Source organism: Ranitomeya variabilis, chromosome 1 (assembly GCF_051348905.1).
Source record: "Ranitomeya variabilis isolate aRanVar5 chromosome 1, aRanVar5.hap1, whole genome shotgun sequence".
Taxonomy (NCBI): Eukaryota; Metazoa; Chordata; class Amphibia; order Anura; family Dendrobatidae; genus Ranitomeya; species Ranitomeya variabilis.
The window spans coordinates 1,118,652,462-1,118,796,640 of record NC_135232.1 but is presented as its reverse complement, the minus strand read 5'-3'; the positions used below and the strand labels follow the sequence as shown (position 1 = coordinate 1,118,796,640).

The 144,179-nt window shown below is 43.4% G+C and overlaps 1 protein-coding gene across 5 annotated transcripts; it reads left to right on the top strand.

Annotated features, from left to right (window-relative positions):
* The first annotated feature begins 41,146 nt into the window (after nt 1-41,146).
* On the top strand, nt 41,147-143,852 carry REEP1 (receptor accessory protein 1). 5 transcript variants are annotated; one of them, XM_077280236.1, is made up of 10 exons: nt 41,147-41,555; nt 82,249-82,321; nt 87,805-87,881; nt 90,678-90,798; nt 91,099-91,212; nt 102,472-102,634; nt 105,137-105,172; nt 115,631-115,779; nt 117,295-117,351; nt 141,359-143,852. In XM_077280236.1, the coding sequence occupies exons 1-9, from the start codon at nt 41,524-41,526 to the stop codon at nt 117,349-117,351; spliced, it is 822 nt and encodes a 273-aa protein (XP_077136351.1). In that variant the 5' UTR covers nt 41,147-41,523; the 3' UTR covers nt 141,359-143,852. The 5 variants fall into 5 exon arrangements, with proteins under 5 accessions (XP_077136351.1, XP_077136350.1, XP_077136353.1 ...); XM_077280235.1 differs by lacking the exon at nt 117,295-117,351 and having other exon boundaries at nt 41,148-41,555; XM_077280238.1 differs by lacking the exons at nt 115,631-115,779; nt 117,295-117,351 and having other exon boundaries at nt 41,149-41,555.
* Nucleotides 143,853-144,179: the final 327 nt, after the last annotated feature.

Genomic DNA, 144,179 nt, shown 5'->3' with positions numbered 1-144,179 from the left:
ATCTAGTAAGCGGACCTCAAATTTGCTAAGACTATTTTCCTGCTGCGTTTGTTGTTTCATCTGAACTCACCGTCATTATATGTGGGGGGCTACTGTCTTCTTTGGAATATTTCTCTAGAGGTGAGCCAGGTCTTATATTTCCCTCTGCTAGCTATTTAGGTCTTAGGCCAGAGCTGGGCATCTAGCGATAAATAGGAAATGCTACCTGGCTATTTCTAGTTTCGCGGCAGGCTTAGTTCATGGTCAGTATAGTTCCATCTTCCGAGAGCTTGTCCCTCTATAGGCTTGCTATGATCTCTGCCTGCAGAGATCATGACAGGTCACACACCATCCAGATGACAGACATCTTCTGAGAAACAGGCAGATCCGAAATAAAATCCATCGAGATGTGCGTCCAAGGCCTCTTCGGGATAGGCAAGGGCAACAACAATCCACTGGCCCGAGAACAACAAGGCTTGGCCCGAGCACAAACGTCACAAGACTGCACAAAGCCTCGCACATCTCGTGACAGGGAAGGCCACCAGAAGGACCTTGCCACCAAATCCCTGGTACCAAAGATTCCAGGATGACCTGCCAACGCAGAAGAATGAACCTCAGAGATGACTCTACTGGTCCAATCATCAGGAACAAACAGTCTACCAGGTGGGCAACGATCAGGTCTATCCGCCTGAAACTCCTGCAAGGCCCGCCGCAGGTCTGGAGAAACGGCAGACAATATCACTCCATCTTTAAGGATACCTGTGGGCTCAGAATTACCAGGGGAGTCAGGCTCAAAACTCCTAGAAAGGGCATCCGCCTTAACATTCTTAGAACCCGGTAGGTACGACACCACAAAATTAAACCGAGAGAAAAACAACGACCAGCGCGCCTGTCTAGGATTCAGGCGCCTGGCAGACTCAAGGTAAATTAAATTTTTGTGGTCAGTCAATACCACCACCTGATGTCTGGCCCCCTCAAGCCAGTGACGCCACTCCTCAAAAGCCCACTTCATGGCCAAAAGCTCCCGATTCCCAATATCATAATTCCGCTCGGCGGGCGAAAATTTACGGGAAAAAAAAGCACAAGGTCTCATCACGGAGCAGTCGGAACTTCTCTGCGACAACACCGCCCCAGCTCCGATTTCAGAAGCGTCGACCTCAACCTGAAAAGGAAGAGCAACATCAGGCTGACGCAACACTGGGGCGGACGAAAAGCGGCGCTTGAGCTCCCGAAAGGCCTCCACAGCATCAGGGGACCAATCAGCAACATCAGCACCCTTCTTAGTCAAATCAGTCAATGGTTTTACAACATCAGAAAAACCAGCAATAAATCGACGATAAAAGTTAGCAAAGCCCAAAAATTTCTGAAGACTCTTAAGAGAAGAGGGTTGCGTCCAATCACCAATAGCCTGAACCTTGACAGGATCCATCTCGATGGAAGAGGGGGAAAAAATGTATCCCAAGAAAGAAATCTTTTGAACCCCAAAAACACACTTAGAACCCTTCACACACAAGGAATTAGACCGCAAAACCTGAAAAACCCTCCTGACCTGCTGGACATGAGAGTCCCAGTCATCCGAAAAAATCAGAATATCATCCAGATACACAATCATAAATTTATCCAAATAATCGCGGAAAATGTCATGCATAAAGGACTGGAAGACTGAAGGGGCATTTGAAAGACCAAAAGGCATCACCAAATACTCAAAATGGCCCTCGGGCGTATTAAATGCGGTTTTCCACTCATCCCCCTGCTTGATTCGCACCAAATTATACGCCCCACGGAGATCAATCTTAGAGAACCACTTGGCCCCCTTTATACGAGCAAACAAATCAGTAAGCAGTGGTAACGGATATTGATATTTAACCGTGATTTTATTCAAAAGTCGATAATCAATACACGGCCTCAAAGAGCCGTCTTTCTTAGACACAAAGAAAAAACCGGCTCCTAAGGGAGATGACGAAGGACGAATATGTCCCTTTTCCAAGGACTCCTTTATATATTCTCGCATAGCAGCGTGTTCAGGCACAGACAGATTAAATAAACGACCCTTAGGGTATTTACTACCCGGAATCAAGTCTATGGCACAATCGCACTCCCGGTGCGGAGGTAGTGAACCAACCTTGGGTTCTTCAAAAACGTCACGAAAGTCAGACAAGAATTCAGGAATCTCAGAGGGAATAGATGATGAAATGGAAACCAAAGGTACGTCCCCATGAGTTCCTTTACATCCCCAGCTTAACACAGACATAGCTCTCCAGTCGAGGACTGGGTTATGAGATTGCAGCCATGGCAATCCCAGCACCAAAACATCATGTAGATTATACAGCACCAGAAAGCGAATAACCTCCTGGTGATCCGGATTAACACGCATAGTCACTTGTGTCCAGTATTGTGGTTTATTACTAGCCAATGGGGTGGAGTCAATCCCTTTCAGAGGTATCGGAGCCTCCAGTGGCTCCAAATCATACCCACAGCGTTTGGCAAAGGACCAATCCATAAGACTCAAAGCAGCGCCAGAGTCGACATAGGCGTCCGCGGTAATAGATGACAAAGAACAAATCAGGGTCACAGACAGAATAAACTTAGACTGTAAAGTGCTAATTGAAACAGACTTGTCAGGCTTCTTAGTACGCTTAAAGCATGCTGATATAACATGAGTTGAATCACCACAATAGAAGCACAACCCATTTTTTCGTCTAAAATTCTGCCGCTCGCTTCTGGACAGAATTCTATCACATTGCATATTTTCTGGCGTTTTCTCAGTAGACACCGCCAAATGGTGCACAGGTTTGCGCTCCCGCAGACGCCTATCGATCTGAATAGCCATCGTCATGGACTCATTCAGACTCGCAGGCACAGGGAACCCCACCATAACATCCTTAATGGCATCAGAGAGACCTTCTCTGAAAATCGCCGCCAGGGCGCACTCATTCCACTGAGTAAGCACAGACCATTTGCGGAATTTTTGGCAGTATATTTCAGCTTCATCTTGCCCCTGAGACAAGGACATCAAGGCCTTTTCCGCCTGAAGCTCTAAATGAGGTTCCTCATAAAGCAACCCCAAGGCCAGAAAAAACGCATCCACATTGAGCAACGCAGGATCCCCTGGTGCCAATGCAAAAGCCCAGTCTTGAGGGTCGCCCCGGAGCAAGGAAATTACAATCCTGACCTGCTGTGCAGGGTCTCCGGCAGAGCGAGACTTCAGGGACAAAAACAATTTGCAATTATTTTTAAAATTTTGAAAGTGAGATCTATTCCCCGAGAAGAATTCAGGCAAAGGAATTCTAGGCTCAGACATAGGTGCATGAACAACAAAATCTTGCAAATTTTGTACCTTTGTGGCGAGATTATTCAAACCTGTAGCTACACTCTGAAGATCCATTTGAAACAGGTGAACACAGAGCCATTCAAGGATTAGAAGGAGAGAAAGAGAGGAAGGCTGCAGTATAGGCAGACTAGCAAGTGATTCAATTAAGAGCACACTCAGAACTAGAGGAAAAAAAAAAAAAAAAAAAAAATTGTAGCAGACTTCTTTTTTTTCTCCTTTCTCAGCCAGTAATTTAACCCTTTTTTTGGCCGGTCAAACTGTCATGATTCTCAATGGCGAGAGAACATAGCCCAGCATATATGAGAACTAGCTCTTGGAAGATGGAAACTATACTGACCATGAACTAAACCTGCCGCACAACTAGAAGTGGCCGGGTAGCATGCCTACGTTTTTTAACCCTAGATGCCCAGCGCCAGCTGGAGAACTACCTAATCCTAGCAGAGGAAAAGACAGTCCTGGCTCACCTCTAGAGAAATTTTCCCAAAAGGCAGACAGAGGCCCCCACATATATTGGCGGTGATTTTAGATGAAATGACAAACGTAGTATGAAAATAGGTTTAGCAAAATCGAGGTCCGCTTTCTAGATAGCAGGAAGACAGAAAGGACACTTTCATGGTCAGCAGAAAACCCTATCAAAACACCATCCAGAAATTCCTTTAAGACTCTAGCATTAACTCATAACACCAGAGTGGCAATTTCCGATCACAAGAGCTTTCCAGACACAGTAACGAAACAGCAGCTGTGAACAGGAACAAAATGCAAAAACACACAAGGACAAAAGTCCAACTTAGCTGGGAGTTGTCTAGTAGCAGGAACAAGCACAGAAGGCTTCTGATTACATTGTTGACCGGCAAGAAACTGACAGAGGAGCAAGGTTATATAGCGACTCCCACATCCTGATAGGAGCAGGTGAACAGAGGGGATGATGCACACAAGTTCAATTCCACAAGTGGCCACCGGGGGAGCCCAGAATCCAATTTCACAACAGCTTCCTCCTCCGGTTTCTGCTCCTCCTCTTCTGGAAGGCGGTTCCTTCTTCCTCCACCATCCCATACTAGGAGGCGGATATCTTTGGTTGATGGGCATATCTTTCTGACGTAGTAGTATCTGTGCGGGGCGGCTTCCATTTTCCCTCCATTCTTCCAGGCTACGCCCACGATGACATGCCTTACTCCTCCTGCACGCCGCATGGCGCTATAATGGCGGCTGTTTTGGCGGGATTTTTTGGCAACACACAGTCCTTTAGCAAATCACAGTTCAAATACAACTCTGGCACAGTTCTTAGGTGCACATGACCCGATTTTCAGACTTAAGTAGATCCTGTTTGTGACGCCAAAGTTGGATCGCCCCCCTAAGGGCTATGGGGTACTCGGTACCGGGTCCTTCGGTTCTCAAGTGGGATGTCACGGTGGCTGACCCTGTCCGTGGCCCTAGGGACGTCCGTGTAAAAGGGGAAAGGTCTTTAAAGGGATAATGTTCGTGACGCCACCTGTGGTATTTGGTCAGGGTGACCGTCGCTGCTTTAAGGGGTCCGCTGGGGTGATGTTATGGCAGCTAGATGGTATACCTTCCCACAGGTGAAGTGTATCCCCAGGGCTTCCCAGAGTGTAGATGGTGGATGGTGTGAGGCGCAGTGAAGAACGAGGACACAAGGTTGCAGTCTCTTTACCTTTTTACTGATGGCTTCAGCATCCACAGTCCAGAGCACCAGATCACAGGGCAGGCAGGATCGGACCGGTCTGAAGGCAAATCCAGAGTCCCCTTATCCAGGTGGAAATCAGTAGCCTTCCTCTAGTGCTTGGGTGTAGTACCTTACTGCTGAGCCTCTTTCTCTGTCCCCCAGATGGTAAGGATAGGACAAACCGGTATGACTGATGGCCTGAGGCTTTTTACAGGGACTCTAGCACGCCCCTGCCCCCACAAGTTGCCACCGTGCCTCCTGGGTATAGGGCGGATCAGAAACTTGGAATTAGCTGTCCTGCCGGTCTCTGGAGCAAGGCATAGAGACTGTTGCTCCCTCATTGTTCCGGCTACCGGATCCTGCGCCTCAGAAGGAGGCAGCCTTCGCAGGGCAGAACTCCTGGTTTCCTCTCCTTTTGCTATGACTTCGTTTCTCCCCCTCTACAATACAATTTGCTGTTCGTGTCTCTTTCTTAGGATGCTGCAGAACGTGGGGCAGGCGCAGCTCCGTGGCCTTCTGGCTAGGCCTCTGACAGGATCCCACCCCTGTCAGGGACCATCTCTGTCAGCAGCTATTCGATGTTCCTCCTTCCTCTCTGTCTGCCTGACAGGAACTGACTAACTTCCTATCCAGGCCACCAGTTTTACCTAATTGTGAAGAGTGCCCTAATAAATAGGAGCATAGCTCCCCCTGGTGGACTGGAGTGTGAAGTGTGTTGCATGGTTTGTGATACCTGGTAAAGAGATCTCCTTTATTGCCTTCAAACGTAACATTACTCCCCCCTAGAGGAGAATGGTAATACTGCAACGACCAGGACCCTGGGGCGCTGCATCAACGTTTTTCCTCCAATTGTAGGAATAAACGCAAGGGCACCAATTACAATCGAAAGTACAGTTCATCTAAACTCACCTTCTCTGGCACGTCTGAATCTGCGAAGCTGCAGGTAGTAAATCTTTCATCATTTGCTTTATCTGATGCACAAACGGAGATATTAAGCCTCGGGCTCTCCTTTTCTCCCACTTCACCATTGAATTTTTTTACAGCAGTAAAAGACCTTCACTTGTTTGCTAGGAAATTGGTACTGCATAAACTACATCAAAAGAAGAATTCTATGGATACACAATGGACTGCTGAGGAACAGGAGGCAATTGCAATCTTAAACGAACTCTGTGGAGAGTCTGAGGACACGGCTTCTACGGGTAAGTTTGCACTTCCGAAACCAAAGTGCTTTCCTCCTCTGAACCTGTTTCCTGAAATTGATTTATTTGTAAAAGTAGTAACAGAAGATCTTAAGAAAATCTCACAAGGCATTAGACATGACAATCTAACAAGGACACAGAGGCAGGCATTGACTGAGCTAAGAGGCATGAAAGGGGTGTTGGTGAAACCAGCTGACAAAGGTGGCAATGTCGTTATATGGCCCACCAACATGTACTAGAAGGAGGCATATCAACAGTTAAAGGACGAAGAAAAATACAAGAGATTGAGCTTTAATCCCACATCTATGTTCCAGGTTCAACTTTTGGACATCCTTGAAGAAGCATTCCTGGATGGATTAATATCAAAGGATTTAAAAGATGGTCTCATCCCTGATGCGCCACACCATGCCTGTACCTATTGCCCAAAATTCATAAAAGCCTCCTATGTCCATCAGGACGACCGATTGTCTCTGGTAATGGGGGTCTGACCGAGAATATACTGTAGGTAAGATGCTTGATTTCTATCTTAAACCTCTTGTTGAGACTCTAGCATCTTTCCTGAGAGATACGGGTGACATTCTCTCTAAGATAACAAATATTTGTTTGGAACGTTTGGAACCCGATATGTGGCTAGTGACACTAGACGTAGAGTCACTCTATACATCGATCAGACATGCTGATGGGTTGGAAGCTACTAACTTCCTTCTCACCATGATGGGTATGGATGACCACTTTGTTCGCTTCCTTTTGTCCTTACTAGAATTTGCATTACCCCACAACTTCTTTATCTTTAAGGAGGAACTCTTCCTACAGCTCCAGGGTACAGCCATGGGGGCGGCCTTCGCGCCGTCCTACGCATGTCTGTTCCTGGGCCTGTGGAAGAAGAGAGTTTTCATCTCGGATGCTATCCCACTGTCATCTAAAGTACTAATGTGGACACGCTACATTGATGACGTTTTTGCTTTCTGGCAGGGTACGGAAAGCGATCTTTTGAAATTTGTCAAACATCTCAATGACAATGAGCTTAATATTAAACTTACCTGCCTTTACAGCTGTGACTGTGTGGACTTTCTGGATGTGCGTGTCCGAAGAGGAGAAGATGGTTTCTTGCAAAGTGATCTGTATAGAAAAGATACGTCAGTTAATAGCCTACTTCATGCGTCTTCCGCCCATCCAAGACACCTCAAGAATAATATTCCTTATGGTCAATTTTTGAGGGCAAAACGGATCTGCTCTGAAGATACATTGTATCAGAAACAAGCTGATGAAATCTTTAACCGTTTCTGTGATCGTGGCTATTCGAAGAGGGTTGTGAGGAAATGCATGATAAAAGCTTCACATTTTGAAAGAAATGACCTTCTAAGGATGAAAAAGAAACTGGAGACTTCACAACAGGTGATATTCATCTCTACTTATTACAGTAACACTACGGCTTTCAGGGATATATTGAGCAAGTATTGGCCAATTATCAAACAGGATACTGTTTTGACAAAATGTATTACCACCACATCATCCATCACATACAGGAGGAACAAAAATCTAAGTGATATTTTAACCCAGAGTTATTATAAAGGCCAGGAGCCAAAATGTTCCTCTGGATCCAAGGGCCCCAGATGAGGTTTCTTTCCTTGTAAGAACTGTGCTGCCTGTGCGAATCTCGAACATTGTTTTAACTTCCTGTCTAGTGACGGTTCAAAAGAATTTCGTATCACACAACATATCACATATGTACGACAGAAGGAGTGATATACTACGCCATGTGCCCTTGTGGCTTGATTTATGTTGGCTTGACCTCACGACAATTGCGTGTAAGAGTCAGAGAACACATTTGTGATATCAAAGGTGCTTTGAATTCATCGGCTGACGAATTCTTGAAGCCTATACCCAGACACTTTAAAGAAATGCATGGATGCAACATTAACCTGTTACGAATACAGGGTATTGACCGTGTTCTGATGGACAAGCGTGGTGGTCATCTTAAAAGGAGACTTGCCCAATTGGAGGCACAATGGATTATCCGCATTGATTGTATTCGTCCAAAGGGCCTCAATGATGTCCTTAGTTTTGTTCCATTTTTGTAATTTCTGTTTATGTATTGTCTGTGTTCCTTGTTTTTATATAATTTTAATGTTTTTTTTTACTTTGTATTCATTCTCACTTTTTTCTTTGATATGCAGGCCCCTTTTGCTTACCCCTTTTCCATAACATTCTTCATTGAGAATTTAGGATGGTTGAATGGACCGTCTTGGTCGGTATCTCACAGGGAGGAGAAATTGACTTCACGTAACAGATAAAGAACAAAGAGGAAATTGAAACCTGTGCACTGAAATTGTCTACATAACTAATTTATATTTTCTTTTTTGCTCTGTAACCCTTATTTTGTTTGTGTGGATTATTTGTTGTCTACACGTACTGTATTTATTCATAGGTACATGTATTCCTTTATAATAACCTCTCTGTTCTTATTTAATTACTCTGCTTTTTTGTTTTATTGTCACTTGGTATTATTACCATCATTCACATTGGTTTTTAATTTTAATATACAGGTCCTTCTCAAAAAATTAGCATATAGTGTTAAATTTCATTATTTACCATAATGTAATGATTACAATTAAACTTTCATATATTATAGATTCATTATCCACCAACTGAAATTTGTCAGGTCTTTTATTGTTTTAATACTGATGATTTTGGCATACAACTCCTGATAACCCAAAAAACCTGTCTCAATAAATTAGCATATTTCACCCGACCAATCAAATAAAAGTGTTTTTTAATACCAAACAAAAAAACCATCAAATAATAATGTTCAGTTATGCACTCAATACTTGGTCGGGAATCCTTTGGCAGAAATGACTGCTTCAATGCGGCGTGGCATGGAGGCAATCAGCCTGTGACACTGCTGAGATGTTATGGAGGCCCAGGATGCTTCAATAGCGGCCTTAAGCTCATCCAGAGTGTTGGGTCTTGCGTCTCTCAACTTTCTCTTCACAATATCCCACAGATTCTCTATGGGGTTCAGGTCAGGAGAGTTGGCAGGCCAATTGAGCACAGTAATACCATGGTCAGTAAACCATTTACCAGTGGTTTTGGCACTGTGAGCAGGTGCCAGGTCGTGCTGAAAAATGAAATCTTCATCTCCATAAAGCATTTCAGCCGATGGAAGCATGAAGTGCTCCAAAATCTCCTGATAGCTAGCTGCATTGACCCTGCCCTTGATGAAACACAGGGGACCAACACCAGCAGCTGACATGGCACCCCACACCATCACTGACTGTGGGTACTTGACACTGGACTTCAGGCATTTTGGCATTTCCTTCTCCCCAGTCTTCCTCCAGACTCTGGCACCTTGATTTCCGAATGACATGCAAAATTTGCTTTCATCAGAAAAAAGTACTTGGGACCACTTAGCAACAGTCCAGTGCTGCTTCTCTGTAGCCCAGGTCAGGCGCTTCTGCCGCTGTTTATGGTTCAAAAGTGGCTTTACCTGGGGAATGCGGCACCTGTAGCCCATTTCCTGCACACGCCTGTGCACGGTGGCTCTGGATGTTTCCACACCAGACTCAGTCCACTGCTTCCTCAGGTTCCCCAAGGTCTGGAATCGGTCCTTCTCCACAATCTTCCTCAGGGTCCGGTCACCTCTTCTCGTTGTACAGCGTTTTCTGCCACATTGTTTCCTTCCAACAGACTTACCATTGAGGTGCCTTGATACAGCACTCTGGGAACAGCCTATTTGTTGAGAAATTTCTTTCTGGGTCTTACCCTCTTGCTTGAGGGTGTCAATGATGGCCTTCTTGACATCTGTCAGGTCGCTAGTCTTACCCATGATGGGGGTTTTGAGTAATGAACCAGGCAGGGAGTTTTTAAAAGCCTCAGGTATCTTTTGCATGTGTTTAGAGTTAATTAGTTGATTCAGAAGATTAGGGTAATAGGTCATTTAGAGAACCTTTTCTTGATATGCTAATTTATTGAGACAGGTTTTTTGGGTTATCAGGAGTTGTATGCCAAAATCATCAGTATTAAAACAATAAAAGACCTGACAAATTTCAGTTGGTGGATAATGAATCTATAATATATGAAAGTTTAATTGTAATCATTACATTATGGTAAATAATGAAATTTAACACTATATGCTAATTTTTTGAGAAGGACCTGTAATACTTACATATGCATATGGTATTTTCAGTGCATACACAGTATATATTTGCACCAAATGTATTGTTCATTCATTTATTCTTTTTCAGATTATTCACTAGTATTCTATTGATATAATTACTTTTTCTTTCTGTTTTTTTCACAGTCCTTTGTTCACTCTTCCTATTTGTTTCTGTTGCACTGACTCAGGTATGCCCACTTACACTTTTGTCTTACTTGTTTTGTTAGTACCTTCACAAATCGGTCCTCTCCTTCCCTGTTTATGATTGCATCTCTCTATCAGCGGCGTGCACTTGCGCTGGCCGGCGTGACTCGGTGTCCATGGATACTCGTCCCTCCAGCGTCGCACTTCGGGCCCTCCCACTGATGCGTCAGTGGTGGGCATGAACTTGTGACGTCGGACGCCAACTCCTGGACTTCCGGTTGCATCTGTGCCATCGGAAGCGCCGCTTGAGCCGCTCCTTACTACATGAGGTATTTAAACTGGCCTGTGTACCCCAGACTTTACACCCCCCAAGGAAGCAAGTGTGCGAAACGCGCGTTGGGGTCCTTCTCTCCGCATTCAGATACAGGCTGGCTCTATTTACCACTTACTCTTAACTCTTCATTTTTCCTATGTTGCAAATATGCCCTATGTATTTTCACTCTGGCTGCATATAGTGCTATATAATCTTTGTATGTATATTTGAAACACTTATACCCCTGGAGACCATATTGGCTGTGTATCCCCAACTTTTGGGTTATTAATTGTTACTAGCCATATAGGTCAGTTGGGTTATTGTATTATTGATTATTTATTATTTGTTGCACTTAAGCACTATGCATTTTAAATTGAAGAGACTGTGTGTAGGATAATTTGAGCCTGTGGCCATGTTTTTAGGCTATATGTAGTAATGCACTTTGGCACTTGGCACTTTCCTATGACTTGATTACTTGTCTAACATTGTGAAGGGACAAATTAAGAAAGATTCTCTATTTTGTGCTTTTCGACTCCATTTTGCTGTTTTAAGATAAATTTTGTTACTAGGCTAAAGTTTACAGCTGTTATGAGACCTTGATTGTTGCAATCTGAACAGAACATGAGACTGAGGGTGTATTGTTCTACGAGACTTTGACGTACAGACTGTTCCTGCATTCTTATAGGTTAAGAACTGTGAGCGTGTTCTTATGCTGATTGGTTGAAGTATAATTTCTATGACTATGAAAAGTCATACACAATAAACGGGGGCCCAGAAATCTGCTTGATCCCCCCCAAACAGAGGCACACGTCTCCGTCTGGTCATTTTCAGTTGCCGGCAACGCCCTGTAGATTAATTTGGAAATCACTGAGTTAACCGTGAAGGATCACTTTAGATCCTCCCTCAACAACATATTGAACCTGTGTGTATATGCACGTTAGTCTTATGATTCAGGCCATCTTGATTTTTGAGATAGAATTATTTAATTCTCTGTACAAGTTGTATTCCACTATCCTGTGGCCTTTGTCAGTGCCATTTGTGTTTCCTGTTTTTCTGATGCGATGCTAGGTTGTTCTCTATCACTTTTTTCTGTTGCATTTACTACTATTTTTTATTGTGTTTTTTAATTATTTATAATAAAGGTTTATATTTTGTTTAAATAGCTCGAGTGTCCATTTTTTCTCGGTTTTTCTGTATTATATATGGAGTGTGGTTTATTTACTTTGCCCCGTTTTTTTGGATAATTTTATTTTTAGAAGTAGGTTACATACTTGGATTTTTTCTATGCTCCTGTCATAACCCCACACAGAGCAATAATGACAAAACATTGTCATAGGATGCCTTTCTTAGTATGCATTCTAACACATAGTTCTAAACATTCCATTTCATGTGTGAAGCGTCATTGATCTAAAGAAAGTTGGAGAAATGTCTCCATCTAGTGCTGACATAGTTGCATGCATGCATTTCCAATCAAAAACTGCGAGCGGAGAGCCACTATATGCTGTTTTTAGCCCAGACTTATTGTAGCTGCAGAGCTAAACCAAACAATATTTAAGGCAAGAAGTAAATAAAGCTCAGTTAATTTGATATCTACATTCGCCCTAAATGCTAAGACAACCCATCCATAGCGTTAGTATGTTAATCCCTTCACAACCGATGACGTATATTTACATCATCACCCGTATCCCTGCCTTTGATGAGGGCTAAGGATGATTCTGAGAAAGGTCAGAAATCAGCCGCAGAGTTACATAGCAGAATCCAGTCATTGACCTGAAGAAAGCTGGGACCACAATCTCAAACATTACTGTTAGTAACACACTAGTTTGCCAATGACCATCTGGATGATCCAGAGGAGGCATGGGAGAAGGTCATATGGTCAGACGAGACGAAAATAGAACTTTTTGGTATCAACTCCACTTACAAGAACACCATCCTAACCATGAAGCATGGTGGGGGAAACATATTTTGGGGGTGCTTTTCTGCAAAGGTGACAGGACAAAAGCACTGTATTGAAGGTAGGATGGATGGGGTCATGTATCGTAAGATTTTGGCCAACAACCTCCTTCCCCTCAGTAAGAGCATTGAAGATGGGTCGTGGCTGGGTTTTCAAGCATGAAAATGAACCCGAACATGAAGAATCTCTTCTCTATTGTTCTGAAGGGAAAAACAAAAATCCCTTTAAGGGCAAAGAGTCCAATGTTGTGCCTATAAGGCTAGTTTCACATTTGCGTTAGAATCCGCAGCGTTTAATCCGCATGCGCAAGTGCAGGAAAAAACGCATAGAAACACATCCAAACGCGGCGTTTTTTAGACGCATGCGGGAACACATGCGGTTAAAAAAACGCAGCGTTTGCACGCTTTTCTATGCGTTTTTTCCTGCGTTTGCGTTCTTGGTGCGCATGGTGACAAATTTAACAGGAGAAAAGTCTAGATAACCAGACACCGGCAATGGGACTACAGAGGGCGTGTATTATGAGATCTCTATATATAGACCCTAGGACTGCTGAAATCTTAACAGTTTCCTACTGTATCCTGTGTCATGATGGATCTTCGCATGGAGAGCTTTTATTTCAACCTGGATTTAAGCATCAAGCTATTTCTTGCCTGTGCGTTTGCTTGGGAGCAAGACAGAAATCGCAAAAGATGGAGAAGGAGACGTCGTAGGCATTTTTGGAGACACCCCATTATTGAATTATGTGAAAGCCGTGGAGCCTATCACACGCTGTATGGCGAGCTTAATGACAGCTTACCGTTATTATACAATGTGACAATGCCCAGAGAAAGGAAGTTACAGAAGAAAATAATTATTTCTACTTTCACATAAAATCATAACAGTGGTTTTGCACATAGTAGAAGAGATTTATTAAGCTAAATGCCCCACTTTATGTGTCTTGCGCCACCTTTATTATATATTTTATACACTTTTGCGCTACATCCAGCAATAGGTGTGACTTAACTGGAACATTTGTGAGTGAAATACTGGGCCTAAACTAAGATTTTGGGCTCCTTCTCACTTGCGAGAAATACGGCCGAGTCTCGCATGTTAAAACCCTGCTCTGGTGCCGGCACTCCAGAGCGGAGCGTGCAGCTCCATGTATTGCTGTGCGGCCGCACGCTCCGCTCCGTAGAGCGGAGCATGGCTGCACGCTCTACGAGCACTATGGACTCTGACACAGTGCAGCCGGACCCTGACAGGTCACCCACCACGACATATGAGCCCACCGAGGCTTATCAGAACCCGGCAATCCCAGAAACAAACAACAACAACAAAAAAAAACAGCGGACTCTTAAGGTACCGTCACACTAAGCGACTTTGCAGCGAGAACGACGACGATCCGTGAAGTTGCAGCGTCCTGGATAGTGATCTCGTTGTGTTTGACACACAGCAGCGATCTGGATCCCGCTGTGATATCGCTGGTCGGAGCTAGAAGTCCAGAACTTTATTTTGTAGCTGATCACCCGCTGTCATCGCTGGATCGGTGTGTGTGACACCGATCCAGCGATGTGTTCACTTGTAACCAGGGTAAATATCGGGTTACTAAGCGCAGGGCCGCTCTTAGTAACCCGATATTTACCCTGGTTACCAGGTTGTAAAAGTTAAAAAAAAAACAGTACATACTCACCTTCTGATGTCTGTCACGTCCCCCGCCGGCGGCTTCCCTGCACTGAATGTGTCAGCGCCGGCCGGCCGTAAAGCAGAGCACAGCGGTGGCGTAACCCAGTGGACGCCGGGGAACGTGACAGACATCAGAATGTGAGTATGTAGTGTTTTTTTTTTACTTTTACAATGGTAACCAGGGTAAATATCGGGTTACTAAGCGTGGCCCTGCGCTTAGTAACCCGATGTTTACCCTGGTTACCCGGGTGCTGCAGGGGGACTTCGGCATCGTTGAAGACAGTTTCAACAATGCCGAAGTCGTTCCCCTGATCGTTGGTCGCTGGAGAGAGCTGTCTGTGTGACAGCTCCCCAGCGACCACACAACAACTTACCAACGATCGCATCGCTGGTCGTGATCGTTGGTAAGTCGTTTAGTGTAACGGTACCCTTAGTATTCCTCCCCCTTCACCTCCCAGTGTGTCTGTAATGTCAGGTTTGTCTCACCCTTCCAGTGCGTGTCAAGCCTCTCATGTGTCAAGCCCTATCCCCGAACTACCAGACCCCACAAGTTTCATTGCCCCTTCTCCTGCCACCTCTGCGTCGTCCACGGTTAGCCAGGCCTCACAGCTTCACACCCCCCGTTTACATCACTCTACCCCAAGCAGGCGCAGTAAATAAAAATTTTGTCTATAACAAAATAAATAATATTGTTTCTTGCCCCCAATTATGTGTGGTTTACTTGTGTATTTCGCCACCGTCAACACACACCGTCTGCCAAACACTTACATTTTTTGGCCACATCATAGCTCCAGTAGTTTTAGCAAATAAAAGACTGCAGCTTTGTGTGTCTTTAGTATAGAGATATGAGGTTGGCCAAAATATTTATACTTGTATTATCTCCATAATCTCTTCCTTCTGCTTAGTCTGTGACTAGTGTTGCAGACTGAAGGGAAAATGGTGGAAATAAAATGCAGAACTATACTCAACAGGTCAGGTGTCCACAAACTCTTTAGTTAGGACACCTGACCTGGCGAGTAGAGAACTGCCTTGTATAACCTCCATTTTCTCTTCAGTGTACGTAATCTATTTCACACAAAGTGAAGGGACGATGGCGGTCATACAAGGCATATCTATGCTCACCTGGACATGTGTCAGAAGTAGTGAATTCATGAGGCTATGTGCATCACGAATTCATTATTTCTGACACCTGACTTGATGAGTATAGATCTGTTTTGTATGACAGTCATTGTCTCTTCAGTCTGTGTCCAATGGATACTGCTGAACAGAATCCGGACGCAATGACATCAACAACCTTTAAAACTACATGGCTGTCGTCACATTAACAGTATGTGGTCAGTATTTTATATCAGTAAGTCAAAACAATGTTTGGAAAAATTAGAGGAAAATGTTAAGAGGAAAATTATTATAATAACATATCTAGCACCTCAGCTATTATCACCCACTCCTGGTTTTAGATTAAAAATACTTATATGAAATATAGACCAAATACAGCTAGTGTGGGGACAGCCTTGGTTTGTAGAGGACATAGGAGACACGGTCAAGACAGCAAAAAATAAATTTTATTAACGAGAAATATTAGTAACATTTTAGAAAATAACTGGTACAGATAAAATCCCAACAGGACATTTACACAACATTGTCCTGCCATGACACACGCCCAATATCCGAATCAAAAAAGGCAGCAAATTGGTCCCGCATGTGGCCAACTTCAGCTGTTGACCGCAGCAGGTGATGTTGGTAATCGGGCAGTGGGTGTGCAACTGGTTCATCCAGTTCAATGTTGGGCCGCTCCTTAGCCATTATGTAATTGTGCAGAACCACACAGGCTTTGACCACCTCATCGACTGTCTCCATTTATAGATTAATGGCTGATGCAAGAATGCGCCATTTTGAGACCAGAATCTCAAAGGTACACTCTACTGTTATTCGGGCCCTGGTCAGTCTGTAGTTAAAGATCCTTCTAGTGTGGTTCAAGTCCCGACTGGAATAGGGCTTCAGTAGGTTTTCACAGATCTGAAAGGCCTCATCACCAACCATAACAAATGGCATTGGTGGACCTTGAGTGTTGGGGAGCGGTCGTGGCCGTGGAAAATTAAAATTTTTGCCATACACACGCCGGCCCATATCAGAGTTCTTAAAAGTCTGGGAATCGTTGCCACGGCCAAAAGCTCCAATGTCCACGGCGATGAAGCGACAGTCCGCATCGGCTATTGCCATGAGCACAACAGAAAATTATTTTTTGTAATTGAAGTACTCCCATCCTGTTCTGGCTGGTTTGATAATGCGTATGTGCTTTCCATCCACCGCTCCTAAACAGTTGGGGAAATCACACACACTCCAGAATTTTTCCGCAATTTCAATCCACATGTCCAAGGTGGGTAGGGGAATAAACTCATCCCGGAGTACATTCCACAAAGCCCGACAGGTGTCCACAACTATTCCGGACAGGGTGGATATTCCAAGCCGGTATTGGAAGTGGAGGGATGATAAACTCTCTCCGGTTGCCAGAAATCTGAAAGAAAAAAACAAAACAAAACAATTACTATCAATTCTATTTATGGTGGCTTTAACATATGTTATATCCTCCTTATGATCCCATGCTGTCATGTCTGTATACTCTCTATATGCAATAATTATTATTAATATTAACATTAATATAATAGGCGCCTGACTGATTCCAAGTTTGTAGACACCTGTGATGCTAATTACAGGACACAACTCTTAGTCTTTTCTAAAGCTACCATCATTTTTGTCCAAGCCATTTTCATTCATTTTTTTTAGATTTTTTTCTTGAATCACTATTCAAAATCAATGTCTTAGCTTTATTAGTTAATATTCATTAAATATAAATAATACATTACAAATGACTTTGAAGTCATTTCAATGACCACTTTGAGACTTTCATATTTTAACAGAGGGGCATCAGAAACTTTGTCCACGTCTGTAGTACTGAGCATGGAGATGCTAGTGTTAGCCAAATAATGGTCACCTAATGAAACAGTGGGTACCCCAGTTGCATAAAAATTGATGTTTGCAAGAAGAATCCAAATAGAATCTTTACTATCTCTGCTTTGGAAGATCTGCGCCAATCACAGATAGTACCCACTGTTTCATTGGAGAACATTAGTGATGAGCGAATATACTAGTTACTTGAGATTTCCCGAGCATGCTCAGGTGTCCTCCGAGTATTTTTTAGTGCTCGGAGATTTAGTTTTCATCGCTGCAGCTGAATGATTTACATCTGTTAGCCAACATAAGTACATGTGGGGGTTACCTGGTTGCTAGGGAATACCCACATGTAATCAAGCTGGCTAAGAGATGTAACTCATTCAGCTGAGGTAACGAAAACTAAATCTCCGAGCACTAAAAAATACTCGGAGGTCACGTGAGCGTGCTCGGGAAATCTCCTCTCTTATGTTCCTTTCCTGGCTGTCTCACTACACTGGCTCCCACCTCTCCTGCCCTGCGCCTTCACACACAGTGTCCCAAGCCAGCAGCCTCGGATCTTATCAGGCGACGTTTCTCTATTCCCCTGGGTCCTATGTGGCTGCCTTTTCAGCGAATATGTGTGGCTGTGGCACGTACAGATACCACAGCCGCTGGCTGGCTAGCTGAGCCTTGTAGTTCTCCAGTAGTCTTGGGGGCAGGTTCCCCACTGCGACCTGGTCCCTCCACCTGGCGATGGTCAGCGTGGATGCGGGCCCTACAGGTGGATTGCTCACTACCGTGCCCCTAGGACCCCTTCTTTCCTTCTCTCTTTCTGCAACTTCTCTCTCTGTCTTCTTATGCTCTTATGCTGGGACCAGCTCATCACTGTTCAAGTCCCCAGCTCCAAGTGTCTAACCCTCTAACTCACTCCTCACTCTTGTTTCCATAACAACTCTACTGTCTCCACCTACACCCTCTTCCTAGTAACCCTCTCCAGACTGGGATGAGGCCATCCTCCCATAGGGTATGCTCAGGTGCCCTAACTGGAGTGGTGAGGTGTTGGATGCTGGTGTTAGAGTCCTGGGTAGTGCCCCCTCCTTACCTGAGAATGGGATGCCACACCTCTGGGTGAGGTGCAGTACCTCTGTGGTGACTGAACCCTCAGGGGCGCCACACTAGCATCTCCAATTTCTACCCCTTGGGAGGTTGCAACCATTTTCCGAGTAAGATCGGAGTATCGGCAGTGTTCTTCCTTCGATATATGCTACTCAATAGAGTTTTGCCTATACAGTGCAACTAAGCAAGCATCTACATCTTTCCCCTCCATTTGTTTTTTTTCCATGCCATACTAATCTCAGCATAGTACCGATGGTAGAAGAGTTGAGGCTGCAGCTTTTTTCTACTTTTTTTTAGAAAGGACATCTGCTCTGATAGATTATTGATGAACAGCAGCCGATCAGCAACCACTGATTGGCCACATTGCTCATGTGACATGATGTCGTACAAGTGCCGGGAAACACAGCATTGACATAGTATGAACTGCACCTGTGCAGGAGGTGTGAATATAAGCTTTTTTAAAAAATTTTTTACTAGGGGGACTCAAACATTTAAGAAGGGGTTGTCCAAGTGGTGGAAAAACCCGTTAATCGCAGTGGATGCTCTCTACATCCATATGCAGGGAGCGCCTTATAGTAGTGGCTGCAAGTGAATTTTATTTAATTGTTACAGCAAGCATGCGAAGAAGTTCTGTTAGGCTCACCTGGTGAAGTGGATCCTCTAAACCTCAGGTCCAGGTGGGCACATGGACCCCAGTCTTTGGGACAATTTCCTAGAGGGCACCATGAGGATGGACTTGTACATTAAGGAATCTCAGGAGTATTTGGACACATGAAGTGGAACCCAGCAGAGATGAATGCAAGTTGAATTGCAATATGCATAGATGGTGGAGCACACCAAATATAGCACTCTGGATTCTCAACACTAAGACACAGGTGTGTGTCTTAATGGGCCTTAAATGGGAGGTGATGTAATTGAGCCACATTGGGAACTTGGAAAAACCTGACGTGGAGCATAACAGAGGGCAGCGGACATAGGGGAAGGAAGCGGAACCAAGGGATTCCCAGGAAAGGTGTGTAACTAGTTCAGTGCCAGACTTCTTACCATAGACCCCACAAGCATGGTGCTTTTTCCTTTGGGCTCGGTAAGCCAATATCCATCCTGCTGACAATATTGCCACTATAATCAGGCTTCATATTACTTGTTATAAATAGCACAACCATAGATGATTTACAGAGCCAGATATCCAGCTGTAAACAGTCGTAACTTGTCCAGAAGCGCTGGGACATGTACAGAGCATATTATCCCGCATACAGCGGGGCTGATCTACTTGCCAACACAACATAGAATTGAGCACAGTTTTACAATAAACATGTGCAAATACTTCTCCCACTCCCACTCAGATTTTGAGATGCTGTTTGCGGTCAGTAACACATGGAAACCCGTGCTCCCTTCTCCGCCTCTGTACACTAACATAATGTATTCTGCTGCCATAATAATATTTATAATACACGCTCGGCAATTAAACTCCAAATAAGGCAGAGAGGCACAGATTTTAGTGGACTTACCAAATATGACATTACACAGGCGCAACAATATTTTTAGTGTTCATGTTTTTTGGCACTCACAATGCCTTTTTTCCCCAATAAATGCTAGTAACACATCGTTTACAGTTTGTTACATATTGTATGGATAGTACATCTATTTTAATACATACTGTTTAGGAGAACGTCACATCATGTTTTTGGATTCCTTTCCACTGAATTGATATATGTTTTCTTTTTTTACTGAGGTGTAAATGCACTTTTGGTGACTTTTCAGAGTAAGCCGGTGTATGCGTGTGTGTGCTTGTATGCAAAGGCATAGCTGGCAGTTCGGCACGGGGGGAGACATGTGAGTGAACCCCTAACCAGGTATCTATGTTTACAACAATGGTGGTGCTTCCTAATCGTGGGTATTGGGAACCTAAGCAGATGACCATGCTGTTACTGAAAATAAATCTCTATACAAGTATAAACAGATATCAGTCCTACAGAACATGTAAGATTTTATAGTACAATTACAGATAGTGAGTTATAGTCGTTCACTTTCCCCTTTCTTTCCATCTGGCCCAGACCGACATGACAACTTCTCCAGCCAGGACTTGTCTGCAGAGATTACAACAAAGACACATTTGACTTCTCACAATTCCATGACCGTTCCCATCTACCTCCAACCTACACAAGCTCCTCATTTTCCTGATACCCCAATACTGAGCCGCTGCTGCCTGTTGTGTGTATGTGTGTCTGTCACTGCACCTGCTGTGTGGTATAATAACAGGGCTCCTCTTAGCACCCCACATAATAATGCCCCTTACAAAGTAAAATGCCTCCTTTATGCCCTCTAGATGTTATAATTGCTCCTATAAAATATTAATGCACTGTGCAAGTGCCCTATAAAATAATCTCCATATTTTGCCCCTATAAAGTAATATTGCCCCCTGTGTGCACCTTTCAAGGTCACAATACTCTGAGTGCTCCTATAACAACAATGCTTTTAAGTGCCTGCTTAACATTTACTAATGTCCTCTGAGACCCCTCATGTACACTAACAATGTTCCTTGAGTCCCCTCGTACAGTTCCCTATGCACAGTATAATGCCTCCCACAGCTCCCCTATACACAGTATGATGTCCCACAGCACTCCTATTCACAGTATAATGCCTCCCACAGCTCCCCTATACACAGTATGATGTCCCACAGCACTCCTATTCACAGTATAATGCCTCCCACAGCTCCCCTATACACAGTATGATGTCCCACAGCACTCCTATTCACAGTATAATGCCTCCCACAGCTCCCCTATACACAGTATGATGTCCCACAGCACTCCTATTCACAGTATAATGCCTCCCACAGCTCCCCTATACACAGTATGATGTCCCACAGCACTCCTATTCACAGTATAATGCCTCCCACAGCTCCCCTATACACAGTATGATGTCCCACAGCACTCCTATTCACAGTATAATCCCTCCCACAGCTCCCCTATACACAGTATGATGTCCCTCAGCACTCCTATTCACAGTATAATGCCTCCCACAGCTCCCCTATACACAGTATGATGTCCCACGGCACTCCTATTCACAGTATGATGTCTCTACAGCTCCACAGATCAAAAAAAGTATAAAGCTGTCCCACCCACACCACTAGGTAGGTTTTTAACATTAGAGAGTGTAGGTCTGTCCCAGTTGGGTATACCTTGTCCCGGTGGGACAGCTTTATACTTTTTTTTTATCAAAAACAGTGTTTACTAAATACCCTATGTTATTTAATGCACTTGCTTTTTTACTTATTTATTATCATTAGGGTATATGCACACATTGTCTTTTCTTGGTTTTGCTATGTACTAACCATGCAGGTTGCCCAAACTTTTGCCTCTGCCCATTTTCCTTTTTGTAATTTTTAAAATTTAAAAGATGAAAAAAATATATATATATTTTTGCCTAAAATACAAGGATAATGTGTGAGTTTTAACTTTAGGCCTTTTTAGAGATCATTTCAACTTGCTTAACTGTTCACAATAACAGTAATTTTTAGTTTCAATAATTTTTATTTTCAATAACATAGCAATTGAACAACAGTTTCCCTTACAAGGGAGTTCAATAAGCTTAAAGCTGAACAAGGTGGCAAAACCATACATATATTAACTCAAATTCAAAAATACAAATATGACAAGACAAGGACATGGGGAGACATAAAAGAGGGAAAGTGGGGAGGGAAATGAGATACTGCACTTTATTTCATGGTAAGCTATAGTATATTTACCAGACAAGGTTGTACTATGTTCCGTTTTATGAGATCCGCCTCCCACCTCCCCGCACCCCACCCCACGCCGGCTCAACCCCAGTGTTACAGAATCTCTCACGGAACAATAGAGACTCAAATAGATAAAGTCAAGGTTTGTTCAAGATTTAAGTTCGTGTTAAGATCCATCCACGGTTTCCAAATTTGGTAAAAGACCTCCCATAGATCTTCCCTAGTCGCATGTATACGTTCATATAAAAGGATTGAATTCATTTTATCTCTAACTGCCTGGACAGAGAGAAACGGCGACCTCCAGCTGGTAGCTATATGTAGCTTAGCGGCCATAAGCAGCTGGGTTATCAGTCTGTGAAATTTATTAGTAAACCCCGGGTATTTGGCTCCCAAGAGGAAAGTGGCCGGGTCAGGTTGTATTGTCCCGCCGTACATTTTTCCAATTATTACTCCTACTTCTTGCCACATAGCCGAGGCTATCGGGCATTCCCACCAAATATGTTTCATATCTCCCACTGCGCCACATCCTCTAAAGCATTTATCTGAAATGTTGGGGTATACAGTGTGAAGTCTACTTGGAACTTGGTATGTTCTGTGTAGGACCTTAATGGATGTCTCTGCCAGGGAGGCTTGATGACTGCCCCTGGAGACTGTGTCACAGCATCGTCTCCAATTTTCCAAAGACAATTGGATACCCAGGTCTTCCTCCCACTGTTTCATGTAATGTAATTTGTCAACTCCATGTGCCGCATTGAGGGATCCGTATAGCAGAGAAATAGTTCCCCTTCCCAGTGGGTCATCCATGCATCTCTGTTCAAAGTCAGTCGCGCGAAAAGGGATTTTCCGTTGCAGGATCTGTTCCGCAAAATGGAAAACTTGATAGATACGAAAGGTTTCGCTAATGGGAGGATTGTATTTATGGAGAAATTCGTGTCTGGATAAAATTATATTAAAGGGTGAGCATAGGTGCTTTAGAGTAGTAATTCCGTTAACTTTCCACCATGTAAAAGAACGTGGGTCAAGTCCTGGTGGGAACATGGGGTTACAGAAGAGGGGGGTCAGTGGGGCGGACTCAGATTGGAGTTCAAATTTAAATCTTTCCTTCCTCCAGAGGATTAGGGAATGTGCTGTGAAAGGTGCTGCAATGTGTAGACCTTTTGGTAGTTTTTGTGTGGACCACATAAGGCCCGACAAGGAGAACGGAGGTAAGAGGGACGATTCCAGGTCCACCCATCTTGGTGCACGGTTGGCGGCGCAGACATTAGTCAATTGGGCTATCTGAGCCGATTTATAATACAGTGTGAAGTTAGGCATGGAAAGCCCCCCCAGTCTTCTATGTATGAACATAGTTTTTTGTCGGATTCTGGGTTTTTTCCCCTGCCAAATAAATTTTGAGATCATGGAGTGAACCTCGCGTAGGGTCTCATGGGGCAACGGTATGGGGAGAGAGCGAAATAAGTACAGAAATCTAGGCAAAGAGACCATTTTAATTGCATGCAACCTGCCCAGCAAGGTCAATTTCATGGCAGACCATCTAGTTAAGTCAGCTCTGAGATTTTTTATTAATGGGAGATAATTCCACTTAAATAGGGTCGACCTATGAGAGCTGAGGTTGACTCCGAGATAAGTTATATAATGTTCATTTTTTGTAAATTTGAACTGGGATATAATATTTGTTTGCATGTCCTTAGTGGTGTTAAGAAATAGAGCTTCGGATTTGTCAACATTAATTCTGAGTCCTGAGATCGACTCAAATCTACGTAGGACTGAAAATAAATTTGGGAGAGTGGTGAGTGGGCTGGATAGAGTCAGTAGTAAATCGTCCGCAAATAAGCTTGCTTTATATTGTGCATCAAGTCCTACAGGTCCAAGTATGTTTGGGTTAAGCCTTATTGTCTCAGCTAGTGGTTCCATGGCCATGGCAAACAGGGCTGGAGAAAGTGGGCAGCCCTGTCTCGTCCCCCTTTGTATATTGATAGGGGCAGGTTTAGTTGACGGGAGTTTTAGGTAGGCTGTTGGACTGTCATACAATAGTTGAAGGCATGAAACAAGGGTGCGAGGGATGCCAAATCTGGTTAGGACCTCAAATAGGTAGGGCCATGAGACCGAGTCGAAAGCTTTTTCTATGTCCAAAGCTAGTAGTAGTAGGGGATGTTTATGGTAGTTTGCTGAATGTATAATATTTAAGTTCCTTCTAATATTGTCGGGACCTTGTCTATTAGGTATGAACCCCACTTGGTCTCGGTGGATAAGGGTAGGTAAAAATTTGTTGAGCCTAGTGGTAATGATGGATGTAAAGAGTTTGAGATCAACATTTAGCAACGATATAGGTCTATAATTCTTGGGAAGGAGATGGTCTTTCTTTGGTTTTGGGATTACCGTCACATGGGCGATATAGAATTCAGGGGGCATCTGGGTGCCATTTAGTAAAGCATTACAGTAATTTTTAATATGCGGTGTGAGGATGTTTGTAAATTTCTTGTAGTATAGTGCCGTGAGGCCGTCAGGTCTGGGGGCTTTGTTTTTTTTTAGGGATTTGATTACTGCAGAAATTTCGTCCTCAGATATTGGTGCATGTAGTTGGTCTATCGAAGAGTTGGGGATTTTAGGTAGTTTTAACTCATCTAGGAAGGAGGATAAGGATTGCGGTGAAGGTATCTGTGGGGAGGTATATAATTTCTGATAGTAGTCTCGGAATGTTTCGTATACTATATCAGGGTGTGCGGAGATTCTGCCTTTGGAGTCTTTAATGGAGGTGACATTATTTAAGGATTCTTTGCATCTGAGTCTACGTGCCAACATGCCAGAAGGTTTATTTGCATATTTATAAAAAGTTGACTTAGTCCAAGTTAACGCTCTCTCTGTTTTGTTTGTAAGGATAGTATCTAATTGTAGCTTAGTGTCTCTGATTTGTTTAATCAGAAAGAGGGAAGTGGTGGTCTGGTTAGCGAGTTCAAGTTTCGCAAGTTTAGTCTCTAAGCGTGTTTGTAATTCAGATCTTTGTTTTTTTTTGTTGGACGCAATTTTGATTAGTGAGCCAGTAATAAATTTTTTATGCGCTATCCACACTAGTCCAGGAGAAATGTCGTCAGTGGAATTGGTCTGGAAGTACAGTCCTAATTCCTCTTTAATTGTAGAGAGTGTAGCAGGGTCAGTAAGTAAGGATTCGTTCAGTCTCCATTTGAATAATTTGGAAGTGGTGACATTGAATTTAAATGATGATAGGACAACATCATGGTCAGACCACGATGATGGAATATGACGAGAGAATAGGACAGATGGGATCGTTCTTGCAGTAGTTAGGTGTAGGTCTATTCGAGAATAGGACTGGTGTGCAGGTGAGAAGTATGTGAAACCCTTTGTAGGACCATTTAGTTCCCTCCATACATCGACCAGGCAATTGTCTTTCATGAGGTGTTGGATTTTCTTTTTGTCAGCTTTCGTTAAATCCGACCGCTTCTGAGCGCTGCTATCTAATTTAGGGTTAATGATAAAGTTGAAGTCGCCGCACCAGATAAGGTGGTCATACGTAAGGGTGGCTAGTTTTGATATAATTAGCTGAAAGACCAATCTCTGGGAAGTTGCGGGCAAATAGCTATTAACAATGCAGATTGTCTGGTTTTGTGATGTTCCAAGAGTAATGACGAATCTGCCCTCTGAGTCCGAATATGTGGTAATGAGCTGAAATGGGAAGTTATTTCTAATGAAGGTGGCGACACCCCTCGTTTTTTTATCCCAGTTTGACATATAGTATTGTGAATACTTGGCATCAAAGTGCTTAGGGTGGGAGGAGGTGGAAAAATGGGTCTCCTGGAGACAAATAATGTCTGGTGCGTGTTTTGAGTAGTCAAGGAAGGCTTTCTTGCGTTTAATAGGCGAGTTAAATCCTCGGACATTATGAGAAATAACATTACACATTTTTCTGTATATATTTACCGCTGGAGAATGGGGAGGCTCGAGCGGGAACAAGAACCGTGTCTCCGACTAGTAGATGATGATTTAGTCGATAAGTGCAGTGATGATCTCTGGTGCAGTGATGTTCTCTGCGGGAAAACAGTAGGAAAAAAACAGACTGGGGGGAGACAAAGACAAACATAACAATTAATAATAACAAACGAATATCAAATTCGGAAAATATGGCGATCTGGATTACCATATTAAGTGGAGTACCAGGTGTCGCCAAGTTTAGGCAGCATGTTGCAAACCCGACATTTAGGTCCTTGATAAAGAGATAGGTACAAAGGGGAGAGTGAAAAGAAGAAGAAAATAAAAAAAAAAAAAAAAAAAAGGGGGAGGGGGGAGAGGAAACACAATAACAGTAATTTTAACCAGAGATGCTCAAACTTTTACATACTATACATAATGATGGCCCAACTGTTCCCCTAGGCACAGTATGATGTCCCCATTGGTTCCTTATATAAATATAATATCCACACAGCTCTCTCTATACAGTATGATATCCCTTAAAGCCCTTAAAGCCCCTTTACACAAAAAGCACGCATATGAGCAGTATAATGTCCCCCATACTGTATGATGGTCCCAACAGTAGTCCTCACACAGAATAATGCCCTAAAAGACATCTATACACAGTATATATACACGACATAATGCCCCAACAGTTCTGGGCACCATATTTTAAAAAATACATTGAAAAACTGGAGCAAATTCAGAGAAGAGTGACCAAGATGGTGAGCGGACTGCAAAGTATGTCCTAAGAGGAATGGTTGAAGGATCTAGGAATGTTTAGCTTGCAAAAAAAGAAGGCTGAGAGGAGACTTAATTGCTGCCTACAAATATCAGAAGGGATGTCACAGTGTAGAGGGATGATCATTATTCTCATTCATACATGGAGACACGAGAAGCAATGGGATGAAACTGAAAGGGAGAAGATACAAATTAGATATTAGAAAAAACTTTTTGACAGTGAGGGTGATCAATGAGTGGAACAGGCTGCCACGAGAGGTAGTGAGTTCTCCTTCAATGGACGTCTTCAAACAGAGGCTGGACAGACATCTGTCTGAGATGGTTTAGTGAGTCCTGCATTGAGCAGGGGGTTGGACACAATGACCCTGGAGGTCCCTTCCAATTTTAACACTCTATGAACAGTAGTCCTCACACAGTATAATACCTCCCATACTGTATGATGACTCCTACAGTAATCCCCACAATATTTTCCCACTCTGCATTTTCTCTTGTGTGCTCAGCTTTTTTTCTCCCTCTTCTCTCCATAGGCTTCTGATGGCACTGCACCACAGATTTCTAGACAGGTTTGAGCAGTTTTTTTTTAGTTTGAATGGTCAGTGCAAGACTCAAAAAATTCATTGATATATGGAGAAAGAAGCATATTTTTCCAATGAAGATATTTGTCTTTACTTGTACCCTTGACTTATGAAAAAAAGTTTAGTTACTATTTAATTTATAAAAAAAAGTCCTTACATTTGGCAGCTGCAGAGTGTGTAAAGCTGGCCATACTCGTGATTCAGATTCAATAAGGCAACATGAGTTATACTTATAAGAGCTGAGTGTTAGTCCCGTGGGTGAAAATGGTTTGTTGGTGAGAGGGTCCGCAAGGGATTGTACAGGAAATTGAGAGGGTCCGCAAGAGATTGTACAGGAAATTGAGAGGGTCCCAAAGGGATTATACAGGAAATTGAGAGGGTCCGCAAGAGATTGTACAGGAAATTGAGAGGGTCCGCAAGGGATTGTACAGGAAATTGAGAGGGTCCGCAAGAGATTGTACAGGAAATTGAGAGGGTCCGCAAGGGATTGTACAGGAAATTGAGAGGGTCCGCAAGAGATTGTACAGGAATTTGAGAGAGTCTGCAAGAGATTGTACAGGAAATTGAGAGGGTCCCAAAGGGATTATACAGGAAATTGAGAGGGTCCGCAAGAGATTGTACAGGAAATTGAGAGGGTCCGCAAGAGATTGTACAGGAAATTGAGAGGGTCCGCAAGAGATTGTACAGGAAATTGAGAGGGTCCCAAAGGGATTATACAGGAAATTGAGAGGGTCCGCAAGAGATTGTACAGGAAATTGAGAGGGTCCGCAAGGGATTGTACAGGAAATTGAGAGGGTCCGCAAGAGATTGTACAGAAAATTGAGAGGGTCCGCAAGGGATTGTACAGGAAATTGAGAGGGTCCGCAAGGGATTGTACAGGAAATTGAGAGGGTCCGCAAGAGATTGTACAGGAAATTGAGAGGGTCCGCAAGGGATTGTACAGGAAATTGACAGGGTCCGCAAGGGATTGTACAGGAAATTGAGAGAGTCTGCTAGAGATTGTACAGGAAATTGAGAGGGTCCGCAAGAGATTGTACAGGAAATTGAGAGGGTCCGCAAGAGATTGTACAGAAAATTCAGCTCTACACAGTCCAGCAGGCAGCGGGTGAATACAGTGCTGCTGTGCGGATTCTCATCTCAGAGTTCAGTTTGTCACTTCTTGGCACGGATGTTTTACTATTCCCAGCAAAAATAAAAATGTGACAAGACTGCGCGATTGAGCTCCAAATCTGGACAATTAAGATCCAACTGTCTATTCTGATAGATCATAGTTTACGCAGTGTGGAAGTGTCACCAATCATCCAAATGTGCTGAATAATTCTGTAATATATCTTAATAGAGGCTAGGGTATTTCTGAGAAGTATAAAAAAATCACTTGCCTCAGCTCACATAGCCATATATATATAAATGATAGCATTCTTACATCCTGCAGACACCACTAGGTGGAGCGATTCACTGTACCTTTGTGACAATCAGTGTTCCTTTCCCAGCCACTTGGGACCTCTCAATAAGGCTCAGAGGAGCCATAATCAGGCAGAGTGAGGATAGGACAGGCCACCACTGTCTTTATTTATTTTACTCACTTATATAGCGCCATTAATTCCGCAGACATTATCATCACTGTCCCCATTGGTGCTCACAATCTACATTCCCTATCAGTAGGTCTTTGGGGTGCGGGAGGAAACCGGAGAACCCAGAGGAAACCTACGAAACACGGGGAGAACATACAAGCTCCTTGCAGATGTCCTTGGTGGGATTTGAACCCAGGACCCCAATGCTGTAAAGCTACAGTGCTAACCACTGAGCCCCCATGGTACGTCTCGACTATCGCTCCCTCAATATTACCACTGCATGTACAGTAAGTTGTAATCTAACGTTGGTCTCTATGACTTCCCTTGACATCCTACTCAGGAGAGATAGTCACAACGGATTTACCGTTGACTTTTTATACAGTATAAGTGATTTTATGTTATATGGAACATCAAGTTAGTCTGTGTATAGCGAAAATTTTTGCAGCTCTCGATTGTCATGACGTTATGCCGATTCTCCTGTAAAAGCCAACGTGTAATTGGTGTTCATAGGAGACCGTGATCTTTATTATACATAGTTGTGCTGATGCATAGGCGATTGGACAATCACAGCTTCAAGTCTCCTAAGGCGACTAACGAACAGTAAAGATTGAAAAAAAAAAAAGTTTTCAAAAATATTTAATCCCTTCACGACCTATGATGAATACGTCATGTATCCCCCTTTGATGTTGCTCCAGGGCTGAGCCCGCATCTTTTCCGGCACAAGACAACTGATCAGCTATCAGGTGCCCCTAACAGCCACAGGTGGAATTGTGATCCAACCACGGCTGTTAACATGTTAAATGCCGCTGTCCATCTCTGACAGCAGTATTTAACATGCTTGTCACAAACCCTGTCCATCAGCGCCACAGGATCGCGGGGGTTGGCATAACCCCCATGCTTGTCATGCAGATTTGCTATGAGTGCCACCCCGTGACCGGCGTTCGTAGCAGTTGAGCATATTTGCTACACAGAGCGGGGCTAAAGCTCTGCTATGTAAGGCACAGGCGATCAGATGATCGCAGCTTCAAGTCTACTAAGGAGTAAAAATATGTTTAAAAAAATATATAAAAGTTCAAATCACCCCCCTTTTTGCTCCATTCAAAATATAACAGTAAAAAAAAAAAATACACATATTTGGCATGGTTCAGAAACGTTTGATCTATTAAAATATAAAAAAAATTAATACTATTGGTGAACAGCGTCATAAGAAAAAAAAAAACTCCAGAATTACGTTTTTTTGGTCACAGCAACATTGCAATAAAATGCAATGACAAGCAATCAAAACATTATATCTACACCAAAATGGTATCAATAAATACCTCAGCTCGGCGCACAAATAATAAGCCCTTACCCCACCCCAGATCCCGAAAAATTGAGACGCTATGGATCTTGGAAAATGGCGCCATTTGTTTTTGCAAACTTTGTATTTTTTTTTCACCAGTTAAATTTAAAAGAACCTAGACATGTTTGGCATCTGCAAACTTGTACTGACCTGGAGAATCATAATAGCAGGTCAGGTTTAGCATTTAATGAACATGGTTAAACAACTAAACAAAACAAAAAAACAGTTGTAGAATTGCAATTTTTTTTAAATGTCTTTGTACTTGGACTTTTTTTCCCATTTTACAGTACACTATATGGTACAATCAACCGTGTCGTTCAACAGTAAAAAGACGTCCTGCAAAAAAGCAAGCCCTCATGCGGCCATATTGATGGAAAAATAAAAAAGTTATGGCTCTGGGAATAAGGGGAGCAAAAAACAAAAATGCAAAAGCGGAAAAGACCAAGGTCCGTGAAGGGGTTTAAAAAAAAATAAAAGTTAAAATCACCGCCCCTTTAAAAATAAAACAATTAAAAACCTAAAAAATACATATATTTTTGCATCCCTGCATTCGTAAAAGTCTGATGTACCAAAAAATAAAATAAATTCATCCAAACGGTACACGGCATAATGAGAAAAGAAATCAAAACACCAGCTTTTGTAACATTTGAACAAAATGCAATAAGAGGCCATTAAAACATTGTATCTACCCCAAAAGTTATCATACTCAAGAGAACCAGAGGCAGTTTTTTTTATATAAAAATGAATAAATTTTATGTATAACAATACACTCAATTTAAAACCCAAGCACATATCAAGGTAATGAAAGTGCAAATAACAAGAAAGTACAAATATCAAAAGACACCAGAGTTTAAAGGTCTACCGCACATAAGAATGTAATGTATAAATATAATTCAATTGTATTTAAGGTGCAGATACAGCTCTCCCATATAATATCCTAAGAGATAGTATCCCTATTCATAATGAGCCATCTTGGAGTCATGATCCCTTATTTAACCCCACCTGGGGGGATTAACATCAGCCAGTACCCTCACTATGAGGCCGGCATCACACTGGCGAGTTTTACGGACGTATGAGCGCAGAAAATACACCCGTAAAATACGCATAACACACGGCCCAATGATTCTCTATAGCCCAGCTCCTATCAGCCGTATTTTACCGATCCGTATTATACGGTCTTCTACGGCCGTAGAAAATTGCAGCATGCTGCGTTTGTCACCGTATTGCGCAAAAAAAAATCGCCAATGAAAGTCTATGGGGGCGAGAAAAATACGGATTCCACACGGACCAGCAGTGTGACTTGCGAGAAATACGCAGCGGTGTTATAGAGAAAAGCCGGTAATTCAATTGCCGGCTTTTCATTTCTCCTTCACAAACCCGACATGATATGAGACATGGTTTACATACAGTAAACCATCTCATATCCCTTTGTTTTTTGCATATTCCACACTACTAATGTTAGTAGTGTGTATGTGCAAAATGTGGGCGCTGTAGCTTGTAAAATAAAGGGTTAAATCGCGGAAAAAATTGGCGTGGTGATGCGCCCTCTGCTGGATGTCCTCATATGAACTCGAGCGTGGGAACTTTTACCAGGCTCCAGATCATGAGGACATCCAGCAGAGGGCGCCTCACCGCAACTCAAGGTAACTACAGGTCATTCCCCTGCAATCCATTAATTCCCAGGGGTTTTACAACCACGAGCACTGCTTTAGCAGAGCTCCTGGCTGTAAAATGATTTAACCCCTTCAGATGGATTTACTTCGTGGGACTTGACCTGAGCGTCGGAAGGTATGAGATATTGTTTTTTGTTTTTTTTTCCTTTGTTACAGAACGAGGGTCTTCAGGTGGATTACCAGTATAATAAAATATTACAACAACCTGTGTCTTTATTTCATTAAAATACTTTAAAATAATGTGTGTGTTTTATTAACCATTTCGTACTATTGGATTAATAATGGATAGGTGTCATAATTGACGCCTCTCCATTATTAATCTGGCTTAATATCACCTTACAATAGCAAGGTGACATTAACCCTTCATTACCCCATATCCCACCACTACACGGGAGTGGGAAGAGAGTGGCCAAGTGCCAGAATAGGCGCATCTTCCAGATGTGCCTTTTCTGGGGTGGCTGGGGGCAGATGTTTGTAGCCAGGGGGGGCCAATAACCATGGACCCTCTCTAGGCTATTAATATCTGCCCTCAGTCACTGGCTTTACCACTCTGGTGGAGAAAATTGCGCGGGAGCCCACGCCAATTTTTCCCGCCATTTAACCCTTTATTTTACAAGCTACAGCACCCAAATTTTGCACATACACACTACTAACATTAGTAGTGTGGAATATGCAAAAAAAAAGATATGAGATGGTTTACTGTATGTAAACCATGTCTCATATCATGTCGGGTTTGGGAAGGAGAAATGAAAAGCCGGCAATTGAATTACCGGCTTTTCACATATATCGCGCTGAATTAAATATAAATACAGAATATATATATATGTGTCTCAATGACATATATATATATATATATATATATATATATATATATATATATATATATACACTGTATATATGTTTTAACGAACATTTGAGCACATAAATCCATTAGATGTCGGTTTTGCAAGCCTGCGAGAAAATATCGCAGTACGGATGCCATACGGATTACATACGGAGGATGCCATGCGCAAAATACGCTGACACACCCTGCCTACGGATGACATACGGATCACTATTTTGGGAACATTTCTGCGTATTACGGCCGTAAAAAACGGACCGTATTTACATATGCTGAGTGTGACGCCGGCCTAATAGGGCTATAACCATAACAAGTATCCCATGTAAAAACCTTGTGATGGGAAATTTAGGGGAGCATATCTCATCTGGTGCTAGATAGACCTCTGCACTCACCCCGACGCGCGTTTTGCCGCTGTCAGCCTCGTTTTTTCAAGGGGAAGTGTGGTCTTAATTGCTTCTAGGACCTTTAAGTATCTATGGTAACCTACCATGTGATCGTCACATGGTATGACTTCATCCTATGCTATGTAAATGCGGCGCATGCGCGCGCCGCTGTCCGGGCCAACCCACCCCCGCCCAGACCTATCCAGCCCTGAGCACAAGCGGGCACCAGCTGGTCCCGGTTGCACCCATAGCAGGACGTTGCCGGACGAGGAGGGATGGCCCCGGAGAGAGAGCCCGTGCACGCGCACCATAGCTACGGACACTTGCAGCCTATACCCAATACTACGGTCAAAGAGATCAAACAGCGTATAAATATGTAATAAAGGCTCTTTCATCAGAAGGGGAGTCCTCGGTGAACAAAGTCCCATATTTCATCAGACAGGTCGAATGTATCATTCCACAAGGAGTCGAGGGAAAGACTTTGTTCTTAGAGGGCACCTGTCACCTCGTTTTTTCAGTATGAGATAAAAATACTGTTAAATAGGGCCTGAGCTGTGCATTACAATAGTGTATTTTGTGGACCCCGATTCCCCACCTATGCTGCCGAAATACGTTACCAAAGTAGTCGTTTTCGCCTGTCAATCAGGCTGGTCTGGTCAAAAGGGCGTGGTGTCTTCCCCCAGATCTTGCTTAGTTTTCCGTTGGTGGCGTAGTGGTGTGCGCATGCCCAAGGTCCCAAATCCACGTCACAGGGAGTGAAAAGATCGCGATGTGCTGTATTTCATTGGTGATCGGTGGGCGCGGCCATCTTCCTTTGGCCGTGCGTGCGCAGAAGCGGCGCTCTGCTGGCCGCGGCTTCAGGAAAATGGCCGCGGGATGCCGCGCGTGCGCAGATGGAGATCGCGGTGGCCATTTTCCTAAAGCAGAGTTCGCATCTCTGCTTCAGGAAAATGGCCGCCGCGATCTCCATCTGCGCACGCGCGGCATCCCGCGGCCATTTTCCTGAAGCCGCGGCCAGCAGAGCACCGCTTCTGCGCACGCGCGGCCAAAGGAAGATGACCACGCCCACCGATCACCAATGAAATACAGCACATCGCGATCTTTTCACTCCCTGTGACGTGGATTCGGGACCTTGGGCATGCGCACACCACTACGCCACCAACGGAAAACTAAGCAAGATCTGGGGGAAGACACCACGCCCTTTTGACCAGACCAGCCTGATTGACAGGCGAAAACGGCGACTTTGGTAACGTATTTCGGCAGCATAGGTGGGGAATCGGGGTCCACAAAATACACTATTGTAATGCACAGCTCAGGCCCTATTTAACAGTATTTTTATCTCATACTTAAAAAACGAGGTGACAGGTGCCCTTTAACATGCTGAAAATGTAAACAAGAATTTTTTTTTTCATTGACAGCAATCAGGGATCTTGAAAATGATCAGGAGTTAAAACACAAAGGGAACGAATAACTTATGGGGTGTTCTAAGGCCCTTTTTTGTCTTGTGGTATAATATTACATAATTGTTGCGCAAAATTAAAAAAAATGCTCTTTATTTTACCTTTATTTGTGCCTTTTTAGAGCAAATAGTTGCATGCTTCGCTAAAATGTCTAAAAAATGTTGCACATAAAATACAGGCCTGACAAAAATCACTTCAGGGACACTGGAGTACGTTTGCACCGAAATTTTGTCCGTTTTTTTTAAAAGCCGCAATTCATAAATCAGCCTCAAACATTTGGAAAATAAAATCCACACACATAGGCGAACATAAAAAAGCAAATACATATAAAATAGACTTTTAATAATAAATAATTTAAAAACAACAACTAAAATCAGGTTAAAAACAACAAAAATTAGACAAAAGCGGAATAAAAATTTGAATGAATCTGGCCGTATGTTTAGTAGAAAGAATGTTCCTATGTTTATATGCACATCATTAGCTGCAGACATTTCTGCATCAGAAATGTTTCCCTTGGCAGGAAAAAAGCTGCATGAAAACTCCGGATTTTTGCTTGTATTTTTTATGTGTTTTTTACCTTTCATTGGAATGGGTGAAATCTCAGCAAAACTGCTGAAGGAATTGACATACTGAACATATGAAACTGCAAAATAACTGGTAAATAAGCTCCATATGCATGGGTTTTTATAACTCACATTCACTTTGCTGAGGCATTAAATGCTGCATTTTTCGTTGCAAAAACAGAGAGTGTGACCATACCCTAAATCAAGACAGCAAGTAGCGACCTGAATCTGGAATACATACAGATATTGTATCAGAAAGTTGCAGAGCTCATATAATATCTACGCCTTGTTTACAAATGACTGGACAACATGACAGGTTTTAGCATGACCTTGGCAAAAGGGAAAGTTATGGATAGAGAACAAGCTGTATGTTCCAATGAACTTGAGAACATAAGTTTACCAAGACTGTGCTGGTAGATGAGTGAGCTTTGGCAAGCAACACAGAGGGGCACAGCCTCCGAGACTGAACTTGAAAAGATCCTTAAAGACATGTAAGCCCTCAGTCCTACGTCTGTTTTTCTCGTACGGGCAAAAAAACAGTCTCATTTTCATCAGTGTTTGGCCCATGCGCCTGTTTTACCATTAGTGATTTTCTCATATTCCCTCCCCTCCAAAAAAAAATTACGCTTCCCTTTCAAATCACAATGTTAAAAAAGACAGAACACTGATAGTACATGGATAACATCCACGTGCTGTTGTGAGTTTTACAGACCCGTATACTTGTTTGGATTATTTCGATCTGTGGTTTGGATACAAATTCGTACATGTCGCCATGATTTTTTTGCATGGTCTGCAGACAGTGCATAGGGAACAATATAAAGTAGGAAAAGAGTGATGGCTATGGTTCATAAAGGGGGACAGAGTGGAGGTTGTAGGTCATAAAGAGTGATAGTGTGTTATATTTCATAAGGAAGGTCAGTGTAGAGGTTATGGTTCATAAAGGGGGATGGTGTGGAGGGTAGACGGTTTTAAGTTTAGAGTTCATAAGGCTGAACGATGTAGATGTTATAGTTAATAAGGGCAGATGGTGTCGAAGTTATAGTTCATAAGGCTGGATGGTGTGAAGGTTATGGTTCATAAGGGTAGATGGTGTGGAGGCTGTGGTTCATAAGTTCAGATTGTGGAGATTATAGTTCATAAGGCTAGACGGTGTGGAGGTTATAGTTCATAAAGCTAGACTGTGCAGAGGTTGTAGTTCATAAGGCTAGACGGTGTGGAGGTTATAGTTCATAAAGCTAGACTGTGCAGAGATTGTAGTTTATAAGGGTAGACAGTGTGAAGGTTGTAGTTCATAAGGGTAGACAGTATGGAGTTTATAGAATTAAATACTAATGCAAATAATAATAAATGGTCATGTGTTTTGGAAATACTTATTACCTATAAATGAGATACATGACCTGAAATTTACAAAGACAATATTAAGTCAAGTTTATTGAGTACAAAATATTATAAAAACTTCAAGGGGAAGACTATTACACAATTAAATATTAAAAACATACAAACATATTATGAGAGAAGTAAGTATGATTGGTAAAGAACAACAACATATCTTTGTATTACGCATATACAACAAATCGCTATAGTGTACATAAATAGTACAAATATTAAAAAGTTATCCATTATAATACCCAATGATAGAAATACTGCAATATAATCAATGGAAAAAAGTGCACATTTATGAATACATCGGTCAATTCCTTAAAGGATGTAGTTTAGTATGTAAGTGCTAAAAAAAATTGCAGCAAGAGAAAATTATACTTAAATAGATAAATGACCCTAAGGCTACAATATAACATCCATTTGCAAAGTGCATATAACAAAAAAAACCTCATGTGGTACAGATATATGTATTACACCATATGTATGGAAGCACAAGAAAAGGACATCATGTCTTGCATTTGCAAATCATAGCAAAGTACTGACCTCACACCATGAACCCAAACCCAAGTTTGGAGTTTATAATTTATCAGGCTGGACAATGTAAGGTTATAGTTCATAAGGGTAGACGATGTGGAAGTTATAGATCTTAAGGGTAGAGGGTGTGGAAGTTATAGTTCATAAGAGTGGAAAGTGTGGAGGTTACAGTTCCTAAGGCTGGATGTTGTGGAGGTTACAATTCATAGGGGCAGACGGTGTGGAGGTTATAGTTCATAAGGGTAGATGGTGTGGAGGTTATAGTTCATAAGGACAGACGGTGTGGAGGTTATAGTTCATAAGGGTAGATGGTGTGGAGGTTATAGTTCATAAGGACAGACGGTGTGGAGGTTATAGTTCATAAGGGCAGACGGTGTGGAGGTTATAGTTCATAAGGGCAGACGGTGTGGAGGTTATAGTTCATAAGGGCAGATGGTGTGGAGGTTATAGTTCATAAGGACAGACGGTGTGGAGGTTATAGTTCATAAGGGCAGACGGTGTGGAGGTTATAGTTCATAAGGGTAGATGGTGTGGAGGTTATAGTTCATAAGGGCAGATGGTGCCAATCATCGAAATCTTTGACTGCACAACATGTATCAAAATTGACATGTGGTCAAAGTTGCCATGTAGCCTAAGCCTGAGTTAAATTTTCCGGAATCTCCTCCACAGGGTAAATAAAGGATTACACAGTTCACAGTAAATTCAGCAGGCTGTCCCTGTAATACATAGACATAATGTGTCAGATAAAGAGACAGACATTTTTTTAGCTGCTCTCCATTTTGGCTAAATAATAGAGGTCCTAGGGCAGGAAGATCCAGGACAAGTGCGGTGAGCCAAGGCCAGACACCATCCTCTCCTCAATCATGGCAGAGAAAATCTGGCCTTTTTAATCCATTTACCCTGCAACATAAAATGTCAGGCGAAGGTAAAGTGGCCCAATAAATATTGGCTTATAGGGCTCATACTCACCTGCGTTTAAAACGGACAAGGGCAATCCGATAAAAAATCGGATTGCACTCTGACTAATGTTAGTCAATGATTCTCTGTTCATCTGCAAATTTTTTCTCAGCTCACATCTGACTGAGAAAAAAATCGCAGCATTCTGCGAGTGGCCACATATATCGGGCAAGACTTGGCAAAGCAAGTCAGTGGGTGCGAGAAAAAAGTTGCACGGCGCATGGACCATGCGTGTGCTGTCTGATTTTTAAGCACTCGTCTAGAAAACGCAACATTTCATCAGCTGAGTACAGTAAATTCACAGCGTGACCTGTCAGAATAGTATACGTATATAGAATAGATATATAGAATATAATACATATATACTGTGGTAGATCAGCTCACTTGGATGTAGTAAATGGAACAGTGCGCCATTAAGGGCACACTTGGTTTATTTAGTACGGCATAAACCAAAGTTTTAAGCACAAAAATAAACACGGTCCTCTGGGCAAAAACAGCAAAAAAAAACAAAATGGTAGCACTTTGTGCACCCGAGATCTTGGTGCCGAGATCTCCATCTGCGCATGCGCCGCCCCACAGCTGCCATTTTCCCGGAGTCCACTGCACAGGAAACCATGGAACTGCGGGAGGCTCTGGCCTTTCACAAAATGTCAGCCGAGCCCCCGAGGCACCACTGGGCACCACAACACCGCCGGGCACCCCAGCAGCAGCATTGCCAGATGCCCCCTCATCCTAGCCAGCGGCCTGCAGCGATGGAACCGGTAAGGTATATCCGCATTATAAGACGCACCCCCATTTCCCCCCCAAATTTTGGGGAAAAAATGAGCCTTATAATCCGAAAAATAGATAGATAGAAAGGTGTCTGTCACATATATAATTAGTGCAGTGCGTGTGTAGTTTACTGTTGATGTATTTAGGTAAAAAAAAATTAAAGAAAAAAATGGAGAGGGTTCCCCCTAATTTTTATTAACCAGAGCCGACAGCTCGGGGCTGAGGTTTATAATCTGGGAAAGGGGTAATAAACATGGAGCTTCCCAGGCTATTAATATCAGCTCACAGCTTTCTACTTAGCCTTTACTGACTATTGAAATGGGGGACCCAAAAAATGTTGCTGTGAGGTCCCCCCTATAACTACTACCCTGGAAAGGCTAGGCAGACAGAGAGTAAACTACACACACTCTGCACTGATCATACTGTATGTCTCAATGACATTCTATCTATCCCATATCTATCTACAAGAAAGAAAAAACAAGAGCAGCACTAGTATCTACTGTTCGGGTGCCAACCCCCCAGGTAGCCACCAAACCTTCAATATATTTCCAGAGATCAATGAGAGTGAAAAAAAATTCTGTTTAATGGCCAATCAGAGCAACATTTTGGTCCACAAGTGAGAACCTTTCTCAAGGCTTGAGAACGGTTCTCACTAATGAACCAAAACATGGAAATCTCTGGAAACATCTATCTATATCTGCATGTCAGATTGTTGTTATCAGCTAATAAAGTAGCTTGAAATGACATAGAGAAATCCTGTATGTAAAAGCGGATGTTAAAAACGTGTGTCATACGCATTTCATACGGATACTAGGTGAGAAAAATCGCATTATACTTGCATGACACTCGTCTGACTTTTCATGAACAACATCGGACTGATTTTATAAACGCAGATGAGTGTGAGCCAATGAGGAGAGCCTGTCTGCAAAGAAATCTCTACTGAATAAAGGCAAGTTTGGAGTTTTCTATTTGGAAGAAATTGATATAAATACAATTGTATAGTGATAGATAATAGACAGATAATAGTGTCACGGGTGTGTCAGAGGCTGCAGAAAGTCGCACTGCATCTAGCTGCAGAAGGTCTCTGCATTTGGCCTTGCAGACACCTTCTTAACCATTCTGACCCTTTGACCCAGTGGCAACCTTTCTCCGGCTCTAATTGACACACCTGGACCTGGGTGTTTATAGACTCTCAGCCTGCTGCTGGCAGTTGCTGGTGATATTTCCATTTCCCCCTGTTGAGGCTTGGAGCTATAGCAGTTGACTATTTTCCTCCTTGGTGTTCCTGGAGGACATCTGTGTTACATCTCTGAGTCTACTCAAGATAAGTGTTCCCCTTGTTTGTCTATCCCAGTTGTATTTAGTGCTAGTGGGAATTGACTAGTGCTCACCCTGTCATTCCCTAAGTAGGGCTTATCGCCAGGGTCAGGCAGGGATTAGGTTCCTGCTCGGCGATAGTTGCAGAACCTATATAGGGATGTTTAGGGCAGACAGGGTGACTTTAGATCTGCCTAGGTGTCTCCACTCCCCCTTCCCTAGTATTGGGCTTCCTTCTCCTCATCCCTTCGTGCTGTACTTAGTCTTTCCTACACTGTGCGTGACAAATACATAATAGATAGATAGATAGATAGATAATAGATGATAGATAATATATACATGATAGATAGAGAATATATAGATGATTGATAGATAGATAGATAGATAGATAAATAGATAGATGATAGATAGATAGATAGATAGATAGATAGATAGATAGGTATTAGATAAATGTTATGTTCTCAGTTACTGAGAAATCGGCTATTGAATGAATATACAAATTATATGTTCTGTTTTGGTGCCAGTGTCCGTACATCTGCAGTTTTGTATCTGCACTTTATTTTGGATTTGTGCTGCTTTATTTTGTAGACAGTAGATAGCTGTGAGATAAATATCTTATGTATATACATATATCGACACTAGATGGATAATACATAGATTGATGTGAGATAAAATATGCACTAGTCTGTATTTTTCTATCAGTTTATCAAATTTTTTTTTAATAAATGACCTGACCATGACCTCAAGGCACCATTGACAAGTATCCCATGACCAATCAGCTGCTGCAGAACCTCTTTGAGAATCATCTCCTTCAAGTAAATGTCATTCTCCAGGCCAGACAATAGTCTGCCAGCCACCACCCAGTACAGCAGCAGTGTATATCCAGGACATGGGCTCCTGAGCAGTGGCAGGTTGGAGGGGGGGTGAAGCATGAAGCATGCTGTGTATCTCCCCACCCCAATCCTTCACTCCTCCTTCCAGAATATGATCGCTGAAGGAGCCGAGCAGCTGCTTATGAATTGCTAAACCCTCACCCTCTCCCAGCCTGGGCTGTGTAAGCATTTCTATGTAGCCCGGAGAGGAGGACCTGGCCCTGGCAGCAGCAGCAGCAGCAGATCCCCAGCCAGTGCCCACCGCTGAGTGCCCACCGCTGGATTCTGGAGCCTGTGCAGCAGCCTCATGGCTCAGAGCTGCATGTAACCCAGCAGAGAACAGACCCTGCAGGAGGCAGCTGACCAGGACCCCCAGCCATGGTGTCATGGATCATCTCCAGGCTGGTAGTGTGAGTATACCCTCACTGTGACACAGCCTGCCAGGGAGCTGTCACACACTAAATATAGCTGTTGTGTCTCCCATGTGCTGCCCCTAGGAGATGACACAAGAGCACACAATGGTGGCTGTCAGCTGGGTCACCACATACAATCACATGTGGACGTTTTATTTTTTTTCATTGCACCTATTTCTTTCTTCTATTAAATAACAATGTTTTTTTTTTTCCTGTAAACCGATTTTCTATAGACACCAGCAGATGGCTCTGTAGTGAAATTCCAGGTTTATTGTTATATATGTTGCATTATTTTTTGTATTATTGTTGTCACCCGGCTGGTTACAGTGTATATACTGGAATGCCCTAGAATGGAGGCAGATTGGGGGTCCCCTGGGTGGGAGGAGAGGGGTCAGCGGTGATTAATTATTCATTGCACATCTGTGATAGAACAGCACTGAGACAGAAGGGACAATCTAATGTTATATAGAGGCCATGGTGTCATGGCAAGAGGGCTGGGAAGGAGGGGATATGTTGGGGGGTCTCCCATCATATGTGGACCCCAGTGCTGGGTTCTGGTTCAGAGGCCCAGCCTTTCTTTGTTCACATGAGGTGTATCCGTATCATGTGTGTGGCCTCCCTTTCTGTGATTGGGTTGGATTTTTGCTTTTGCAAATGTATTTATTGTCTTGTATTTATGTATTGATAGAAAACAGACACATTCCTCCTAGAAAGAAATAAATGTATGGAGTGACGTGCATACGAGAGCCTGCCTGTGCGCCATTGGGTGTGAATATCTCCAGGGCATGGATCACACTTCCATTCGTTTTGTTCCATTAGGTTACCATTACTTTTTGGCCATCAGGATAGACTGGCATAAAGCGATATACACCTATTAAAAATGTAAACCTGATGGCCCCATATATTATAAGTGAATGGATGGAAAAAAAAAATTTATTGTGATATGATGATGGATTTGTCGTGTAAATATAGAAGCCATTACGCCAGTAGGTTCAAAGTGATATCTACTGCGGAGCTGACCTCTCCTCTGCCAGGTGCGGAGGCCGACAGCCGCCATTAACAGTGGGCCGCACAAGTGCTGGTCTAATCTCCTTTTAACGTGAATGTGTCATCAGAAAATGGTCAATTGTTTAAAGGGAACCTGTCAACAGGATTGTGCTCAGCAACCTACAGACAGTATCAGGTCGGTGCCGTTATACTGATTAAAATGATACCTTGGTTGATGAAATCCGTCTTGTGGTTGTTGTTTAATCTGTATTTGTAGTTTTCAACTAATGAGATTCTTGTGCTTCTGGGCGGCCTGTGAGCGGACCTGTGGGCGGACCTGTGGGTGTGACTGAGCAGACCTGTGGCGAACCTGTGGGCGTGACTGTGGGCGGGGCTTTATGTGGTGCTCTGCTTACATATTCATCTGTATGGGCTTATAATAGGTCACTGATCCGTCACTAACTTTCCCCCTATTTTACATACTGTATATCTTATTGTTTTGAAGAAAATATAAAATCTCCACCAAGATGGCGCCTGTGCAGTAGCATCTATCGGTGATCCGAATTATGGTACTGTGCAGGCACAGCCGGCGCCATTTTGAGGAAGAACGTTTTTTTTTCTCAACAAATTTATATCACTAAATAAAATGAATATATGGATATACAGTATGTAGAATAGGGGGCAGGTCAGTGAGGGATCAGTGTCCTGTCATAAACCATACACATGAATATGTCAGCAGAGCACCACATTAAGCCCCGCTCACAGCCCACCCAAAGGCCCACCCCAAAGCACGAGAATCTCATTAACTTGAAAACTGCAAATACAGATTAAACAACAACCACAAGACGGATTTCATCACCAGGTATCATTGTTATCAGTATAACGGCGCCGACCTGACACTGTGTGTAGGTTACTGTGCACAATCCTGCTGACAGGTTCCCTTTAAATCAAATTTTTTATGTTAAATGTATTTTTTTTTCATTCTTGATGGGGTTTTTTCTCTAAATTTCTATAGGAATATTATTGTTATTAATATTTAACAACCTTCAGCATAACAATATCTATGTTTAAAAAATACAACAAAAAAAACCATATCAATTTTCAAACTAGCCACTAGGTCTTATACTAGATTCATACTTCCTGATCGTTACAGTAGGCTTTTCAGAAGACTCATTAACATATACAATAGGTAACACAGGATCCACCATTCAGAATAGGTGATGTCACAGCTCACCTCAGCTTGTAAAATGACTGATAACACCTCTATATACAGTAGATAACACAGGATCCACCACTCACAATAGGTGATGTCACAGCTCACCTCCTCCTCCTGTACAATGACTGATAACACCACTATGTACAGTAGATAACACAGGATCCACCACTCACAATAGGTGATGTCACAGCTCACCTCCTCCTCCTGTACAATGACTGATAACACCTCTATATACAGTAGATAACACAGGATCCACCATTCACAATAGGTGATGTCACAGCTCACCTCCTCCTCATGTACAATGACTGATAACACCACTATGTACAGTAGATAACACAGGATCCACCATTCACAATAGGTGATGTCAAAGCTCACCTCCTCCTGTACAATGACTGATAACACCTCTATATACAGTAGAGATAACACAGGATCCACCATTCAGAATAGGTGATGTCACAGCTCACCTCCTCCTCCTGTACAATGTCTGGTAACACCTCTATATACAGTAGATAACACAGGATCGACCATTCACAATAGGTGATGTCACAGCTCACCTCCTCCTCCTGTACAATGACTGCTAACACCTCTATATACAGTAGATAACACAGGATCCACCATTCACAATAGGCGATGTCACAGCTCACCTCCTCCTTCTGTACAATGACTGATAACACCTCTATATACAGTATATAACACAGGATCTACCATTCACAATAGGTGATGTCACAGCTCACCTCCTTCTCCTGTACAATGACTGATAATACCTCTATATACAGTAGATAACACAGGTTCCACCATTCACAATAGGTGATGTCACAGCTCACCTCCTTCTCCTGTACAATGACTGATAATACCTCTATATACAGTAGATAACACAGGATCCACCATTCACAATAGGTGATGTCACAGCTCACCTCCTTCTCCTGTACAATGACTGATAATACCTCTATATACAGTAGATAACACAGGATCCACCATTCACAATAGGTGATGTCACAGCTCACCTCCTCCTCCTGTACAATGACTGATAATACCTCTATATACAGTAGATAACACAGGTTCCACCATTCACAATAGGTGATGTCACAGCTCACCTCCACCTCCTGTACAATGACTGATAACACCTCTATATACAGTAGATAACACAGGATCCACCATTCACAATAGGTGATGTCACAGCTCACCTCCTCCTCCTGTACAATGACTGATAATACCTCTATATACAGTAGATAACACAGGTTCCACCATTCACAATAGGTGATGTCACAGCTCACCTCCACCTCCTGTACAATGACTGATAACACCTCTATATACAGTAAATAACATAGGATCACAATAGATGATATCACAGCTCACCTCCTCCTCCTGTACAATGACTGATAACACCTCTATATACAGTAGATAACACAGGATCACAATAGGTGATGTCACAGCTCGCTTGGTTTCTGATTAATGATGCTCCAGAGAGACTAAATGAGCACGATGTAATGCTTAACTTCTCCAGGGGTGGTGCTGCAAGGAAATAAAATTCTTGTTCCCATTTTGATAATCTCTGTCGGTCCAAACAAGGGAAAACCCTTTGATCATTTTATTGACTTGGAATCGATATAACAAAAAAGGGATTTCTAAAGCAGAAACCCCCTTTAATGTATTCCAGATGTTCCTTTATAATTGCTAAATGATCCTATCAAGTAATAACTGTAGAAGGTACTCCAGCCTCCTACATCTCCAGGCCACAGACATCTGCTTGAAATGGCCATTGGGTATTTCACGCCTGACTAATTATACAATAAAAGGATCACTTTAAAGTGCAGCTGGCTCTGATCTTGATGGATATTTTAGGGTTAAACTTTTTTTAGGCGAAGCAATAGGAGAGTGACTGGGGCATTGTTGTTCCCCTGCCAAAGCTTGTAGAGCTGTCAGTCCCCGAGTGCTGTCGATCCATGTGCAGCTAACATCCGATATGCAATGTGTGATGGCACGATATACAGAATATATATAAACATATATCTATCTCTGCTGATCCTGAGGCTATCAGTTATGTCTCATTTTCATATAAGGGAAAAAAAGGAAACTATGTCATTAAGGATGGCACTATGTATAACAAAAACACACACTAAATACTAAGAGACAACTCTATATATAACATGAGCATACACTAAATACTACGGGACGGCTCTATATATCGCAAGAAAGTACACTGTATACCAAGGGACCGCACTATATATAACAAGAAAGTACACTATGTACTATGGAATGGCACTATTTATAACAAAGTACACTATATACTAAGGGCTGGTGCTATATATAACAAGAAAGTTCACTATATACTGTGGGATGGCACTATGTAACAAAAAAGTACACTATATACTAAGGAATGACACTATATATAACAAGAAAGTACACTATGTACTATGGGATGGCACTATATATAACAAGAAAGTACACTATATACTAAGGGATGTCGCTATATGTAACAAGAAAGTTCACTATATACTGTGGAATGGCACTATATATCAAAAAAGTACACTACTAAGGGATGACACTGCATATATAAAAAAAGTACACTATATACTACGAGATGGCACTATATATAACAAGAAAGTACACTATATACTAAGGAATGGCACTATATATTACAAGAAAGTGCCCTATATCTAAGGGATAGCACTATATATAACAAGAAAGTACACTATATACCAAGGGACGGCACTATATATAACAAGAAAGTACACTATATACTAAGGTATGGCGCTATACATAACAAGAAAGTACACTATATACTATGGGATGGCACTATGTATGACAAAAAGTATACTACATACTATGGGATTGCACTATATATAGCAAAAAAGTACACTATATACTACGGGATGGCACTATATATAGCAAGCAAGTGCACTATATACTAAGGGATGGCACTATATTTAACAAGTAATTACACTATATACAGTTATATGAAAAATTTTGGGCACCCCTATTAATCTTAAGCTTAATGTTTTATCAAAATTGTTTTTTATGCAACAGCTATTTCAGTTTCATATATCTAATAACTGTTGGACACAGTAATGTTTCTGCCTTGAAATGAGGTTTATTGTACTAACAGAAAATGTGCAATCTGCATTCAAACAAAATTTGACAGGTGCATAAGTATGGGCACCTCACCAGAAAAGTGACATTAATATTTAGTAGATCCTCCTTTTGCAAAAATAACAGCCTCTAGTTGCTTCCTGTAGCTTTTAATGAGTTCCTGGGTCCTGGATGAAGGTATTTTTGATCATTCCTCTTTACAAAACATTTCCAGTTCAGTTAAGTTTGATGGTCGCCGAGCATGGACAGCCCTCTTCAAATGGTCCCACAGATGTTCAATGATATTCAGGTCTGGGGACTGGGATGGCCATTCCAGAACAGTGTAATTGTTCCTCTGCATGAATGCCTGAGTAGATTTGGAGCGGTGTTTTGGATCATTCTCTTGCTGAAAGATCCATCCCCTGCGTAACTTCAACTTTGTCACTGATTCATGAACATTATTGTCAAGAATCTGCTGATACTGAGAGGAATCCATGCGTCCCTCAACTTTAACAAGATTCCCAATGCCGGCATTGGCCACACAGCCCCAAAGCATGATGGAACCTCCACCAAATTTTACTGTGGGTAGCAAGTGTTTTTCTTGGAATGCTGTGTTTTTTTGCCGCCATGCATAATGCCTTTTTGTATGACCAAACAACTCAATCTTGGTTTCATCAGTCCACAGAACTTTCTTCCAAAAAGAAATTGGCTTCTCCAAATGTGCTTTTGCATACCTCAGCCGACTCTGTTTGTGGCGTGCTTGCAGAAACGGCTTCTTTCGCATCACTCTCCCATACAGCTTCTCCTTGTGCAAAGTGCGTTGTATAGTTGACCGATGCACAGTGACACCATCTGCAGCAAGTTGATGCTGCAGCTCTCTGGAGGTGGCCTGAGGATTGTCCTTGACTGATCTCACCATTCTTCTTCTCTGCCTTTCTGATGTTTTTCTTGGCCTGCCACTTCTGGCCTTAACAAGAACTGTACCTGTGTTCTTCCATTTCCTTACTATGTTCCTCACAGTGGAAATTGACAGGTTAAATCTCTTAGACAGCATTTTGTATCCTTCCCCTGAACAACTATGTTGAATAATCTTTGTTTTCAGATCATTTGACAGTTGTTTTGAGGAGCCCATGATGCAACTCTTCAGAGGAGATTCAAACAGGAGAACAACTTGCAAGTGGCCCCTTTAAGTAGCTTTTCTCATGATTGCATACACCTAGCTATGAAGTTCAAAGCTCAATGAGGTTACAAAATCAAAAAAAGTGCTTTAGTAAGTCAGTAAAAAGTAGGTAGGAGTATTTAAAACAAAATGATAAGGGTGCCCATACTTATGCACCTGTCAAATTTTGATTGAATGCAGATTGCACATTTTCTGTTAGTACAATAAACCTCATTTCTAGGCAGAAACATTACTGTGTCCAACAGTTATTAGATATATGAAACTGAAATAGCTGTTGCAAAAAAAAACAATTTTTATAAAACATTAAGCTTAAGATTAATAGGGGCGCCCAAACTTTTTCATATAACTGTATTATGTGATGGCACTATATATAACAAGAAAGTATACTAAATATTAAGGGATGACACAATTTTTTATATGTAAAATCAGCATCATTATTTCACTTATTAAAAGTGTACACAATGGAGGAGATAATCAATAACTGTCTAAAAGCCAAACTGGCTTAGTTGCCTATAGCAACCAAAGTTCAACTTTCACTTCTCAAAACTAATTGTAACAAAATATTCACAATAAACAGTTCAATGTCCTGATTTTGTGGTTTAGTTGAACTTGTAAAGATTTTTTTGCCTGCACTGTATATAATAAGGGACTGCACTATATATAACAAGAAAGTACACTATATACTAAGAGATGGCACTATATATAACTAGAAAGTACCATATATACTACGGGATGGCATTATATATAACAAAAAAGCACACTATATACTATGGGATAGCACTATATATAATAAGAAAGAACACTTTATACTAATGGACGCCACGATATATAACAATAAAGTACGCTATGTACTAAGAAACGGCTCTATATGTAACAAGAAAGTACACTATATGCTAAGGACAGCACTGTATACAACAAGAAAGTACTCTATATAATACAGGATGGCACTATATATTACAAAAAAGTACACTATATACTACGGGACTGTACTATACATAACAAAAAGTACACTATATACTAAGGGACAGCACTGTATATAACAAGAAAGTACTCTATAATACAGAATGGCACTATATATAACAAAAAAGTACACTATATACTAAGGGACAGTGCTATATATAACAAAAAAGTACACTATATACTACGGGACTGTACTATACATAATAAGTCTACATTCCTTTATCTGTGGGAAGTGTCAGTGTGCTGCCTGATTTTTTTTCTCGGAGAGCACACAGACCCATTGAGTAGGTCCTCATAATCGGATCAGAAATAGATATGCTCTGAGTCTTCTATGAGTCCGTCTGATATTTCACACGAACGTGAGTACGTGGTTAAGGGATTTTATAAATAGCAGAATTCCTCCAAGTTACGCAGTATAAAGAATAAATGCTTACATCCAGCGACTGCTGACGTCTCGTCTGATTAGAGTCGTTTTCTGTCATTTATTTTCCATCTGGTCAGACCTTCACGCCGACATCTCTGAGCTACGACCTTTAACGTTGAACCCCACAACCCTGACAATAAGAAGGTCCCATATATTGTATATACACGTTTGTCTCCCAAATAAAAATCTTCCGCACTCCAAATATGTTCCCCACCATTAATATGCTATTATCCACACACCATTCAAAACTTAAACTGATAAGCCAGAGCTGTGCCTCCATTAACTATAATGTCTGCATACAATAAATATAAACAGTCTCTGTCACTCTCCCCAACTCATGTGAAGGCCATGTGCGCACATTGCGTTTCTGTTGCTTTTGTTCTGCACGGATTTGTTTTTGAATATATGCAACGTTTTACATTACAAGCCAAAGTGAGTGAGATCCCTGAAGTCTCCTGCACACACTGCTTATTTTTTCTCTGCAGAAAAAATATGTAACAGAATTGCTGACTTGCTATGAGCGCCGACCACCGGGTAGCGCTCATAGCAGTCCGGCACTGACAACCATAGAAGTCTCCAGGAGACCTCTGTTTGTCATGCCGACCCTGTCACCGGTGGGCAGATTTCTGACTCGATGGTTGGAAGCGCGCATTAAATGCCATTTTCAGAGTTTGACAGCGACATTTAACAAATTAATAGCCGCAGGTGGATCGCGATTCCACCCGCAGCTGTGCCGGGCACATGTCAACTGTACAAAACATCTGACATGTACCGGGAAAGATGTGGGCTCAGCGCCGAAACCCACATCAAAGGGAGGGAAGCGACCTTCCCAATACTAGTACCGCGGAGGTCACAAAAGGGTCAAAAGACTTTATGAGTAAACAGCTTTCTGTGTGCATTGTACACTGATAGAAAGCTGCTAATCACTGCGTGGTGGTGTCATGATTCCTCCGCTCAATGTGTTTTGGACGCATTTTGGTGGTAGTTGACCGATTCAGTAAAGAAGCTCACTTTGTTCCATTATTGGGGTCACCTACTGCTGAAACACTTTCCAGATTGTTTATCAATCATGTGGTGAGATTGCATGTTATTCCTTTGAACATTGTATGAAGTAGGGGATGCAATTTGTCTCCAAACTCTGGAGAGCGCTTTGTAAGAAGTTGGGGATTTGTCTGTCATTTTCCCCTGCTTACTACCCTGAAGCCAACGGTCAGACCGAGAGGAAAAATCAATCGTTGGAACAAATTTTAAGATGGTTTTTTTTGCGGCTCAGCAGGAGGACTGGTCCTCATTTTTACCTCTTGCCGTGTTCACCTATAACAGTCGGGTCGATCAGTCTACTGGAACTATGGGTTTCATCCTCATTTTGGTGAATCTTCTATGATGAGTTTTGGGTGGAGTAGAGATGGCCATACAGAAACTTGGGAATGTCTGAAGGGAGGTTCAAAAGAATATTGAGGTGGTTCAACTTCGTCAAAAACGGAAGGCCGATAGCAAACTTTCGGTGGGTTCCATCTTCAAAGTATAAGCTTTGATTATCTTCCAAGCATATTAAGCTGAAAGTATCATCAGCGAAGTTGGATCCTAAATTTATTGACCTTCATGAGTTTCTGGAGATAGTCAATCTGGTTGCCTTCAGATTGAAACTTCCTCAGTCTCTTTTAAGTCAGATCTCTTTTAAAAGAGTTTGTCCCTTCAGTATTGCAGAGGATTCTGGATTCTCAGAGGGTCCAAGATCCCCTCCAATATTTTGTTAATTGGAGGGGATACAGACCTGAGAAGAGATCCTGGTTTCCTGCTCATTCTGTGAAGGCTGATCGTTAGGTTGAGGCCTTCCATCTTAGGTTTCCTGGGAAACCTGGGGGTCCAGTACGCCCCTAATATAGGGGATACTGTCACGATTCCTCCTCTCAGTGGGTCTTGGATGCAGTGAGTGACAGCTCAATCATCCAATCTAATGCAGGGGCGTGCCGAGTATTTTGATAGACAGCTCAGCCATCCAATCTGAAACTGGAACGTGCACAGCTTCCGTCATGTTCTCCCTGTTCTAAGTGATTACCCAACTACTTAGCTAAGCTGTCAGTCCCAGATCTCTAGCAGTTGTAGCATTTGCTCGGTGGTGCATGCCTTGAATTCCTGTGCTCTGTTTGTTGATCTATTATTGCCTGATCTTGGACCTCATTCTAATCATCCATTTGCCTAGCTCCTTTCCTCTGATCCGCTATCATTCTAGTATTTTGACATTGGACCACGACCTGACTACGCCTTTGTCTTTCCCCTTTAGTTTATGACATGCTCTCTTGGTATCTGATCTCGGAAGGTTTGACTACCCTGCCTCACGGCTTGTACGTGAGTGGTGACTAGCGTCACAGTGAGAAAATCGTCACAAAAATTCACTTAAAAACGCTAAAAGAAAATGTTAACAGAAAACATTCAACAAAAACTGTAACAAAATACTTCATGAAACGCCAACTTAACTTGAAGAACACGTTTCAAAACAAAAGAAGGACAGGGTTTTCTGAGATGGTTTCTGATTGAACACAATGTAATGTTACATCTTAAGGGCATGTGTTAATGAGTCTTTTGAGTTTTCGGAGCAGAAACTGAGCAGAACCTCCATTTTTTTTTAGGAGGATTTGGGAAGTATTTTATCTTTTGTGCCCTATTTTCAGTTGTTTTGTGAGCATGTTTTTCTATGGTTTTTTTCTGCCCGCCTTCTTTTGAAAATGTTTCCAATAGTGTGATCACTTAACCGCTTGTCATTTTTAGAAACCTGAAGTGGTTAAAGCACATTCAAAAGCCTGGACATGGGCACAGAGAGTTATTTTTTCATAGAAATTCTTATGTTCATTCTGTTGATTTTTTTCAGGCGGTTTCCGTGGAAGACTCCGCTTGAAAACGGCGTCATGTGCCTATGGTTTCTGCACCAAGAACTTCTTGAAAAACTCTGTGGTCACATAGCCAGTTTCTATTAAAAAACACCTTAAAAACATACTCCATTCTTGTTTTTGGTCACCTCAAAAAAGCTCCATGTGCCCTTAGCCCAGCGGTCCACAACCTTTCTGACCTTGAGAGCCACATTCAGCTCTGCAAGAGGGTCACGAGCCACATCCAGCTAATGTCCCCCTCACAGTAGTGGTAACCAAAGCCCCCATTGTGGCTGTATGATAACCAAAGCTTTTCCACACAAATCACCCTGAATCAGTATACCAAGATCCAGGGGTTCCCACCACATTCAGCATTCTCCCATCACGCATTCCCAACACAGTCACATCCATCTTCAGGCACCTCCTCTGACCAGTAATAATAATAAATAATAATTTTACTTATATAGCGCCAACATATTCTGCAACGCTTTACAAATTATAGAGGGGACTTGTACAGACAATAGACATTACAGCATAACAGAAATCACTGTTCAAAATAGATACCAAGAGCAGTGAGGGACCTGCTCGCAAGCTTACGAACCATGAGGAAGCTTTATGAGGAGTAGTATCATCCTGTCTCCAGCGTACCATACCTAAGTTATCTCTAAACCCCCAAGAGCAGTAGATGTGTACCCAAATCTGCTCTTCTCTGCAGGGCTACTCACAAGGTTCACCATTTTGAGATGTGCTCTTCTTACCAGTTTACTAAATCTGGAACTAATGCACCAAGCTGGCAGACAGCCGTGAGCCACAATTCATGGGACCGCGAGCCACATGTGGCTCCCGAGCTACAGGTTGGGGACCCCTGCCTTAGCCTAAAGATGCAGGTGTACTTTAAAAATCAGAAAACTCCATATCCTCATGTGACATTGCACTTTACTGCATGTCACCCACTTGCAATACAAGAGCAGACAGAAAAATGTGCCAAGGAACACTAGGATCTTTCTTCAGCTCATTAGCTTTACAGAACGATGAATAAGACGTAGTCCTATCAGTTACCTACGGTTGTTTGTATGAAAAACAATTAGGAAATCCAATCCTTAAACACTTCTGCACCAGGAAGAAAAGTCCTTACCCCGTCTTCATCCCCTTCCCATCTGCACTTACACAATGTGCTGCGATCTGATAGCAGAAACCAAAAGCATTGTTAATTCAGCTGCACATGTGAATGGAGAAGAATCCATAATAAAAGGAAAAATCATAACAGAAGGCACAATGTAGTGTCAGATTTACTGTCTCGACCATGGGTCTTAAACATGCTGCTCTTGAGGCGACCTTAGGGCACCAAAGCTCCCGAGACATCCTTGAGACAGCAGAAAGCACCGCTTTTTCACGCCTGTGTGCCTTCATATAAAATTAGTGTTACGATATGGGAGTATGCATTTTTATAGTCACAACACAATGGGTCCGTACCACAAGGATCTATAATGTGGCCGTCTTCATTAGGCCTAAAATCTCATGTCAGTGGATCCACTGCAGGTAACTGAATGAAGGTCATGTGGTGTCCCGAGTAGTGATGGGCGAGTAACATTGTTGCTCTGGTGGTCTCCGAGTATTTTGGCGTGCTCGGAGATAGTTTTCGTTGCCTCAGCTGCATGATTTACAGGTGCTGGACAGCCTGAATACATGTGGGGATTCCCTAACAAACACTCATTCATCACATCTATTCAGCCTGTCCAGCAGCCGCAAATCATGCAGCTGAAGTGAAGAAAACTAAATCTCCGAGCATGCCAAAATACTCAGAGACCACCCGAGCGTGCTCGGGGAAATTATACTCGCACATCACCAGTCCCGAGTCCAAAAACAACAGGCTGGGCTAGGCCTAATGCAGACCTATCCCAGCCTCTTGTTTTTGGACTCGGGACACCACATGACCTTCTTTCAGTCACCTGCAGTGGATCCACTAACGTTAGATTTTAGGTTTTTGTTGGCGTCCATACTGATGTGTTCCGCTCCTCAATGGATACGGAGCTCTGGGAACAGTTGCAGGCAATGAAACTCAATCTTGCCGTAGCCGAGATTCTCATCTTGGATAAAGTTTTCTCATTTCACAAGGCTTTCACCTCTGATGCCCTGCTTTTAATAACCAGTATATCAGCTGTTCAGGGATCCTCGTTAATACACAAGGCCTTCTCCCTTTACACGGGGAGAGAACTTGGCAATGATCTATCTGACTGTGCAGATATCAGTGTGCTGAGATAATAACATGAGACTTCTCTTGTTTTGGTTTTATGCTTTGATTTTTTTTTTTTTGCTTTCTTAAACACACAAAACAGAGGAGTATCCCTAATCTACTGTATGTAGCGGTGTTCACACAGTGTGGCAAAGAGGCAGTGACCCAGGTTGGTCCAAGTTAAAAGTCTTTATTGTGGCAACTCTCAACAAAAAGTCCGGATCTCTGCTGGATTGTCCTTCACAGTCAGTAACACTCAGTTCCCGTGTGCAACTGTACAACTGTATCCCTCGTGTGTGCGTTAGGGGCTTAGTTTCCTGGCTCTGGCCTGTGTTCAGACTCACACAGACCTGTCCTGCACAGAGCTTCCTACTCTGCTGCTAGCAAAACACAAGCTGACCCGCCCAAACCTTAACTCAAAATTTAAATGTGAACCGTGGACATGGGCCACTTGCAAAACCCGAAGTGGAGAGAGAGATATGCCCCACTACCATCCTGCAGATATCTCCAAAAATAAAAGCCCATTTCAGGTTTTCTTAAATCTAACTTGGTCAAATAGTTTGACCAAATCCACACTCTCTTTTATTTTGCATTGCAACCTTAGGTGTGGCTGTGATTACAATGCTCTCCAGCGGGTTTCATATGCTTCTATGCGCATCCTGGGGGACACATAACGACCCTCGCATACGATTCCCCCTTACTGTCTCACACTGTCCTACAAAGTTAGAGTGCTTACACACTGGACCTTCTCCTACGTTCAGTGGCCCTGTCGGGGCTTACGTCCGAACCCACTGGAAACCGGGATTTGGGCGTATGCGCCGACAAGATATTGACTATAATGGTGCAGACGGAGCGTTGATACCTATTGGTCTAGGCGGACAGCCAGACCGAGTTTTGTCCTGGTGTCTGCCTCTATAGACGCATACGCCCAAAAATGATGCACGACAGAGCACACATTGACTCCGCATGCTGCATTATAGTCAATAGCCCTGGTTTGCAGGAATAAAGCCATATTGTATACCAAATAGCAGCCGCTATGTTCTACCACAAGATGTGAGACATGACTACGCGACGACATGTGTCATGTGACCCTTAAATTGCAGGGACACATTGTAACAATGGATGTAACGACTTCATATGTTGTCCTGTTCCGACTGTGACAGACTCTCTCGTCGCAAGTCGCACGTGACTCTCTAGCCATATAGTTCAATGCAAATGGCATACGACTTGTCTACAACTATTTTATCTGCAGCAATATGAGAGCTCTAAGGTACTCATGTGCAGCGTCGGACTGGAGCACCTTGGGCCTACAAGAGAAAATAATTATTGGGGCCCACTATGTAGCTACATAGAAATAAATACAAGACCACCAATTGTGGTAAAACGCGCTAATATCAGGGCATAATATAGTAGTAGTACAGGTCTTAATTATGTAGCGAGGTTGGGGTAGCCCCCTCATAGAATATAAAGTAGCCCCCTCAGAATATAAAGTAGCCCCCTCATAGAATATAATGCAGCCCCTTCATAGAATATAATGTAGCCCCCTCATAGAATATAATGCAGCCCTCATATAGTATAATGCAGCCCCATCATAGAATATAATGCAGCCCTCATATAGTGTAATGCAGCCCCTTCATAGAATATAATGCAGCCCCCCTCTTAGAATATAATGTATCCCCCTCATCATAGAATATAATGTAGCCCCCCTCATAACCCTCTCCACTACATCCATCATTGTTCTCCCCCTCCACCACATCATTGTCCTCATCACCACCTCCATCATTGCCTTCTCACCCACCACCCCATCATTGCTTTCTCCCCTACTACCCCATCATTGCCCTTTCCACTACCTCTATCATTGTTTTCTCCCTCCACCATTGCACTTTCCACCACCTCTATGATTGTTTTCTGCCCCACTACCCACATCATTTCCCATTCCACCACCTCCATCATTGTCTCCTGCCCCACCACCCCATCATCCTTTCCACCACCACCGTCATTGCCTTCTCCCCCACTACTCCCATCATTGCCTTCTCTGTTATGACCCCAATGGCAGAGGGTCTCAGGAATCAATACCAAGTCTGCAAACACAAAAAACCAGCTCATAGGGCAGTGGTAACTGGGCTGACCATATATCTAATCCTAGCACCACAAATAGAAGTAGCCGGGGAACGTGCCTACGTTGGTTCTAGACGTCTCGCGCCAGCCGGAGAACTAACTAACCCTAGAAGGGAAAAGAAAGACCTTTCTTGCCTCCAGAGAAAAGACCCCAAAAGTTGGATACAAGCCCCCAACAAATAATAACGGTGAGGCAAGAGGAAAAGACAAACATAAGAGTGAGCTAGGTATTTAGCAAAGAGAGGCCCACTAGCTAATAGCAGAATATAGTAAGATGACTTATATGGTCAGCAAAAACCCTATCAAAATATCCACGCTGGATATTCAAGAACCCCCGAACCGTCTAACGGCCGGGGGGAGAACACCAGCCCCCTAGAGCTTCCAGCAAGGTCAGAAATCACATTTAGTACAAGCTGGACAAAAATAGTAGCAAAGCAAGTAACTCAAAAAACAAAGAAGCAAGACTTAGCTTAATTTTGCAAGAGCCAGGACCAGCAGACAGGAGCAACAGAAGGATCTGATTACAACGATGCCAGGCACTGGACTAAGGATCCAGGAAGTTAATATAGCGACACCCCTGGACTAACGACCCAGGTGAGTGCCAAACAGAAAAAAGACAATCCCAGAGTCATACCACTAGTGACCACAAGAGGGAGCCAAAAAGTCTAATTCACAACACTTCTCCATCTCCTCCATCATTGCCTTCTCCCCCACTACCTTTCCACTACCTGTATCAGTTTTCTCCCCCACCACCCCATCGTGCTTTCCATCACCCACATCATTGCCCTCTCCACCACCTACACACACCTCTCTGCACGTTCCCCGCAGACACACACACACCTCTCTGCACTTTCTCCCGCAGACACACACACACACAGCACCACTCACTTCTCTGTCCGTTCCCCAGCAGCATCTTCGGCGCCGTCAGCTTCCTCTCCAGCACAGCCACATGCTGAATGATGACACCATCCAGCCGCGCTGCTGTATCAGACAGAAAGCATCGGGCAGGAAGCAGGACGGATGCCTGCAGCTCTGCTGCCATTTTCTTCTGTAAGCAGTGCCTGCCCACCGTACATGAGAGTAATCTGGCCAGGGGCTCTCCGGAGCCTCAGGGCCGGATAAACAGACCAGATTGTCCTTAGTGTTAGCCGCCTGCTGGGCCCCCCTAAACCTCCGGTTCAGCCACACCAGCTTTACATGCAGTATGTTAGCCGCAGCCAGCTATTACAGTGAAATGAATATTCACCCCTCCCCACGCCCATGGGGGCGTGGAGAAGAGTGAATATTAATTTCTCTTTAGCAGCGGGGACAGGCTCCTGCCTCCTGTCTCCCGCTGCTGCTCTGCTGGCACTGGCTGACTCACGGGCCCCATAGCAGCTGCATGGTGTGCTGCTATTAGCGACACGCCACTGGCTGGGGGCCCCTGGAGCAGTGGGGGCCCTAGGCAGCAGCCCCAGCAGATGTCAGTACCTGGGTCCACTGGAGAATCCTCCGGTTGTCCAGTGGGCCAGTCCGACCCTGCTCATGCGACATTTAGTGGCAGTCAAGCTGCCGAAATGTAGTTGTTAAGTGATTTTTCAGAGAATTGCTGTTGCGCGACTCACGTCAAAGTGTCGCCCCAGCCGAATATTATTTGCATCCAAAATATAAAATTGCCTTCACACTATTTGCCACTTAATTAGATGTCAGAAAAGCTTCTGGAGTATACAATCCCAATTCCCCAAAATTTGGGGCTCTTTGTACAATGTGAAGAAAACAAGAATGCAATGAATTGGGAATCTCTTACAGCCATATTTTATTCTCAGCAGAACATATGACACAGATCAGAAGATCAGATCGGACACTTTCTTCATTTCATTCCAATTACCTAATTTAGAAATTGATGGCAGCGACACATCTTATAAGAAAGTGTCCTGGCCGTGTCCACCATTTTGTAGCATCCCCTCTTTTTTTTACAACAGTTTGTTAGTGTCTAGGAAGTGAAGAGGCCAATAGCTGGAGTTTGGGGAGAAGAATGTCCCATCCTTGTCTGATGTAGGATTCTTGCTGCTCCATAGTTCAAGGTCTTTCCCGGATTTTTCATTTCATATTGTGACATGTTTTCTGTCGGTGTAAGGTCTGGACCTCAGGCTCCACTTCATCACCCATACTAATTTTGTGCAAAGCTGTGTTGTTATGGTGGATGCAGTATATGGTTTACCATTGTCTTGCTGAAATACACAAGGCCTTCCCTGAAATAGACATTGTTTGGATGGAGCAGATATTGTTCTAGGACCTCTATGTAATGCTCTGCATTGATGGCGCCTTTCCAGATGTTTAAGCCCCCCATGCAATAGGCACTAGTGCCCCCCATGCCATCTGTGATGCCGAACTGTGAGCTGATAACAACAGGGTCGTATTTAGAGTTTCTGCTGCCCTAGGCACTTTTAGTGCTGCCTCCCCCATTGGTGAGTATGACACTATCGGCAGTGACTTTGGCAAGAATCGCTGATGTGAAAGTCTCCATTTGCAACAGATCCGGCAGTTTTTCTGCATGTGCCGTGTAAAGGATCACTTACAGCAACACTGCGTTCGGCCTCATTCATATGCGGCACTTGCCATGATCTGGCAAATGCGGTACCATACCTCCCAACCTTTGAAGAAGGGAAGGAGGTATAAAGTTTGCGGTGCGCATAGTGTGCCGCCGCAAATTTTAGGCCACGCCTCTGACCACACCCATTTCACAACTAGTCACACCCATATCCACATCCCAACCACAGCCATTTAGCACTGCTGATCACACTGTTTTATATACAATAATTATAAACAAAAAAAATAAGGCCACACAGTGCTCCATACTGTATAATGGCCACACATGATGCTCAATACTGTATAACGGCCACCACACATGATGCTCCATACTGTATAATGGCCACACACAGTTCTCCATACTGTATAATGGCCACACATGATGCTCAATACTGTATAATGGCCACCACACATGATACTCCATACTGTATAATGGCCACACACAGTTCTCCATACTGTATAATGGCCACACATGATGCTCAATACTGTATAACGGCCACCACACATGATGCTCCATACTGTATAATTGCCACACACAGTTCTCCATACTGTATATTGGCCACACATGATGCTCAATACTGTATAATGGCCACACATGATGCTCCATAGTGTATAATGGCCACATGATGCTCCATAATGTATAATGGCCACACAGTGCTCCATACTGTATAATGGCCACACAGTGCTCCATACTGTATAATGGCCACACATAGTGCTTCATACTGTATAACGGCCACACACAGTTCTCCATACTGTATAATGATCCCACATGATGCTCAATACTGTATAATGGCCACACATGATGCTCCATACTGTGTAATGGCCATTGGCCACACATGATGCTCCATGCTGTATAACGGCCACACATGATGCTCTATACTGTATAACGGCCACACATGATGCTCAATTCTGTATAATGGCCACACACAGTTCTTCATACTGTATAATGATCCCGCATGATGCTCAATACTGTATAATGACCCCCCCTGTATGCATGGCTCATATCCCCCCCCTCCTGTATGCATGGCTCATATTCCCCCTCCTGTATGCATGGCTCATATTCCCCCTCCTGTATGCATGGCTCATATTCCCCCCCTGTATGCATGGCTCATATTCCCCCTCCTGTATGCATGGCTCATATTCCCCCCCCCCTGTATGCATGGCTCATATTCCCCCTCCCTGTATGCATGGCTCATATCCCCTCCCTGTATGCATGGCTCATATCCCCTCCCTGTATGCATGGCTCATATCCCCCCCCCTGTATGCATGGCTCATATTCCCCCCCCCCTGTATGCATGGCTCATATTCCCCCCTGTATGCATGGCTCATATTCCCCCTTATGCATGGCGCTCATGTTCCCTCTGTATGCATGGCTCATATCCCCGCCTGTATGCACGGCTCATATTCCTCCCCTTATGCATGGCTCATATTCCCCCCTGTATGCATGTCTCTGGCTCATATTCCCCCCCTTATGCATGGCTCATATCCCCCCCTCCTGTATGCATGGCTCATATTCCCCCCCCTGTATGCATGGCTCATATTCCCCCCCCCCCCCTGTATGCATGGCTCATATTCCCCCCCTTATGCATGGCTCATATCCCCCCCCCTCCTGTATGCATGGCTCATATTCCCCCCTGTATGCATGGCTCATATTCCCCCCTGTATGCATGGTTCATATTCCCCCTTATGCATGGCTCATATTCCCCCCCTGGAGGTGACCCAGGACTTATGAAAAAAAAAAAACAAACAAACCTTGCTCAGGTGCCGCCACCTGCATTGTCCCCGGCCTAGGCACGTGCCCTCAAGTGCCTAGTGGCAAATACGGCCCTGGATAACAAGCTGGATGGTCCCTCTTCTCCTGAGTCCACAGGACGCGGTGTTCATGATCTCCATAAAGACTTTCACATTTTGATTCACCGGACCGCAGAACAGTTTTTTTTTATTTTGCCTCAGTCCATTATAAATGAACCTTCGCCCCTAGAAGAAGGCAGCATTTCTTGTGGTGATATCTGACGAGTTGTACTTTTGATTAATACCATTCATTTTCTCATGTGATGCACTGGGAAGTGAAAAAAAAAAATTCCAAGTGTGGAAACACAATTTCATAATTTTTTTTTGAGTTATTTATTTACAGTGCTCACAATACTATAAAAATGACCTGACAATATGATTCTCCAAGTCAGTACGATTATGCAGATACCAAACATGCATATTTTTTATTTAAGTAGTGAAAAAAATGTGGGGATTTGCAAAAAAGAAATAAAAAAGCTTTTTTCCGAGACCCATAAGCTTTTCAATTTTCAGTCTATGGAGCTGAGAGAGGGCTTGTTTTTTTGCTCCCCAAGTTGACATTTTTATTGATTCCATTTTGGGGTGATACAATGTTTTGATCGCATCTTATTAAATTAAGAGGGTTAAAAATGTAAAAGAATAAAACACAAAAAAAACCATAAAAGTTGGAATCATCCCCTATTTCACCATTAAAAAATAAATACCGTATGTAAATAAAAAATGAAAAGGAATTTTCGGTATATCCTTGTCTGTAAAGGTTTGATTATCCGTATTAACAAATAAGGTACCGGTAAATGCTGTACCAATAAAAAAAGTGCCAAAAATGTACGGTAATTGTTTTGGTCACCATAGCTCCCCTTAAAAAATGTAATACAAAGCAAAAAGAATGTTTTATGCACCCTATAGTGGTATCAATACAAAGTACAGCTTGGCGCGCAAAAAAAAAAACAAGCCCACATAATAAAAAAAATGATGGGTCTAACAATTTTTTTTACCAGGTTCAGAATTTTTTAAGCAGTTAAAATAATAACAATAATAATAAGAATAATAAAACTGGACAACTTTGGTATCGCCGTAATCATACAGACTTGGAGAATCACGTTACTATACATAGAAACGAAACCCTAAAACCAATGGAGAACTTGTAGTTGTTTTTTTCACCATTTCACCCTACTGTATGATGCAGTCATTCAAAATTATAACTTGTCCTGCAAAAAGTAGAAAAAAGCCAATATAAGACGATATAAAAATAAAAAACGTTTTGGCTCTTGGAAGATGGGGTATTAAAAAACGAAAGCACATAATTGAAAATTGTCTGCAACATTAAGGGGTTAAGGCGGGTCATATACACAATGATCTCACATGTAAAGCGCCATAGAATAAATTGCACTATAATAATAAATAATAATAATAATTTAAGAAGCGCTCAAGTGTCCATGCACCTTGGATTCGAGGATGGGATTATAAAACATATAGATGTTCCTCCTTACCAATGCTCTGGCTTTGCTTGAGAGATATTGATTGTATCAGGCTTTTATCAATATTACAATCCTTCTGTGTTGTTACCATTCCTGCTGATGTCACTATATCTGGCTGCGGACGTCTAATAATAATACCGTCTAGATACCATAATAATAATAATAATAATAATAATCTTTATTTATATAGCGCCAACATATTCCGCAGCACTTTACAGTTTAACAGTTTCAAACACAACAGTCATAGGTAGCAATGTTAACAATAGAATAATAAAGCAAAATAAGACGACTCTGCTCGTGAGAGCTTACAATCTACAATGATCCTTCTTACTCTATACGCATCTGATATTCCAGAATTTGACTCCTTAAAGGGGTCGCCCAGTCAAGCGAGTGTTGTCAATCAGAGTTAAGAGACCTACTAAGGCCGGCCTCACACTCAGCGTATGTAAATACGGTCCGTATTTTACGGCCGTAATACCCAGAAAAGTCCCCAAAATAGTGATCCGTATGTCATCCTTAGGCAGGGTGTGTCAGCGTATTTTGCGCATGGCATCCTCCGTATGTAATCCGTATGGCATCCGTACTGCGATATTTTCTCGCAGGCTTGCAAAACCGACATCTAATGGATTTATGTGCTCAAATGTTCGTTAAAACATATATACAGTATGTATATATATGTTATTGAGACACATATATATATATTCTGTATTTATATTTAATTCAGCGCGATGTATGTGAAAAGCCGGTAATTCAATTGCCGGCTTTTCATTTCTCCTTCACAAACCTGACAGGATATGAGACATGATTACATATAGAACGAGGGTCTTCTGGTGGATTAAGAGTCTAATAAAATATTACAACACCCTGTGTCTTTATTTCATTAAAGTACTTTGTAATTATGTGTGTGTGTTTTATTAACCATTTAGTACTATTGGATTAATAATGGATAGGTGTCATAATTGACACCTCTCCATTATTAACCTGGCTTAATGTCACCTTACAATAGCAAGGTGACATTAACCCTTCATTACCCCATATCCCACCTCTACACAGGAATTGGAAGAGAGTGGCCAAGTGCCAGAATAGGCGCATCTTCCAGATGTGCCTTTTCTGGGGTGGCTGGGGGCAGATGTTTGTAGCCAGGGGGGCCAATAACCATGGACCCTCTCTAGGCTATTAATATCTGCCCTCAGTCACTGGCTTTACCACTCTGGCGGAGAAAATTGCACAGGAGCCCACGCCAATTGTTTCCGCGATTTAACCCTTTATTTTACAAGCTACAGCGCCCAAATTTTGCACATACACACTGCTAACATTAGTAGTGTGGAATATGCAAAAAAAAAGGGATATGAGATGGTTTATTGTATGTAAACCATGTCTCATATCCTGTCGGGTTTGTGAAGGAGAAATGAAAAGCCGGCAATTGAATTACCGGCTTTTCACTAACACCGCTGCGTATTTCTCGCAAGTCACACTGCTGGTCCGTGTGGAATCCGTATTTTTCTCGCCCCCATAGACTTTCATTGGCGATTTTTTTTGCGCAATACGGTGACAAACGCAGCATGCTGCGATTTTCTACGGCCGTACAAGACCGTATAATACGGATCAGTAAAATACGGCTGATAGGAGCTGGGACATAGGGAATCATTGGGCCGTGTGTTATGCGTATTTTACGGGTGTATTTTCTGCGCTCATACGTCCGTAAAACTCGCCAGTGTGAGGCCGGCCTTAGTATGTACAGGTGCATCTCACAAAATTAGAATATCATCAAAAAGTTAATTTATTTCAGTTCTTTAATACAAAAAGTGAAACTCAAATATTAAATAGAGTCATTACAGAGTGATCTATTTCATGTGTTTATTTCTGGTAATGTTGATGATTATGGCTTACAGCCAATGAAAACCCAAAAGTCATTATCTCAGTAAATTAGAATTCTTTATAACACCAGCTTGAAAAAATGATTTTAAAATCCAAAATGTTGGCCTACTGAAATGTATGCTCAGTAAATGCACTCAATACTTGGTCAGGCTCCTTTTGCATCAATTACTGCATCAATGCGGCGTGGCATGGAGACGATCAGCCTGTGGCACTGCTGAGGGGTTATGGAAGCCCAGGTTGCTTTCATACCAGCCTTCAGCTCGTCTGCATTGTTGGGTCTGGTGTCTCTCATCTTCCTCTTGACAATACCCCATAGATTCTCTATGGGGTTAAGGTCAGGCGAGTTTGCTGCTAAATCAACTTTTTGATGATATTCTAATTTTGTGAGATGCACCTGTAAATATCATTTTTCATAGGGGCTTAGTCCCCTATATGCCTATTAAATGGCTTCATTTGCATTTCAAGGCTGAGACCCTCACTTATCCTAACAGGTTCCCTTGAAAGGGGGTATATGGGACCTAAGAATTGGTAGCTATCAGACACCCGGCATCCTCGCGATCAGCCAAAAATGGCACCGTTTACCACTGTATATTGGCAGTGCACAGTAGTCCCCTTCTTTGCTTAGTAGCCGCTCATTTTTCTCTCCCGGATAACCCCATCAAATGCATTTCTTATCTTTTTTTCTAGAATATTTTTTTTTCCACTAAATTTCCTTTAGGACAAAGCCAAGGTTTGACAGTCTGTTTTTTTTTAGCCTTGTTTCTATGACTCCTTTGTAGGTAAGGCAGCTTCGATCGGCTGCTAAAGTTATCGCAGCAACTCATAAACAAGAAGCTGCAGTATAAAGTATGACGGACATATCAAAAGCCTCTAATCTGTTAAGAGGTGAATTTTTATACTTTTTTAAGAGCCGCCTGTGTTGGGACCCGAAAATTACTCATTAATCAGGTCACTGTGATGTCAGCTAGTGTTGTTATAGTGTTATAGGATAAGGTGTTATTCTTCATGCTCAGGTGCTGAGGGTCTTCGGCGTGCCCGAAAAATATGCTCGGCTGCATGTCTCTCGGCTGTTCGACAGAGCAACACATGAAGGGATTGTCTAAAAAACAGGCTGTCGAACAGCCGCGGGGACTTGAGCATATTTTTCGAGCCTGGCGAAGACACTCAGTTAGCACCCGATCATGGCGGAGAACGCCTTATCCTATAACACCTTATCCGATACGTTTGCTCATCACTAATGTCAGCCAGTATATGGACAACCCTCCTCCCGTACACTGTGTCATGTATTGCAGGCAGCGTGTTGTGATTCAGTGCCAAGTGTCTTTGTGCCGGGAGATGAATATAAAAGCAATGTTTCCAAGCAGAAGGCTTTGATGTGCCAGGATGCTGCCTCGGATGAACTGCGGGGGCTGCTGCGCTAATAGAGCCCTGTGATTGTACCCACTTATCAGTGGATGACGAGTGCCAATTCTATAGATCTGTTAGCCGGTGCTTGCATTGAATTCAGTTAGTAGTAAGCAGTACGTGGAAAGAGATTATATACTGTGCATTACATGATCAGTGGACACACTTTCAATCTTGCATTGTACATTTGAGGGATCAAGCATTTTCCACCATCATACTTCCTAATGGCAGCTCATGCCTGAATGTAGAGCTTTTTTTTCAGTCTTCATAGTAATCTGATGCTGACGACACAAATGGTCAGTAATGCCGGGGTCATGTCGATGCTGCGGATATCTGTAGGGAAGAATCAGGGTGTGGCAGGGAATAAAAGCATCGACTGGGGGTTTTGGATACCAGATGAGCATACAAGCTCACTGCCGGACAAAAAGCTCTATATAAAAGCGGATAGTCTAAAAATGAATAATAATAATGATAATAATGTATATAGTGCCATTTATTCCATCGCGCTTTACATGTGAAAAAAGGGGCATACTTAGACAAGTACAATAAACATGAGCAATACAATGCACACGCAAGAAGGGAGGACCCTGCCCGCGAGGGCTCACAGTCTACAAGGAATGGGTTTGGATACACTAGGAGAGGGTAGAGCTGGTCGTACGGCGGTTCAGTAGACTGACGATCACTGCAGGTTGTAGGTTTGTCGGAAGAGGTGGATCTTCAAGTATAGACACAGACTTCAGGTTTTTCATCCAACCCCATTGCTCGGTGTATAACTTCCAGCCCTATTGCCCTGATTTATAACATCGAGCCCCACTGCCCCGTTGAATAACATCCAGACCCATTGCTCCTGTGTATAACATCCAACTCCATTGTTTTGTGTATAACATCCAACCCTATTGCCCGGTGTATAAGACCCAGACCCATTGCCCCATTATATAACTTCTACCCCCATTGCCCTGGTGAATAACATCCAACCCCATTGCCCCGGTGTATAATTTCCAGACCCATTGCCCGGGTGAATAACATCCAGACTCATTGTTCCTGTGTATAACTTCCAGGCCCATTGCCCTGGTGAATAAACTCCAGCCTGATTGGTGTAAAGCCGCTACCACTGGACTATGGAAAAAACGTGTTATGGGCAGTGACGAATCACACTTCTCAATCTGCGTCTGATGGAGGAGTCTGGGGAACGCCAGGAGGACGTTACCTGCCTGACTGCATTGTGCCTGCCAGAACCATGCGGCCACTATGGAACTTGTAAGCCGGGGGGGCAGCACCGCTCGGCACTAGGCACGCCCTCCCCTCCACCAGTCATCCACATCCTCAGGACTCAGATACCATTGAGTAGATTGGTGGATCAGGGAGCGGCGAGCCACATCCTCAACCCTATCCAACACCTTCAGGATGAACTAGAATGGTGATTGTGAGCCCGACATCTCCCCAACATCAGTATCTGACCTCACAAATGCTCAAAAATTCCCAGACATCTATAAAATCTTGTAGAAATCCTTCCCAGAAGAGCGGGAGCCGTTATATCTGCAGAGGAACATATGTTAGTTTGTCAGATGATTGGTAGCCTGTTAGGACTATACGGTTATTGAGAAATGAGAGTTTCTTGGAAGGCCGTTTCCTGGTAATCGTATCGTGCAGTGTAAGTGCCCCTTTACATATGGCGGGTTCGGCCGATGGTCTAATTTGTATGCGTGCGCCGGCCGACTGATGCTCGGGTGAAATGTTGATCAGGCATGTCCGATTGCGGACCACCAATCGCATTGTTCTCCCTTATTCGCCGGCCAACGTGTTAGTCTGAGGTTTTCTAATAGAGGACACAGGAGTGCTCAGCCGCATGTGCGCTCGTGTGTTAGGGAGAGTTGGCTGAGATGGCCGGCGGCCATAAGATCGTTCAGCCAAAAGTCATCTAATGTGTATGGCCGGCTGCTATAGATTAAACAACAATTCCATTTACTGGAAAAAATAAACGTTTTTGTATAATGAAAAGTTTTACGAGCCTCTTTCACACATTTTATATAAGTTCTTCACATATTTGAAGATCTCTGCTTCCCGCCTTCAATAGGAACCGTCATTCTTTTCTTCCAGGGGATGAAAATCTGTCCTGGTTATGTGAAGGACACACAGGTGCATGACCCATTACATTGCATATCCTTTTAGACTGTGTTCACATAATACATCCGCATTGCGTGTTTTTGACCGCAACCTTGGACTAAGTGCAATGACCATATCCCGATTGAATCGCATTGACCCAAATTACCATTTTCATCCTACATTGATTAATAGTGTGACTAGCAAACTCTCTTCTCTGCTAAAATATGCATCAAACCTGAGCCCTGTACATTAAATATACATGTCTGCCAAGATTCTGGAGGAGGTGGGAATAAATATAACGTCGAGGTTCCCCTTATTCAGTCATCTCTTTGTTATATCTGTCTGCATTTATTTTATCACATTGGCTCAGGGAGTCTCTTTGTTCTATGAATGATTTACAACGCCTGCTTCCTTGGCAGACACTGTATCTTCAGATACATTGGTGAAAGGAAATGTAGGAAATGGAAAACTAGAGATGATCTACTCTACAGCGTGGCTGTCCTGACACTCATCATGTTATTGTGCATCCTGCAAAGGAAGAAAGTCTGACTTTTATGTATTTGTACAGTATGCCATGCATTGTAAATGGTAATGGAATGTATAATGTATAATGGAAAAAGAAACTACAATTTATAATTGTTGAAAAATATATTAACTTCCAAACTGCCTATATGCAAGAATATAGTTAATATAATACAGCCCTCTTTGTACAAGACTATCATAATGCTCCTATGTCCAAGAATATAACTACTATAATACTGCCCCTATGTCCAAGAATATAACTACTATAATACTGCCCCTATGTACAAGAATATAACTACTATAATACTGCCCCATATACAAGAATATAACTACTATAATACTGCCCCTATGTACAAGAATATAACTACTATAATACTGCTCCTATGTACAAGAATATAACTACTATAATACTGCCCCTGTGTACAAGAATATAACTACTATAATACTGCCCCTATGTACAAGAACATAACTACTATAATACTGCTCCTATGTACAAGAATATAACTACTATAATACTGCCCCATATACAAGAATATAACTACTATAATACTGCCCCTATGTACAAGAATATAACTACTATAATACTGCCCCTATGTACAAGAATATAACTACTATAATACTGCTCCTATGTACAAGAATATAACTACTATAATACTGCCCCTATGTACAAGAATATAACTACTATAATACTGCCCCTATGTACAAGAATATAACTACTATAATACTGCTCCTATGTACAAGAATATAACTACTATAATACTGCTCCTATGTACAAGAATATAACTACTATAATACTGCTCCTATGTACAAGAATATAACTACTATAATACTGCCCCTATGTACAAGAATATAACTAATATAATGCTGCTCCTATGTACAAGAATATAACTACTATAATACTGCTCCTATGTACAAGAATATAACTACTATAATACTGCCCCTATGTACAAGAATATAACTACTATAATACTGCCACTATGTACAAGAATATAACTACTATAATACTGCCCCTATGTACAAGAAAATAACTACTATAATACTGCTCCTATGTACAAGAATATAATTACTATAATACTGCCCCTATGTACAAGAATATAACTACTATAATACTGCCCCCTATGTACAAGAATATAACTACTATAATACTGCTCCTATGTACAAGAATATAACTACTATAATACTGCTCCTATGTACAAGAATATAACTACTATAATACTGCTCCTATGTACAAGAATATAACTACTATAATACTGCCCCTATGTACAAGAATATAACTAATATAATGCTGCTCCTATGTACAAGAATATAACTACTATAATACTGCTCCTATGTACAAGAATATAACTACTATAATACTGCCCCTATGTACAAGAATATAACTACTATAATACTGCCACTATGTACAAGAATATAACTACTATAATACTGCCCCTATGTACAAGAAAATAACTACTATAATACTGCTCCTATGTACAAGAATATAATTACTATAATACTGCCCCTATGTACAAGAATATAACTACTATAATACTGCCCCCTATGTACAAGAATATAACTACTATAATACTGCCCCTATGTACAAGAATATAACTACTATAATGCTGCTCCTATGTACAAGAATATAACTACTATAACACTGCCCCCTATGTACAAGAATATAACTACTATAATACTGCCCCTATGTACAAGAATATAACTACTATAATACTGCCCCTATGTACAAGAATATAACTACTATAATACTGCTCCTATGTACAAGAATATAACTACTATATTACTGCTCCTATGTACAAGAATATACTATAATACTGCCCCTATGTACAAGAATATAACTACTATAATACTGCTCCTATGTACAAGAATATAACTACTATAATACTGCCCCCTATGTACAAGAATATAACTACTATAATACTGCCCCTATGTACAAGAATATAACTACTATAATGCTGCTCCTATGTACAAGAATATAACTACTATAACACTGCCCCCTATGTACAAGAATATAACTACTATAATACTGCCCCTATGTACAAGAATATAACTACTATAATACTGCCCCTATGTACAAGAATATAACTACTATAATACTGCTCCTATGTACAAGAATATAACTACTATATTACTGCTCCTATGTACAAGAATATAACTACTATAATACTGCCCCTATGTACAAGAATATAACTACTATAATACTGCTCCTATGTACAAGAATATACAGTGGGTATGGAAAGTATTCATATCCCGTTAAATTTTTCACTCTTTGTTTCATTACAGCCATTTGGTAAATACAAAAGTTCATTTTTTTCTCATTAATGTACACTCTGCACCCCATCTTGACTGAAAAAAAACAGAAATGTAGAAATTTTTGCAAATTTATGAAAAAAGAAAAATTGAAATACCACATGGTCATAAGTCTTCAGACCCTTTGCTCAGTATTGAGTAGAAGCTCCTTTTGAGCTAGTACAGCCATGAGTCTTCTTGGGAATGATGCAACTATCTTCGTTTTCAGTCTCTTCATGAGAAGCTAAGTTTCTGTTTGATTATTTTTTGCTCATCAGTCTGCAATATGATTTCTGTGTATGATGAGTTTAGTCCAGCTTGCTAATATGTGATTTCTTGCTGCTGGTAAGCTCTGGGGTACGGAGTTGCTTCCCCCGCACCGTTAGTTGGTGCGGGGGCTCGAGCAATTTCTGCGTGGATATTTTGAATAGGGTTTTCTATTGACCGCACAGTTCCCTTCCTATTTTCTGCTATCTAGTGTTAGCGGGCCTCATTTGCTAAATCTATTTCATCTCTGCGTTTGTGCTTTCCCCTTAACTCACCGTTAATATTTGTGGGGGCTTTTCTATATCTTTGGGGGTATTTCTCTGAGGCAAGTGAGGACTTTCTTTCCCTCTAGGAATAGTCAGTTTCTCAAGCCGTGAGGAGACGTCTAGGATTTCCAGGTAACGTTCCACGGCTACCTATAGTTGTGTGCGGATAGGATCAGGTTGCGGTCAATCCAGTTACCACTTCCCCAGAGCTAGTCGTCTGTTTAGTTACTTAGCTAGTCAGACTTGCGATCCTTGCCACTAGGATCATAACAGTACAGCCGGCCAGTAAAGTGTTAATTGCATGGCAGAAGCAGGAGAAGAGAAGCCTTGAGAATTTTTTTTTTTCTTTCTTTTTTTGCTGCCGTGTGTGTAGCTGCTGTGTGTCTAGCTTCTCTCCTCCTCTTAATCTTGGTGTGGCTCTGAGTTCAGCTGCTGATATGGATATCCAGAGTTTGGCCTCCAGTGTAGATCATCTTGCTGCAAGGGTACAAAGTATTCAGGATTTTGTTGTTCACAGTCCTATGTCAGAGCCTAGAATACCTATTCCGGAGTTGTTTTCTGGAGATAGATCTAGGTTCCTGAATTTTAAGAACAATTGCAAATTGTTTCTTTCTTTGAAACTTCGTTCCTCTGGCGATTCCGTTCAGCAAGTTAAAATTATTATTTCTTTCTTGCGTGGCGACCCTCAAGATTGGGCCTTCGCATTGGCGCCAGGGGATCCTGCATTGCTCAGTGTGGATGCATTTTTTCTGGCCCTTGGATTGCTCTATGAGGAACCTAATCTTGAGAACCAGGCTGAAAAAGCTTTGCTGGCCCTCTCTTAGGGGCAAGATGAAGCAGAGGTGTATTGCCAGAAATTTCGGAAATGGTCGGTGCTTACTCAATGGAATGAGTGTGCCCTGGCTACAAATTTCAGAAAAGGTCTTTCTGAAGCCATTAAGAATGTCATGGTGGGGTTCCCTACGCCTGCAGGTCTGAGTGAGTCAATGACTCTGGCCATTCAGATTGATCGGCGGTTGCGGGAGCGCAAACCTGTGCACCATTTGGCGGTGTCTTCTGAACAGACACCTGAGTCTATGCAATGTGATAGAATTCTGACCAGAAGTGAACGGCAAAATTATAGACGGCAAAATGGGTTGTGCTTTTACTGTGGTGACTCAGCTCATGTTATCTCAGCATGCTCTAAGCGCACAAAAAAGATTGATAAATCTGTCACCATCGGTACTTTACAGCTTAAGTTTATATTGTCTGTTGCCCTGATTTGTTCCCTGTCATCTTACCCGGTTATGGCTTTTGTAGATTCAGGTGCTGCCCTGAGTCTGATGGATTTGTCATTTGCCAGGCGCTGTGGTTTTGTTTTGGAGCCTTTAAAATTCCCTATTCCACTAAGGGGAATTGATGCTACACCATTGGCTACGAATAAACCTCAGTACTGGACACAAGTGACCATGTGCATGACTCCTGTTCATCAGGAGGTGATTCGCTTTCTTGTACTGCATAATTTGCATGATGTTGTCGTGTTGGGTCTGCCATGGTTGCAGACTCATAATCCAGTCCTGGATTGGAAAGCAATGTCTGTGTCAAGTTGGGGTTGTCAGGGAATTCATGGCGACGCTCCTGTGGTGTCAATTGCTTCATCCACTCCTTCTGAAGTCCCTGCGTTTTTGTCGGACTACCAGGATGTATTTGATGAGCCCAAACTCAGTTCTCTACCTCCTCATAGGGATTGTGATTGTGCTATAAATTTGATTCCTGGTAGTAAGTTTCCTAAGGGACGACTTTTCAATTTGTCAGTGCCGGAGCATGCTGCTATGCGGAGTTATATACAGGAGTCTTTGGAGAAAGGACTTATTCGCCCCTCCTCCTCCCCTCTTGGTGCGGGGTTCTTTTTTGTGGCTAAGAAGGACGGTTCCCTGAGACCTTGTATTGATTATCGCCTTCTAAATAAAATCACGGTCAAATTTCAGTATCCTTTGCCATTGTTATCTGATCTGTTTGCTCGCATTAGGGGGTCTAGTTGGTTCACCAAGATAGATCTTCGTGGTGCGTATAACCTTGTGCGTATTAAGCAGGGTGATGAATGTAAAACTGCATTTAATACGCCCGAAGGCCATTTTGAGTACTTGGTGATGCCTTTTGGACTTTCTAACGCTCCTTCTGTCTTTCAGTCCTTCATGCACGACATCTTCCGCAAATATCTGGATAAATTTATGATTGTGTATCTGGATGATATTCTGTTTTTTTCTGATGATTGGGAGTCCCATGTTAAGCAGGTCAGGATGGTGTTTCAGGTCCTGCGTGCCAATGCTTTATTTGTGAAGGGCTCAAAATGTCTTTTTGGAGTCCAGAAGGTTTCTTTTTTGGGTTTCATTTTTTCTCCTTCTACTATTGAGATGGACCCAGTCAAGGTTCAGGCTATTCATGACTGGACTCAGCCTACATCTGTTAAGAGTCTTCAGAAGTTCTTGGGTTTTGCTAATTTTTACCGTCGCTTCATCGCTAATTTTTCTGGTGTTGTTAAGCCTTTGACGGATTTGACCAAGAAGGGTTCTGATGTTACTAATTGGTCTCCTGCGGCTGTGGAGGCCTTTCGGGAGCTGAAGCGCCGGTTTTCTTCGGCTCCGGTCTTATGTCAGCCAGATGTCTCTCTTCCTTTCCAGGTCGAGGTTGATGCTTCTGAGATTGGAGCGGGGGCTGTTTTGTCGCAGAGAAGCTCTGATGGCTCTGTGATGAAGCCATGTGCTTTCTTTTCAAGAAAATTTTCGCCTGCCGAGCGGAATTATGATGTCGGTAATCGGGAGTTGTTGGCTATGAAGTGGGCATTTGAGGAGTGGCGACATTGGCTCGAGGGAGCTAAGCATCGTGTGGTGGTCTTGACTGATCACAAAAATCTGATTTATCTCAAGTCGGCCAAGCGGCTGAATCCTAGACAGGCTCGTTGGTCGTTGTTTTTCTCTCATTTTGATTTCGTGGTCTCGTACCTGCCTGGTTCGAAGAATGTGAAGGCTGATGCTCTTTCTAGGAGTTTTGTGCCTGACTCTCCCGGAGATTCAGAGCCGGCTGGTATCCTCAGAGAAGGGGTGATTTTGTCTGCCATCTCCCCAGATTTGCGACGAGTGCTGCAGGAGTTTCAGGCGGATAGACCTGACCGTTGTCCACCGGAGAGACTGTTTGTCTCAGATAGATGGACCAGCAGAGTTATTTTCGAGGTTCATTCTTCGGTGTTGGCGGGCCATCCTAGAATATTTGGTACCAGAGATTTGGTGGCCAGGTCCTTTTGGTGGCCTTCCTTGTCGCGGGATGTGCGTTCCTTTGTGCAGTCTTGCGGAATTTGTGCTCGGGCTAAGCCTTGCTGTTCTCGTGCCAGTGGTTTGCTGTTACCTTTGCCTGTCCCGAAGAGGCCTTGGACGCACATTTCCATGGATTTTATTTCAGATCTCCCTGTCTCTCAGAGAATGTCTGTCATCTGGGTGGTGTGTGATCGTTTTTCTAAGATGGTCCATTTGGTGCCCTTGCCTAAGTTGCCTTCCTCCTCCGAGTTGGTTCCGCTGTTTTTTCAAAATGTGGTTCGTTTGCACGGGATCCCTGAAAATATTGTTTCCGACAGAGGATCCCAGTTTGTGTCTAGATTTTGGCAGACCTTTTGTGCTAAGATGGGCATTGATTTGTCTTTTTCGTCGGTCTTCCATCCTCAGACGAATGGCCAAACCGAGCGAACTAATCAGACCTTGGAAACCTATTTAAGATGTTTTGTTTCTGCTGATCAGGACGACTGGGTGACTTTTTTGCCATTGGCCGAGTTTGCCCTTAATAATCGAGCTAGTTCTGCTACTTTGGTTTCGCCTTTTTTTTTGTAATTCGGGGTTTCATCCTCGTTTTTCCTCGGGTCAGGTGGAGCCTTCTGACTGTCCTGGAGTGGATATTGTGGTGGATAGGTTGCATCAGATTTGGAATCTTGTGGTGGACAATTTGAAGCTGTCACAAGAGAAGGCTCAGCGCTTTGCCAACCGCCGTCGCTGTGTGGGCCCCCGACTTCGCATTGGGGACTTGGTGTGGTTGTCTTCTCACTTTGTTCCTATGAAGGTCTCCTCCCCTAAGTTCAAGCCTCGGTTTATCGGTCCTTATAAGATTTTGGAAGTCCTTAACCCTGTGTCATTTCGTTTGGACCTCCCAGCATCGTTTGCTATTCATAATATGTTCCATCGGTCGTTGTTGCGGAGGTATGTGGTGCCTGTGGTTCCTTCGGTTGAGCCTCCTGCCCCTGTGCTGGTTGAGGGAGAATTGGAATACGTGGTGGAGAAGATCTTGGATTCTCGTATTTCTAGACGGAGGCTTCAGTATTTGGTTAAGTGGAAGGGCTATGGTCAGGAGGATAATTCCTGGGTTGTCGCCTCTGATGTTCATGCGGCCGATTTGGTTCGTGTCTTCCATGTGGCTTACCCTGATCGCCCTGGGGGTTTTGATGAGGGTTCGGTGACCCCTCCTCAATTGGGGGTACTGTTGTGAACTTCTGTTTTCGGGCTCCCTCTTGTGGTCACAGGTGGTATTGTGTGAGTTTTGTTTTTGGGCTCCCCCTGGTGGCTTTGTTTGTTATCCTGCTGGTCTGTGGCTGGATCAGCTGCCTCGTTATTCACTATGGAGGTTCCTATTTAGCTCTGCTACACCTCCACTTGTTGCCGGCTGTCGATGTATTCAGTGCTATTCTGATTACTCCTGACTATCTTCGTTTTCAGTCTCTTCATGAGAAGCTAAGTTTCTGTTTGATTATTTTTTGCTCATCTGTCTGCAATATGATTTCTGTGTATGATGAGTTTAGTCCAGCTTGCTAATATGTGATTTCTTGCTGCTGGTAAGCTCTGGGGTACGGAGTTGCTTCCCCCACACCGTTAGTTGGTGCGGGGTCTCGAGCAATCTCTGCGTGGATATTTTGAATAGGGTTTTCTATTGACCGCACAGTTCCCTTCCTATTTTCTGCTTTCTAGTGTTAGCGGGCCTCATTTGCTAAATCTATTTCATCTCTGCGTTTGTGCTTTCCCCTTAACTCACCGTTAATATTTGTGGGGGCTTTTCTATATCTTTGGGGGTATTTCTCTGAGGCAAGTGAGGACTTTCTTTCCCTCTAGGAATAGTCATTTTCTCAGGCCGTGAAGAGACGTCTAGGATTTCCAGGTAACGTTCCACGGCTACCTATAGTTGTGTGCGGATAGGATCAGGTTGCGGTCAATCCAGTTACCACTTCCCCAGAGCTAGTCGTCTGTTTAGTTACTTAGCTAGTCAGACTTGCGATCCTTGCCACTAGGATCATAACAGGAGCCCGAGAACGGAATTCACAACAGTACCCCTCCCTTGAGGAGGGGTCACCGAACCCTCACCAGAGCCCCCAGGCCGATCAGGACGAGCCAAATGAAAGGCCCGAACTAAATCGGCAGCATGGACATCAGAGGCAACAACCCAGGAATTATTCTCCTGACCATAGCCTTTCCATTTAACCAGGTACTGAAGCTTCCGTCTCGAAATACGAGAATCCAAAATCTTCTCAATGACATACTCCAACTCTCCCTCGACCAACACCGGAGGAGGAGGATCAACGGAAGGAACCATAGGCGCCACATACCTCCGCAACAAAGACCTATAGAACACATTATGGATGGCAAAAGAAGCTGGAAGGTCCAAACGAAATGACACAGGATTGAGAATTTCAGAAATTTTATAAGGACCAATGAAACGAGGCTTAAACTTAGGAGAAGAAACCTTCATAGGAACATAACGAGAAGACAACCAAACCAAATCCCCAGCACGAAGTCGGGAACCAAGACAGCGACGGCGGTTAGCGAAACGTTGAGCCTTCTCCTGGGACAACGTCAAATTGTCCACTACGTGGGTCCAAATTTGCTGCAACCTGTCCACCACAGAATCCACACCAGAACAGTCAGAAGGCTCAACCTGCCCTGAAGAAAATCGAGGATGAAAACCAGAGTTACAAAAAAAAGGCGAAACCAAAGTAGCCGAACTAGCCCGATTATTGAGGGCGAACTCAGCCAACGGCAAAAAGGTCACCCAATCATCCTGATCAGCAGAAACAAAACATCTCAGATAGGTTTCCAAGGTCTGATTGGTTCGTTCGGTTTGGCCATTTGTCTGAGGATGGAAAGCCGAAGAAAAAGACAAATCAATGCCCATCTTAGCACAAAAGGACCGCCAAAACCTGGAAACAAACTGGGAACCTCTGTCTGACACAATGTTCTCCGGAATGCCATGCAAACGAACCACATTCTGAAAAAATAATGGAACCAAATCAGAGGAGGAAGGTAATTTAGGCAAGGGTACCAAATGGACCATCTTAGAAAAGCGATCACAAACCACCCAGATGACAGACATCCTCTGAGAGACCGGAAGATCCGAAATAAAATCCATGGAAATATGCGTCCAGGGCCTCTTCGGGACCGGCAAAGGCAAGAGCAACCCACTGGCACGAGAACAGCAAGGCTTGGCCCGAGCACAAGTCCCACAGGACTGCACAAAAGAACGCACATCCCGTGACAAGAAAGGCCACCAAAAGGACCTAGCCACCAAATCTCTGGTACCAAAAATCCCAGGATGACCAGCCAACACTGAACAATGAACCTCGGAAATAACTCTACTGGTCCATCTATCAGGGACAAACAGTTTCTCCGCTGGACAACGGTCAGGTCTATCGGCCTGAAACTCCTGCAGCACCCGCCGTAAATCAGGGGAGATGGCAGACAGAATCACCCCCTCTTTGAGAATACCAGCCGGCTCAGAGACTCCCGGAGAATCAGGCACAAAACTCCTAGAAAGGGCATCAGCCTTCACATTCTTAGAGCCTGGAAGGTACGAGACCACAAAATCGAAACGGGAGAAAAACAGCGACCATCGAGCTTGTCTAGGATTCAACCGCTTGGCAGACTCGAGATAAGTCAGATTCTTGTGATCCGTCAAGACCACCACGCGATGTTTGGCTCCCTCAAGCCAATGTCGCCACTCCTCGAATGCCCACTTCATAGCCAACAACTCCCAATTGCCAACATCATAATTACGCTCAGCAGGCGAAAACTTTCTAGAAAAGGAAGGCACATGGCTTCATCACAGAGCCATCAATACTTCTTTGAGACAAAACAGCCCCTGCTCCAATCTCAGAAGCATCAACCTCGACCTGAAAAGGGAGTGAAACATCTGGCTGACGCAACACAGGGGCCGAAGAAAAACGACGTTTCAGCTCTTGAAAAGCCTCAACGGCCGCAGAGGACCAATTCACCACATCAGCACCTTTCTTTGTCAAATCAGTCAAAGGCTTAACCACACTAGAAAAATTAGCGATGAAGCGACGGTAAAAATTAGCAAAGCCCAGGAATTTCTGAAGACTCTTCACAGATGTAGGTTGAGTCCAATCATAAATGGCCTGAACTTTAACAGGGTCCATCTCGATAGTAGAAGGGGAAAAAATGAAGCCCAAAAAGGAAACCTTCTGAACTCCGAAGAGACATTTAGACCCCTTCACAAACAAGGCATTAGCACGAAGGACCTGGAATACCATCCTGACCTGCTTCACATGAGACTCCCAATCATCCGAAAATACCAAAATAGCATCCAAATATACAATCATGAATCTATCCAGATACTCTCGGAAGATGTCGTGCATAAAGGACTGAAACACAGACGGAGCATTAGAAAGCCCGAATGGCATCACCAGGTACTCAAAATGGCCCTCGGGCGTATTAAATGCTGTTTTCCATTCATCGCCCTGTTTAATACGCACAAGATTATACGCCCCTCGAAGATCTATCTTGGTGAACCAACTAGCCCCCTTAATCCGAGCAAACAGATCAGGCAGTAGAGGCAAAGGGTACTGAAATTTGACCGTGATTTTATTGAGAAGGCGGTAATCTATACAGGGTCTCAGAGAACCATCCTTCTTGGCCACAAAAAAGAACCCTGCTCCCAACGGTGACGAAGACGGGCGAATATGCCCTTTCTCCAAGGACTCCTTTATATAACTCCGCATAGCGGCATGTTCTGGCACAGATAAATTGAAAAGTCGACCCTTAGTGAACTTACTACCAGGAATCAAATTTATAGCACAATCACAATCCCTATGAGGAGGTAGGGCACTGGATTTGGGCTCATCAAATACATCCCGGTAATCCAACAAAAACTCAGGGACTTCAGAAGGAGTAGAAGAAGAAATTGACATCAAAGGATCATCGCCATGTACCCCTTGACAGCCCCAACTAGACACAGACATTAATTTCCAATCCAATACTGGATTATGAACTTGCAGCCATGGCAAACCCAACACGACAACATCATGCAAATTATGCAACACCAGAAAGGGAATATCCTCCCGATGTGCAGGAGCCATGCACATGGTCAATTGAGTCCAGTACTGAGGTTTATTCTTGGCCAATGGCGTAGCATCAATTCCCCTTAATGGAATAGGGAACTGCAAAGGCTCCAAGGAAAAACCACAGCGCCTGGCAAACTCCAAGTCCATCAAGTTCAGGGCAGCGCCCGAATCCACAAATGCCATAACAGAGTAGGATGACAAAGAGCAAATCAAAGTAACAGACAAGAGAAATTTAGGCTGTACAGTACTAATGGTGACAGACCTAGCGAACCGCTTAGTGCGCTTAGGACAATCAGAGATAGCATGAGTGGAGTCACCACAGTAAAAACACAACCCATTCTGACTTCTGTGATTTTGCCTTTCAGTTCTGGTCAAAGTCCTATCACATTGCATAAGCTCAGGCCTCTGCTCAGAGGACACCGCCAAATGGTGCACAAGTTTGCGCTCACGCAAACGCCGATCAATCTGAATGGCCAAGGACATTGATTCATTCAGACCAGCAGGCGTGGGGAACCCCACCATAACATCCTTAAGGGCTTCAGAAAGGCCCTTTCTGAAAATTGCTGCCAGGGCACACTCATTCCATTGAGTGAGCACAGACCACTTTCTAAACTTCTGGCAGTATACCTCTTTTGAGATGCATTAACACTTTGATGGCCAGCTGTACTGTTATGGACCTGGTGGTTAGGAGCACCCGGAATGACCTGATGGGTAAACTAGAAATTCGGGACAAGCTCTGGGGAAGTGGGAACTCTACTGACCGCAACCCTGATCCTATCACACACACTAGAAATAGCCGTGGAGCGTACCTAACTCTCCCTAGACGCCTCTTCACAGCCTAAGAGCTAACTACCCCTAAAGATAGAAATAAAAGCCTTACCTTGCCTCAGAGAAATTCCCCAAAGGAAAAGACAGCCCCCCACAAATATTGACTGTGAGTTAAGAGGAAAATCACAAACACAGAAATGAAACAGTTTTTAGCAAAGGAGGCCAGTCTTCACTAAATAGTCAGAGGATAGAAAAGGGAACTTTGCGGTCAGTACAAAAACCTACAAAACCACGCAGAGTGTGCAAAAAGACGTCCACACCGACTCACGGTGTGAAGGTGCAACTCTGCACCCCCAGAGCTTCCAGCTAGCAAGGAAATATCATGATAGCAAGCTGGACTAGAACTTAGCATATACTAAGAAATATATTCAGAAAGCAATGAACAACAAATGAACTAGCAGGGACTTAGCTTCTGCTGAAGTAGACAGGTCATCAGAGAAATACAAGTGAGATCTGAACCAGTGCTGAGACATTGACAGCTGGCATGAAGTAACGATCTGAGTGGAGTTAAATAGGAAGCCAGCAAAGCAATAAACGAGGGCAGCTGAGAAAGCCAAGCTCAAAGACCAGCAGTTCCACTCAAAGCCACCAGAGGGAGTCTAAGGACAGAACTCACCAAAGTACCATTCATGACCACAGGAGGGAGCCCGAGAACGGAATTCACAACAGTAAACCTTCGCCCAAGTCAGAGGTCCAGAGCACTCTGGAAGAGGTTTTCATCCAGGACACGTACTTGGCCGCATTCATGTTTCCTTCAATGACAACCAGTCGTCCTTTCCCTGCAGCTGAAAAACACCCCCATAGCATGATGTTGCCACCACCATGTTTCACTGTTGGGATTGTATTGGGCAGGTGATGAGCAGTGCCTAGTTTTCTCCACACATACCGCTTAGAATTATCACCAAAAAGATCTATCTTCATCTCATCAGACCAGAGAATCTTATTTCTCATAGTCTGGGAGTCCTTCATGTGTTTTTTTTTTTTTTAGCAAACTCTATGCGGGCTTTCATATGTCTTGCACTGAGGAGAGGCTTCCGTTGGGCCACTCTGCCATAAACATCCAACTGGTGGAGGGCTGCAGTGATTGTTGACTTTGTGAAACTTTTTCCCATCTCCCTACTGCATCTGTGCCTTGCCACAATTCTGTCTCTGAGCTCCTTGGCCAGTTCCTTTGACCTCATGATTCTCATTTGGTCTGACATGCACTGTGAGCTGTGAGGTCTTATATAGACAGGTGTGCGCCTTTCCAAATCAAGTCCTGTCAGTTTAATTAAACACAGCTGGACTCCAGTGAAGGAGTAGAACCATCTCAAGGAGGATCACAAGGAAATGGACAGCATGTGACTTAAATATGAGTGTCTGAGCAAAGGGTCTGAATACTTATGACCATGTGAAATTTCAGTTTTTCTTTTTTTAATAAATTTGCAAAAATTACTACATTTCTGTTTTTTTTCGGTCAAGATAGGGTGTAGAGTGAACATTAATGAGAAAAAAAATGAACTTTTTTGAATTTACCAAATGGCTGCAATGAAACAAAGAGTGAAAATGTAAAGGGGTCTGAATACTTTCCGTACCCACTGTAACTACTATAATACTGCTTTTATGTATAAGAGTATAACTACTATAACACATGCGCCCAGTGAATACTGATAACACCCACAAGTTAACTCATTAGGTGCCAAATACTTTGATTCCGCTCTGCAGTCACTACTGTGTGTCCTGTTCAGCACTAAAAATTTGGTGAAAAATCCTCTCTAAATGATTTATGTCGGCCATTGGTTCCTGTTATTGAGCAAAAATTGTATAAGCATGGACAGAGCCTTTGAGATATTGTGGAAAATTCGTACAATAATATAATAAAATGTTGTGTTTGTCTCTTCCAGGCTAATATTTGGCACTCTGTACCCCGCATATTACTCCTATAAAGCTGTGAAATCCAAGGACATTAAGGAATATGTAAGTACATGAAACATCTTCATGTTCACTGGACGTCTCGCTTTGTGCGCCATAATAACTACACTTCTTTTCACTAATTAGTCCATCATTAAAGAAACACTCCAAATAAAACTGTGGCATTTTAATACCTAATGCTGGATCTGAGGATGCATATATTATGCACTGGTAGAACCTTACAGAAGCTTGATTAAAGGTGTTTACAGCCCTGAGAAATGAAGATTCTTGTCTTTGTCACTTTTAAAGAGGTTGTCACGTCTCGGACATCTTTGCAATTTTCTTAGCTTCCGTAGAAATTAGTGAAACAGTCGCACATGCACAGGCACTGAACTTGAGTTTCTAATTACAGTCTTGTCCTCTTGACATCGCTGCTCTCTAGTGACTCGGCATCATCTTATCCCTCCAGGCTCCACTAGTTTGTTCTGTGCGGGGAGATAAAGCGAAGATTTTAGTTACTGATAATTCCACTATTTCATCTTCCAGAAGCTGAATTACCATAGAAGAAAATAACATTATGGCAGAAGTTTAGGTAGAAAGTTGTAACTCTGCGCTTGGCATGGAAACTATTAATTGAACATGTCTGAAATTGCAATTCAGTCAGCATAATGACCCACGTAGCGAAACAGAAAACCACATCCAAGATGGAAAAATCCATTAAAAAGACCAAAGTAAGGAGGAGTGTATTTGCTTTAGGGGAAATAAAAAATCACATGAAATTTCCATGGCTTTATGAAACAATTTGAGAGACTGTTCCTGCTTATTGTAACACCAATGTCACTACTCTGTTGTCGAAATACCCAGGGCCAGGGTCTCCTTCCCTGTCCCTAATGCTGGGGGCACGCTAGCTATCCCTGCTCCACGGATTACTTCTCATGGTGAAGACGCCGGGGCCATGTACCTTGTTCAAGCCCTGAATCAGCCCTATATCCCCTTCGCCCACCCAGGGAAGTGGGTAATAATAGTGTATGTATATACACAAACCAGACTAGCAAGGGAAGACGTACAGGGATAAATGAAAATACCAAACATACAAATATGCACTGTAGTGCAGCGGGGTTGGTGCAGTGTGGTAGATAGGTAGAGACCACAGGAAAGTTCACTGCAAACGTGTTAAATATCCATACAACTCTCAAAATGAACAGCACACGGTACCCTCCGGATCGCAGCCGGGGCGTCACAACAGTCCGTATATGAGACAGGTTGCCGAGGGCGACTGATCATCGTATCATGCTGCAGGGTGCCAGGCATTCGCTGCTCTTGGCTCTGAGTTACTGCACACAAGCTGGACGCTGCAGAGCCACCTGCTCTGCTACTTGCGAACAAATACAGACACACCCAACCCCTTTGCTGCAGGGTTATTAAATGGAATCTGTGGCCATGGGCCACTTGTAAGACCGGGTCCGGAGGGAGTGAACTGCCCCACTAACATCCTTTAGTTCACTCCAAATATAAAAACCCTTAACGGGTTTTCATGAACATTGCCTTGGCCAAATAGCTTGACCAGGTCCACACTTACTTTTATTTTGCCTTGTGACTCACAGGCATCCTGCTGTAAACACAAGGCACTCCAGCGGGTCTAATAGGACTCCGTCTGCATCCTGGGGGATACATATCGACCCTCGCATATGATCCCCTTCACTGCCTCACAGCACTCACAGACAACAGAGAGGAACACCAGGGATAAAAGGAAGGAAAAACAAACAGCCGAAACACTAAGCAACAATCATAGATCTACACTGCAAACGCCTCTACCAACAACAGACACCTCCACTCCACACCAGGCAGTATAAGACTAACATTACCATTCCAGATGGCCAGAGGCGAATATATATAGGTGAAGGGAGTAGCCAATACTTAACAGCTGAGATCATCCAAGCAAGAAAGCTTCAGAGACTCTAAGTTGAACAGATTAACCCCTACATTGCTAACAGAAACCTGCACCATTTAATATGAAGGAGAAGTGTTTATAATCAGTGCAGGTGTACATGAAATCGGACGCTGCGGTCTTTTGGCCCCTCTCTGTCATGGTAAACCTGTGACAACCAAGTGCTGGGAGACATCTGGTATGTAAGGCACCCTAGGACATCTAGTACATCTAGGACATCTAGTATTTCACTTGTCTTTAAGCTGCTAAGTCCATTGTCGAGTTCTGTCTGTTCCTGAACCCTCCTTTGCCCCGTCTGGCCTAGGTCTGAACTCCGAACCTGTACCTTGTATCTGATCTTGCCTGAACCTGCTTCCCCTGTGCCTCTCTGGCCAGGACCTGAAACCTGAACCTGTTGTGTCTGAATAAGGACTTATCCCTGAACCTGTTGTGTTGGACTCATTATCTGTCCCTGAACCTGTGTCTAAATCAGTATCTATTTCCACACCTGCAGTGTCTGGATAAGTCCCTAACCTCTAAACTTGCTGTATCTGTAGCAGTACCTTTTCCTATACCTGCTTTGTCTGAACAAGTGCCATTAACCTGCTACCTTTGTCTGAGCTCCCTCTGTCTGATTCTGTACCTCTCCCTATTCCGCTCCTTTCTGAACTTGGGCCTGATCCTCAGCTTGTCCGCACCTGTGGTCCGAACCTGCCGTTCACTGCCTGCCCGTACCTGTGGACCCCTGCCCGTCCGCACCTGCGGTTCCTCAATTATCCTCACCTGCGGTTCTGTACCTGTCTGCACCTGCGGTTGTGTACCTGTCCGTACCTGCGGTTCCGCAAATTATTCTCACCTGCAGTTCCGTACCAATCCACACCTTTGGTTCCCTGTCTGTTCGCACCTGCGGTCCTATACCTCTCCTGCCAGTGATCTAAGTTCTTGCTGACTCTGTTCCTGTCCGTCCTGTCTGTACTATGTCCTATCCTCCTGTTAACAGTTCCTGTCCGGACAGTTACTCCAGCTCTGGTTCTGCTTTCTTATCACTCTGGGGTCAGCTGCCGCGGCTTCGGAGTCTGCCCTGGAATAGCACCTGGCGTCTACCTGGGTTCAACTACACCATCAGGGGCTCTAGTGAAGAACTAGGTGGATGCTTAATTCTGCTCCTCCAGGTTCTCCCCAGACCATGGCAAAGTGAGTCCACGATCCACGCTTGTGCGTTACAGATTGAACTCGCCATGGACCTTGCTGATTCCAGTACCCCTTCACCTTTGGAGCCATTTAAGGAACGTGCCAGAGAACCAGTACGAGAGAAGAGACTGATGCATCTAGCCCCATCCTTATAGAGGCCATTCATTCCTTGGCCACTGGCAGTCACGGTCTTTAATGGACTTATGCAGGTCGGCCACATTGACCCAGTTGAGCGATGGCAGGGGCACCGTCATTCCAAGGATTTGTGCTACTGCAGTGGTGGCACAGAACTTGTTGTCTGCACTCCACCCTGTCTGAACTGAAAGTATTGATAACTGCCTGTGAAGTTAGGAGTATTTCCAACTCTAGGGTTTGTAAAGGAGACTACTCTGAATGAGAGTAACTCCCCTCCACCATTGTCTCTTGCCTTATCCATGTCCTATGGAACAACTCGCTTCATAGAGGCAGTCTATAGAGGCTGGAGACTCTTTGCAGTAAGTTCTAGATCTGCTCATAGGATCCACACCCCCGATAGACCTATCTTTTTGGTACCAGTTTGAAGATGCCCCTGGAAAGGGTAATTTCAGTTCTCTATTCGCCACTGGATATGAACGTCAAGATGGATGCACTTGCCAGGACCTTCTTTACCACCAACCTAGAGGAGGAACTCCTACTTGATTTTGAGAGTATCAAGTTGGTATCTGATCGCTTCGGGCAGAAGGAGGCTTTGCAACTTAAGGATCCTGGTAACCCGCCCACCCTAGTCTACCCCATGGATGTCTTTGGGAAGTGAATTCATCCTGCCCATGAAAACCATGAGAGAGAAAACCTTTTTCCTAGTGGATTGTCTTAACCAGTACCTATCGCTAAACCTACTGTGTCTTTTATTATTATGCATTGCTGTTGTCTGATTCTAAACCGGCAGTGTCTGAAACAGTATCTATGTTCTCATCTGAAGTGTATGAATCAGACCCTACCTCTAAACCTGCTGTGTCTATAGCAGTACATTTTCCTATACCTGCTGTGTCCGAACAAGTACCATTGACCTGCTACCTTTGTCTGAGCTCCCTCTGTCTGATCCTGAACCTTTCCCTGTTCTGCTTTCATCTGAACTTGGACCTGATTCTGAGCTTGTCCGCACCTGCGGCTCCCTGTCTGTTCGCACCTGCGTCTCCCTGTTTGTCCGCACCTGCTGTCCGGTACCCCGTCTGTCCGGCCCATCTGAACTTGGTCCTATCCTACTGTTAACAGTTCCTGTCCAGCTGGTCTTGCTTCCTTGTCCCACTGGGGTCAGCTGCCACGGCTCTGGGGTCTGCCTTAGAGTAGCACCTGGTGTCCTCCTGGGTTCAAGTCTAACTACACCATGAGAGGCTCTAGTGAAGAGCCAGGTGTGCTCTTGTTTACGTCCCTTCAGGCTCTCCCTGGACCGTGGCACAGTGGGTCCACGATCCACGCGTTACACTTATAATATTAGTCCTCATATTATATATGCTGGATATATACAGGTCAATCCCGGGGCAAGAGTCAAGACTCATCAAAATTAATTACTCAATGAAATACTAGTGAAATTCAATAATATATAGTCATATGTGATGCTTGGAGAGTCGGAGTAGCTCCTCCATTGGCCCAAGCTCTAACACATGAACTAACCCTAAAGGTAGCCCCATTTAGAGATGACTTTGGAGTCCGAAACTAGTAAATGGAAAGAGGGTACAGAGGGAAGATTGCCTTTCTGACCGACTGGGGGTAAAGGAAGCTAAGTCAGCCGACCTGTAGTTACGCATAGCTGGGGAGGTATAGAGGAACGCTCTGATGTCTCGTTGGCAGAGAGACAGAGCTGCGAGAGATGAAGGCCTGAGATACAAGTGTATGTGCATGAGTGCAAAGGCCTGCTAAAGAGAGAGTGAGAAAAGAGACCCTCGCTGAGAGTGGAGGAGCCGGTCCAGAAGGGGTTCTCTTGAGGTGAAGTAGCCAGAAGAGCCCTCTTCGGAAGAAGTGTCTAAAGGAGACTATTAAGACATTGTTGTAACTTTGAGGCCAACCTCACACATTGGTTTTTCACATTCCAAGGACGGACTTAGCAGCAGGTGTCCCGACGCAAACTCAACACCCTCTTTAGATGCTTATGAGGCTGGAGACATGCAGTCAATCCATATATCGCAGTCTGCACACGAACGGTGAATATCAACTGTTTGAAGCTAGCCATCATGCAAGTTTGGCACACCTCTTACACCGTTTCTTATAGGATGATCACAAATAACCTATTGGAGCCCATTTCTGCGTCAATTATGTGGAGGCTCCCAGGCAATTCGCCATGAAAGAAGTAGGCAAATTATCCCCCCTCAGAAGGAAGAAAACCGTAGTGTCAGCCAAACTTGGACTCCTCTATGGAACTTAATGTAATACCTTCCTTTCTTTTTGTCTTTCCCAGGTAAAATGGATGATGTACTGGATCATATTTGCACTTTTCATGACATTAGAAACATTTACAGACATCTTTCTCTGCTGGTGAGTACAAGGCAAAACATATTTGTGGTGTTCATTGTGTAGAGGATCTCGATTATTTTTAGCAAGCAAATCCAAGGAATAAAATCTGAGCTACCAGGTATGACCACTGGTTAAGGATTCACAATCCCGGCTCTCAAAGTGTTAAAAAAAATCAATTAATGAAAATACCAATAAGTAAATTACCAATAATGAAATTATTTCAGACATATATGTATATTCAATATAATAAATATTCTTAAAGGGAGTCTGTTTCAAGGTTTTGGCCACCTAATCTGAGAGCAGCACGATGTACAAATTTGAGACCTGATTCCAGCGATGTGTCACTTACTGGGCTGCTTGCTGTCATTTTGATAAAATCACATTGTTTTCTGCAGCAGATCTAGCAGTGCTCAGATGGCGGAGCTCTGTATAGCCCCGCCCACACCACTGACTAACAGCTTTCTGCCTACGCACAGTCTACACAGAAAACTGCCAATCAATGATGGGGTTGGACTACATGGCAGCAGGTTTACTGGTCTCCTAGTGATAATCTCCTGCTGATAAAAAGTGATTTTATAAAAACCACATCAAGCCCAGTAAGTGAGACATCACTGGAATCAGGATCTCTGCATCTACATAATGCTGCGTTCAGATTAGGTGCCAAAAACACTGTGACAGATTCTCTTTAATGTAGTTGCATGTCAAAAAAGACCACCATAGAGTAAATATAAAAATATATAAATAAATAATAATAATAATAATAATAAAATCACATAAACTGTACATAACAAAAAAAAAATAGTGAATAGTAAAAAATAATCTCAAACCTTGTTCATTTTTATTTTTCTACCACTTTTTATCATTTGTTTATCACTTTTTTATCACTTTTGTCACTTTCCGCTTTCAATTCTTTATCACTTTTTTCACTTTCTTTAACTTTTTTTTTAATCACTTTTTCTTTCAGGTTTTGCAAGGCAGGATGCACAAAGAAAGCAATTTTACCTGTTTTTATGAAACTATTTATGTCTTTAATTTTGTTTTGTAATTTAAAAATTTAGGATAAAAAAAAAATTACAATTACCGGTTTAAAAAAATATTTTTTTTCAACCATTATATTTATTTACAAAAGTAAGTAAACATATAGAAAGCTATATTCACTTAATATGGGTGTAACGGTACTGACTCGAAATATAAAGCCAATACTTTATTTGTGTGGCATAAAATGTAAAAAAAATAAAAAATATTACTAATAATAATTGCTAATTAATAGTCATTTGTACAAAACTGGTGCCACTGCCAAATAAAACTCATCCTCTATAGCTCTTACAAAGCCAATAAAAAAAAAAAAAAGATTCTGACGTAAAGGTATAAAATTGGTGAGTCCAAGAGGGGTTAAAATTGTGTCCCACAATGGTGGAGGCCACAGGCACAAGGAATACATAGCATAAAGGGCTTAGCAATAAGCAAATGCACTGAAGCTAAAGTACACAATAAGCAAAGAGACAACAGCATCACATGTCACAGCGAAGAATTGTTTTTCATTGCCAGGAGAATTCTATCTCCAGATCTTTTGGAGACTTATCTTGTGTGGTTGTGGTTAGTTTTTGATAGAAAAAGACCCGAACAAGAAGTGAAATACATATCTCCTGGTTCCAAAATATTACAAACTACCGTACATACAGTGCACACACATAGTGCTTCCATATAATACAGCCATACTTTAGCCACAAAATACCGCCATGTAGTGTCCACATAATATTGCATATTAGTATCAGACATATGCTATCATACTATACCTATTTATTACTCGCATAACGGTCCCACACAATACTTCTAATACTTCTACTGTTCACATAATACTACCAAACACTGATTCATTATTACCACCATATAGTTCCCAAGTAATAATAATGCTATATAGTGCTCATACAATACTCCTTACAGCCACAGAATCCCACTAAAACTGCTATGTAACGTCTTTTTCCAGTGGATTCTTTTTGAAAAAGCGACTACAAAAAAATGAGCATTAAAATGGCATTGCTGGGCAGCGCATGTTTAGTATTTTAACCCCTTCAGTGCTCAGAAACTTTGAAGCAGTTAAAAGAAGTAGCACGTTCGTTCTTCAGCCGGGTTTCCACTAGGGAAGCTGCTCACCACTACGGTAGAAAGTATTAAGAAAGAAGACCGACGGCAGAGCCGCTGCAAAAAATTTTGGTGAAAGCTGCTTCGGGAAAAAGACCGCCGGCGTTGTCCTGAAGCGGCACAGCTCTGCAGCTAGAAAGAGAAAGTCCTGTGCTCATACCCTGGAGTTAAGTCTTGGGTTGTCGAAAATAAGTGAAGGAAATTTACACTTCACAGTTATGACTGTAAAAGCGAGCATATACTCAGGCTCGGACTGGCCCATAGGGAAACAGGGCAATCCCCCGGTGGGCCCCCTGTGCAGATCTGGGCCCCAACCCCACTGTATGGGCAGTACTTGGCATAATTCCCTTGATTCACTCTGTACAGAAAAAAACAGCATATAATCATGCATTAACCACACTACCCACTTTATTAATATATATGGATGTAGGTACATTTGTGAAAAAGGGTAGTGTAATATTTATGGTATGCAGGTGAAAATGGGCCCCTCAAAGTCAATGTTACTGGCGGGCCCTTAGCACCCCAGTCCGACACTGCATATACTGGATCAAAATTCCCAAAGATTTTATTTCTAAGTAATAGATAAGGTACCGTATATAACTGTAATTAGGAAAGTTTATTGCATTTTTTTTGTTTTGTATTTTATTTAATCTAATGTTATGTTGTATCTGTTAGGTTTCCATTTTACTATGAGCTGAAAATTGCTTTTGTGGCCTGGCTGCTGTCTCCCTACACGAAAGGATCTAGCCTACTTTACAGAAAATTTGTGCACCCCACGCTCTCCTCAAAAGAGAAGGTAAAGTAATAAACTGAATTTTGGGGATTTATAGAAAGATATTGCTGCAGAACCTATTGATAAATAAATAAGCTGTGCCCAAGGAGTTCAACCTAGATTAGTACTCATTAGCACTGCTTCACAGCGGCCTACCTAAGGATTGTCCTGCTCTCCTGTGAGCCAGTCCAAGCCTGGTCTCACATATCACAGGGGTGTATGAAGCACGTTGTACCTCTCCCCACCCCTGTCCCTCACTCCTCCTTACAGAACGGAAGCATAATTTGATTTTCTTGTTAATAAATGGATTTTCTTTTACTTTAGGAAATTGATGAGTGCCTCATCCAAGCAAAAGATCGCAGCTACGATGCCCTGGTACACTTTGGCAAGAGAGGTCTCAATGTTGCTGCCTCTGCTGCAGTCACGGCCGCTGCCAAGGTAATGGATGAAATACTACAGTACATGCAGGGTGAAGTTAGTGACGTTAGAAGGAAAATATCATCACATTATTTGTTATTTTCCCCATAAAAAATAGAACATTTGAGCTGTTCAGTTTAATACTTTTACTTTGCTGTGTAGGTTGGGGGTAAATCAGCAGAGTTTCTTCGCTATCATTGGATGGAGAGAATGGCAAATGACAGATCTGTTATACCGCTAGAAGGCAAAGGCTGTACCCGGGTCATGTCTGCACTATACAAATGCACTTTATAGCCCTCACTCTCACCTGTTCATTTATTTAATGGAAAAGAAGATGCTGAAATATGGAAATACGTATATTTGCATATGTATAAACCATTTTTTTACGGGGGAATGTTGCAGTTGTAGTGTTATAACATAGCAAGACACTTTTAAATGCAATAACAAAAAAATAAACACCTGATGGAGCCACTTCCTGGGTACTGTACAAAAAGTGACAGCCTCCTGGTCACTGGACATAAAGGGACCGCCTCCTTGTAACTGCACGTGAAGGGAACACCTCCTGGTCACTGCACAACAAGATGCCACCTCCTGGACACTGCACATAAAGAGACCACCTCCTAGATACTGCAAAGGAAGGAGCAGCCACCTGGGAACTGAACATGAAGGAACCACATGATGGGCACTGCAAACGAAGGAGCAGCCGCCTGGGAACTGAGCATTAAGGAACCACCTCCTGGGCATTGCAAACGAAGGGGCAGCCACCTGGGAACTGAACATGAAGGGGCCAACTCTTGGGCAATGCAAACGAAGGGGCAGCTGCCTGAGCACTGCACGTGAAGGAGCCGCCTCCTGGTCACTACGCCCAAAGTGTCCACCTCCTGCACACTGCATATAAAGAGACTGCCCCCTGGGCACTGCAAACGAAGGGACAGTCGCCTGGGAACTGAACATGCAGGAGCCACCTCCTGGGAACTGCACACGAAGGCGCCACCTCCTGGCCACTGCATGCGAAGGAGCCACCTCCTGAGCCCTGCACATGAAGGAGCCACCTCCTGGGCAGTGCACACGAAGAAGCCTCTCCTGGGTGCTGCACATGAAGGAGCCACCTCCTGGGCCCTCTACACAATAGAGCCACCTCCTGGGCCCTCTACACAACAGAGCCACCTCCTGGGCCCTGCACATGAAGGAGCCACTTCCTGGGCCCTCTACACAATTGAGCCATCTCCTGGGCCCTCTACACAATAGAGCCGGCTCCTGTGCCCTCTGCACAATAGAGCCACCTCCTGGGCCCTCTACAAAATAGAGCCAGCTCCTGGGCCCTCTACACAGTAGAGCCACCTCCTGGGCCCTGCACATGAAGGAGCCAACTCCTGGGCACTGCACATGAAGGAGACACCTCCTGGGCACTGTACACAAAGGGGCAGAATCCTGGACACTGCATGTAAAGGAGCCACCTCCTGGGCCCTCTACACAACAGAGCCACCTCCTGGGCCCTGCACATGAAGGAGCCACTTCCTGGGCCCTCTACACAATTGAGCCATCTCCTGGGCCCTCTACACAATAGGATCGGCTCCTGTGCCCTCTACACAATAGAGCCACCTCCTGGGCCCTCTACATAATAGAGCCACCTCCTGGGCCCTCTACACAATAGAGCCACCTCCTGGGCCCTGCACATGAAGGAGCCACATCCTGGGCCCTCTACACAATAGAGCCACCTCCTGGGCCCTCTACACAATAGAGCCACCTCCTGGGCCCTGCACATGAAGGAGCCACCTCCTGTGCCCTCTACACAATAGAGCCGGCTCCTGGGCCCTCTACACAATAGAGCCGGCTCCTGGGCCCTCTACACAATAGAGCCGGCTCCTGGGCCCTCTACACAATAGAGCCACCTCCTGGGCCCTGCACATGAAGGAGCCACCTCCTGGGCCCTCTACACAATAGAGCCGGCTCCTGGGCCCTCTACACAATAGAGCCGGCTCCTGGGCCCTATACACAATAGAGCCAGCTCCTGGGCCCTATACACAATAGAGCCAGCTCCTGGGCCCTCTACACAATAGAGCCAGCTCCTGGGCCCTCTACACAATAGAGCCAGCTCCTGGGCCCTCTACACAATAGAGCCACCTCCTGGGCCCTCTACACAATAGAGCCAGCTCCTGGGCCCTCTACACAATAGAGCCACCTCCTGGTCCCTGCACTTGAAGGAAACACCTGGGCACTGCACACAAAGGGGCAGAATCCTGGACACTGCATGTGAAGGAGCCACCTCCTGGGCACTGCACACGAAAGAGCCACCTCCTGGGCCCTCTACACAATAGAGCCACCTCCTGGGCCCTCTACACAATAGAGCCACCTCCTGGGCCCTGCACATGAAGGAGCCAACTCCTGGGCAGTGCACGCGAAGAAGCCATCTCCTGGGCCCTGCACATGAAGGAGCCACCTCCCTGTGCCCTCTGTTGTGAATTTGCTTTTTGCTCCCTCTAGTGGTTACTAGTTTTTTGACTCTGGTTTTTCTGTCATTCCTTTTATCCGCACCTGGGTCGTTAGTTAGGGGTGTTGCTATATAAGCTCCCTAGACCTTCAGTTCAATGCCTGGCAACGTAGTTATCAGAGCTAGTCTGCTGTGCTCTTGTCTACTGATCCTGGTTCCAGTTATATCAGCTAAGTCTGCCTTTTGCTTTTTGCTATTTGTTTTGGTTTTGTATTTTTGTCCAGCTTGTTCCAAATCTATATCCTGACCTTTGCTGGAAGCTCTAGGGGGGCTGGTGTTCTCCCCCCGGACCGTTAGACGGTTCGGGGGTTCTTGAATTTCCAGTGTGGATTTTGATAGGGTTTTTGTTGACCATATAAGTTACCTTTCTTTATTCTGCTATCAGTAAGCGGGCCTCTCTGTGCTAAACCTGGTTCATTTCTGTGTTTGTCATTTCCTCTTACCTCACCGTTATTATTTGTGGGGGGCTTCTATCCAGCTTTGGGGTCCCCTTCTCTGGAGGCAAGAAAGGTCTTTTGTTTTCCTCTACTAGGGGTAGCTAGATTCTCCGGCTGGAGCGTGTCATCTAGAATCAACGTAGGAATGATCCCCGGCTACTTCTAGTGTTGGCGTTAGGCGTAGATATATGGTCAACCCAGTTACCACTGCCCTATGAGCTGGATTTTTGTATTCTGCAGACTTCCACGTACCTCTGAGACCCTCGCCATTGGGGTCATAACAGTTTGCCAGGCCAGTATTAAATGTTTAATGCGTTGCAGAAGAGGGATTATAAGAAAGAAGATTCTGAGTTTTTTTTTTGTTTTTTTTTCTTTCTTCTTCCCCTTTACCTCAGAGTGGCTATGCTTGCTGCAGACATGAATGTCCAGACCTTGATTACAAGTGTGGACCAGCTGGCTACTCGTGTGCAGGGCATACAAGACTATGTTATCAGAAATCCTAGGTCAGAACCTAAAATACCGATTCCTGAACTGTTTTCCGGAGACAGGTTTAAGTTTAGGAATTTCGTGAATAATTGTAAATTGTTTTTGTCCCTGAGACCCTGTTCATCTGGAGATTCTGCTCAGCAAGTAAAAATAGTTATTTCGTTCTTACGGGGCGACCCTCAGGATTGGGCTTTTTCGCTGGCGCCAGGAGATCCGGCATTGGCTGATATTGATGCGTTTTTTCTGGCGCTCGGTTTACTTTATGAGGAACCCAATCTTGAGATTCAGGCAGAAAAGGCCTTGCTGGCTATGTCTCAGGGGCAGGACGAGGCTGAAGTGTATTGCCAAAAATTTCGGAAATGGTCCGTGCTGACACATTGGAACGAGTGTGCACTGGCCGCTAATTTTAGAAATGGCCTATCTGAAGCCATTAAGAATGTTATGGTGGGTTTTCCCATTCCCACAGGTCTCAATGATACTATGGCACTGGCTATTCAAATTGACCGGCGGTTGCGGGAGCGCAAAACCGCAAATTCCCTCATGGTGTTGTCTGAACAGACACCTAATTCGGTGCAATGTGATAGAAAAACCGCAAATTCCCTCATGGTGTTGTCTGAACAGACACCTGATTTAATGCAATGTGATAGAATCCTGACTAGAAATGAGCGGAAAATTCATAGACGCCGGAATGGCTTGTGCTACTACTGTGGTGATTCTACACATGTTATCTCAGCATGCTCTAAACGTATAGCTAAGGTTGTTAGTCCTGTCACCGTTGGTAATTTGCAACCTAAATTTATTCTGTCTGTAACTTTGATTTGCTCACTGTCGTCTTATCCTGTCATGGCGTTTGTAGATTCAGGTGCTGCCCTGAGTCTTATGGATCTGTCATTTGCTAAGCACTGTGGTTTTACTCTTGAACCATTAGAAAATCCTATTCCTCTTAGGGGTATTGATGCTACGCCATTGGCAGCAAATAAACCGCAGTATTGGACACAGGTTATCATGTGCATGACTCCTGAACACCGCGAGGTGATACGTTTCCTGGTTTTACATAAAATGCATGATTTGGTTGTTTTAGGGCTGCCATGGTTACAGACCCATAATCCAGTCCTGGACTGGAAGGCTATGTCAGTCTCAAGTTGGGGCTGTCGTGGTATTCATGGGGATTCCCTGCCTGTGTCTATTGCTTCTTCTACGCCTTCGGAAGTTCCGGAGTATTTGTCTGATTATCAGGATGTCTTCAGTGAGTCTGAGTCCAGTGCACTGCCTCCTCATAGGGACTGTGACTGTGCTATAGATTTGATCCCAGGCAGTAAGTTTCCTAAGGGAAGACTGTTTAATCTGTCGGTACCTGAACATACCGCTATGCGTTCATATATCAAGGAGTCTCTGGAGAAAGGACATATTCGTCCGTCTTCTTCCCCCCTTGGTGCGGGATTCTTTTTTGTGGCAAAAAAGGACGGATCTTTGAGACCTTGTATTGATTATCGGCTTTTAAATAAGATCACTGTCAAATTTCAGTATCCTTTACCGCTGTTGTCTGACTTGTTTGCCCGGATTAAAGGTGCCAAGTGGTTCACCAAGATAGACCTTCGTGGTGCGTACAACCTTGTGCGCATTAAGCAAGGTGATGAATGGAAAACCGCATTCAATACGCCCGAAGGTCATTTTGAGTACTTGGTGATGCCTTTTGGGCTCTCCAATGCGCCTTCAGTTTTTCAGTCCTTTATGCATGACATTTTCCGGAAGTATCTGGATAAATTTTTGATTGTTTATCTGGATGATATTTTGGTTTTTTCTGATGATTGGGATTCGCATGTGGAGCAGGTCAGGTTGGTCTTTAAAATTTTGCGTGAAAATTCTTTGTTTGTCAAGGGCTCAAAGTGTCTCTTTGGTGTACAGAAGGTTCCCTTTTTGGGGTTCATTTTTTCCCCTTCTGCTGTGGAGATGGACCCAGTCAAGGTCCGAGCTATTCTTGATTGGACTCAGCCCTCGTCGGTTAAGAGTCTTCAGAAGTTCTTGGGTTTCGCTAACTTCTACCGTCGTTTTATCGCTAATTTTTCTAGCATTGTGAAACCGTTGACGGATATGACCAAGAAGGGCTCCGATGTAGCTAACTGGGCTCCTGCTGCCGTGGAGGCTTTCCAGGAGTTGAAGCGCCGGTTTACTTCGGCGCCTGTTTTGTGCCAGCCCGATGTCTCACTTCCCTTTCAGGTTGAGGTGGATGCTTCAGAGATTGGAGCAGGGGCCGTTTTGTCGCAGAGAGGCCCTGGTTGCTCTGTTATGAAACCTTGTGCCTTTTTCTCCAGGAAGTTTTCGCCTGCCGAGCGAAATTATGATGTGGGCAATCGGGAGTTGTTGGCCATGAAATGGGCATTTGAGGAGTGGCGTCATTGGCTCGAGGGTGCTAAGCATCGTGTGGTGGTCTTGACTGATCACAAAAATCTGATGTATCTCGAGTCTGCTAAACGCCTTAATCCGAGACAGGCCCGCTGGTCATTGTTTTTCTCCCGCTTTGATTTTGTTGTCTCGTATTTACCAGGTTCAAAGAATGTGAAGGCCGATGCTCTTTCTAGGAGCTTTGTGCCTGATGCTCCTGGAGTCGCTGATCCTGTTGGTATTCTTAAAGATGGAGTTATCTTGTCAGCTATTTCTCCGGATCTGCGACGTGTGTTGCAGAGATTTCAGGCTGATAGGCCTGAGTCTTGTCCACCTGACAGACTGTTTGTCCCGGATAAATGGACCAGCAGAGTCATTTCCGAGGTTCATTCCTCGGTGTTGGCAGGTCACCCGGGAATTTTTGGCACCAGAGATCTGGTGGCCAGGTCCTTTTGGTGGCCTTCCTTGTCAAGGGATGTGCGGTCATTTGTGCAGTCCTGTGGGACTTGTGCTCGAGCTAAGCCTTGCTGTTCTCGTGCCAGCGGTTTGCTCTTGCCCTTGCCTGTCCCGAAGAGACCTTGGACACATATCTCCATGGATTTCATTTCTGATCTTCCGCTATCTCAGGGCATGTCCGTTATCTGGGTGATATGTGATCGCTTCTCCAAGATGGTCCATTTGGTTCCTTTGCCTAAGCTGCCTTCCTCTTCCGATCTGGTTCCTGTGTTTTTCCAGAACGTGGTTCGTTTGCACGGCATCCCTGAGAATATTGTGTCAGACAGAGGATCCCAGTTCGTTTCTAGGTTCTGGCGATCCTTTTGTAGTAGGATGGGCATTGATTTGTCGTTTTCGTCTGCTTTCCATCCTCAGACTAATGGACAGACGGAGCGAACCAATCAGACTTTGGAGGCTTATTTGAGGTGTTTTGTCTCTGCTGATCAGGACGATTGGGTGACATTCTTGCCGTTGGCTGAGTTTGCCCTTAATAATCGGGCTAGTTCCGCCACCTTGGTTTCGCCTTTTTTCTGCAACTCTGGTTTCCATCCTCGCTTTTCTTCGGGTCATGTGGAGCCTTCTGACTGTCCTGGGGTGGATTCTGTGGTAGATAGGTTGCAGCGGATCTGGAATCATGTGGTGGACAACTTGAAGTTGTCACAGGAGAGGGCTCAGCGCTTTGCCAACCGCCGCCGCGGTGTGGGTCCCCGACTACGCGTTGGGGATTTGGTATGGCTTTCTTCCCGCTTTGTTCCTATGAAGGTCTCCTCTCCCAAATTTAAACCTCGTTTTATTGGGCCTTACAAGATATTGGAAATCCTTAATCCTGTATCTTTTCGTCTGGATCTTCCTGTGTCGTTTGCTATTCACAATGTATTTCATAGGTCCTTGTTGCGGCGGTACATTGTGCCTGTAGTTCCTTCTGCTGAGCCTCCTGCTCCGGTGTTGGTTGAGGGCGAGTTGGAGTACGTGGTGGAGAAGATCTTGGATTCTCGCCTCTCCAGGCGGAAGCTTCAGTACCTGGTCAAGTGGAAGGGCTATGGTCAGGAGGATAATTCCTGGGTGGTCGCCTCTGATGTTCATGCGGCCGATTTAGTTCGTGCCTTTCATGCCGCTCATCCTGATCGCCCTGGTGGTCGTGGTGAGGGTTCGGTGACCCCTCACTAAGGGGGGGGTACTGTTGTGAATTTGCTTTTTGCTCCCTCTAGTGGTTACTAGTTTTTTGACTCTGGTTTTTCTGTCATTCCTTTTATCCGCACCTGGGTCGTTAGTTAGGGGTGTTGCTATATAAGCTCCCTAGACCTTCAGTTCAATGCCTGGCAACGTAGTTATCAGAGCTAGTCTGCTGTGCTCTTGTCTACTGATCCTGGTTCCAGTTATATCAGCTAAGTCTGCCTTTTGCTTTTTGCTATTTGTTTTGGTTTTGTATTTTTGTCCAGCTTGTTCCAAATCTATATCCTGACCTTTGCTGGAAGCTCTAGGGGGGCTGGTGTTCTCCCCCCGGACCGTTAGACGGTTCGGGGGTTCTTGAATTTCCAGTGTGGATTTTGATAGGGTTTTTGTTGACCATATAAGTTACCTTTCTTTATTCTGCTATCAGTAAGCGGGCCTCTCTGTGCTAAACCTGGTTCATTTCTGTGTTTGTCATTTCCTCTTACCTCACCGTTATTATTTGTGGGGGGCTTCTATCCAGCTTTGGGGTCCCCTTCTCTGGAGGCAAGAAAGGTCTTTTGTTTTCCTCTACTAGGGGTAGCTAGATTCTCCGGCTGGAGCGTGTCATCTAGAATCAACGTAGGAATGATCCCCGGCTACTTCTAGTGTTGGCGTTAGGCGTAGATATATGGTCAACCCAGTTACCACTGCCCTATGAGCTGGATTTTTGTATTCTGCAGACTTCCACGTACCTCTGAGACCCTCGCCATTGGGGTCATAACAGCCCTCTACACAATAGAGCCGGCTCCTGGGCCCTCTACACAATAGAGCCACCTCCTGGGCCCTCTACACAATAGAGCCACCTCCTGGTCCCTGCACATGAAGGAGCCAACTCCTGGGCAGTGCACGCGAAGAAGCCATCTCCTGGGCCCTCTACACAATAGAGCCACCTCCTGGGCCCTCTACACAATAGAGCCACCTCCTGGTCCCTGCACATGAAGGAGCCAACTCCTGGGCAGTGCACGCGAAGAAGCCATCTCCTGGGCCCTCTACACAATAGAGCCACCTCCTGGGCCCTCTACATTATAGAGCCACCTCCTGGGCCCTCTACACAATAGAGCCACCTTCTGGGCCCTGCACATGAAGGAGCCACATCCTGGGCCCTCTACACAATAGAGACACCTCCTGGGCCCTCTACACAATAGAGCCACCTCCTGGGCCCTGCACATGAAGGAGCCACCTCCTGTGCCCTCTACACAATAGAGCCGGCTCCTGGGCCCTCTACACAATAGAGCCGGCTCCTGGGCCCTCTACACAATAGAGCCGGCTCCTGGGCCCTCTACACAATAGAGCCACCTCCTGGGCCCTGCACATGAAGGAGCCACCTCCTGGGCCCTCTACACAATAGAGCCGGCTCCTGGGCCCTCTACACAATAGAGCCACCTCCTGGGCCCTATACACAATAGAGCCAGCTCCTGGGCCCTCTACACAATAGAGCCAGCTCCTGGGCCCTCTACACAATAGAGCCACCTCCTGGGCCCTCTACACAATAGAGCCAGCTCCTGGGCCCTCTACACAATAGAGCCACCTCCTGGTCCCTGCACTTGAAGGAAACACCTCCTGGGCACTGCACACAAAGGGGCAGAATCCTGGACACTGCATGTGAAGGAGCCACCTCCTGGGCACTGCACACGAAAGAGCCACCTCCTGGGCCCTCTACACAATAGAGCCACCTCCTGGGCCCTCTACACAATAGAGCCACCTCCTGGGCCCTGCACATGAAGGAGCCAACTCCTGGGCAGTGCACGCGAAGAAGCCATCTCCTGGGCCCTGCACATGAAGGAGCCACCTCCCTGTGCCCTCTACACAATAGAGCCGGCTCCTGGGCCCTCTACACAATAGAGCCACCTCCTGGGCCCTCTACACAATAGAGCCACCTCCTGGTCCCTGCACATGAAGGAGCCAACTCCTGGGCAGTGCACGCGAAGAAGCCATCTCCTGGGCCCTCTACACAATAGAGCCACCTCCTGGGCCCTCTACACAATAGAGCCAGCTCCTGGTCCCTGCACTTGAAGGAGACACCTCCTGGGCCCTGCACATGAAGGAGCCACCTCCTGGGCACTGCACACAAAGGGGCAGAATCCTGGACACTGCATATGAAGGAGCCACATCTTGGGCACTGCACATGAAAGAGCTTGCATGACTTCACCCCAGATATGGTTGCACTGCTCTTCTACATCTCTGTAGCGCTGTCAATAGTTTTGAGGAAAAACAAGAACGTTTTTAGTTACTGACGGCAAGCAGTGATTTATTCAATGGAAGTCTTCAAACAGAGGCTGGACAGACTTCTGTCTGAGATGGTTTAGTGACTCCTGCATTGACCCTGGAGGTCTCTTCCAACTCTAACATTCTATAATTCTATGATGTTGATTTTGGTGAGAAATTGAATCACACTATATATTGGAAAATTGCTACATTTTTCATTGTGTTATGAGATGAAACAGGATTTCAGAGCAGATGCCTGGTATGTCATTTCAGATAGGCACAGAGGTTGCACTCACATTTGGGCCTGGTCCCTGATATAGCGCCCAATGACCCTTGTATTACACAGGAGGACACCAGCACTATATATGAAGTATGATAGTTGAGGAGGCTCTGGTGAACCTTTTGTATCAGGGCCAAAAGCCCAAAGTTACAAGGCTGGGCTGCAGATTGTAGCTATTGGACTCTGACATAAGAACAATGCGGCTTATATGTGATCTGCCCACCGCAAACTGTGATCCTTAAAATAACATCATTCAGCATCGGTCCAGGACTTGGCAGCAGAAAATACCCAGGCCTGCCAAAGAGCGGTATAAACCCCCATCTCCGGAGTCTGAAGATTTGGTTTCTTCTCTCAAACTATTCCAGCTGTATTTTATATTACTAGTGACATGTTTTGACTATGGCTCCTAGAGAAGGATGAAAAATGAGCAAACGCCATGAATCTTGGAGCTAAGACAAGTTCCATCATAGGCCCAATTGCACTCCTCAACATTGATATTGCAGCACCGAGAAGGAAACGTTGTGGAATTATGGAAATCGCAGGATGGATAGACAAGTTACCGATCTGCAAATGATAATAAATGGAAATATTTTCAAAACCCACTGATTTATTCAGTTTGGGTATGAGGGCCACAAACAGAAATTCTCACAATTACACCTTGTCTGCTATCAATGAGGTTATTAATGGTTGTCTGATGAATGTTCTGCCACTCTGAGTGCACTTAGGTGAATCATCAAGATCCACTGCTGGCAGCGCCCTATGCAATTGCCGACCAATGATGTCACAGATGTGGAGACAAGTCTGGAGACGCTGCAGGCCATGGCAGCACATTTAGGCCATGGAGGCTGCTCACAGTAGGATGAGCAACATGCAGTCTGCCATTATCTTGTTGAAAAACTGGAAGTAGAACCAGTGTGACGTGCCCTCGTGAAGGCCTCTTCATGACGTTGACCACGTGGTTTCCATATCAATCTCCAGCTATCATTCTGTCCGAGACAAAAGCAGGACTCATCTCTGAAGAGAATAGACCTCCATTCCAGCCTCCATTGCTCTGCCATTCCAACCTCCAGTCTCTGGATACCACGTGGTAACACCAGAAAGAGACCTTCACTAGGAGAAGTCACTCTGATCCTTCTACTGGGACTATGGCACACCATAGTGGCATAATGTATGAGAGTTGAAAAAACGCTAATGTTTCATTGTTGAGTGGAGTTAAGTAAACTTTCAGAAAACACCAGTAACAAAGACAACACAATAATGTTGTAAAAACTGGTGTTTTCTTTTTCCCCAAGGGGCAGGGAGCACTGTCAGAAAGACTAAGGAGCTTCAGCATGCAGGACCTCTCAAGCATTCGCGGTGACAGCCCCTCAGCCTCTCCTGTGCCACCAAGGACAACAAGCAAGTCCAGCAAGGCTAAGTTATCCCGAAGCTCAACGCAGGGCAGTGATCCCTCAGGTAGGTACACATGACGTAACCCAGACTCGCTCATGTCACCCCACCCTCCAGTACCAATCCTTCATGTCATTGCCCACTTCATTAGTAGCTTGGTGTCTAGCTTTTTCTTTCTTGACTAGTCTCACATTGATGCAATAGTAGACTCTTCATAGAAATGTCAGGCCTAGAAAGTAACTTCCAAATCTTTGAGCTAATGGCCAAAAGAGCACAGAGGTGCCCCTCTATGATAAAGACCTAAGCTTTGGTTGCATAGGACCCCAGGACTCCATAATTGGGGGCTTCCTGAAGCTTCATCTTGGTGATGACTCCTGTGTTACGTGAATCTGCAGGACTTGACTGGATAGTTATTTTATGACTGATGTAACCACGACCTTAGACTGTACCATATTGCACTACTTGTCCATGAAATGATCCCTAAAAATGTGAAATGAGGGGGGATAAATGATAGCTGTCCTGGCTGTGATAAATACGAGGCACCTAAAGACTTGTGGAGGCTGAGGGGACTCTCTTCTAGGGCTGTTATGTGCTCATAATCTATGCAATCTCTGGATCTACAGAGTTTAAAGATTAGTTCTTCCCTTTAAAGGGAACCTAACAGCTTATCCAAGTCCCCGCAGCCGTCACCATATACTTATTGCTATGTTAATACCCTTCCTAACCAACGCTTTGTATTGTTTCATTGATTTCAGCATATGGCAAAAAAATGGTAACTGTGATGCCAATATGTTAATTAGTGTGTGAGTAGTCGAGGGGGCGTTTCATTGGCGCATGCCAGGGAGAGACGTAGGAAACAGCTGGTGTCGAGAGCCGGCGGTAACAGTTGGCCGAGTCCTGCATCACCTCTGCTTTCCCGTGTGTCCTTGTACTCTGCACATGATTAAAGCGTGATCGGAATGTACTTGTTACACAGAACCTCAGACTATACAAGTTCTTAGTTTTGCAAATCTCTGAAGTAGCCGAACCTGATGCTTACAGACTCCGCGCCAAGTCTGCAGTATATTGCATGGAGCTAAATACCCATCAGACCTAGCACCTGTCACCATCTATCTGACCCCAACACACCAATCTAATGGCGGCAAGTTTACAGGGGCCGATAATAGGCAAACATGCATTCATAATTGATTGCATCATTCATGCGATCCATCATTGTTGGCAGCACATTGGCCCATGTAAATGGGATTGTGCTGCCGACCACATGCACGTCATATGAGGTCAGTGCAATCAGTTATTCTGCAGCGTTGACCCCTTACTTTATAAACCCATGTTGGCTGTCAGATATGATATTCAACTAAGCATTATTAGAAATTCAGTTTCTTACGTCTAAGATCTATTTAATAATTGATGCATTCTGTCTAGTGCAGTCTTGTGATAGATTATGAGTAGTGCACATACACTGCAATCTTAAGACCCCAGCGGCCAACAATCTTAAGACCACATGACCCTACACTTTGCAGACCCCCCACCCAAGACTCTTCAAACCTCAGTACCTGACACTCCTCAGACCCGGCACCTGACAATCTTCAGACCCCGGCACCTGACAATCTTCAGACCACGGCACCTGACACTCTGCAGACCCCGGCCCCTGACACTCTGCAGACCCCGGCACTTGACAATCTTCAGACCCCGGCCCCTGACACTCTGCAGACCCCGGCACCTGACACTCTGCAGACTCCGACACCTGACACTCTGCAGACCCCAGCACCTGCCAATCTTCAGACCTCGGCACCTGACAGTCTTCAGACCCCAGCATCTGACACTCTGCAGACCCCTGCACCTTACTATCTTCAGACTCCGGCACCTGACTATCTTCAGACTCCGGCACCTGACTTTCTTCAGACCCAGCCTCAACTCTCACTCTTTTCGCCTCAGCACCAATTACTTTTCAGATCTTGGCACTCAACACTCTTTGGATCCCTGCACCTATCACTCCTCAGATCATAGCACCTGACAGTCTTCAGACCCCATGACCCTACACTATTTATACTTCGCCACCCTAGACTCTTCAAATCTCAGCACCCGACAATATTCAGACCATGGCACCTAAGACTCTTCAGACCATGGCACCCAACACTCTTCCAATCCCAGCTGCCAACACTCTTCAGACCCCAGGATCCGACAGTCTTCCGATCCCAGCTCAAACTACTCTTCATGCCCCAACACCTGACCCTCTTCCGTTCCCCGTACCCAACACTTTTCAGACCTTAGCACCCGACGCTCTTCAGACCCTAGACCAAAAAATTCTTCATGCCCCAGCACCCAAAACTCTTCAGATTTCAGCACCAAGACCTCAGTAACCATCATTTACCCCTCATGCCCCTGTCCCATGGCAGGACATGCTCACAGACACTTTAGCAGTCATATAATATAGGCATGGCAGGTGATGGCAGTCTACAGCACAGACTGTCTGATCACTAATCTTTGGGAGGTTTTTAGAAATGCATCAGCTCAAAAGATAACTTCTAGACAGAATGACAACCTTTTACTTTATGGCCCTTTTTACAGTGTGTACATGTTGTTCTACTGGAAAATTCGTACAAGGTGAGTGATCCCCCCGGTATCTGTGCCCAGGACGTGGCTTCTCTGGACCGGTGATAATAAATTGACAATATTCTGATAACCTGGGTGTTTGTGTGCCTGATAATTACACTATTGACCCCCGTCCTCCACCAGACTGTAATACTAAGGGCAGAGTTCACACTGGTGTCTGTCTGCTGTATGTTTATTTTCTTTTTATATTTTTGTTATTTATGCAAATTAATCATAAAACTAATACATTAAATTATCTTACACAAAATCCATAACATTTGTGGATCTGCTTTTGTATTTTTTGCACAGGCATTTATTCCATCAAGTTGTGGTGGCCATTTGATGCCCTCAAATGCTCACCTTATGCTTCTCCGATACCTTCTGCACAGTATATCTAGTGCACAGCATTATGTGCTCCACTTATTAGACAGTATATTGATTTATTAATTCCCTAGTGCATATATAACGTCAATATACTCCACTGTACTGTACAGAAATTGCCATCACTCACATCACTCCCAAGCCTTTATTTCACCCAGGGCAAAGGTTCAGTTTGCTGCTATGGTTCTGCATCTAAGGAAAAGTGGCTTGATCGCGCCTCCGTTGACATTCAGCACCCAGGGAACAAGTTCCTGGCTACACGCCTTCAGTCCATGTTCCCATCTAAGAGCATACAGTAGGGCCAAATTCTTAGAAAGCCAATTAAAGAAATATTTCCAGGCATATAGATTATGAAAGCATTGTAAAAACTTTCAGAAATAGAGAAACTTAATAATTTACTTGCTTTTAAAATTATGCTCTGTTCCTGAGCTGTCACATGTGGGGATGTGGCCTCCAGCTCCTGACTTCCTCAGCCAGCAGCTCTGCTGTGTGCTCTGGATGATGTTGTCATTGGGGGGCATGGTTCAGCCAGCAGCTCTGCTGTGTGCTCTGGATGATGATATCATTGGGGGGCATGGTTCAGCCAGCAGCTCTGCTGTGTGCTCTGGATGAGGATGTCATTGGGGGCGTGGTTCAGCCAGCAGCTCTGCTGTGTGCTCTGGATGATGATGTCATTGGGGGCATGGTTCAGCCAGCAGCTCTGCTGTGTGCTCTGGATGAGGATGTCATTAGGGGCGTGGTTCAGCCAGCAGCTCTGTGGTGTGCTCTGGATGATGATGTCATTGGCGATGTGGTTCAGCCAGCAGCTCTGCAGTGCGCTCTGGATGATTATGTCATTGGGGGCGTGGTTCAGCCAGCAGCTCTGTGGTGTGATGTCATGGAAGGCATGATCCTGAAGTGTAGAGTGACTGGGGATGTGTACAGGGAGAGAGGACGAACACTGCAGGCTTCACACTGACAAAGAAATCTTATCAGCATGTGACTTTAGTCCGAGGGAATGGAGCTGAGTGTTCCAGAGTGCTATATTATATAATACATGTCTACATTATATGACTCATTACTCCCTATTACAGTACGCCAAGCCTGTGTGGTGCCAGTGTTAGCAGCAGTAACATTACTCAGTGCAGGATAGAAGTGGTAGGAATGTTAGGAAGGAAAAACTGTTTGGGCAGCGATTCATCCATCTTGAGACTCGATAGGAGTCTCAGGATGGTGCTCTGGAAGTGAAGTGAGGGTGGGAGTGTGAGAGCTGTGGAAATATACAACACTGTTTTGGAAAATGTGGTCTAAAGGCACAAAGAAAGAGCTGAAGGATGTGAACATTAACAGTTTTTTCTGGGTTCTTTTTGTGCTGGAAAAACACCTATAGCCTATCATTATATTTTTGGATTATGGGGGTAAAGCAAGAGAAGCTGCAGGAAACAGGAGACTATATAGAATCCATACCCCTGGTTTCCTTGGTGGGATTCGAACCCACAACCCCTGCAATGTATCAGTCCTATTAGCACTAACTGTTTTTCACAGACTGTGATGGACTGGACTTAGTGTCACCAAATCTATGACATCAAACTTATTGTTGCCTTGAGATGGAATTAAAAATCAATTTCTAAAGCATAAAAATGGCATAAGGACAAACATTAGTGTGAACACGGCCTATCTAATAGAGAAGTTCTGTGCCCCCTCTTGCATGTGGGTTTGCTGTGTGGTGTGGATGACATTGCTGTGACTTTAACCCATAGCACATTGGGATTTAGCTAACCCTGTAGTACGTGGGAATATATAAAGCTATGTAATGTATGTTATTTCATGACCGCAGCATCTTACTTTCCTTACCGCAGTCTCTGTTACTGTTAAGAAATAAAAAAAACTATATCAATAGTAATGCGGGAAATAGACAGGACGGAGGGTGTGCAGCTGCAGTATCTCTCCCTCCGTGTGTACGTAGAGCTTAGCGGGATTCAGGTATTCTGTTTTTAGTCATGTGATGCCATAGACCTAATGGAAAAGAGAAGAATTAGGGTAGAAAGACAAAATGAGCAATTGTAAGTACACAGTGCTATTTAATATGATGAGTTATTCTACTCCTATTTCCAAATTAGATTTTCTAATAAGAAAAAAAAACAAAACCTCACTTGTAATTATCCATCATAAATTGTAATGAATATCTGCAACGTTTTCTATAAAAAATCTGCCAGCTCATCAAACTTACAGCAAATCTCATTAAAAGGATGGAGTCCATTGTCAGCCAATACCATAAAGTAGTCACTGGGCAGAGGTCCAGCTCATGATGTCCTGATGAAAGTCATCTCATATGGATGATCAACACGGCCATTACCTAGAGTTCAGATATCCTGTGAAAGTGCTAATTTCTTAAAGGAATTCTCCAAGTCATAGCCAACTTGGCCTACAAAATATTGATAATGGGCCATAATTCATCCAATAGAGGGATAGAAATCAGTAATGGGGTGAAGAATAGGTGGAGACACAATTGATAGGACTCTCATGATTTCCATCGAGGACAACAAGCACGATACTAATATTCATCTGTGGCTTCCATTTTTTTTTTTTTTTTACCAAAGAGGCGATATTCTGTAGGGGGATTGGGGCTCTTAGTCTTCATTGATTTATATATGATTCTCCCATCAGAACAACGACTACATACCGAATTTGCACACAATTGCTCCTTTCCAGTAGCGACATCTCCACCGACAATATTTCTAGGGCTTTAATTTTTTATGGCACCTTGCGATTTTTGTGGAAGCACACATTCCCTTTAAACTGTTCAGCATAAAAGTCACACAATGCAACTGCGACATAACACACAAAAAAGTTGTGTGTGACTCGATACAATCTTCACAATAAATGAATGGGACCGAGCCTGGACGGGCTACTTGATGGGTTTGGAGGTATGGTCTTGTTGCTCATGTCACTGTCAAGGACTGGTCTTAAAAGGGGGTATCCAGGACTAGATCATCTTTTTATTATGGGCCTAAGAACTAACAGACAGGTAGTTGCTACATGCCTGCCTGTTGTGTCTGGTGCCGATCTCTTCCAGCACGACTAATCACAGACCGCTCCTGCCGACGATTCAGCAGCTTCATCAATAGAGCAGTGGCTTCTCTTCTGCTCTGCTCTCTTGATGGGTCATGACTGCCGATGTCATGCTGATTGACAGCCACCTCTCCGTCAGTCAGCATGACATCAGCAGTCATACCCTGTCGACAGAGCAGCCCGGAACAAGAAGAAGAGCTGCTCTGTTGACGTGGAGCAGCTGAATCGCCGGCAGGAGCAGTCAGTGAGATGGCGCCTAGTAGAACAGGTAGGAAGTTACCAACTACCTGCATGTTCCTTTTAAGATCCATAGTAAAAAAAAAATAAACTAGTTCTGGATAAATCCTTTAATAATTTAGTATCAGTCCACGTCAGTAGTCTCTGCTCTCGGGAGCTGGAATATTTCCTAAAGCTTTTTATTTTCTGAGTGCCAGTAAATAGGGCATTACTAATGCCGGGTAATTCATGTTTCATGGACATGAATGTAATAGAGATCCTTATCCTTCTTCCGGGACAATCTCCTGTCTGCACAAATGAAGAAGAAACACAGATCGGTGGTTTATGGAGGTAAGGACAGGATGTGATGTCAGCCGTCTGGCTGAATTTACCATCCTTGTTTCATAAAGTGATTGGAGGGTTTTCTTACAATTTTCTTACATCCGGATGTAGTAGGGGGTGCCCAGATCATCGTAAAGACTGTTCCCTAGAACGGAGAGACACTTTATAATGTGTGCACTGTGTGCGTAATCTGTCCGGCATATCTGCCCGTGACCACAAGTGTTGGTGACGGTACCTAGCTCCATGGATTCTGCTCCAGGTGAGGACACCCTACCGTCCCAATATGTATGAAGAGTGGGGTGGGGTGGGAACCTAGCACTGCGACAAGTTGTCCATTAAGTGGACTTTTCATGGTTAATGTTTCTTATTTTGTCCACCCCATACCAGTTTTTAATAGCAAAGTTGAGATGTTGAGTGAATTTATCAGTAACAAGGTAATATGAAAAATTGTCAAAAATGGCGGCAAATTTATTAAAACGGCCCAGCTCTCCTGGTGCACGTTCACACCAATGTGGTACACAAATATTTGCTACTTTTTCTAAACACTTTTCAAACCTTTCAAAGCAGAAGTCTCATTTCCCTAGTTAGTGTTCTCCTCGATGCAGAGTGTTAAGAGGGTCCTTGTCTGTAATTCTTGGGGATCTCAGAAGTAGCGCTCCGACCTTTCAGACAATCCGATGGTCTTCATCGACAGATGGTTTACAGTCCCGACACCTTAGTCTCACAATGTCTTTTTCAGAAAGATTATGTTTGGAATCTGCCTGAAAAAGCGCCACAAAAGCTCCACCAAAAATGAACATAGTGCACAGCAGTGCAAAAAAGACATTGCTGTGCACACTTTCGGTCTTTTGCGACTTCTTTTAACCGTTTAACCGGAAACGGATAAAAGAAGGAACACGTTTGTTCTTCCACTATGATGGAAAGCACAGAGAAAAGATGGAAGCCATGAGGCCAATGCAAAAAACGACACCAAACACCAGAGAAGCCTCTTCGGGAAATAGACCGTCGGTTTCCTGAATCGGCTTTGCCTAGGAAAACTCTTCGGATCGCCGCCGGAAGAAGACGTCGTGTTCTATGGATGTTATTTATCAAGGTGTTTGCACCAGTCAAAAAGTGATCTAAACATTGTCTGAAAACGTCCTGCAAATCGATGGGATAGGGTTTGGTTTACCGAAAACAGCAACAACAAAAAAGTCTTCCTACAAGAAGTCCTGGTGCAGCCACAGCTACGGGGGTCATGAAAGTCGCAGCAGTGCCTCGTTTTTGGACCACCAGCAATCCTATAGATAGGTGATGACTATAAAACTAGTGATCCAGGGTTTTCCATAGATCTGCATTTATAAGTTCTCTTAGAGTGTGAACATTGTCCATAAAACATGATTTGCCTTTTTTGATGTGACTTTATGGAGGCGACGGACTTAATATTTTCCTTTTTTTCCCCTATGTGCCAATGATTTGGGGCTGTTATGTAAGTGTCACAGATCTGCATGATAGTGTAAAATCCTTTACTCATCTTGTTGTGTATTAAAGGGAATCTACCATCACCAGAACATGCTTAGAGGATATGTTCACCTTCGGATGCCATTTTGCAGTTTAAACAGTTAAGTAAGGGTGCATTTATACAGTCCGACCCATGGTCGGTTCATGTCCCCCGATCGGCTATGTGTTTAATAGCCTGTTTACACCAGTCAAGAACACATTGATACGATCGTTCTGTGCACATACAATAGCCTTGTTCTTGGCAGCACATCACCTGTTTACACAGGACAATGCGCTGCTGAAAACAATGATTTTCATGTAAGCTTCAAAATCATTTCACCCGACGAACAAGTGTTTTGCTCATTTAACGACTGACCGGCAGAATGTTTAGAGAGGTCGATAATCAGGAACGAGCACCTAAAAAAACCACCCTTAATTTGTAAGCGGCAGTCTTAACGAAGCGCACGCTGGAGTATGATGCGCCAAATTTATTAATAGGCGTATGCTACTTAATGAAATTTCACCATTTTCATCAAGAAGTTAAAAAACGCCAGCACCTTTGGTGATTTTCCCGGCTCATCCCGAGTTCTGCACATTTTGGCTCCAAACAATCGTGAGAACCAAAAAAGTCGTGCAACTTTTGCCCCTCTCCGCGTTGCACAGAAATTTTGCGACTATTCAAAGTTTTGTACGACAATATTCTGGCATAAAAGCTTTGATGAATTTCTCCCCATGGTATTTCATGTCTTATACTGAACAGGAGCTGCAGCCTGTATTATTCTCCAGAGCTGCGCTCACTGTTCTGTTGATTAAGTCCAGTTGCTTCCTGCTGTAACTCACAAATACAGTATCCAGGCAGGGAACCCCACTGTGTGACATCCAGAAAAAAATTATTAATTATTTAATTGTATAAATTGCAAATTGGTGGATATATAAATTAATGTATTTAGTTAAATGGTTTTTTTTTTCATTTTATTATCATCACTATCGATATTTAAAAAAAGAAATAAAAAATCTTGCAATTTTCACATTGGACTCGTTTAGCCAAATCGACTCCTACTTCCTGTTCTCTGTATGGAGATTACTAGCAGTAGATAAACTCAGACCCTTTTTGTATTGAAGTATAAACTGAGCATGCTCTGATCAGGGCAAAAGTCACTGCAGGAGGGGAAGGAGGTGATCTGTAACAACACTCTTTGTGAATGGTGGATCCTGTGTTATCTACTGTATATAGAGGTGTTATCAGTCATTATACAGAAGGGGGAGGTGACCTGTGACATCACCTATTGTGAATGGTGGATCCTGTGTTTTACTGTATATAGAGGTGTTATCAGTCATTCTACAGGAGGAGGTGAGCTGTGACATCACCTATTGTGAATGGTGGATCCTGTGTAATCTACTGTATATAGAGGTGTTAGTCATTGTACAGGAGGAGGAGGAGATGAGCTGTGACATCACCTATTGTGAATGGTGGATCCTGTGTTATCTACTGTATATAGAGGTGTTATCAGTCATTGTACAGGAGGAGGAGGTGAGCTGTGACATCACCTATTGTGAATGGTGGATCTTGGGTTATCTACTGTATATAGAGGTGTTATCAGTCATTGTACAGGAGGAGGAGGTGAGCTGTGACATCACCTATTGTGAATGGTGGATCTTGGGTTATCTACTGTATATAGAGGTGTTATCAGTCATTGTACAGGAGGAGGAGGAGGTGAGCTGTGACATCACCTATTGTGAATGGTGGATCTTGGGTTATCTACTGTATATAGAGGAGTTATCAGTCATTGTACAGGAGGAGGAGGATGTGATCTGTAACAACACACTTTGTGAATGGTGGATCCTGTTTTATCTACTGTATATAGAGGTGTTATCAGTCATTGTACAGGAGGAGGAGGTGAGCTGTGACATCGCCTATTGTGAATGGTGGATCCTGTGTTATGTACTGTATATAGAGGTGTTATCAGTCATTGTACAGGAGGAGGAGGTGAGCTGTGACATCACCTATTGTGAATGGTGGATCCTGTGTTATGTACTGTATATAGAGGTGTTATCAGTCATTGTACAGGAGGAGGAGGTGAGCTGTGACATCACCTATTGTGAATGGTGGATCCTGTGTTATCTACTGTATATAGAGGTGTTATCAGTCATTGTACAGGAGGAGGAGGTGAGCTGTGACATCACCTATTGTGAATGGTGGATCCTGTGTTATCTACTGTATATAGAGGTGTTATCAGTCATTGTACAGGAGGAGGAGGTGAGCTGTGACATCACCTATTGTGAATGGTGGATCCTGTGTTATCTACTGTATATAGAGGTGTTATCAGTCATTGTACAGGAGGAGGAGGTGAGCTGTGACATCACCTATTGTGAATGGTGGATCCTGTGTTATCTACTGTATATAGAGGTGTTATCAGTCATTGTACAGGAGGAGGAGGTGAGCTGTGACATCACCTATTGTGAATGGTGGATCCTGTGTTATCTACTGTATATAGAGGTGTTATCAGTCATTGTACAGGAGGAGGAGGTGAGCTGTGACATCACCTATTGTGAATGGTGGATCCTGTGTTATGTACTGTATATAGAGGTGTTATCAGTCATTGTACAGGAGGAGGAGGTGAGCTGTGACATCACCTATTGTGAATGGTGGATCCTGTGTTATCTACTGTATATAGAGGTGTTATCAGTCATTGTACAGGAGGAGGAGGTGAGCTGTGACATCACCTATTGTGAATGGTGGATCCTGTGTTATCTACTGTATATAGAGGTGTTATCAGTCATTGTACAGGAGGAGGAGGTGAGCTGTGACATCACCTATTGTGAATGGTGGATCCTGTGTTATGTACTGTATATAGAGGTGTTATCAGTCATTGTACAGGAGGAGGAGGTGAGCTGTGACATCACCTATTGTGAATGGTGGATCCTGTGTTATCTACTGTATATAGAGGTGTTATCAGTCATTGTACAGGAGGAGGAGGTGAGCTGTGACATCCACTATTGTGAATGGTGGTTCCTGTGTTATCTACTGTATATAGAGGTGTTATCAGTCATTGTACAGGAGGAGGAGGTGAGCTGTGACATCATCTATTGTGAATGGTGGATCCTGTGTTATCTACTGTATATAGAGGTGTTATCAGTCATTGTACAGGAAAAGGAGGTGAGCTGTGACATCACCTATTGTGAATGGTGGATCCTGTGTTATCTACTGTATATAGAGGTGTTATCAGTCATTGGAAAGGAGGAGGAGGTGAGCTGTGACATCCCCTATTGTGAATGATGGATCCTGTGGTGGACACAGACAGAAGAGGGCCCTGTGCAAGAACAATATATGGGCCCTTTGCAGTCTAATAGCTCACTATAATGCACAATTGCACTTGCTTTAGATGTGGAAGTTGTCCCCCTTTACCTCCCTGCACCAATGGTACATTCTCCATGGTTGTATCCTGTATTATCTACTGTATATAGAGGAGTTACCTCATTGTAATTCTGTCTGTGGTGATAATAAAACTGCGGAAAAGTGTTCAGTGCAGAACAGGAAGTATTGAGTCTAATATAATGGCTTATATAAATGGTTGAAAATGTACATATTTATATTATTTTATATAGGTAGCGATATGAAAAATAAAAAAAATGGCAAATATAAAAATATATACAGTATTTAACATAAAAAGTAATGTTGTGATGATACATTCCCTTTAATGAGTGACCTGTGTGATTTCCACTAACAGCTAGTTCTGTCCCTGGCATAGATCAGATCAGTTATAGCGGCTGTATAATAAGCGTCTTCATCCTATTGATGCACTGATGTTTCAGTCCAGCTCTGATGCTTTGCGGTTCCTCTGCCATTGAGCTAAGTGACTGCTGAATCCAGTGACTGGCTGTTTTTTTTTATGGCTGAACAAGCCCTATAATCCTGGTTAAAATATTAAATATGCAATGTCAAGGAGTTTTCAACACAGACGGAGCAGGACAAAGAACCCCAAGCACCAGTCCACAATAAAGCGATTTTTGTCATCAGTCATCCAATATAATGGAGCACCAACACCATCCTACTTGTGGATTACACCTTATATCTATCTGAAGTAGATGATCAATCCGTCTCCATTTTGTGGCTGTGTGTTGTCACATAGGACTCTGCATTTAAAGGCTATGAGCACCTTTGACATGCAAATAATGATTTTTACATATGTTACTTTTACGTTTAATTAATAAAATTCCACTAAGTTTCAATGTTAATTTTCCGACCCCCTGGTATGCAGTTTGCATTCTGATTAAAAGTTTAGATTTTTCTTTTGAATGTCCCTTCCTGTAATACAGGCTGTCTTTATCTTTACTGCCTATCATTTATCAGCACAGCTTCTATCCTGCAATTATTTTCTCTTTCCTGTACTCTATTTTCTCTGCCATCCCCAAGACGGTACATGTTTTCTTCCTTCTTCATAGTGAGGAAATCTATGTACAATTTCTTTCTTCTCCCTTCTGCTATCTCTAACACTGAGAGAAGGGAGAGGAAAGCAGAGAGCCATCAGGTGCAGGAGCACAGAGCTAAAGTATACTAACTAATGTACAGACACTCTGCCGAAGAGAAATAGAACATTTTTAATAAAAACTATTTGAAAGTTGCCTAACTTACCAAATTAGGAAGCAAATAAACAGTAAAAAAAATCTTTGTGGAGGTGTACTTATCTCTTAATGAATGTCGAATATTTTTGACTGAGTAGGAAAAATGATACAACCAGCTATTCTCCATTTTGTTAATGTTTTTGTAATATTATTTTTTAGTTTTGACAAAAGCTTTTACTGCCCCATGTTTTACCCATTATTTCTACAGTACCTGCTCCTTCTTGTTCTTGCAAACTAATTTTCCTTCTTCGAGAATCTGGTTGACCTGATGTAGCGTTGACTAACATTAGATCCCCGATAATCTGCTTGTTGTGTAGTGCATTAATGTTTGACAATATACTATGTATTTATTTAATGCATAGCTTGATGTGGACGTAGTTGTTGAGTTGGATCAGTGTGAGACGGCCAGTAACTCATCTTATGAGACACAGGAAACTATTTCGGACGAAGATGATGATGGTGGAATAGTCATACTGGAGAAGCCCGTTTTGCACAAACCACCTCGGAAGAAGGACCGACCTGTTGAGGTATGGGACATGGATTAGGTTCTTGGGTTCCTCTATCACCTATAGTTATGTCATTTCAACCATAGACATCTAGAAGGTGGTGATGACCCATGTGTCAACAGTCAGACATGTAGAGAACCCATCTTCTAAACCCCACGCCAATTCAACTCTGATTAGGCTCCATAACTCACATTGATTTCAGTGGAAATGTGCCCACTCCATAATAAACTAGTTATAGAACCAATTTATTCTAGGGACCAGTGTCGCTGGGTGTGGAGGTTGGTCATGAGCAAAAGTAACAATACAATAAAAGCTCCTCTCTTCACAAATTGCTGCTGGTTTAGTGAAAGGAAGGTGCTCTCCACCACGACGTTACCTACTTGACCAAGTATAGTCTGAAGGCAGTTTTGCCAGTGGTGTACATAGAGGACGCCAAAGATACAAGTTAGGTTTTTTTCAGGTACTACTTGGCACCACAAGACCCCATACTCAAGAACAAAAATTCTTGGTGCCACCATCCTATTTTTCATTACTTGAGAACATTTTTATTAGTGGAGACCATAGTGCAGGTTCTCACCATCCATTACTATGGGAATGAGACCTTTGGGAGCCTCACAGTAGCCACAAGGTTGGTCACTACAGTATGAAAGCCCTTTATTTTCATTTGAAAGGTAAAGGTGCTGGATGATGCAATAAGCAGTGATTTTGTTGGCTGAGATCTTCTGACCAAGTCTATGGCTTATTGAGACGTAAGGCTGGTGGTCGTGCAACATAGGATCTCAATTTCCCACTGCTGAAATTGCAAGTAATGATTGTGAATGCAGTCACAGTCAGATGGTCTAGCTTTCTGCTTTTTGGTTCTCAACGTGAACCTCATTCACCATCACAACTTGCCATATGGTCGCGTGAGTTTTAGATATTATGCCATACAGCAACAGGTCACCATGTAGCCCTAGCCTAAAGTGCCAAAAGTTAGGTGATCCTTCCTGATCTATCAGCAGTGAGGGCTATGTTGTGTTACATAAAGAATGTACTTCCTTCCATCTGGGTTGGTTCTTGAGAAGGTTCACTTGGGTCATTGCACCTTTTAGTGTAGCAGTATTAGGGCATCCTGTTGTAAAAAGACCTCTGTCCAGGACAAGGTTGGGTTTCCCTGTAAAATATCAATTAGGCATGGTGCTTAACTTTACGCCGCCCACCTATTTTTCTTTTTTGCCACATTTTCTTGGGATGCCATATTATGCTCAATTCAACCGGTCAGTTGTACATGTGCTTGACTTGGATGGGCAGTGGACATATAAAGGCGATTTCACATCTCAAAAAAGTTGGTTTTGGTTGGAATTTTTAGAAATCGTTGACCTTGTCATTACAACCCTCACTGGAGACCCCAAGCTGCAGTTGGTTCGGGGCTTCCTGGGAGATTTTTCCCAGCAGTAACGGCTAAGTGACTCTTTTCTGTTTTTTGTTAGTCCTTCAGTGAAGAGAAGGACAATCCTAACGTTCGTTATTTTATTTGCTTTTTGTTAATTTAATCAGGGCATAAAGAGTGGAGACCACCGATGCCGTGAGCTCCAGACTAATCAGAAGGACTAGGTGATGTACAGTGACGGGGTCGTGCATGGTGCCTGCAGGGGTTATGTCCTACTTTACCGTAATGGCATTATGCATGGAGCTAAAGAGATATTCACATGATCCATGGGTCAACTAGTGGATATTCAATTCCAAAACTTTAAAGGGAGTTTGGCAACTCATTTTCTGTAGTGGTGACCACCAACCAATTTCCATAATACCTTGAACCCAACCCTGTAGCACTTGGGGTCATGGGTTTACATCCAAATATCCATATCAATCTGCATGGGTGACTTTAAAATGATGGATTATATTACCGGAATAGTAACCCAGAGGTGTTTCCCCCCTTTTGACTCTTGCCAGGTCTCATGATTTACCAAAGCACTTCTGGAGCAAAATTCGTAAAAAAATAGAGATTCTGTTGCAAGTCCTTTTTTTGGTCTTCTAGGTATCGGTCCATGATGGCCCAGCCTTACAGTGAGCAAAAGCTAATATATATATATATATATATATATATATATATATATATATATATACACACACACACACCATGACAGTAAAAACTGTTAAAGTGCGAAACATGTAGGTTTGACCCATCTTAGGGTTTGGAGACTTTAACTGTAGAGTCAAGGGGAGGGGATTCAGGTTTAGCCCAGAGGATAGTGACCCAAATGGGATAATGGCTAGTTTAAGGCCTTGTGGTCTCGCTCTCTGTTATGCATGCAGTCCACTTAGACAGTGGGGGCCGTGTTGAGTAACGCTGTGAAGGACCTAGGAGCCAGCTGGCAGCCCATGCCCCCTTCGGCCCAGCGCACACATGATTGAACATCAACCGGTAATTGACAAGATCTATCTGCTTATATATTTTGTCCTATCATTATCTGTATTTGCCTCTGACCATTGTATATGTATAACCATTGTGTATATAGTGTATTGTCTAGTGTGCCCTTAACCCCTTAACGACCACCGATACGCCTTTTAACGGTGGTAATTAAGGGTACTTAAACCACAGCGGAAAAAGTGTATAGTGCCCTCCAGAGTCGGATTTTCTCCGGGGTCTCGGCTACCGGTGGTAGCTGAGACCCCAGAGAACATGATTCAGGTCGGTTTTTACCGACCCCGGTGTTGCGATCGCTGTTATTAACGTTATAGCAGCGACCGCAAAAAAAAAGTTTGATTTGCCATTTAATTTCTCTCTCCTCTGATGTGATCGCATATCAGAGGAGAGAGAAATAGGGTCCCCCTATCCCCCCTGGTACCTCCCGGTGTCTTTGGACCCTCCTGCATCCCCCACGGCCGCCAGCATCTTTTTCCGGGAAGAAAATGACTGGCGCATGCGCAGTGCGCCCGCTGAGATCTGCGGGCCGACACCCGGCAACAATAGGAAATTTCTCCTATTGGTTGATTTTGATCACTGTGATCAAAATAAAAAAAAAATAGTAAATAAACCCCCTCTTTATCATCCCCTTAGTTAGGGCAAAATAATGAAATAAAAAAATATATGTATTTCCATATTTCCATTAGGGTTAGAGTTGGGCTAAAGTTAGGGGCTAGGGTTAGGGTTGGGATTAGGGTTAGGGGTGTGTTAGGTTTAGGTTTGTTGTTAGGGTTATGGTTAGGGTTGGGATTAGGGGTGTGTTGGGGTTAGGATTGGTGTTAAGGGTGTGTTGGGTTTATAGTTAGGGTTGGGATTAGGGTTAGGGGTGTATTGGGGTTAGGTTTTGAGTTAGAATTGGGGGGTTTCCACTGTTAAGGTACATCAGGGGGTCTCCAAACACGACATGGCGCCACCATTGATTACAGCCAATTTTGCGTTCAAAAAGTCAAACGGTGCTCCCTCCCTTCTGAGCCCCGCCATGTGCCCAAACAGTGGCTTTTCCCCACATATGGGGTATCAGCGAACTCAGGAGAAATTGCACAACAAATTTTTTAGTCCATTCTCTCCTGATACCCTTGTGAAAATGAAAAAAAATGGTTCTAAAATAATTTTTTTGTGAAAAAAGTAAAATGTTCATTTTTTCCTTCCACATTTCTTTAGTTCTTGTAAAGCACCTGAAGGGTTAATAAACTTCTTGAATGTGTTTTTGCTCACCTTGAGGGGTGCGGTTTTTAGAATGGTGTCACTTTTGGGTATTTTCTGTTATATAGACCCCCCAAACTCAGTTGAAATGTGATGTGGTCCCTAAAAAAATGGTTTTGTAAATTTTGAGAAATTGCTGGTCAACTTTTGACCCTTATAACTTCCTAGCAAAAAAAAAATTTTGCTTCCAAAATTGTGCTGATGTAAAGTAGACATGTGGGAAATGTTACTTATTAAGTATTTTGTGCGACTTATCTCTGTGATTATAGGGAATAAAAATTCAAAGTTTGAAAATGGCAAAACTTTCAATATTTCCGCCATATTTCAGTTTTTTTCATAACTAAACACAAGATATATCAAAGAAATTTTACTACTAACATGAAGTACAATATGTCACGAAAAAAAACATTCTCAGAATCAGTGGGATACGTTAAAGCGTTCCAGAGTTATAACCTCATAAAGTGACAGTGGTCAGAATTGTAAAAATTGGCCCGGTCATTAAGTAGCAAATTGGCTCTGTCACTAAGGGGTTAAGGCAATTAAATATATAATTTAACCTTGGGCTGCTCTTTTTTCTCAATCCATGAATCCAAATGTACGTTTCTTGGCTTAACTTTCCATGCTACTAGGGCTGGTTTCTGGCCCCCTATAATCCCATTAATGGACCGTGCTTATATCTAATGAAGAACTGGCGGCAGTCCCTACCGGGCTGGCAGCGCTCTGTTTCACTGGTGTTAGTTAAAAGGGGCCTCTCAGCCTATCAGGGTTGTGAGCGAGTGCGGTGCCATGTCAGTGACTGCGTCGGCCACATCCTCTGACTCTGTGTAAAATTGTACCGAGCTGTCCTTACATGTCCCCAAGAAGTGTGGAATGTCACTTTGGTGATAGTGGGGTGAGAGCATTACGTGATCTGTCTCATGTAATAGTGACATTAGGTGGGTGGTGAGGTGCGGGCTCATCACAGTTACCATTTTAAAGAAGCGCTGGATTGCGTGACAGAGTGTACCCAATTTGCATTTCGCAGAGAAGAGGAGAAGGTGAGCTATGACATTACCTTTTGTGAGTGGATCTTTCGTTATCAGCCGTGTATGGAGGTGTATAAAAATTGTATTACTGTCTATGATGATAGTGAGACTACTGAAAAGTAATCGGTGCAGAACAAGAGGTATGAGTCTAGCTTTATAGTGACTGACCAGTGTGAGATATTCCGTATATACTTGAGTATAAGCTGAGTTTTTCAGCACATTTTTTTGTGCTGAAAATGCCCCCCTCGGCTTGTACTCAAGTGAGGGTCCCTGAAGATGGAAGGGGAGGGGCAGCGGTGGAGCAGCGGGTCACAGGAGGCAGGAGCTGGTGGCTGCGCTGGCAGTAAATATTTATTTCTCTGCAATAGCGGGCACAGTAGTCATAGCCGCTGGCTTCCTGCAGCAGCTGGGTGATCACTTGTGCCTGCTACTTAAGAGAAATTAATATTCACTTCTCTCCGCTCCCATGGGTGTGGAGGGTAGTGAATAATTATTCCCTTAAGTAGCGGGCTCACGTGATCGCCTGGCCACTGCAGGAAGCCGGTGGCTGCGACTAACACTGTGCGCGCTGCTAAATATCAATTAATACTCACTGCCTCCATGCACATAGTCCCGGCGTGGGGAGCAGTGAGTATTCCGGTAGCTGTCCTCTGCTTGTAAGCAGGGCATGACGTCACTGCCATGTGCTGCTTACAAGGCATAAATCAGCTGCTGGCACCGGACTGCTGTGAGGGAGCACATGGACGGTAAGTAGGATGGTTTATATTTTATGCTTTTCTTTATGGGGGCCATGCATACAAGGATATGGATGCTGAGCCATGCAGACCAGGATTGGGATGAGGAGCCATGTATACAAGGATAGGGATGAGGATCTACAAGGATATGGATGAGGAGCCATGCAGACCAGGAAAGGGATGAGGAGCCATGCATACCAGGATAGGGACTAGTGGCCATGCATACAAGGATAGGGATGAGGATCTACAAGGATATGGATGAGTAGCCATGCATACCAGGATAAGGATGAGGGGGCCATGCATACCAGGATAGGGACTAGCAGCCATGCATACCAGGGTAGGGATGAGGATCTACAAGGATATGGATGAGGAACCATGCATACCAGGATAGGGATGAAGAGCCATGTATACAAGGATAGGGATTAGGAGCCATGCAGACCAGGATGGGGATGAGGAGCCATGCATACTAGGATAGGGATGAGGAGCCATGCATGCCAGGATGTGGGTGAGGAGCCTTGCAGATCAGGATGGGGATGAGGAGCCATGCATACCAGGATAGGGATGAGGTGACAATGCATACCCGGCTTATATATGAGTTTTCCCAGTTTTTTGTGGTAAAATTAGGTGCTTCGGCTTATACTCGGGTCGGCTTATACTCGAGTATATACGGTATATATAATATATACAATATTATAGGAAATAACAAATAAAAACAATTTAGCAGTGAAACGCGAGATTGTGAGGCAGAGAAGTCAGACATTCCAGGGTTAGTACCAAGAGACCTCGTAGTAAACTAATGGAAAAAGACGAAGGCGTCAGGTCACATGCCAAGGTCAGAATACCAGAGAAATGGCAGATAAGCAAAGGAAAAATAACAAACGGGTAGTCAGAACACGGTCCAAAGGTAATGCAGCAGTAGATCAGAACTCACAGCACAGGAATCAGGCAAACACACACAACAGAGCATGAGCTTTTGACTGGCAGGCCAGACAGCTTACATATTAGCAGGGCAATTACTAAGAACAGGGAGCACCTGTGGAAATCTCTGCACTTCCCAGTATCAGATAGGTCAGCCGAGCTGTCAATCAGAGCACTGACAGCTCAGCACGCCGCAGCACAGGATAGGATGACAGAGCCGTCCATCACTGAGTCCCAGACACTGTGAGAGGAGGAATCGTGACAAATACGGTAGGTCATTTTCTTCTGATACTTTCCCTTTGAGGCCATGTTCACAGGTGACAGATTTGCAATTTACAGAACAATACAAGTAGGATAGTGAAAAAATACACATTTATTCAGCGCTGAAAAAATAGGCCCTTGCTGGAATTGTAAAACTCTGCAATATGATTTTTATCTAGCAGAAAGTCCACTTTCACACAGCAGATTTGCGGAATCCCTGGTGGAATTTGTCTCCCTTATGCATCTTACAATAAGAGGTTATTACACAACAATGCGCAAATAATTGGCACATACAGTTATACAGTCATGTCCAAAAGTGTTGACACTCTTGAAAATATTCCAGAAGATGAAGTATTTCTCCCAGAAAAGTATTGCAATCACACACGTTTTGTTATACACGTTTATTTCCATTGTGTGTATTGGAACAACACAAAAACAATAGAGAAAAAAAATGCAAATTGGACATAATTTCACACAAAACCCCCAAAATGGGCTGGACAAAATTGTTTGGACCCTCAACTTAATATTTGGTTGCACCCCCTTTGGAATAAACTGCAATCAATCACTTCCTATAACCATCAACAAGCTTCTTACACCTCTCAACTGGAATTTTGGACCATTCTTCTTTTGCAAACTGCTCAAAGTCTCTCATATTTGAAGGCGTCTTTTCCAAACAGGAAATCTAGGATCTCTCCACAAGTGTTCAATGAGATTTAGATCTTGACTCACTGCTGGCCACTTCAGAACGTTCCAGTGCTTTGTTTCCATCCATTTCTGGGTGCTTCTTGAAGTATGTTTGGGGTCATTGTCCTGCTGGAAGACCCATGACCTAAGACGTAAACTCTGCTTTCTAAAACTGTGCTGTACATTTCGATCCAAGATCCTTTGGTAATCTTCAGATTTCACATTTCATGATGCCTTTACACACAGTCAGGGCAACCAGTGCCACAGGCAGCAAAACAACCCCAAAACATCTTTGAACTTCCACTGTATTTGACTGTAGGTACTGTGTTCTTTTTTTTGTAGGCCTCATTCCATTATCGATAAACAGTAGAATGATGTGCTTTACCAAAAAGCTTTATCTTGGTCTCATCTCAACAAGATGCTTTCCCAAAAGGATTTTGGCTTGTTTGTGTACATTTTAGCAAACTGCAGTCTATTTTTTTATCTCTCTGTCAGCAGTGGGGTCCTCTTGGATCTCCTGCCATAGTTTCGTTCAAATGACGACGGATAGTTTGTGCTGACACTGATGCACCCTGAGCCTTTAGGACAGATTGAATTGCTTTGGAACTTGATTAGGGCTGCTTATCCACCAAATGGACCATCCTGCTTTGCAACCTTTCATCAATTTTTCTCTGCCGTCCACGTCCAGGGAGATTAGCTACAGTGCCACGGGTTGTAAACCTCTTAATTATATTGTGCACCTCGGATAAAGGAACATTAAGATCTCTGGAGATGGACTTGTAACCTTGAGATTGTTGAAATTTTTCAACAATTTTTGTTTTCAAGTCCTCAGACAGTTCTCTTCTCCTCTTTCTGTCCTCCATGCTTAGTGTGGCACATACACAGACACACAATGCAAAAATGAGTCAACTTCTCCCCTTTTTATCTGGTTTCAGGTGTGATTTTCATATTGCTCACACTTGCCACAGGTGAGTTTGAATGAGCATCACATTTTTGAAACAAAGTTGTTTACCGACAATTTTGGAACGATGCCAACAATTTTGTTTGGCCCATTTTCTCAGTTTTTATTGTGTTGTTCCAATACACACAAAGGAAATAAACTTGTATAACAAAACATGTGTAATTGCAATAATGTTCTGGGAGAAAGACATCACTTTCTGGAACAATTTCAAGGGTGCCAAAACTTTTGGCCATGACTGCATATCACTTTGTCTTATTGTTCTTCCATTTATAATAATTGCATATAATAATGGCATGTGATGAATCCACTTCCTTTCTCAACACTTCTGTAGGATTATTGGCACCTAGAGGTACGGTCCATCATGAACTGATAGGATTACAGTGATGCAATAGAACAGATCTGTGTGTACGAGGCCTAAAACGTAACAGAAAAACATTAGTGCCATCTTTTATTTGTAAGACTGTGGGTGAGCCATACTTTTCCTTGATCAGATAGATCTGGTTTCTATATTTTGTCTTCAGTTTGGGGTGGTAGTAAAAATCTTAGGGGAAACTGGTGCCTAATCTGAGCAGGATCCTCGTCATTCATGAGGCCCATCAGTTCTTGCATAAGACTAATTCTAGAGTACTGTTAAATAACATTGCATGCAGTGTTTTTTTGGCACAACTATGGTGGCAGAGCAGTGCACAAAATCCACAATTTGCCATCAGTTGTGTCCGACTTTGGCATGAAGCAACTCGCCGGATACTCCTGATATATGGGAATCTTGCCTTTGTGACTTGCCTACATATTATAACATGCATGGCTTCCACTTTGATGCGGGAACATGTTGTGCCTGCTGTATTACTGAAGAACTTTTACTTTTTCCTTTGTTAAACAAAAAATTTGCTTTCTGAATTTAAATTTCCCTGAAATTTTAACAGTCCAAGCAGCTCATCCTCATTGGTGCTACTGTAGGATGAAGAGCAGAGAATGAACATCCTGCTACTGTAGGATGAAGAGCAGAGGTTGCACAATCTGCTGCCATAGGATGAAGAGCAGATAATGCACAACCTGCTACTGTAGGATGAAGAGCAGAAGGTGCACAACCTGCTGCCAGTAAGACGAAGAGCAGAAGGTGCACAACCTGCTACTGTAGGATGAAGAGCAGAGGTTGCACAACCTGCTTCCATAGGATGAAGAGCAGAAGGTGCACAACCTGCTGCCACAGGATGAAGAGCAGAGGTTGCACAACCTGCTGCCATAGGATGAAGAGCAGAAGGTGCACAACCTGCTGCCAGTAAGACGAAGAGCAGAAGGTGCACAACCTGCTGCCATAGGATGAAGAGCAGAAGGTGCACAACCTGCTGCCATAGGATGAAGAGCAGAAGGTGCACAACCTGCTACTGTAGGATGAAGAGCAGAAGGTGCACAACCTGCTGCCATAGGATGAAGAGCAGAAGGTGCACAACCTGCTGCCACAGGATGAAGAGCAGAGGTTGCACAACCTGCTGCCATAGGATGAAGAGCAGAAGGTGCACAACCTGCTACTGTAGGATGAAGAGCAGAAGGTGCACAACCTGCTGCCATAGGATGAAGAGCAGAGGGTGCACAACCTGCTGCCATAGGATGAAGAGCAGAAGGTGCACAACCTGCTGCCATAGGATGAAGAGCAGAAGGTGCACAACCTGCTGCCATAGGATGAAGAGCAGAAGGTGCACAACCTGCTACTGTAGGATGAAGAGCAGAGGGTGCACAACCTGCTGCCATAGGATGAAGAGCAGAAGGTGCACAACCTGCTGTCATAGGATGAAGAGCAGAAGGTGCACAACCTGCTACTGTAGGATGAAGAGCAGAAGGTGCACAACCTGCTGCCATAGGATGAAGAGCAGAAGGTGCACAACCTGCTGCCATAGGATGAAGAGCAGAAGGTGCACAACCTGCTACTGTAGGATGAAGAGCAGAAGGTGCACAACCTGCTGCCATAGGATGAAGAGCAGAAGGTGCACAACCTGCTGCCACAGGATGAAGAGCAGAGGTTGCACAACCTGCTGCCATAGGATGAAGAGCAGAAGGTGCACAACCTGCTGCCAGTAAGACGAAGAGCAGAAGGTGCACAACTTGCTGCCATAGGATGAAGAGCAGAAGGTGCACAACCTGCTGCCATAGGATGAAGAGCAGAAGGTGCACAACCTGCTACTGTAGGATGAAGAGCAGAGGGTGCACAACCTGCTGCCATAGGATGAAGAGCAGAGGGTGCACAACCTGCTGCCATAGGATGAAGAGCAGAGGGTGCACAACCTGCTGCCATAAGATGAAGAGCAGAAGGTGCACAACCTGCTGCCAGTAAGACGAAGAGCAGAAGGTGCACAACCTGCTGCCATAGGATGAACAGCAGAAGGTGCACAACCTGCTGCCGTAGGATGAAGAGCAGAAGGTGCACAACCTGCTGCCGTAGGATGAAGAGCAGAAGGTGCACAACTTGCTGCCACAGGATGAAGAGCAGAAGGTGCACAACCTGCTGCCATAGGATGAAGAGCAGAAGGTGCACAACCTGCTGCCGTAGGATGAAGAGCAGAAGGTGCACAACCTGCTTCCGTAGGATGAAGAGCAGAGAGTGCACAACCTGCGGCCAAGGGGGTCACACATGGCCTATGATTCTATTCTGTGTGGCTGTAATGAGGTGGCGGGGACCCTCATGTACCTTTTCTCTCCTGAACACTGTCCACCTGTGTCACATGCGACGCTCCGATGTTTATCTAATGTTTTGCTACTGTACATCCTGTGATGTTAATGTCTTTGTCATGTCACGTTTAAGCTTAGAGGTAGAGAAGAGTGTGAGTGAGTTCCAGGCAACTTGAGGGAGGAAGCATTTCCTGTAAATAGGGAGAAGCCAGGGCGGTCTACGTGTGCATCAGTGAGCACAGCGAGTTCGTGGGGGATACAACTGCTCCAGACTGGAGCTGAGGGAACAGGCATCGGCTCAATGGGATCATCCCCAGGTAGAATACAGGGCCCGAGACCAGGATGGGAGCTGATGAATAGATGGGACCCGAATGGTCCGTAGAGGCAGCAGGGAAAGAATAAGAAATGTTGACTTTTGTGAGTTGTACCTTGGATGTGATGGATCTCTTGCTGTTCAGTTAAGTTTAACCGTTGGAACAGAACTGTGGCTTTGTGGTGTTTCCTGAGATTTGGTCCCCAGCAACCGAAGTGAACGTGAAACGGAGGTAACAGACTGTACCACAGGACCGAAACGTCGCTTATCTACACATGTATAAGGTGCCGGAGTACTCACTGACTGTGACTTAGTGAACTCGCTCACAACTACCACCCCAGGTCGCCTTTGTTACACGGCAATCAGACATCTGGTCATAGACCTGTTTCTCAGTGTCTGCTGGCTGCTCACATATATTTCCCATCTCATGGAGCAGAGTTGTAGGTAGCACTAAAGGCATGAGTATTCATGGTACAATATTATAGACATCTAAGCAGCACTTCATATTATTTTTGGAAAACCCTTATTCCTGTAAAGTGCAGAAAGGAGTAGATGAGATGAAGATGTGGTCAAGCATGAGTGATGTACTGTATGTGTTGTAGTTCATAGAAGAAGGGAAGCACTCGACTATTCCTACTAACAGCTAAATCTAATGATCCCTGCTCCCTGCTGATTCTCTTGGATCTCTCTGCAGCATTTGACACTGGGGCATCAGCTCCTCCTCACTATGCTCCGCTCTATAGGCCTCAAGGACACCGTTCTCTCCTGGTTCTCCTCCTATCTCTCTGACCGATCCTTCACTGTATCTTTTGTTGGCTCCTCTCACCTTCCCCTTACTGTTGGAGTTCCTCAAGGATCAGTCCTAGGCCCCCTCCTCTTCTCTTTCTATACTGCCCCTATTGGACAAACAATCAGTAGATTTGGTTTCCAGTACCATCTCTATGCTGATGACACCCAATTATACACTTCTCCTGTTATCACTCCGACCTTTTTAGAAAAACCAGTAATTGTCTTACCGCTGTCTCTAACATCATGTCCTCCCTCTATCTGAAACTGAACCTGTCAAAAACTGAACTCCTCATGTTCTCTCCCTCTACTAACCTACCTTTGCCTGACATTGCCATCTCCCTGTGTGGTTCCACCATTACTCCCAAGCAACATGCCCACTGCCTTGGGGTCATCCTTGATTCCGAGCTTTCATTCACCCCCCACATCCGATCACTGGCTCGCTCTTGTTATCTGCACCTCAAAAACATTTCCAGAATTCGCCCTTTTCTTATTTTCGACTCTGCAAAAACTCTTACTGTCTCACTTATTCATTCTCATCTGGACTATTGTAACTCTCTCTTAATCGGCCTCCCTCTTACCAAACTCTCCCCGCTCCAATCTGTCCTGAATGCTGCCGCCAGGATTATTTTCCTCACCAACCGTTACACCGATGCCTCTACCCTGAGCCAGTCATTACACTTGTTACCCATCCACTCCAGAATCCAGTACAAAACTACTACCCTCATCCACAAAGCACTGCATGTCTCAGCACCACCCTACATCTCCTTCCTGGTCTCAGCCTACCACCCTACCCGTGCCCTCCGCTCTGCTAATAACCTGATATTAACATCCTCAATAATCAGAACCTCCCACTCCCGTCTCCAAGACTTTTCACGTACTTCGCCAATTCTTTGGAATGCACTACCCAGGTTAGTATGATTAATCCCCAATCCCCACAGTTTTAAGTGTGCGCTAAAATTGCACTTATTCAGACTTGCCTACCGCCTCGACGCATTAACCTAGCTATCCCTGTGTGGCCCATTCAAAATTTTTACCATAATCAGGCTCCTCACATCATGTTCTCATACACTTTATGTATTTAATAGCCTCTATGTCTGTACTGCTACATACTTAGGCAGTTAACTGGTTCATGCAGCTTTACATGAACCCCCGATCCTTACACTATGGCTGGTCCGAACAACGAAAGCAATTGTTACCATCCACCTCTCGTGTCTCCCCTTTTCCTCATTGATTGTAAGCTTGCGAGCAGGGCCCTCATTCCTCCTGGTATCTGTTTTGATCTATGTGTTTATTGTTATGCTGTAATGTCTATTGTCTGTACAAGTCCATTCTATAATGTAAAGTGCTGCGGAATATGTTGGCGCTATAGAAATAAAATTATTATTATTATTTCAGCGTCTTGCAAAAACTACATTGGATAGCGTTGAATGTTTGATCTTTTCCTTTCTGGATTGTAAATGGATAAATCGAGAGGAGCTTTATACTTCTGAGAGGTGGGATTCCTAACAATGGAACCAGCACATTTACAGTATTTATTTATGGCATATGCTGTACTATCAATATGCCATAAATGTCTCAGAACGTAATACCGTCTAATAGCCAAGCTTTATTGTGCCCTTCGAAGGTTGGTTCAATCAGACAATGTGGACCAAAAAAATGTTGTGCAGTCATGAGGATGAAGTACTTTGATTAAGTGTAAGACTATAGAACTTACGATTATTCTCTCCTTGGACGATGTCTAGTCTATTTCCAGTGCTCTTCATTAATTGTATTATCGAGACCCTTGTTGTATATATCGACATTGATAGATATGGACAACGCAGACTTCCAACATGGCAAAAAAGTAGATCAGAAATCCAGAAACTCGTACATCAAAGCGAATGCTTAGTTTAGCGTCTGTTTTAATACTGGTACTCTTTAAGTTGTAAAAAAAAGGTTTTTTTTATCCATCTCTTAGCCTCTAATGAGCATGCTACCCTTAATTCTGGTTCTCAATATGAAAACCGCTTTCCATATGTGACATTTGGGAATGTGAATGTCATATTCCGATATTGACGGTGACAGTAAATAAGGACCATTGGTACTAGTCCTGCCGTAGGAGACTGAAGTATATGTACAGTTTGTTTTTTTTTGCTTTTGACTTCTCGTACCAACATGTGTAGAGGGGACACCGTTGTCTTCAGTAATCTTCGTGACCAATTACGATTATCGAGCTCATTACATCCATTTCCATGTATGTGTCCGTGTCGTGAAGAATTGCGATAAAGAACAGCTCCTGCACCCTCTCCATTCTCTTTCTTCCTCCCTTTTCCTTGGTTGATGTTTTCAGACACAGGGGAGGCGGAACAGAAGGTGGCTCAACCGAAAGCAACTACCGTGAAGCGATCCGAAGACTCCAGGAGCAGGACAAGCTTAAAAAAGGCGCAGTAAGACTCCATTAACCATAGCACGGCTGGTTAATGTGAGTATCACACCTTCTATTTCTGTGTACCAGGAAGCGAGAGATTATTTTCTTGTTTTCTTAAAGGGAATCAGTCAGTAGGATCAACCCTCCTAAACCATCTATATGGGCATGTAGGTTATAGGAAACTGAATAAAATGATACCTTGATATCTGCGATCTGATGTTTTATTCCACAGAAATCCAAGTTTTTCTTAATATGTACAGTTAGGTCCATATATATTTGGACAGAGACAACATTTTTCTAATTTTGGTTATAGACATTACCACAATGAATTTTAAACAAAACAATTCAGATGCAGTTGAAGTTCAGACTTTCAGCTTTCATTTGAGGGTATCCACATTAAAATTGGATGAAGAGTTTAGGAGTTTCAGCTCCTTAACCTGTGCCACCCTGTTTTTAAAGGGACCAAAAGTAATTGGACAATTGACTCCAAGGCTATTTCATGGACAGGTGTGGGCAATCCCTTCGTTATGTCATTCTCAATTAAGCAGATAAAAGGCCTGGAGTTGATTTGAGGTGTGGTGCTTGCATTTGGAAGGTTTTGCTGTGAAGTAAACATGTGGTCAAAGGAGCTCTCCATGCAGGTGAAACAAGCCATCCTTAAGCTGCGAAAACAGAAAAAACCCATCCGAGAAATTGCTACAATATTAGGAGTGGCACAATCTACAGTTTGGTACATCCTGAGAAAGAAAGAAAGCACTGGTGAACTCATCAATGCAAAAAGACCTGGGCGCCCACGGAAGACAACAGTGGTGGATGATCGCAGAATAATCTCCATGGTGAAGAGAAACCCCTTCACAACAGCCAACCAAGTGAACAACACTCTCCAGGAGGTCGGCGTATCAATATCCAAATCTACCATAAAGAGAAGACTGCATGAAAGTAACTACAGAGGGTTCACTGCACGGTGCAAGCCACTCATAAGCATCAAGAATAAAAAGGCTAGACTTGACTTCGCTAAAAAACATCTAAAAAAGCCAGCACAGTTCTGGAAGAACATTCTTTGGACAGATGAAACCAAGATCAACCTCTACCAGAATGATGGAAAGAGAAAAGTATGGTGAAGGCCTGGTACAGCTCATGATCCAAAGCATACCACCTCATCTGTAAAACACGGCGGAGGCAGTGTGATGGCTTGGGCATGCATGGCTGCCAGTGGCACTGGGTCACTAGTGTTTATTGATGATGTGACACAGGACAGAAGCAGCCGAATGAATTCTGAGGTATTCAGAGCCATACTGTGTGCTCAGATCCAGCCAAATGCAGCCAAACTGATTGGTCGTCGTTTCATACTACAGATGGACAATGACCCAAAACATGAAGCCAAAGCAACCCAGGAGTTTATTAAAGCAAAGAAGTGGAATATTCTTGAATGGCCAAGTCAGTCACCTGATCTCAACCCAATTGAGCATGCATTTCACTTGTTAAAGACTAAACTTCAGACAGAAAGGCCACAAACAAACAGCAACTGAAAACCACCGCAGTGAAGGCCTGGCCGAGCATCAAAAAGGAGGTAACACAACGTCTGGTGATGTCCATGAGTTCAAGACTTCAGGCAGTCATTGCCAACAAAGGGTTTTCAACCAAGTACTAAAAATGACCATTTTATTTAAAATTATTTAATCTGTCCAATTACTTTTGGTCACTTTAAAAACAGGGTGGCACATGTTAAGGAGCTGAAACTCCTAAACCCTTCATCCAAATTTAATGTGGATACCCTCAAATGAAAGCAGAAAGTCTGAACTTCAACTGCATCTGAATTGTTTTGTTTAAAATTCATTGAGGTAATGTATATAACCAAAATTAGAAAAATGTTGTCTCTGTCCAAATATATATGGACCTAACTGTAAATGAGCTTCTAAGATCTATGGGAGGGACAAAGATCTCCCTGACAATCAACGTATTTTAAATGAAAGGTTGGCGAGTTATCAGTGTGAGACATGTAGATCAGGAGAGCAGACTGTCTGTGATTACATGTCTCACACTGGTAACTCTCCTATCATTTAAATAATCTCTAGAGGCAGATTCTCCTAGATCTATGTCCCACCCATAGATCTTAACAGCTCATTTACAAATCAAGAAAAACATGGATTTCTATGGAATAAGACATCGGATCACAGATATCAAAGTGTTATTTTCTTCAACTTTCTAAGCCCTATATGCCCATGTATATGGCTTAGGAAGGTTTAGCCTGCTGACAAATTCCCTTTAATCACTTTGCAGGCTTTAAAGGGGTTGTCCACTTGAAAATATGCATATTTAAAATATAAATCTACACAACTTACTAATATTCAGTGATTAAATTAAGAAAGGTGCTCCCATCTCCAGAAAGGTGCTCCCATCTCCAGAAAGGTTCTCCAATCTCCAGATATCAGGTGTCCTATGTCCCTGCCGTTCCACTTTTGGCTTGGGTTAAAGACAGAAGAGAGTATGTGAAGGAGCCTGGATGATTGGCTTATTTAAAAAGCTGAGCCAGTCCCCTTCTGACTTTTTGCTGGCTTTGATAGAGAAGGGGGCTGACCTATCTATTGATATAAACCAGTCATCCAGCCCCCTTCTCTTTCTATGTGTTTGCTGTGATACAAGAGGAAAACTGATGTAGCTCCTGATCCAGTGAAAGTCAGAGGTGGAGCTGCCAGGACCAGCGCTGACATCTGGAGACATCCTTCTCAGTTTAAGCATATCCATAAGTTCTATATATTTCTATTTTTAACACATCTAGAGATAATTTTTCATGGGGACAGCCCCCTTTTGTATTTACTTTGTAGACCTTTCATATAAGAATATACACCTTATTACTACAGAGACAAATCCCAGCCACACGGAACTGCAAAGAGATCTGAAAAAGTGAATAAAAAAAAGTCTTTGTCACAAATATCAGACATTTAACAATTCATTGTGCCACAGATTATCAATACTAAAATAAAACAAAACAACATTAGTAAATACACAAACCATAGCTTTTCACAAAATAATGAACCAGGCTGTCCGACATCACTCCTCTTGAAAAAAATCTTATTGATTTTACAAAAAAGTATTTAGAATGTAACTGACATTTACCAGCGTCCTACCATCGAGACATTCATGAAAACGGATGCCCAAGAAAAACGTGACACTGCCCACGTAATGTCTTCACTTAAATGTCAGCATATCTCTAAAAATACAAGAGATTCTCCTCTTGGTTCTTGACGGCACCGTGGAATGAAAAAGAGGTAAAATATAGAAGGTATTGGTATGAAAATAGTCTTTTCTATACAGAGGAAGAGTGCCAGATCTATTGGATGTAGAAATCCCAGGAGTCCAGATTGACCCTTTTCATGACCCTTGCCTCATGGTTTAGATTAAAAGGTCAAATCAGATTCTGCTCAAAAGGAAAAATGTCAGACAGCTAATTTTTGGGGTTCTTGCCCCTGATGGTGTTGGATCGGATGAACTCTGACTTCGGTTGGGTGTACAACAACTCTGTGCCGGAGTGGTATCTCTGGGGGCTAGAACAGGGCTGTGTCCCATCCGGGGGGAGACCTAGTTCACCTCTGAGAAAGGCTGATCTGAAATCACAGGGTGGAATCAGATCCTGTCCTTGGTTCTAACTATAAAGTTCCTCCAGGAAGACGTAATTCGCTTCTGTGATACCGGCTGTACTCTATTTACGAGAAATATCAATTATGCATTGACCTACTTACTGTCTGTGTGCCAGATCTTTGTAATGTAAAGGCCTCCATTCACATTAGCACAATGTCAGCTAAGCCAGCTGGTTTCAGCCTAACGTTCTGTATGGTGGTGTCCTAACACTTCACCAATCAATGATGGCGGTGATAGAAGGTTCGGACAAATTACAATTAAACCCTTCAGTTCTTTTGTATTCACTTACCCTCCTTTCCCATTGAAAACAAATGCATGCTCAGCTGAATGAGCATGCATGTGTATGGGTGAGTGGGTCCAAATGACCTGAAAGCCAGTGAAGGTGTATCGGCTCCTAATGGGGTGTTATATTCTATAATAAGGATCCCCTATCTACCAGAAAAGTTCTAATTCTTGGATCAATACCGTCCCAACTCATGTACCCCACTCTCCCCTTGTTCCCCCCTGGTCGCCGGCCTGGGCCTCCAACCGATTGGTGATATTTCTTGTAAACTGGAATACCCCTTGAGTTGTGGGGAATAAAAACATTAAATTCCGCATTTTTCTCAGTGTTGGGAACCTCTTCACACCCTAAAGCTTTACTTACTTTGAGGTCACCATTTCTGAAACCGACAATTGCACCAAGATCTTGAGACCGACCAAAACAAAGAAGGATTTCCTTAGACGAACCTCAAGTTGAAGATCTTGGTCAACTTGGAGGTGGCACAGAAAAGTCCTCCGCCAACGTAGTATGTCGAGAGATGCCCAACTTAGACGCTAAATCTTTTTTGTCCAGGGTGTCAAAATAGAAAAGCATCTACAACAAATATATCTAAGCCATGTCAACCCTAGAAAATCACGTCCGATGTGCATTGTCATCGATAGGTCAGGATGGGTCCCTGATGCGGTTTGCTCCACTTGTGTGTTAAGATTACATATGAAAAGTCAGTAATAATTCATAATTACATCAAAACTGAAGTTGAGAGGTTGGGGTGGTTCTTCCTGACTCATAGGTCATGTGAATATGAAATACGGCAATCACAGAAAATTGGGCAAAATTTCTGCAAATGCAAATATTCTTTACCGCCTCGCTGCAGGTTGTGATTGTATGTGGACACTGCCGATGCTAGGCGCTGCTTTGAAATTGCTATTATTCTTGGTTATGACAGGTAATAAGGTCCGTGTGTTCCATAGTTTTAATACAAATCAAATTTTCAAGTGTTTAATGCAGTTAGAGTCCATTGGCCATAGTAGGGGGGTCCCGGCACATGTAGTTCTGGAGAAATCTAGAGCTCCAATCCGTTAATAAAATAGTGTACATGCTGCTTTAGGAAACTTTAACCTGTCATGGTGATATGTCAGAAGTCTTGTTCGGTGGGGTCCAATGACTTAGACCCTCAATGTTTGCGGAAATCAAGGGGCTTCAGAGAGGGGGTCTATGGGTTCACACAAAGTATATGATCCAAGCACCGCTCTAGTTGGGTCTCCGAGTAAAGCTAATAACAGCCAAAGGGTCACAGCGCCTAGATTTTTTCAGTCATCTGTTGGGGGTCTTACCACCTGGGACCCCACTGATCAAAACTAGTGACTTAATAGGAATCTTGTATCACCATCCTGTCGATGCTGCTAAAAAGAAATGTGGAATTGGAAACGATCCTATTGTTTAATAGAAAAAAAACCTTTCACACTGGCCACCAGGACAAATATTAGACTCCTCCTAATAGGGGGGGGATGTGAGCTGTGCCATCAGCTATTGTGCATGGTGAATCTTGTATTATCTGCTGAGTTTAGTAAGGCATTATTGTAATTCTGTCTGTAATGATAATGAGACTGCTGAAAAGTCTTCTGTACAGAACAGGAAATGTGAGTCTAGACCAATGTAGAAATCGCAGGGTCTCTGATTTTTTTTCTTATAAATATAGTGATATGGAAATTTAAAAAAAATAAAAATTAACCCATAATTGTGATCAATATATTTTTTTTTTGTAGAAATGCATTCAACATAAAAACCTGACAATTGGTTATTTTCTGATAACACATTCGACTTACCCAAAAGATAAAGGTTGGGTGTGCATGGAGCCCATGTTCTGCCATCGCTCGGCGTCATTTGAAGATGATTGGAAGGAGCTTTTTTTATTACATGGGAGTTAAACCTTTTATAGAATTTTGAGCAGTCAGAGATCGATCACTTGGAAAGAATGGGATGGTAGAGTGAAAAGAAAAATGGTTGTACGTGAGTGGTCACTTTCCCAAAAAAAATGAATGCGAGTTTTGGAAGCCTCATGGGTGGGAGATGATCCAACGCTCTCTACTCTGGAGTGGTTTTAGGATTATGAGGTCCATGATTATCTCTTATCTCTGTATCAATAGGATCTAAAAGGTTATTTGCTAAGAATCCCTTAAGAAATTGACTCTTGTGGCAAGTGATTGGCCACAAAGTCATCGGCAAATGAGGTTGTCTTCTCCTGGTCTTTCGGGCCCCTTCTTGAGCTTGAGATCTAAATTCTCTGTTACTCTGATGGCCCAATATGACTCTGCCAGGCCGTAATGGACCCTTAGTTGTATGCCTACCGAAGGACTGGATCACATCTGGGACCCAGAACCCCCTGGAATCCTTACTATAGTCACATGTAGGAGATGTGGCAGTGTGCATGTGGCTCTGTACACTAAAAGAGACTCGACTTCTAAATAAAGTGTCACGTGACTGTACGTGATGGGGTAAAGTGGCCCTGAACCGTCTCTAGACCTGGGGCCCTAACTATCCCTGCTCCCAAAGGTACCTCTAAAGGTGAGGAAGCTTGGGCCACCAGCCTTACTGTTTTCCTGCTATTCCCTAAGCTGTCCCTTCCCCCACAAGGCCTGGGACAGATAGGTTAGTGTATTAGCATGCAAGACAGACAGGGATAACAGAAAACAACAAACATACCACTAAAGGTAGAGAGGTATATAAGGAAGGATAGGAATGTACCAACCAAATGGGAATAGGACAAAAAGGAAAGCATACAGCCAAAAACAGCACGCAACAGTCTCCAGCAGCAACAACGATCTCCAATTCAACACAACGTCTCCAAGTTGCTAGGGAAGGGAAGATCGCGGGTGGTCTCCAATTCAGTGGAGGCTCAAGGGAATTTGCCAAATTTGACATCGGTACCTCGGACGGACAAACTCTTTATAACAAGTAATACAAATACAATATATCTACGATTAAGAGTCAGCGAGACCTGATATATTTTTTATGCCCGTTCTACTATTTTAATGGAGTCACAATAAAGTATTTTTGCTTTTAATTCGCTTTGCTAGAATGAAAAAACTTTTTTACAAAAAAAAAAAAAAATACAAAGTGGTTGGAGTTTTTGCACTTGCTTAGCATGGTCTCCGTACCCACAGGTCTGCAGTGCGACCCAATTGATTGGTATTGCACTAATTGGTATCAAGCCTGTGTCGTGGCCGAAGTCGCCATGTAGTCCCAGCATTACTGTCTACTGAAATAAGTACGAAACGGCAGAATGTTTCCACCACCAAACCCTTTATTGTATCAGGCGTCAATGATTCACTCTACGGATAAAAGCATGATGGCGTCGTCAATAGTCTGACTGCCCAGTGCACCAAGCAGAGTAACCACATCATTAGTAATAAGTGGGAAATGTAAGATCTAATACAAGGCAGCAATTCTTTAAAAAAAAAAACTATATTATTTGCAAGAATTCAGTCAAATATGTGGCAGAAGTTTGGTCAATCCTAATTAAAGGGGAATTCGATCTGCAACTGAACAAACCAAAAAAAAAGAAGAAAAACTCTCAGAGGGCGTCCATGTATTCTAAATCCACAGGTGGAGCTTAACTAATGTGCAGGGCTTACATTGCTAGTTTTCCCAGTATAATGATCACTGGGGGGGTCCGACTTCTGGAAATCCTGAGAATAAAGAGGATGCAATTCTGCTTCAGTTCTGCATCCTCTTTCCAGTCCTTCTGCTCAGTACCGCTCCTGGCATAGTGAATGTGGCCGGCTGCAGTTCCATGCACAGCCTGGTAGCTGAGAGCGGCGCTGTGGAGTGACATATTGTGAAGGCAGCTATGGATCCTGCACGGCTTGAGGCTTATTCTTATCTACTGACCTAAACCCTCTGATTAGAATAGAGGGTCACATACTTTTGGCCATGCCACCCTATTCACTATCTCCTGGTGATTGGTCCATGTGTGGTCCATGCCCATATATGGGCGACTCTTCAGTGCATCGACTTCACATTCCAAGCACTCCTTCCGGGCCGTTGTTCCAGCCCAGGATGCAGACGCCATCTTGTCTCCTTACACCTGAGCCCGCTTATGTAAGGTTAATCATTGATTTCACCAGCCATTCTCTCCTTCACAGAAGATGAAAGAAAATAAAAGCTTCATTTGCGGATGGGGATTTTATCATTATAAGCATATCTCGCTGCTTCTTCTGAATGCTCCCCGGGATTTATAGCTTTTCCCTGGGAATTGGCTTCGCTGAGTTTGTTGCCATGAAACCCTTTAATACCTTTATCCCTGCAACACAGAAACCTTATAATCTTCTCCCATCCATCGTTAGAAGCGAGAGGGGATAAAACACATACAAATATATCGCGCAGTCTCTGTGCAATGGAAAACTATCCAAAAAATGGTTTGTATCCAGTTTGTATGTACATCTATTTACAAAAAAAAAATAGTATTTTTCTTTTTTCATATCACAATTTGCATTAAAAAAAATTATAATTTTGCAATTTTCACACTAGCCATTTTGAACGCCAATATTCAGACTGTCTAATGCGAAAAGCACAAAGTAATCGCATCAATAGTATTAATAATAAATGATCTATTGTTTAAAATAATTACTTTTGTCTTCTTTTAAAGTAGCAAGCCAACATTAGTAATCTTATATTGTTCACTCCTTCACTTATTTCCTGTTCTTTCAATGAGAGCTTTCAGCAACCTCATTATCATTAGAGGCAGGATAACCATGACAGGCAACAGATTTATACATAGCTGATAACACAGTTTCCACCGATAACAATAGGCGATGTAATGGCTCCCTTTGCTTCCACACTCTTCACTATGACTGTAATGGCTCCTTTTGCTTCCCCACTCTTCACTATCACTGTAATGGCTCCCTTTGCTTCCCCACTCTTCACTATGACTGTAATGGCTCCCTTTGCTTCCCCACTCTTCACTATGACTGTAATGGCTCCCTTTGCTTCCCCACTCTTCACTATGACTGTCATGGCTCCCTTTGCTTCCCAACTCTTCACTATGACTGTAATGGCTCCCTTTGCTTCCCCACTCTTCACTATGACTGTAATGGCTCCTTTTGCTTCCCCACTCTTCACTATGACTGTAATGGCTCCCTTTGCTTCCCCACTCTTTACTATGACTGTAATGGCTCCCTTTGCTTCCCCACTCTTCACTATGACTGTAATGGCTCCCTTTGCTTCCCAACTCTTCACTATGACTGTAATGGCTCCCTTTGCTTCCACACTCTTCACTATGACTGTAATGGCTCCCTTTGCTTCCCCACTCTTCACTATGACTGTAATGGCTCCCTTTGCTTCCCCACTCTTCACTATGACTGTAATGGCTCCCTTTGCTTCCCCACTCTTCACTATGACTGTAATGGCTCCCTTTGCTTCCCAACTCTTCACTATGACTGTAATGGCTCCCTTTGCTTCCCCACTCTTCACTATGACTGTAATGGCTCCCTTTGCTTCCCCACTCTTCACTATGACTGCTCCCTTTGCTTGCCCACTCTTCACTATGACCTTTTGCACACACTTATTAGATGCTTCACTATGAAAGATAGGGGAGGAATCATTCAAATGCTGCTAATGTACATGTGAAAATTCTGAAAGTATTGGGAGTCCCCCCCCCCCCCCAAAAAAAAAAAAGTGGCCTGTGGGAAAATTGCAACATTTCTAATTTCTCTTTAACACAAAAACCCATAGGTCATTTTCTGATGAGACGTTCCCATTAAGGCGCCCATACACATTAGTCTGTTCCTGCCTGATGCATACAGGATCCCCGGACCCTTCCCTGAGTTATGATGTCGGGGGACAGGAGGATTTTCAGCAATTACTTCTGTTTTCATTGGAGTTGTCTCTTAGCGGCCTTCTCCTCTCTCCCGGCTGAGCTATTTTTTTTAGATTGTTCATATAAAATGTGGCATCTTTGTAAGTTTTCTCCATTTCTTTTTCACTTATTTTTACTATATTCTGTGCAGTAAAAAAAATAGTATCCTGGACAGTTAGTGATCTGCATCTCTCCTGGTTTAGGTGTATTTGTTGCTCCAGTTATGGAATTTATATATCCATGTAACCTCTGTAGCCACTGACCATCCAGGCCGTCTGCTAAGATAAATGGACATTATAGAGGGGATTCCTGCTCGGGGGGCTCTTACATTAGCCAGAATGGAGCTGTCACACTGAAGGACTCCGAGCACCCATGAGTGCAGGACTGATACCATAACGGCAAGTCCTCAGTGTGAAAACGATAACACAAAATACATTACATGGAGGATAAGTGTTTTATCTAGGTAAGGGATTTACCAAAAATGTAACAAATCCAACAGAACTCCTGCACCTGGTTCTGACAGATAGACAATAGATAGATAATAGATAAATAGATAGATGATAGATAGATAATAAATAGATGATACATAGATAGATAGATAATAGATAGATAGATAGATGATAGATAGATAATAGATAGATGATAGATAGATAATAGATAATAGATAAATAGATAGATAGATAATAGATAGATAGATAGATAATAGATAAATAGATAAATAGATAGATGATAGATAGATAATAGATAGATGATAGATAGATAATAGATAGATAGATAGATAGATAATAGATAGATGATAGATAAATAAATAAATAATAGATAGATAAATAATAGATAGATAATAGATAGATAGATAGATAGATAATAGATAGATATAGATAGATAGATAATAGATAGATAATAGATAGATAATAGATAGATAGATGATAGATAAATAGATAGATAGATAGATAGATAGATAGATAGATAGATAATAGATAGAGAATTTATACGGTAGATGATAGATAATGGATAGATAGATATAATAGATGATAGATAGATAATAGATAGACACAGGCTCGGACTGGCCCACAGGGGAACAGGGGAATCCCCCGGTGGGCCCCTGTGTAGATCTGGGCCCCAACCCCACTATATGTGCAGTACTTGCCATAATTCACATGATTTACTCTGTACAGAAAAAAGCAGCATCTCATCATTCATTAGCCAAACTACCCAGTTTATTGTTATATAGAGATATAGGTAAATTTGTGAACGAGGGTCGTGAAATATTTGTATACAGGTGAAAAGTGGGCCCCCAAAGTCATTCTTACTGATGGGCCTTTTGCACCCCTGTCCGACACTGGATAGATAGATAGATAATAGATAGACAATAGATAGATGATAGATAGTGACTATTGCATTATTGTATGAGTAATGCCGTTTCCTTTTCCTTTCCAGCCTCCTCCCAGAGTCCATAAACCTCGATTCAGGAAGAAAATTATCTCTGCCTCTAATACGGACACTGCATGAACGCAGCCGCCATCAAGAACCACAGAATGTCTCTTCACTGCCTTAAAAAGAGCAATTCCTACCACGTGACAAGGTGGCGCTAGAGTTCGGACAAAAAAAATAAATAATCAGGCATGACTTTTCCCAGAATCCTTCACTTCCCCGCCATACCCGCCAGTGTTCGGCTTCCCGTCCTCCGCTGCCCTGAAGCTGCAGACATTGGCCTCTTGCTTGTGAGCCCTGCTTGGAAGTAGGATGTGGAAGCTGCCATGGTCCTGAGCAGTCCTGGCGCCCGTCCTCCTCCCGATGGCCCCCGTCCTCCTCCCGATGGCCCCCGTCCTCCTCCCGATGGCGCCCGTCCTCCTCCCGATGGCCCCGTCCTCCTCCCGATGGCGCCCGTCCTCCTCCCGATGGCGCCCGTCCTCCTCCCGACGGCCATCTTAAGTATTGGTATACCGATGACATTGAATAGCCTTGTGCATTGGAGACTTCTCTACCTGCTACATGTTTTTTATGTATAAATTATGATTGTCTTTCTATGTTTCTGCTTCTCTGTATTTACCTTAGCGGATCAGTCTGAAGTTAGTAGTCAGATCGGATGAACAGATATCTTCAAGATAGTACATACTATGCTTTTCTCTTTTTTGTCCAGAAACAGCGCCACTTTTGTCCAGTGGCTAGGTCCGGTATTGCAACTCAGCCCCATTTATTAGGAACAGTGCTGAGATATCGCTTCACTCCTACAATACAGCCATAGTAGTTCAATGGCCCGAAATTAGCCATCTTATTTATCATCCTAAATGGGCTAATTAGCATAATAAACATTCTGACCCAACCGAGACTTTTCTGGAGACAATGGGTAGAAAAATGGGGTGGGAGTTAAGAATTTAAATGTGATGGACCTCATCGTATAATAATATTACACACTTGTAAATTTATATAATATTTAAAAGACGTCCTTCATGATTAAAAGGAAAAATGACATTTTTATGGTATGTTTTTCATAACTTTTTTGTTGTTTTTTTCTTACAGTATCACTTGCAGTACCACTTTTCACCATCATAGCAGGAAACAATTTTCCATAGACATCTGTGCAACAGCGCCCCCAATTCTAACACTTTGAGACATCATTGCAGTTTTTGTTTTTTTTTATTTTTCAATAGGTAAAAGTGCTGCTTATAAAACCGATTCGTTTATAGGAAAACAAATTGCAATTAATAAAAATGAAAATGTCTCTGGGGAACAAAAATTAAACTTCTATTAATTTTTAAGATCTCCCGGTATCTTACAAAAGGCTTCGGACGCACTGCTTTACCTTTTACTTTTCCACTTCTGGGATTCGGGAACGAACCTGAAGATTTTTTCACATACAGCATACAAATGGCCCTTTTGGAAATTATGGAGGCATAGACTTAAAGGTGTATTCCCATCTCCAAGATCCTATCCCGGTATGTATAATAATATTAGCAAATACCTCCAATTGGAAATGTAGTATAGTTCTTCTGATTAGCGGTGTCGCTTTCCCAATGTTCAGGGCATTGCAGCAGCTGAGGTATCCATGGTTACAATCACTCATACAGTGACAGTTGTTAGAAGTCGTATCTAAGCTACTGCACATGGGGTAAGTGACATAGCTAATCAGAAGAACTATAGTATTTGATAATATTATTATTGTTACACCTATTACATATTGGAATAGGTTATTGGAGACAGAAATATCCCTTTGAAGGGGTTGCACAGTTTAAGAAACCTATTTTATAGGCCCCGTTGTGAAATTCAGAGTTAGTAGAGGAGGGATTCTCATATTTTAGTGATAGTGGATACAGTTGACAGGGTGCGTCCATCATTGTAAGGCACTGTGTAATTCTTCAGTTCTCCACTGGGGGCGCTGCAGGGTAATTGAAAGCATATTAGGTTCCCCCACTGATCGCACGGGGTTCTATGATCTGAATATTGACAACGGACCCTTGTAACAAGCAGGGGGTCCTCCAAAGACCATGGTCCCTTTAAATAGGTGGAGCTGCCTTGTAGAGGAGGTTGGCAGGACCCTGTCCAGTGACCACGGTAGCCCCGAGGACCACCTCCTATCTGACGGCATCTGCAGCTCTTCTTTTGATTAGCCGGCCTGGTACGATGCCATCATCACGGGACTTATTAAACCACACCCATTTAGACACAAAAAAAACCCCCAACAAAACATGGAAAAGAAAATCCACAGCAAATCCGCAAGGTGTGAACCAGCCCTTACTCTTACAAAGGTTGGACTCTCATAAGAATATGTGTGCCAAATAACAAAAAGAATAAAAAAAATGTGAGCAGATGCTTCATAAAAAAATGAAAATCAAGATACTATCGGAACCCCCAATATATTTAATGAGCGAGCAAAGATGTAACTGCCATAGTTGTCATCTGGTGCGTTGTCAATAAAGTTTATTTAAAGGAAGTGGTGACAATTTCTAATCTACTTATTTTTTTTTTCTTTTTTATTATTATTTTTCTTTAAAAATCCGCCTATACGTCTAGAACTAGAAGTCTCGCTGCTTCCTCTAGGTGGCGCTAGAGTTCTAGTCCTCTTCCTATGTGAAGAGACATTTTGCTTACACCTATGTTTGCAGTATAAGGGTAACGTTTCTCCTTGTGAAGAGTGACAAGACAGAGTGAGGAGACTTATAGGCCATGCATCCTCTTAGTTATAAGTCTAGAGCTAGAAGTCTCGCTGCTTCCTCTAGGTGGCGCTAGAGTTCTAGTCCTCTTCCTATGTGAAGAGACA

Bases quoted from the DNA above. Each gene is read 5' to 3' on its own strand.
- REEP1 (XM_077280235.1), top strand. From the start codon at position 41,524: ATGGTGTCATGGATCATCTCCAGGCTGGTAGT. The intron at 82,322-87,804 runs GTAAGTACATGA...TGTCTTTCCCAG, and splicing joins CCAAGGACATTAAGGAATAT to GTAAAATGGATGATGTACTG. The intron at 115,780-141,358 runs GTATGGGACATG...TTTCCTTTCCAG, and splicing joins AGAAGGACCGACCTGTTGAG to CCTCCTCCCAGAGTCCATAA.